Genomic DNA, 144,179 nt, shown 5'->3' with positions numbered 1-144,179 from the left:
GATAGCCAAATTATGGAAAGAGCCCAAATGTCCATCAACTGACGAATGGATAAAGAAGATGTGGTTTATATATACAACGGAATACTCTCTGGCAATGAGAAAGAATGAAATCCACGTTGCAGCAATGTGGAGGAACCGGAGGGTATTATGCTGAGTGAAATAAGTCAGGCAGAGAAGGACAGATACCATATGTTTTCACTCATATGTGGATCTTGAGAAACTTAACAGAAGACCATGGGGGAGAGGAAGGGGGGAAAAAGTTACAGAGAGAGAGGGAGGCAAACCATAAGAGACTCTTAAATACTGAGAATAGACTGGGGGTTGTTGGGGGGCGGGGGAAAGGGGAAAGTGGGCGATGGGCATTGAGGAGGGCATCTGTTGGGATGAGCACTGGGTGTTGTATGGAAACCAATTTGACAACCAATTATATTTAATATAAAAAAGTAAAAATAAATAAAGAATAAAAAATAAAATATAAGTTAAAAATTAAAAAAAAAGCGCTCTTCTTTAATTTCCCTAATCTCAGAAAGTACATTAGACATATGGGTGTTACAATTACAACCAATGTGATGGTTGGAAAGTTAATTATTCTGCCGGAGGTGGATAGATGCTGTAACGACACGAGCAAAATACAGGCAATTTAAAAATAAATAAATAAATAAATAAATAAATAAATAAATCAACAAACAAACACAATCTGGCTCATTTGAATATATGACAAGCCAAAAGCAAAACCAAACATTGAAAAAAGCCCAACTTTTCTGCACCTGAGCTGGAAGAAAGCCTTTCTAAATGTTTAGTTCTTTGCCTCTCTTGCCCCAGACATTTGCCTTCTCTCCCGCTTAGCCACCCTACAGCAAGCAGGTGCTCCGGTCCAAGCAAAGACAACTCCACACCGGACAAAACAGATTTCCTTAGAGGGATGGAAGGCCAAGGGCAACAGTAAACGGCCTACAATTTGTAAAAGAAACTTGAGAGCCTCACGACAAGATAGCGTCGTCCCTTTGGGTTGCACCCATCATCCTTTTACCGGGTACACGAAGGACTTCGACCCCATTTCCACAGGACCACAGTCTCCATGCATTTCCCTGTGGTTCCTGCCTACGTGACTTCACCTCTTAGAGTACGAAAGGAGGGCGGTGGTAAGGCAATGCGACGTGGCGATGAACCGATCTTAAAGGACATGTGTTGGTCTAATCACCTCGCTGTCCACAGCCTCGCAAAGGGATGCCGTCTCCTCCAGATCTAGAAACAAAAAGGCATCACTGAGTCCATTACCAACCCTGCAGTGAAGGCAGGCTAGTTTTCAAACTTCCGGTACCGTCCCGTGTTCAGCTTTTACGGCCATAGAATCAAGATTACTTAATGCCAGGAGACCTGAGCCATGATGATGTTCTCAAGCTTCATTCAGCTGGACATTGGGCGGCAATCTCAAGGGCTTCTCGTCCTAGAGGACACACTCCTTGAGTCTGATTCGACAGAGAAAACGTGGAGGCCATTCCGAGTCGAGCCATGTATTTAAACCTCTGCTGCTGCTTGTTTTCTGAGATGACCCACAGGAGTTCTGGGCGGACGTTTCTTGAGTCCTGCTCACGCAAGCGATCCGAGCCTTCTTTCCAGAACCAGGAGCCTTGATTGGAAATGTTTTTGGATTTCTGGGATGGCTAGTGGCAGGATTTCAGTGGGATATTCCCTACTTATCTGCTTCTCCAGTTTCTACTTAAGATCTAATCAAACTTCTCCTCTTCACCGGAGCTGACCTGGGTGACGTCCCTGCCAGCTCTCCCTTGAAACATGCCATCACTGCTAAGTGCCCATCCCTGCACTCCGTCTCTGTCCCCACGGTGTGCTCCCCATTGCACCTGTCTGTATGCACGTAGCGCACTGTTTCCTCCCATCACTCCGTCCTCGTGTGTATCATCCCTTTTTGGATCACCCCACCTTAGCGGTCCAAACCATGGCTCATCTGGTATCTATCTCAGCTTCCATAATGTCTATGCATCGTACGAGACACATGAATGTGTGTCAGATGAACACTTCCTTCCAGACACAGTAAAAATTTCTTCCTTAAAGAAAGTCGTGCTGGCTAAGGAGCTATGTTCTGGAGCCACCTAATTTAAGCACAGATCATGTTCCTATTTCGAGTGGCGGCCGGAACCCATTATTGTCAAACAGTCCGGGGAAAAGAATGTACATTGCTGATATCATTCCGCTCTTTATCTTAATATAGACTACATTTCTTTTTTTCCTCACCAAAACTGTCGTGCTTCCATAGCAGCCATAGGAAGAAATCAAATCGATTTCAGAAATAAAATGCTACCGCCCTTAGGAAAATACATATGTCACCGGACTTTGTTTAACGTAAAACGTGCAGGATCCTTTGGGCGGCGGGAGAGGCACAACGACACACACTGAGCATAGCACATTTGTCAAGATGTGTGTTTTGTGCAGACAGCGGTGTATAGATATGCAGGCTTGGTCTCTGCTCTCAGGCAGATCATTCTCGAAGGCCAAAAAAAAACCCCCAAGAAACAAAAGAACGATAAACAAAAGACCCAAGTAATGATTAATTAGCAGATAGCATTGTCTGTAGACAAGTAGACAAGTCGGAGAATGTTGGGAGAAGATGGACAAATCAGCGGTTAGTTACAGAATTTGGGGCAGCCTGGACGGCAGGTGGCGTTTGATCTGAACCTCGAAGACGAGGGGTGTCACAGGGGCCGAGTACTTGCACTCAACGCCAGAATACTCCAGTTCCTCCTTCACCGACGTCCGGGACCTCGACACACTCGTTGGCCGTCCCAAGGCGCGGCCTCCTCCGGTGGACAGAGTGGGGGCGGTAACGTAGAACCCGCAGGCCGCGGAACCATTTTTGTAATGTGGGCCGCCAGTGTTGTTAGGGATCGGGTACGTCCCTTCCAAAGGATATGTTCAAGAAGTAGAAATCGAGTAAGACGCTGTTCGGTGTCACGGTTCTCCTCAGGCGTTTTCTCACCTTTGTCACTAGCATTTCCTACCGGGGCCCCACGCGGCCACCCGGCGTCGTATAAGGTGGTAGTGTGCGTTTGTGGCCGACCCCGCGGGGGCACGGGTGCCCCGGCCCCAGGGAAGGCCAGCCAGGCTCGGGGCGGCCCATCGTGCGTGCCCAGGGCATCAGGATACCTTCCCCGCCCCTGCAAAGCGCAGGCCCACGAGAAGAGACTCCCTTTGAAGGTGCGTGACACCCCTTGGCTGGGCCGTGGGGGGTGCTGTCCGCCTCTGAGCGCTGGTGGGTGGAGCCGTCCAAGTGCCCCCGCCGCAGCTGCAGGCGTCTCCCTCGGGGCCCTGCCAAGGCTGCGTGGGTGGCACCGGGCCTGGAAATAGCTGGAATCCAACGGGCGTGTTTCTTCCGGCGGCTGCTCTGCTCCCCCGCCGGGTCTGGGAGTCCTGACGTCTGCTGCGTGGAGGCCAGCACATCCGAAAACCCTGTCTGGCCCGGGGAGAGCTGGCACCAGAGAGGAGCAGGCGGCGGGCAAGCTGAGGTGGCAGGTCACTGCCGTCTGAGCCCCCCTCCTACGCACAAAGTCCTGCGTGTCCAGAGAGCGGAGCCAGCACCCCAAAGTCAGGCAGCTGGTTGATGCGGTGGAGGTAGGATGCCGATTGCACGGTGCGCAGATCTTTCCAGATAAACGCCATTTGTATTACGCCCTGTCATCCGGCCGGTTTCCCCAGATGCTCACCTTCTCTTCCTGATCTGTGGCACCGGGCTTCGTGAAGGTCTCCTTTCCCTTCCACCCTTGTCTTTGACCACCGCCCGATGCCTCCAGAACAGTCGGCCATGAAAACAGCCCGGGTAATCCCACAGGGCAAAGCCCGGGCTGCCAGCACCTGCCTCCCTCGGTGCCGAAAGCCAGGCGAGAATTTCCTTCGAGATCTGCCCAGGGCAGACAAGCCCAAGAACATTTCTTTAGATACAATTCGCCCACCACCGCCACTTCCAAAAGCTTTTCTCAGACCCTCGGGTAGAAACACAACACACCTGTCACCTCCCCAGTGACCCGGGAAGTGACCCGGGATTCATAGACAAATTGGAGACATCTGCACCAAAAAACATCTGTTTCCAAAAAACAGACATCACCATTACATTCTCTCTTTTAGGAAAACCAACTTTTCCCTCTGTCTTAAAAATTTTTTTTCATGGTTATTTATTTTGAGAGAGAGAGAGAGAGAGAGAGAGATGAGCAGGGTAGGGGCAGAGAGAGGAAGAGAGAGAGAGAATCCCAAGCAGGCCCCACACTGTCAGCCTGGAGCCTGACACGGGGCTGGAACCCACAAACCTTGAGATCGTGACCTGAGCCAAAGTCAGACGCTTAACCGGCTGAGCCCCCCAGGTGCCCCCTTCCCTCTCTTTTTTAAAGCACTTGTGATTATGTTGATTTTTATCAATTCAGAGGGTTTCTGTCCTAGAAGGCTCCTCGGGTCCTCTCGTTGGGATTTCTTTCAACTTGTCTGTGAGGAAACTAGGCACCAAATTGTTGTGTTTTCTGAAGTTCTTGACGCTGGTTATCAGGCTCCGCCTTCAGATCAGAAATCCAGGCCTTTCTCCAAGCGTGTGCTTGGTGTGGGGTGGGGGGGATGTTCTTTGGAGAGAACGTGAGAGGAGTGGGCCCCTGTCAGGCTGCCTGTGAAGTCTGGGGCTGGGCTCACCTCCTGCTGACACACAAGAGTGACATGCGACTTCATTCTCTGCTGTCAGTAGTTGGGGGTCAGACCTGGTGTCACCATCTCTCAGCAACAGGGATGTTGACCCCGGAGGACCCACCGTTGCCCACCTCTGAGAGACGCGAGGCGGCCCTGCTCTTGGTGCACGCAGGCTTTGCTCTGGTAGACCAGTTGACCAGCGTGTGTAACAGCCTCTGGGACACTTCCTGAGACTCATTTGTCCCGAAAACCCTCCCTGCCCCGTGGGGATGTGTGGACGTGGGGAGGGGCCAGCCCCTCCGGGGGCCGGAGAGACCTCTCGTCCTCTCCCCTGCCCGGGCTGCGGGGAAGGACCCGGGAATAGGGACGTCCGCACGCACAGTGACAGCAGGGCAGCGGGGACACGTGGAGCCTGTCAGGCAACCTGAACTGCTCTCCACGGAGGCTTCTCGTCCCGCCCAAGGGGGAGAAGGTGACCGTGCCCAGTGATAAATACGTCCAGACACTCATTCCCGAGCCCTCCAGCCGGGTCACAGTCAGAGGCCTCTGTGCCCACGCCCGGGCACGCCCCGCGGCCCCCAAGGCCACGAGACTCTGTACAGCGACCCAAGAAGGGTGGGCCCGGGCGGCAGCTGCCACCGCGGGCCCTGCCGCTTCCTTCCAGGACGGGAGCAGCTGCGCTCTTGAACGGTGTCACCCCAGTCCTTCCGGGATCGCCCTGGAAGCTGCCTGCTGCAAGTGGAAAAGTATGTGGCCTTTAATTGCTCGCGATCCCTGGAAAATCCCCGGGCGTGGCCGCCTCTGGGATGTGCTGCCCTGGCCCGGGCTCGCGTTGGGAGGTCTCCTGGCTTTCAGAGAACGAGGGCAAGCTGAAAGGCGGGGGGAGGGGGGCTGCCGGAGACCAGAACCACTGGGCTCACCCTCCAGGCTCCCCTCCGCGGGTTGCTCTGTGTTTCCCCTCGGCTCACGACGGGGGCCACCTTCGCCACCACTGAAGGGAGAGTAGAGAACACGTCGCTGTGACTCCCTTTTAGCTCCGTTGCATTTTGGGCAGAGAGAGACCGGAGCCCAGGGCGGGCCGGTGGCGGTCCGGGTTGAGAAAAGGGAAGCGGGCAGCCTTGCCACTTGTCAAGGCAGCATAGGTCCTGTCTCCTCCTCCCTGAAGCCCGCCCCTCCTTACACACACGCGTCGCCTTTCGCTCCCGTGGGGAAAGTTGGGCAATCCATCGGCCGACCCATCCACCCACCCAGAGGCCTCAGTAATACAGCTGGCGGGGACCTTCAGGTTTTCCGTGGAGCTGTCACAGAGCACGGCGACACGGGCTTTGACATGCTGGGCCGTGAAAGCCTCTTTGCTCCTTGGACTCCCCTTGGGTTGATAAGCTCTCACTCTGGGGCTGTCTGCTCCTCTGGACTGAAGCCTCCTCCCATCTCTCAGAGAACTTCATGGCATCCCAGGGGGGCAGATGCGCCCTGGGGGAGGGCGGGGGGTCGGAGACACCCCACTCTGCCCAGCCCACAAGGTCAGGGGTGTTACCCACCACACTTGAGAGTTGCATCTTCTTAAATCTGCTCTAAAGTGAGCCCCGTGAGACCCCACCGACCGCAGTCCCCGCGCACCCCACACGGCCCCTTACGGCTGCCGGGGTCAGAGGCCCAGGACAGATCCCTTGCGGCCACACTATGCGCTGCTCTCTGGATCATCGGAGTAGGACCGTCCCGTGAAGGCCAACCAGCTGACCCACGTCCTACAGGCGAGGATTCTCTCACCCGCGACATCTCTGTGACGTGGGTCAGGGTTTCCTTTTCCGTCCTTCCCTGTTTTCCCCCCTCTGGTCTTGCATTTGCAAAATCTAATAAATGTAACTGCGCTGCTGTGGGTAGACCGCACTCGGCGGAGCCTGACGGGAGAGCGCGTTGAGCCTTACAAGCGGGACATCGTGGACCGTCTCACGCACACACGGTTCGTAACGAATTAAGGGCCATGACTGGGCAGCCGGAGAGCTTCTAGTTCCTGTTCAACCTTGTCCGCGTCAGGCACCGTTCAGGGGGACGGTCCACAAGGTCAGGACTCAAGGTCGGGGGGTCAGTCGGGGTTTCCAGAGGTGGCTTAGTGTAACTGGCCCCTGAGGCAGAGCCCGTCACGTTTCGTCCAGCCTCGCTCTGACCCTTTGCCTGAACCCTCCTCTTAGCCGGTCACACCTCCGCTTTCTTCTCTTTCTGTCTTAGAAAAAGAGCGTCATCCTTAGAAGTAGACACCCGGGTTCAAATCTCTCAGTCACTCCGTACGGATTTGTGGCCTTGGCAAATCAGAAACCTCGTTTGCTCTCTGGCTCCCAGACCTTGAAACGCAGCTGCTACCTGTCCGTGTGCCCGGACATCTTGCAAATCAAGCCCAACTTCCCACGCAGGCTGGTGCCCGTCACCACCACGTTTGGTGACCGATAGCCGCACGCCACCACCCGTTTCCTGCCCTGACTGCATTCCTTCCTCCGCCCCCAGGGGACTGTGCTAGAAAGCACCCGAGAATGGAAAATCGGGCTCTGCCACCTAATGACCCTCGTGATTCTGAACGAGCCGCCTAGTCTCCTCATGAGAAAAATCGATACACACACACTACGGGGATCACCGGGTCGTTCAGATGAAATGGGTAAAGGTGATCATGTGAGTAATGATAACAGGTCACGTTTTGCTTGTTTCCGTATTTTATTCATAGTCAGTGTTTGTGAGGGCCTATTGTACGTCAACTGCTTAACACATTTCGTCCTCGCAAATGTGTTTGCTGATTAACAATTGTCATCTCTTTCATTTACACGAGCAACTCGAGGCCCAGAGAAGCTAGGTAACTTGCCCAAGGTAACAGAGAGAACACCGCCAACCGTCCACAGTGCGAGTCTTTTAATCTCCACCCACCGGAGCCGCCTGCGGTGTTTCAGTGCTCCACCTGGGTCGGAATGCACAAAGCCACAGAATGTTCTAGATGGTGCCGTTGCCTTTCTGGCCAGAGGCCCCGCCTCTTGGCGTGCAGATTCCATTGTGCTCTTTGGTTTTCCAGTCTTCCGGGTGTCCATACAACCAGTGATACGTGATTTACGGGGCTAATTGTTTCCACGTCTGCTCCTTGAGATTCCTCAGGGTGGAGGATAGGATACGTGCCCTGCTAACTCTGCAACGCTGAACAGAGGGTGGTCAATGCCAGGAGAACGGGTGTGCCGGCCCAGGGAGGGGCCAGGCATTTCGGCCCCAAGGTGTGTCCTCCTTAGGCTCACGGTCCCCCGATGGCACCGCTTCCGCGAGGCCACGGTTGCTCTTGAATGGTGAGAGCAAGAATTCCCCGAGCTTGGAACGCTCTAGGACAGTCATTTCCAGAAACGAATCCAATGAATAAGAGTAGATTCGATTTTCTCTAAGAAGAATGAGTTAACGCAGTGGATTCTCTTATAGGCAAACTACTTTGGTCCGAGCAAAGCAGTGAGTTGCACGGTATATCCTTCTTTGGCGTGTACCCGCTTCACCGGCAGTCCTTATCATTTATCAGAGAGAAGCAGCACTCCATGCATAGAGCTAATGTACGAAACATTACTTACGAAGGTGCCCCTCTGGGTGACCTGAGGCCGCGTCCTCTCGGCACCTGCTACCACTGATGCTTGCTTTCTTCTGCCCTCAGACGCACCTGTTCCCAGCCCAGCCTCCCCGCCTTGCCGGGAATCTACTCTAGGTGGGTGCTTTCTAAAAAATGTTTCCTTCCCTGGGACTTAAATTCAGTCCTTCACTATTCACGTAGCGGGGATTCCCAGATTCTCTTCTCTCAGCTGGCTCTGGTCCATAAGCCACGTTCACGTACCTGTGTGTGCTTTATTTTGAGAGGCAGAGACAGAGACATGGGTGGGGGGAGGGAGACAGAGGGAGAGAGAGAATCCCAAGCGGGCTCTGTGCTGTCAGCGTGGAGCCTGATGCCAGGTTCCAACTCAGGAACCGTGAGATCATGACCTGAGCCAAAATCAGCAGTCGGACACTGAACCGACTGAGCCACCCAGGTGTCCCATTCATCCTAATATTTCAGAAAGTAGAATTCAACTTACACTCCGGGACATCTGAGATGAAATGAAATTGAGATATATGGAGCTATGATAATAGAACACTTTCCCATGAATTTGTTTTCTTGCCCATGAACATACTTTCTGAATGGCATTAAAATATTTTGAGTGGTTGCTATGGAATAAATTTTGTTCCCATCCAAATTCAGATATTGAAGTCCTAACCGCCAAGGTGACTGTATTTAGAGACCGAGCCTTTAAGAAGGCAAGCAAGGTTAAGGGAGGTCATAAGAGTTGGTCTCGATCCAACAGATGTGGTATTTTTAGAAGAAGAGGGAGAGACCCAGGGTTTCCACACACATTGGGAAGACCCCAGCCAGAAGGTCTCCGTCTGCAAGACAAGGAGAGAGGCCTCAGGAGAAACCAACTTGTACGACAGCTTGATCTTGGACTTTCAGCCCCCAGGAAAAGAAATTTCTGTTGTTTGGGGCACCTGTGTGGCTCAGCTGGTTAAGTGTCTGACTCTTGATTTCGGCTCAGGTCATGATCTCGCGGTTCACGGGATGGACTTCCGCATCAGACTCTGGGCCGACAGCGCGGAGCCTGCTTGGGATTCTCTCTCTCCCTCTCCCTCTGCCCCTGCCCTGCTCTCACAAGCGCGTGGCTCATGCTCGCTTTCTCTCTCAAAGTAAAAACATTAAAAAAAAGAAATTTTTTGTTGTTTAAGCCTCCCAGTCCTTTGGTACTTTGTTATACAGCTGCCGCTGACTAATATGACATAAAAGACAAGACCAGTGTTGTCATGGTAACATTTGGAGTAGTTTTGTGAATGAACGAAAGCTTAGCTGAAAGAACCATAATAGATAAATAACAGATTATTAGATCTAAGTTCATTTAATTCTAGACGTCTTCCAAAGGTGTATGTGTGTTCAGCATTAAAGTGTAGCAGCTACCCATAGGTGAAAAAATTCTCAGCAAAGAAGAAGAGAAGAAACCTTCATCCAATAGCTAATGTCACACTTTTTTTTAATGTTTATTTATTTTGAGAGACAGAGAAAGAGAGAGAGAGAGAGAAGTAGTTGGAGAAGGACAGAGAGAAAAGGAGACATGGAATCTGAAGCAGGCTCCGGGCTCTGAGCTGTCAGCCCAGAGCCTGATGTGGGGCCCGAACACAAGAACCTCGAGATCATGACCTGAGCCGAAGTCAGACACCAGCCGACTCAGCCACCCAGGCGCCCTAATGTCACAGTTAATGGCAAACTACTGACTGCAATCCTCTTGAGACTGAGCAAGGTTTGGGTGTTGGCTCTCCCCTCTTCTGTTCAACGTATCAAGCCTGTAAGATAATGGTATCCTATCTAAAACTCAAACGAATGGAAAATGAAACACAAAATACCATTTACTATAGCCTCAGTAATCCTTCGCAATCCATTTTATGAAAGATGTTGAGGATGTCAAAAATGATGACAAACATTATTGAGAGAAGACAGAAAAGTGTATGTGAAGAGACAGACCATGTTCATAAAATGAAATAGTAAACGCTGTCAAGATACCTGTCTTCTCCAAATTGGCCTATAGATTGAATATGATCCGAATAAAAATTCCTGAAGGCTTTTTTGAAGTGGTTGTTAGGCTATTTAAAAATTCATACATACATATACATATACACATATCCATACTATATATATATAGTATAGTGTGTGTGTGTGTGTGTGTGTGTGTGTGTGTGTGTGTGTAGTGTGTGTATGATATGGAAATGAAAACTATCTAAAATAGTTTGAAAAGTTGGAAGAGCTGGGAGACTTGCACCAACTGATCTAAAGACTTTCTAGGATCATGGACCTAAGTGGAGATAGTAAAACCCTAAAAAATTCTAGTAGAAAACAAAAATTCTGCAGTTTTGAGGTAGGCAGAGAATTCTTAAGCTAAAAAAAAGCAGATATCATTAAAATGTATACATTTTGGGGGGTTGACTTTGATAAGGTTTTTTATGGGTTTTGGACACTAACGCTTTATCAGATAGGTCATTTGTAAATAGTTTCTCCCATTCCATGGACTGCCTCTGAGTTTTGTTGATTGACTTCTTCTCTGTGCAGAAGCTTTTATCTTCATGAAATCCCAATAGTTCATTTTTGCTTTTGTTTCCCTTGCCTCTGACGATGTGTCCAGTAAGTAGTTGCTATGCCGAGGTAGATTGCTGCCTATGTGCTCATCTAGGACTTTGACGGTTACCTGCAACACCCCCCCCCCCAAAAAAACCCCAAATAATCCAGTTCAGAAATGGGCAGAAGGCATGAATAGACACTTTCCCAAAGAAGACATCCAGATGGCCAACCTACACATGAAAAGATGCTCAAGATCACGCATCATCAGAGAAATACAAATCAAATCAAAACCGCTATGAGATATCACCTCGTATCTGTCAGAATGGCTAAAATTAGCAACACAACAAACAGGTGTTGGCGGGGATGAGGAGAAAGGGAAACCCTCCTCGCCCTATTGGTGGGGATGCAAACTGGTGCAGCCACTCTGGAGGACAGTATGGAGGCGCCTCAAAAAGTTAAAAATGGAACTACTTGAAGATCCAGCAATTGTACTACTAAGTATTTACCCAAAGGATGCCAAATTACAGATTCAAAGGGACACATGCACCCTTGTGTTTATAGCAACATTATCAACAATAGTCAAACTATGCAGAGAGCCCAAATGTCCATCGACTGAGGAATGGATAAAAAAGAGGTGGTATATATATATATATATATATATATATATATATATGCACACACACAATGGGATATTACTCAGCCATCAAAAAGAATGAAATGTTGCCATTTGCGACAACTTGGATATAGCTAGAGTGTATTGTGCTAAGCAAAATAAGTCAATCAGAGAAAGACAAATACCATATGATCTCACTCATATGTGGGATTTAAGAAACAAAACACGTGAACCTATGGGAGGGGGGAAAGAGGGAGAGAGAGAGAGAGAGAGGGAGACAACCATTAGAAACTCTTAAAGATAGAGAACAAACTGAGGGGTTGATGGAAGGATGTGGGTGGGGGGTGGGCTAGATGGGTGATGGCCGTTAAAGAGGGCACTTGTGGTGAGCACTGGGTGTTGCGTGTACGTGAGGAATCCCCGAATTCTACTCCTGAAACCAATATTGCACTGTATGTTACCCAACTAGAATTTGAGTAAATATTTGAAAAAGAAAACCATAAACAAATAAAATAATGAATTAATTCAAAAAATTAAATAAAATGTGTACATTTATCTTCCTTAAAGTTAAAAACTTCTACTCTTTAAATGACATGGTTAGGAAAATGAAGAGACAAGCCATTGACTGGGAGAAAGCATTCTCAATCCATATAACTGGAAAGGAGTTTCTATCTAGATGACACAAAGCATTTGTACAACTCAGTATCAAGGGGAAAAAAGTTCAACGTACGTGAGCGTAAGACGTAAACAGACACCTCATGAAAGAAGATATGCCAATGTCCACAAGGCTATGAAAGACGGTTCCACGTCATTAGTTATAAGGGAAAGCGGGGAAGACCTGAGGGCAGCAGTTAAACACACTGCTTTGAATCGATCAAACGAAAACACACCCATACCAAGTGTTACCGGGCATCTACACCGGCACTCCCAAGAACAAACAAAAACCCTTGCTTGTTATTTTCATAATTCTATTATACGAGATGAAAATGATGTTTAGCCCATGATTTATTTTTGAACGCTTAATTCTCTAAAGTGATTGGAGTGAATCGGAGCCAAGTGCCTGTTATTCACCACATTGTGGGGTGCGGAACTTAGTGCTTGATGAGGCAGAACCATAGCCTCCAGAGGATTGCAGCCTGAGTGCCTACAAGGTATTCTTCCTCTGGACTTAGACACAGCTGCTTACGCTGTCCTTGTGCAAACAGGAAACCTTGCTGTGAATACTAACTAGTTTTGTTTTACTTTAAAAGCCTTTGCATACGACTCAAGGTATTGACTTCCCAGCATTAGGAAGGAGACTTTCTTAGTACACATTCTTATTAAGGCCGTTTAATACTAATGAACGTGAACTGCAGGGGTCATCGCTTATTTCCAGCTCTTGGTTCTTTTTTTAATTGAAAAGAAGCAAACTTTAACAACCATTTCTAAACTAACTTCTCCTTTTACGTACAAGACAATCTTTATTCAAAACTTAAAAAAAATCAGTGCAAAATATCTCTGTAATGAAGCACTTGGCTCTTAATTATTAAAAGTAAGAGTAGAGGTGCCTGGGTGGCTCAGTTGGTTGAGCGTCCGACTTCGGCTCAGGTCACGATCTCACAGTTCGTGGGTTCCGGCCCCACATCAGGCTCTGAGATGACAACTCAGAGACTGGAATCCACTTGCGATTATGTGTTTCCCCCTCTCTCTCTCTCTCTCTCTCTCTGCCCCTCCCCAGCTCATACTCTTTCTCTTTCTCTCTCTCTCAAAAACAAAGAAATACACTTAAGAAAGATTAAAAACAAAGTAAGGATAGATTTTATCCATAATATTTTGGGAGATTAAAAGCTAGATTTATCATCCTGTCTCTGATGGTACTCATAGAAGGATTGCAAAGAGTATAGCAAAACATATAAGAATGAAATATCATTATCTTGTGCCTTCCTCAAGAACTACTGGTGACAGTCCTGATAGAAATGTTTCTACTTTGTTTTTTTTTTTAATTTTTTTTTTAACATTTATTTATTTTTGAGACAGAGAGAGACAGAGCATGAATGGGGGAGGGGCAGAGAGAGAGGGAGACACAGAATCGGAAGCAGGCTCCGGGGTCTGAGCCATCAGCCCAGAGCCTGACGCGGGGCTCGAACTCACAGACCGTGAGATCGTGACCTGAGCCGAAGTCGGACGCTCAACTGACTGAGCCACCCAGGCGCCCCGAAATGTTTCTACTTTGAAACACAATTCCAAACAGTCCCAATTTCTGTTTCCATTCAGAACTAATTAGGACAATAGAGACAGTGCCTACACGTAGATTTTCAAGTTGACGGCCTCAGTTGTCGAGAATCACTGTATTTTTTGGTATTCTTCATCCTCAAAAGCCCAGCGCCCAGTTGCTCCAAGAGACCTTCCCAGCTTCTCCCGTTCCCTTTCAAGTACCAGGGGACAATGTTTTGGTATATTTGCTTAGCTTTAGGATATCTAGAATTGCCTTTCGCTGTCAGTTCTAATTTTAAAAAGTGTGTGTTAGGAATCCCGGAGCTAAGAGGATCCTCACCATGCGTTTATTCCCAACACGCAACCCACTGCCATTGTGTCTTTGCAACGTGACAACCCACTGATGATTCTCAGGGAGAGGGAACCCGCTGCTTCAAAAAGTCCTTGTTGGATCATCTAAGCTAACGAAATTCTTCCTTAACATGTGAAAGCATCGACACTGTGGATCACACAAATCGAAACTGTTAACACCTGTTGTCACAGTGTATTTTAGACTCTTCTGTGTTGACTCAACTTACTCGAACGGGTGTTTATTATGTATGTAACTCAACTAACTATGAGAATGACAATACATTTTCCTTATATTATTTGGAAGATAAATATAATAAGCAAGAGAGCAACCTCATGGGGCCACCGAGAACAAGCTTCCCATGTTTGTCATGCCTGCGTGTCTATGTCCTGAAGGCACCGCTCAGACCTGTCTTCCTTCTTCTCTCACAACCTCTACATTAACTGTCTCACGTCCTTCAGTGATAGCACCTAGAGCCTTGACATTAAGGAGTATGCTTACTTATGTTTGTGCCCCAGCAACTCGTACGGTGTTTGATGTGACTCTAGACGGGGACTCGGCTAAAATTAGCAGAACATGTAAAGGACTTGACCTTACGCTCCCCTCACCAAGATGGTTACTTTTCTCTGAAAACGCACAGGTTTGACTCTATCTTTCTTCAAGTGCAGCCCGAAGGTGGCTCCTGACCAACGTCTAGGGCAATATGCCTTTTTTCTTTTTTTGTAATGGAACCCAAGGTTGCTGCTTTTGTGTTTGGGCAGCCACAAGATACCATTGATTCCCATGGAGTCATTTGTTGATGAAATCTCACGTTCTTTACCTGGTTTTACTCTGTCGTTCTGTACAGGTCAGTGTTGATGTCACTAACTTAAGTCCATTATTTCTAGTTGATCATAATGTCAATCATACATGCTTCCTATGTGCTAGGAATAATCCCAAGACTTTTACTCTTTTTTTGCATTAACTCAATTAATTCTCACAGAAGCTCTGTGAGAATTACAGGAGTCTCAGTTGCTTAATTAATAAGTGGATTTCTCCTTGAAATTATAAGGAATATTCTAGAAGATCAGAAGGTACTGCCACAAAAATGAGAATTAAGAGAATCTAGGGGCACCTGGGGGGCTCAGTCAGTTAAGCGTCTGACTTCAGCTCAGATCATGATCTCACGGCTTGTGGGTTCGAGCCCCACGTTGGGGTCTGTGCTGATGGCTCAGAGCCTGGAGCCTGCTTCGGATGCCGTGTCTCCTTCTCTCTCTGCCACCCCCCTGCTCACATTCTGTCTGTCTGTCTGCCTCTCTCTCTCTCAAAAATAAATAATAAGCAAACAAAGAACTAAGAGATTCTTAAATTTCTAGAAAATGTACTTTAGCAATATGCAGAGCCCCTTGCCACCCAAAGTGGGGCTTCACACCAGCAGCCTTGCCCGGGAGCTCCACAGACACGCAAATTCTCAGGCGTTTCTCTTGATGTACCGAATCAGAATCTGAGATTCTGCACGATTCTCACTTCCTTCCTGGGCACACGCAGGCCTGAGAAGCGAGGGTCCATGGAAGGCGGTGCACAGGGCAGGAGGGCTGCTGAAGTCCTAGCTCCACGCACAGCAGCTGTTTGAACAAGTTACTTAACATTCCTCGCCACAAACGCTTCATTAAAACGTAAATAAACACATGCAGCAAATGCCGTCTACCTCAGAGTTGAGTTTAAAATAAACTAGATTATTTGCCTCCTCCACTCACGTTCTCTCTCTCTGTCCTTCAGAAATAAATAAACATTTAAAAAAATTTAAGGGGTGCCTGGGTGGCTCAGTCGGTTAAGCGTCCGACTTCAACTCAGGTCACGATCTTGCGGTCCGTGAGTTTGAGCCCCGCGTCGGGCTCTGGGCTGATGGCTCAGAGCCTGGAGCCTGCTTCCGATTCTGTGTCTCACTCTCTCTCTGACCCTCCCCTGTTCATGCTCTCTCTCTGTCTCAAAAATAAATAAACGTTAAAAAAAATTTTTTTAAATTAAAATAAAATAAATTAGATTAAATATATACACCAGATCAGCCCAGTACCCAGAACGTCACTGACATCTTTCACGTCTTTATTGAATGCAGACATGAGAGTTTCAAACAACGCTTTCTCTCCTCCGATTTAAAAAATCAATACACGTTCTTTGTGGAAAGTTGACAAAACGCATTTTTAATGCCCAGTTTTATTTCAGCGTAATGCTAGATAAAAGCTAACACGTCTACAGGTATTATGTCAATTTAAGCGGATGTTATGAAAAATACTTGCACTGCACTTTAGGAAATCAGGTCCTGTTTTTGTAAGAGAATCTCTGACAACAAGAACACAGGTGTCAAAAAATGTGTCTCGCCAAACAAAGTGAAACACCAAAACCAACCTTCGTAAGAGCTGAAGCTCAGGAGGAGGCCAGGCTTTTGAACTGGGCGGCCACGTCTGGGTCCAGAAGGCTCCACTGAATAGATGAATGATACCAGGCAAGACGTTCAGGTCACGGAAACCTCAGTTGCTTCTTTGGTACGTTTGTTGGTGTATTTCATGGAGGGAGAGATCTAACTCGGGGGCTGCCATAGCGTAGGCGCTTGATAAATGGTAGCCATCGTGATGATAGGGTTTCAAGAGGGTTCTTTCTCTGCGCCTTGGCGTAGAGACTCAATACAGGGTTTATCATCCATGTGGAACCCAAGTCGCGTCCAGACAAGGGATAGTGTGGCAGAGAGGGCTCCCTCCGACACAGTGTAAAGGCTAACACGTCCAAGAGGGTAGCTTACTTATCAAAGCAGCTGAAGCCGCAGCTAGCAGTGAGGACATCCGGTCGCCTGATCCTGTGCAGGGTGCTAATGCTTCAAGATGGTCAGCGAAGCAGCCAAAGACCACGGTGTGCAGAATGGACCTCCTGCCGCTCCAGTAGATTTTACCCAGAAGGATCGGTCGTGGCACACGTGTCCAATTTGCCTTTGAGTCTCTTTCTGTGTCCTCCAGTCTTTCAGAATCGGTGAAAGTGAGGCCATTGGAAGAATAATCGGTCCATCGTTAAAGGACAAAGTTACATAGTTTAGCTTACAGAATCTGTTTTGAAATCTGTTGTACATACTTCTAGGTGACAGGCCAGGTGAGGTCAACAAGCTCATTTTGGCACAGAGAGGGAGTCTGAACCGATTCCCAGGGAATCACTCCAAAGTAGCTACGTAAAACACCTCACTTCCGCTCCTGCCCGACCATGGCTGCAGAATGCAACCGGGGTGTGGCGGGGAAGGCGTGGGCTGTGGTCAGCAGAGACGATTCTGCTTAACACAGCAAGTTTCAGAACTCCCCTTCAGTGTCGAGTCTGCCCACCAAGTTACTGGGCTTGGGGCCGGCTCCGTGCACATTGGGATGAGTGTTCGTGAACTTTCTGTCTCCTGCCAACGTGAAAGGTCGTGGCATCCTCTAGGATGTTCCCCTTTTCTTATTTGAGGAACGTCTGCTTGTCGCACGGTTCTTGGACTTCTAATGGAAAATGCAAAACAAAGCAGCAGTGGGACAGAAAATATAAGGAGCCAAGGCAAGAATGTTTTCCTGCAAGTTTTGAAGAGAGATGCGTGGCAGTGAATCCCTCCCTAATTGTGCTTGCTCACAGGGAATATGTAGCCTCCAACCGTGCCACGTTTGAATTGACCAACATGGGTTTGACTTCACAGTTGGTGAAAAATTGTTGAAATGCTCTTTCATTGTTGGGTGATCTCACGGGAGGAAACACAAAGCTGTACAGGTCTGATCCCTGTACCAGGTAAATACCCAGGAGAGGACACGAGACAGACACAGGTGCACAGAGACAAAACCTAACAGGACTGGGGATGTCACAAGGCAGCATGTGACAGGGTTACGTGCAGGTCATGGAAGAGGCCGGCTTCCAAGTGAGGGAAACAAAGTGCTAGAGAGAGTGGGCATCTGCAGAGAGGAGGTGTTGAGAGTCCTTTTCTGAAAGGCGGAAGGATTCCAGATACGCAGAGAGTAGAGGGCAGGAGCTGAGACACAGCTGTAGAAGGGGCAAGGTTTTGTCCTAGAAATTTGGACTTTTTGTTCTGTGTTCCCTTTCTTTCCTTACTCTCTCTCTCTCTCTCCCAATATACATGTAAATGACCAAAAAAAATGTGTTACAACATGCTTAGCAGTTATTTACCAATGACTTTCCTTCTAATTTTGAGTTGGAAACCCTGTCCCCCCAACGGCTCAAGACCTTTTGTTTTGTTTTTGCGGCCAAAATAAATATTAGCTGACCTGAGGAGACATTTGAAAAATCTCTGGGCCATCTTAACTCTCCAAAATCAAATATTTACCGACCTGCAGTTATCAAAATAAAAGCTTCTGCTGGCCAGCGCAAGAAAGGTTGGCTGCAGAATGCTACAGTTGGACTGTTGACCTTACTAAAGAAATTGCTTGATTGCCAAACCATATTTTTTTGTTTGGAAAATTACTAAGATTGGCCATTTTTGCCCATGAGTAATAGTGTGGGATACCCCGAAAAAGGCGTGGAGGTAGAGAAGAGGAATGGTCGCTTTACGGACGATGCAGATTTCAAAATGGCTGTGAGGCTCATACGGAAAGTCAACTACTTATCCCTGAAATAAATGCTCACTAAAAGATGCACACTTCACACCATTATGCTTGCTGGCATGCCGGCCCGTCTGTGGTCCCAGACCTTTGTGTTTACAAAGAGATTTTGCTGTAGAAAGCAGCCTCAATCAAGTGGACTTCACTACTTTGGAATTTATGATTTTGCCTGTAGACATCGTGTGAAATTCTTCTTTGAAGATAAAAGAGAAAATGTAATTTCAGGGCAATTTTTTAAGCAATTGAGCAGGCCGAACTATTTTTAAGCACCGGGGGAGGCATTTACTTGCACGTGAATATTATATACGCTTTTCTGCAGAGCAGGGGTATAGTCTCACGGTTAACTATCTTCTGTAGCCAAATCGTATGAATTGGTGAGATTTGTAACTTCTCGGCCACCTGCCTGGGACATTGGGTAGTGTTTCTTCTTACCTATGTGTTAGCTGCAAGACACAGGTACCTCTGGGACACTGAAGCCTGGAAGTCTTAAGATTTGGGGGGCTGCTATAAAATTCAGACTTCTCCGGCATGTCATTGCATATCATATTAATATTATCATATCAACGTTGTGTTGATCATAGGCACATATTGCCCACTTGCTGAGTGTTGGCTGTGTTCTATACATAAAGGCAGGGTATCCGCTGCCTTAGAAGCTTAGTATAAATTATCCAGCACAATTGATAAAACAAACAAACAAAAACAGATGAGCGAAAGGGTGAAAAGAAAGCCAGTCCTCTGTGCATGGCGTTGGAAGTATATTAGTCCATGTGGAACATGGTATCTGAATTGAATAGGGCTACCATTACGGAAAGATCATAAGTTTTACAATGTACAATCTAGAGGGGACAGTCACTCTGTGTACAACCGCTGAAAAATGGACAAGCGTAAGTCTCCTTCCTAGAGATTTTGACAGGGCAGAGCTGGGGTGGGGTCTGACGGGAATTGGTGAGAAGCTTGGCAGGAGAGTCCGATGCTGTCGGCTGGAACACGGAGGCAACAGAAACTAGGACTTTGAGAATCTGCGTGCCAGTTTTGACTCTGCCATTTTCCAGACACGCGACTTTTGTGGCGCTCCTGGTGGTCTGTGAGATCTGCATGCCTACAACGTAACACGCTGTGGACAGCAATCGAGAGGAAGGAAGGAAGGCTGCAAAACGCTGTGATCCTTTGTAAGAATGCACGAGCTTGTTATTTTCAGAGATGAGTAGTTTGGGTGAATGAAGTCTTTCATGCGGATGTTTTATGGGCATTTTATCAAGCTGGTTTGCTCACAAATAACACCTCCCACAGCTCTGATCAGAGCTCCACCATAAACCAAGTATTCAGTTCATGGATGGACCGAGTAGTTCCTTCTGGCTTTTGACACAACAGGACAATCCAGGAAGTGGATGTGCTTGCGAATAGTATGGACAACTTGCACGGCCCCACCAATACAAGACCATGGAGGGTTTGAGTACCGAGGCGTCTGTTACCTCGATAAGGTAGATGTGCATTTTAAGAAGAGACATGGACGGTATAGGGGCACCTGGGTGGCTCAGTCGGTTGAGCGTCCGACTTCAGCTGAGGTCGTGATCTCGCGGTTTGTGAGTTCGAGCCCCGCGTCGGGCTCTATGCTGACAGCTCGGAGCCTGGAGCCTGTTTCCGATTCTGTGTCTCCCTCTCTCTCTGCCCCTCCTCTTTCTCTCTCTCTCTCAAAAATAAACATTAAAAAAATAAAAAAATTAAAAAAGGGACATGGAAGGGGTAAACATGGTCCACATTGACCTTCTATAGATGAAAACTGAATTTCCTGACATTAAGAAAATACACTGGATGGGACTAATGCAGATTAGATACTGCCAAGTAAACGATTAGGAACTTGAAGACATTGTGATGAAAGCTAACTGAAATGAAACACAGAGACAAAAGTGGCTGAGAAAAGCGATAGCCCTCAGGGAGTTTTGGAACAACATAAAACAAATGCAGGAGAAATGAAGAAAATCATAGTCGAATTGCTTAAAAAGAGTGATAAATAGAGAATGTTTAAAGTTTCCAGATTGCAAACAAAAATTATATAGACGAATAAAGATAAAGAAGGCAGCCATTCCTCGTCAAAACTAATGGAAAAGAAAAGACAGGGAAACAGCGTCTTTATTAAAGTACTGAAGGAAAAATATTGTCCACGTGGAATTCTAGAATTCTGTGCTCATACTTGATGTTAAGACTTTCTATACAGCTACAATCACAAAATATAAATTATAAGGATAGACATATAGAGCAATGGAAAAGAACCAAGAATCTAATAATAGATATGCTCATAAGATCAATTGATTTTTAAGATATATGCCCAAATAATTCAATGGGAAGGAATTTTTCTTTTCAATAAATGGCAGTGGGTCTATGGAATGTCCATATGCCAAACAATGAACTCAACTCTTACCCTGCACTATCCGTGAAACTGTAAGTCAAGGACTACATATAAAAGACAAGACCATAAAACTTCTAGAAGAAAAAAGGAAGATCTTTATGACCTTGGCTTAAGGAAATACTTCTTTCCTATTACTTGAAAAGAATGAACCATCAAAGGTGGTGATCAACTGTTATTCATCAGAATTGAAAACTGTTTTTCTGTTCAAAAGACTTACGGAAACACAAGGCCACACACTGAGAGTAAACATCCGTAAAACACACACTCAATAAAAAAACTTGGATCCAGATTGTATCTTACCATTCAGTAACATGAAAATAATTACATCAACAAAAGGCGGAAAATAGGTCCACAGCTCCTGCATCCAAGAAGATACGAAGATGGTAACAAGTAGGTTCATGAAGAACGCTCAGTCAATAGTCATTGGGGAAAAAAATAAAAAGGAGATCCCATGACCATGGCTAGAGCGATAAACTTGAAGAGACTGACCAAGCCAACAGCTGGCAAGACTGAAAGGCTCTGTGCTTGGGAATTCAGGGATACAGCTGTTTTGGGAATCAGCTTGGTAGGTTCTTGCAAAGTAAAAATATACGCACCATATGTGTTAGTGTCCTAGGCTGCCGTAACCAAGTCACCCCAACTGGGTGGCTGGAACAACAGACGTGTATTATTGTAGTGCAGTTCTGGAAGCTGAAAGTGTGAGCACAAAGGTGTTGGCTGTGACGGAGAATCTGTTGCAGCCGCTTTTCCCTGGACTCTGACGGTCCACCAGCCCTCCTTGGCACCCCTCGACTTGCAGGTGCACTGTCCCGATCTCTGCCTTTGCCTTCGCCTGGCGATCTCTCTGTGAGCATCTGTGTCCACCTTTCCCCTTCGGTTAAGGACCCAGTCCTGTCGCATCAGGGTCCGCTCTAATGACCTCGTCTTAACTTGATCATTTGCAAGAGCTCAATTTCCAAATAAGGTCGTACTCCCAGGTTGGGAGGTAGAACCTCAACATCTTTTGAGGGGGACACTATTCAACCCATACTATCAAAGGGTCTAGCGATCCCACACATCGGTGTCTTCCTCCGAGGGTTTTGTGACGGTTACATGAAATTTAAGTATCAATGTGCCTGTTGCTAATATACGTCTTACTGTATTGAATCCAGTCCTCCATTTCATACGTGCAGGTGGGGGAGAAGGGAAAATTGACTTATTCTGTCCTTCAACACACGCAGACGGCACAAAATGCATTAATCGCGTCGTGCAAAGTCCTGCTCTTGAGGACCTTACACGCTAGTGGAGGACGTACCAGGTGGCTCTCTGAACCTATAAGGCCGGGTCCTGCCTTATACAAGAAAAGGTGCAGAGAAAGTGTGTTTGTAACTTCAAGAGGGCTAGCGACTCTTTCCCTTTCGAGCGGGTCGGAGATAGCCTCACGGGGAAAGTGGCGGTGGACCCCACGGTCGGAGTTGTGGACAAGCAGATGGAAGAAAACATGGTCCAGGCAGAGGGGACCCTGAAGCAGGTGAAGGAGCTGGGCGTGTGGAGAGTACAAACAAGGAGCAGGAAGTCACGGACATGCGGGTGAAGCAGACCTCGGAGCAGAGGGTGGGGGTCCACCCCAGGAACCCAGGAGGCCGGCCCCTGAGACGGTCTGTGTTCTGGAGGCCACGGGGATGAAGGGACACAAAAATGACAGGATTGCTCCTTCTTCAGCAAGATGTGTCTGGCATTGGGTGCAGAGTGGTCAGAAAGGGAAGAGTCACGCGGGGACCACTCGGTGCGTGGACGGTGCGGGAGAGGTCCCGCTAAGGGGCTGTCTTTTGTCCCCGTGGGGAGGCTTCCTGTTCACATAACCGGCCCCGTGTGGATCAGGTAACTTTCTATGAATACCAGTCCAGCGGCGACATGACTAAGTGGTGGAAAAGGTGAGGATCTTTGGAGTAAGAGAGCAGGTACTCATGGGATACCGCGGTCTGTCCCTCCCTCTATGGGGGCGGGGGAAGCCCTCGACGACACAGTTCCACTGCAGTGATGCAAAACTCAGCTTTATTTTTGCCGAAGGAGCGGGATAATTTTCCTCGGAATCAGACCTCTGAATCATCGGCACTCGAGCTAATGCCAACAGTGCAGTGTCTAACAGGTGACCTTCATGCCATTATATTCTTCTAGCGGAGGACGCCCTGAGCATTCGGGGAAGCAGCGCAAGGGTGCAGATTTCCAACCGGCCCCACATGGCACGACTTTTCAAGGTCAATGGCCAGAGAAACGGTCCCCGTGAGAAGATAGGGGATGGCTGGACATCACAGTAAATGCATACGCTGGTTTTCCAGGGGGGGCAAAGGCGAGGTTGTCTGACCATCTTGAATGTCCTTGGAAAGGTGGGCCCCTGCAGCCTGTGTCCTTGGAACGCACTGGGGGTGTCATCGCCTACCTAGACGCTGGATCTGCCCCTCTCAGTAAGTGACCACTTCCGCCTCCCGGCTGCTTGAGCAGAGCTATGTCTCCGAGCACAAGCTCAATGATGACGACGGGAGACCCAACCGGGGGGGAGGGTTTCAGGTCTCCCCAGAGGGCTCGGAAATGGCGGCTGTGCTCAGCCAGACCCTGCACATATGTGACTCTGCAGGAAAGTGGGGGCTCCCTCCGGAAGGCGACTCCGATACCAATCTGTCACTGGTGCACAACAGAATGAGTTTAGGAACAATTGAGTTGAATGCACACATGTACCATCTCCATGAGCTCCCCAGAGGGCATTTTAAGCAGGAAGCAAGATGTTTATTACTATGTAAAGCTCTGAGCTTCCTGGGTAAGAAATCTGTTCCTGTATTTCTTTATTTATGCCTGTACTTCATATATATCCACAGAGGAGAGAAAAATATTTTAGGCAGGAGCATCCCTGAAGACAAGGCAGGCTTGCGTTTATAAGGGAAAATATCTGGAAGTCACTGGGCGATCTGAGGGCCAAAGGAGTCTGTGGCTCAGTGCGAAACGTGGCGAAAAGTCAAAACAGCAAAATAACTTTCCAAGATCCCACAGTGTTATTGGCTGGATGGAAGTGTGAGTCCTAATCTCTTGACACCCTGTTCCCACTCTCCAATCCCATGTAACAAACCGCCCCAAAATTCAGTGCCTTAACGAGCCAGCAACTGTTTCTCTTTTTCACTAATTAGTTTGGGCGGGTGTTTTTATGCAGGGTCAGAGCGTTGTACCCCTGGAATAGGGGAGGAGCAGGGATGCACTTGCCTCCAGGAGGGCTCCCTCTCGAGACAAGCAAGTGGGCCATAGCTGTTTCCGGGGGAGGCCAGGTGAGGCTGTATTCAGAAACCTCACGGGGGTCTCGCTCTGTCTCCCTTACAGCACGGGTCTACATTTTGTCTGGTTGTTGCTTATTTATTTTACTAGCCTTTATTTTTTAGAGAAATTTAAGGCTCACAGCAAAATTGAGGAACAGGTCTAGAGATTTCTCATATATTCCCCGCCCCCACGTACCCACAGCCTCTTCTATTATCAACATCGCCCACCGGAGCGACTGACCGATTTGTTGGAATTGATAAGCCTGCATTGACACATCATAATCACCCAAAGTCCATAATGTACCTCCCTGTCCACTCATGGTGTTGTACGTTCTATGGGTTTGGACAAATGTATAATGACAAGTGTCCACCATTATGGTGTCATACCGAGTAGTTCGACTGCCCTAAATCTCTCTGCGCTCTGTCTATTCACCCCTCCCTCTACCCTTGGGGACCACTGAGTGTCATAGACTGTCCTGTAGTTGAATCAGACACGATGTATCCTTTTCAGATTAGCTTCCTTCACTTGGGAACATGTATTTAAATTTCCTCCCCGTCTTCTCATGGCTTGGTAGTTCTTTGCTATTTAGTGCCAAACAATATTCCATTTGCCTGGATGGACCTGAGTGTGTTTACTCACTCACCTGCACTTTGGTTGCTTCCAAACCCAAGTTGTGTGTGTGTGTGTGTGTGTGTGTGTGTGTGTGTGTGTGTGCTGCGGCTATAGGCATCTGCATGCAGACTTTGTGTGGATACAAGTTTCCATTTCCTTTGGGTAAATACCAAGGAAGACAATGGCCGGAGGGCAATTGCAGGATCACGTGACGAGTTTTGTACGAAGCCACCAACCTTCTTCCGAAGTGGACGCAGCATTTTGCATTCCTACCAGCTGTGAATGAAGAGTGTCTGTTGTTTCGCATCCTTGCCAGCCTTTGGTGTTGTCAGCGTTCGAGATTTTGGCCATTCTGATAGGCGTGCAGTGGTGCCTCGATGTTTTAATTTGCATTTCCCTGATGACATATCACGTGGAGCATCTTTTCATCAGCTTATTTGCCTTCTGTGTGTCTTCTGTGGTGAGGTGTCCATTCGGGTCTTTGCCCCAGTTTCTAATTGGATTGTTTGCTTTCCAGTTGAGTGTTGAGAGAATTTTATAGTATATTTTAGAGAACAGTCCTTTATCAGATATGTCTTTAGCAAATATTTTCTCCCAGTCTGTGGCTTGTCTTCTAATTATGCTGATACTGTCTTTCACAGAAGAAGCTTTTAATTTCAATGCAGTCCAGTGTGTCGATGGTTTCCTTCATGGCTCATGCCTTGGTGTTGGATCTAAGAAGGCATCTCCATGCCCGAGGTGGTCTAGGCTTTCCGCTATGTTATCTTCTAAGAGTTTTACAGTTTTGTGTTTTACATTTGTGTCTGTGATCTATTTTCAGTTCATTTTTGTGAAGAGTGAGAGATCTGTGTCCAGATTCATTTTCCTGCATGGGGACCATTTGTTGAAAAGAATACCTTTGCTCCATTGTATTTCCTTTGCCCCTTTGTCAAAGATCAATTGTTTATATTTATATGTGCGTATCTCTGGGCTCTCTGTCCTGTTCCATTGATCTATCTCACCAATACCACACTGTCTTGATTACGGTAGCTTTGTAGTAAGTCTCGAGGTCAGGTAGTGTCAGCCTCCAACTTTGTTCCTCTTCGATGTTGTGTTGGGTGTTCTGGGTCATACCTTCCTCTACGTGTGAAAACACGTTTCCTCTGGAAGCTCACGGAATCTTTCCCATTCCCTTAGTGTACGGGTTTTAAAGCCTTTTTAGATCCTTGAGAGTGAACATTGCATAAGTCAGGGTTCTGTCTCAGTTGTGCTGTTGTTTTGACATAGAGCCCCTAACGAGCTCTGTTTTATAGTTGCTAATGTGCACCTATGATTGTACCATTGTTTATGTTGCCGTGATGGCTTTATTTACATGTTTGGGCCCATGGTATCGTAAGGCCTGCAATGTGATATTCTCGTGTCATCTCAGAGATGTAGAAATGTTGTTCTCATTAGGGTGGTTTCAGAAACAACCTCAGAATGTAAAACACTTTCAAGGAAAGCCTCTTCCTGATCAACTTTAACTAAGAACAACACATCTCTCTTCATGGCGATTTTTGAAACGTGATTCTCCGGGTTAAATGTCCTATCCATACATTATCTACTTTTAGGATAAACACAGCATTTAACTTTGATTAAATAGGGAGGAGATGTGAATTTAAATGAGTGGAACTCAATTATTGGACTGATTACACGAGAAATATATGTTGTCTATTTTAATCTGCTTAATTACTGAAACAAGCTTTTCTTTGAAAATCACTCCATTAGTCCAAAGAACAAAATCAATGCATATTCAATTAATATTAATTATACAACAAACGCAAAGTTGAGTCAGGTTTAGCACAGTCCAATACTGTGATTCTCTTATTGGTAAATTGAAAATGCATTTGCTGAAAGAGAGGAGGAAGGGTGTTTCTGACTTCGCTGAGCCTCAGCATGAATGTTCCACTGTAAATGTCAAACCAATCTCAGACCTGTAGGGATTTGTATGAGAGAATGCAAGGCTGGGGGGTGGGGGGCGGGCACACCATGCTTCAGTTTCCTCTGCTTCCAGTACAGACACTTGAAAAGACCTGTGTGGAACGAACTTGGAAGGTTTGGGGAAAGGAGATTCCTTGTGCAAAACAATGCTTTAGTGATTGTAGCGTAAACGGATCAGAAGATGGCAAAGGGACTTTCCTTAAGCTGCACACAAGTTTACAAATGAAGGAGCACAGCTGTGGTCAGAGGTGTCTGTGCTGCTGGGTCACAACTGTCTTGGGGGCCGCTGCCCAGGACGATTCGCTTTGTCCAGAAAGAAGGAAAACTGTGCACAGCTAATTCATACTGCAAGCAAAGTCCACCCGTCACTGAAGAATGGGGGGCGTGGGGGAGGGACTTCAAGAGCTATTCTTCCCAGGACTGGACCTCTCCTGGTCATGACTGGACTGAGCTATGTCTCTGCCCAGTACAGATTTGGTTTTGGAGGTACACCTTGTTTTAAATAACTCTTTATTTTACAAAGCTTTTTCTTTTCTTTTTTTTTTTAATTTGACTTTTATAACACTTCTACCAGGCATATAGATATATATGCATATATATAATATATGCATTCATTGTAGTAGGTAACTAACATATAATGCATTCATTACACTATTGTAGTATGCATTCGTTGTAGTATGTATAATATAATGCATTCATTGTAGTATGTAACTAACATATATCACATATATCAATTACATTACTTTGGTAAAATAAATGCATATATGTGCAAGTATTTTTCTCCATCTGTAAACTAGTTTTCAGACCCAGACAGGTGGAATACTCGTGTCAAGCAGCTTAAAATGACACAGCTGGAATTTGAGGCTGCAATTCTCATAGCCTACTTCTCTTTCTTCTGAGCCAGAACTCCCATTCAATAAACTGAGTTGTTTATTGACAGAAATAGAGGAAGATATAATGATCCCCAAATATACTTCAATGGTCATGCAAACTTTTCTGCCTATGCCGGTCAAGTTAACATCAAACTGACCACTGATCTGCTTCTCAACACGCCCTTAGTCTATGCCTAAATCACTAAGCATGAGACATAGATGTGTAATTAATTCACTCACTCATTTATTCACTGATTGGAGAGGTACTTATGGTTGCCCACTGTGCGCAAGTCTCTGGAGGCATGTGCTTCCTACCGTTACAGAGTCGAGAGGGAACTGGAGTGGCGTCCAAGAATTGAGCCAGTATAGGAAATGCTACAGGGATGGTCAGGGACCTATGGCATCCATAGAAGGGAAGGACCAGACCAGAAGAGCCAGACAAACCTTAGGTGGCATTTCTAACACTAGTTAGAAGTAAGAACTAGCAAGGCAAGGGGTGCCTGGGTGGCTCTGTTGGTTGAGCATCTGACTCTTGACTGTGGCTCAAGTCATGGTACCAGGGTGGGGGGATCAAACCCCATGTCAGGCTCCACGCTGAGGGTGAAGCCTGCTTAAGATTCACTTTCTCCCTCTCTCTCTCTGCCCTTCCCTCACTTGTACTCTCTCTCTTAAAAAATTAGCAAGGCAAAATTGAAGTCTGAAGGTTTGGGGAGGAAACAAAATAATGTTCTTGATGGAATCAATGGCAAATGCCAAGGACCGAGTGCCTTATCTAGTTCGATTTCTCTTTTTTTTCCTTAGTTCAGTTCTTTCAACAACCCCCTGAGTTTGCTTTACTATGCCAGAAATACACATGCTCCCCAGTATCCATCCTTGACCTGTATGGATGCCAGGGTTCAGGAAGGCAAAATAATATACTCCCTCCTGGAACATAGCAGAGTCAGACTTAACGTTTCTTTTCACAGTACTGCATTGTAATTAACCATGGTTTACATGAAAATTCCCAAAGCACAGTTTGCCTTTAAATAAGGAAAAGATAACAGCCGTTGCTGTGGCCAATTAGACTAGACCTTAAAATCATAGAACGAGTCAAGGTAATTTATTCAATGCGTCCTGACCCTAGAGATGGCTACGTAGCCATAACTTTTCAGTGGTTTATGTGTCATTAAGTCCGGAAGTGGAACAGAGTTTATGCGGGCAAGAGACAATCTCCCATCCCGGGTGCGGTAATTCTCAGCTTACACGAATTCCACCCGTTCCAATTCACTGTGTGCTCTTTCCTCGTGCTGAGTGGACAGAGAGGGTGACAGCGAGTACCCCGTGGCTTCTAGGTTGCTTCTGGAATTCTACCTGTGGACATAGAAACAGGCAAAAGGCTTCCTGCCTATTTCCTGCCTTCGTCCCCTCCTCTCGAACTGTCCCGGGCACGTATGTGCTGGAACACGTCCCCTCATATCCAAATCACCAAGCCGCGGGCACCTTTCCCTTAGGAGACAACACGTATTCTCCAAAAATCAGCCCCCAGAAATAAGCGATTACGATGGAGGGACAGTAATACAGTTGCTAATCGTGTTGTGTTGCATTTGGGTCCTGTTGGATGCCTCACCGCTCAGCCTTGTACCGAATGTTCACGGCTTCGGGGAAACCCCTGTCTTCACACAGTGGGGCGCGTCCCTCCTGGTGACCTGTCTGCCTGGCAAACCGCTCTACTCGCTTACCCTCATTTTCCGTCTTCATGCTTCTAGATCCAGCTCGCACATCGTTTGTGTTTTGCCGCCCAACATCTATTCGGACTCCTTCTAGTGAAACAGGAGTGGGGGTTTGGGCGGTAGGGGGCTGGGGTGTTTTTTCAAGGTTCCTAACCCACGCGGGCCGGATGCACTCGGCTTCACCTCCAGCCTCTGCGGCGGGTGAACGCCAACTGGCCTGCTCAGACAAATACAGTCCCCTGAACACGTTCCACAGTGTCTTCGGACTTGTGCTGGCTCTTTGTAAAACCGGCAGGTGTTATTATGCCTGCTGTACTTGAACTTGGAAGAAACACAACAGCGCTGGAGTTGATTCTACCTCGTGCCCCAGCACGTGAACTGAAAATGAAGCCAACCAACCCCCCCAACCCCCACCACCTGGGGAATGCACCCAAGAGAGAACTAGGGAGGTAGAGTCAGGTGAAATCAGCTGAGCCCCTGACCTCAACCTCAACCTCCCCCCTGACCGGGGATTGGCCTCTCTGTTTCATCCACATGCCCGTATTCTTTAAGCAAGTTTGGGGTGTTGGCTTTTGGCCATTTTCCACTGGGAGAACGTTCACTGATACGCTTTGCCCATCTTGCCAGGCAGAATAGATGGCTCCACCTTCTGCGTTCTCAGATCGCTCGGTTTCTACACATCCCTTAGCAAGTGGTTTGTAGTTCGTTATATGTGTCTGTCGGCCTCTGGAGGGCGCTAACCACGGCTAATTCCTCCGTACGTCTCGGCAGATGTAAGCACAGTGCCCGGCACACGGTAGGTGCTCAGTGAGGGTTTGTTCAATGAACTTACAAGTTTACTGCTCTTCTGCAAGCTTCCAGTTGCTTTCCCTCTCTGTGGGTACAGGCTCCGCCTCCCCCAGAATGAGAGCGCGGCAGTGCAAAGTTTTAATGATTAAAGTAATTAAAAGGCAATAGCGTTACATTATCGTGACAACCTCCTCAAAGGTGAACCAAGTTAAACACAGTTAACTAATTACCATTGGAGGGAAACCAAATGTAGGATAGGAGACTGTCCGTTGTTTGCAGAGAAATGTCACCATTGTTGTTCGAGCCTATTTTTCCAGGGTTGTATTATTTCAATCCTTCTACGGGCGCTGGAGACCTTTGAAAAAGAAGGTACGAGCGTTCTACTGATGAAAAGATAACCTTTAAGGGATTTTGGAAGAGAAGAAATATCCATCCCTGAGAGTGTCCTCCAAAGCCTTCTAAAAATTCTACCAGCTGAATTATGACGATATTTCCACTTCGGTTCAGAAAATCCACCCCGCCAGGATTGCAAAATACCAGCCAATTAGCCATCCAGACAGCACGAGTGCTTTCATTAGCCCTCAGATGTTTGCTACATCTCTCTCTCTTGTACGCACACTGAGTAAAAAGCTCTCTCATGGACCCCAAGTGAGCGCAATCGATAGACCAGTTCCATTGCATTTGTACCCTGGCTGCTTGGCAGATCCGTGCACAGTGACTTCACCGCCACTGCCCCGATATTGTTGTCTTCGTGCAATTTTCACGAGAATCCTTTCCCCTCCTTCAGTGGAAGGAGAGACCATATTAGACCTTTATCGATCATTTCTTGCCTGGGACAGAGCGCCAGGTAACTAAAGCCTACGCGTGCTGCTTCTGGCTTTCCATAAATTACTGGCACATCTGTCATTACTTGGCTTGAGCAGTGCTTTTTGCCATTAGGTAACAATGCTCTTGAATTTCGCCTTAAAAGTGCCATTCTGGGCACATGAACAGAACAGCATGGTAGAGGTTAGGACAACAGACCGCTTCTACGTCTGCGCTCACGGTTGTCTGTGACTTGTGAAAGAAATCACTTTTCTCCCCTTGATCTCACAGGCTCATGAAAGAGAAGCAATTGGTAAAGACAGTCTATAAGGGTCATTATGATGTTAATATTTTCAGATTCTATATTTCTTTGAGAGGGTAGCATGCTCCTTAATGTGCTTGAAACGTGGTCATCGCTTGAGAATGCTCTCAGAATTCCTTGTGTCTCTTTGGCAATACTCACTGTCTCTTCCTTCAAGTATCTCTGCTCAGTTGTTAACGGGGGAGCGCATGCTCCCGTAGAGGTCTCTTTCATGTTGTGGGAAGCAAGAAATGTAATCGTATGTAAGAACAAGAAATTAGAGCTCTAATTATCTTTACATCACAAAGAAGTGTGCAAGCATTAGAATGCACTCTTGGAATATTAACGAATCTGGAAAGTGTTGCCGTGTTTGGGGTTCTTCTCTCCATTGGCTGATGCTTTAACTCAAACTTTCTAATCCAGACAATTTCTGATGGCGTGTAAATCCCACTCAGGCCCTACCTGCCTGAAGAGGTATTCTCTGGTATCCGGGCCTTGCTTTGGCATACCTTCCCACGCTCCCCTAAGCACATATCAGTCATTCCACGCTGTCTTTACAATGCTTTGAGTCAGAGCAATGCTCTGCATTTTGAGTCCCTTGAAGGCAATGAGTATGTCACACCCCCCTTGTACGCCCAACACCCAGCCTATGGGCAGCCCATCATAGAAATCATAGTCAATGTATGGAAAGAAAGTTTAGATAAAATTTATTAACAAAAATCTTCAACAACAATGACAAACTTAAGTAACCACGTAGAAGAATGCTCAGAAATATGTATGGTAGATAGGAAATGGACTATTAGGAAAGGAATAGTATGAAAAAATATGAAAAGAAGGTAATGTACTTTTTGTGTTTCAGAAGTGTAATTAGACCAATATGGCTAAGGTACAGTTAGGTTGAGAGGAATTTGCAAAAAGCTTTGAAGGTCAGATTAAGACTTTATGAAAATATCCTGTGGACCAGGCTAAGGTTTTCATGAATTCGTTCTGTGGGCAATTTCACCATGCACACACATTATCAAGATGGAAAGTATCTCCCTGGGCTTCTGTTTCCTCATATGTCAGTTAAAGGGGTTAGGTTCCCACGTGATCTCCAGGGTCCGCCATGATCTGTAACCTATGCTGTAGAGCCTGGCTGGCTGGCCCACCACACATAGAAGGGGCTTTGGAAAGTGTTCTCCTCGTCTAGTCTGCCGCATCTGAGCCCAAGATGATAAATGACTGTAATGATCAGTAGGACCTACTCGCTTCAACTTCCTTCCCTAACCATCTTGAAGGCAGTTCTTTAGCTCAAGACTTTACAAACACACAAGATCATTAGTTGAGGAGAACCAAACAAGAGAGGCAGCCTATCACCCTGGAGAGTGCTTTTCTGCAGAGGGACAGATAGTGGTCAGAAACCACCTAGAACCAGAGCCGAATTGACTTCCTATTGAGAAAGGCTGTGTGTTCCAGAAAAAGAAGCAGAAGCAGAAGCCGGAACACTGAGGCCGGTCATTTAGGTATGGGTTGGCCAGAGCGGGAAAATCTGGAACGCTGAAATCAATGTGGCTGGACTGAGACGTCCAAAGTACCCCAAGAAGACCCAATGGAACCAGTGTGGCTACCTTGCTGTGGCCACATGGGCTTGTATGTCTATCAACTTTTCATGGAGGTTTCCACTTAGGTCTTCCAGCCCCAAAGACACTTTAAAAAAAGTTGCAAGCCATACAGTTTGGAGGCAAACCAACTGATGACAAGCTCAGATCGATTATAATGTCTTGTACAGCGACAGATTGTGACTAGACTTTGGTGATCATTTCATACTGCACATCAGTGTGGAATCACTATGTTGTGTACCTGAAACTAATACAATATTGTATGTTACCGACTCATGAAAGAAGCTCAGATTGGCCAATATGAAGGCTCTTTGACAAATGACTCAGGAAAGGCGCTGACTACCATGAATGGCAACCAAGTTACGTGGTTTTGTGGCAAAAGAAAAATGGATGTTATGGATGTTCGGTGTAAAAATACATGACCTGTGGGGCGCCTGGGTAGCTCAGTTGGTTAAGTGTCCGACTTCAGCTGAGATCATGTTCTCACCATTCGTGAGTTCGAGCCTCGCTTCAGGCTCTGAGCCTAGAGCCTGCTTCAGATTCTGTGTCTCCCTCTCTCTCCTCCCCTCCCCTGCTCACGCTGTGTCTCTCTCTCAAAATAAATAAACATTAAAAAATTTTTTTCAAAAATACATGACCTACGTAATTTGGACTAAAAAAAAAAAGACGTTCTATGTGATGAGTTCCCTTGACTGCTTGCTTCCTCTCTTCCTCTTTCGCAGTATGGCTGATATAGCCTTTTGTTCACACATGTGGGATAAAATGCTACCCAAACATATGAAGTTAAGGTTTTTGAGCTCATGCATGACATTTTACAGGAACACTGAGAATATTACTACAACTGCCACTAATAATAATATATACACACACAGAGTCACCTGTCTGAGCTTACAAGCTGTGAAGTCAGTCACACAGCCCATGATCTGCTGGCCCCACGTTGAAACTCTTAATACATTTTGTAAAAAGACCAAGACCAATATTTATATCTTGTACTGGGGACTACAAATTATGTAGTCAGTCTGTATGCATCTGTAGCTAAATGATTGATGGATAGATAGAGAGACAGATAGACAGAAACAGATGATGAGAGGAGAAGGAAATTAACCTTGGGCTGGGGAACACTCTCTACCATATGTTGAGTCACTGAACAGTGGTTTTTCTGCAAACTCACTCTCCTGCCTTATTCATATCCTAGCCAGAGAGGTTTCCGTGCGATTGTTAACAGAGAATTCAACTTCAAAAGCACCAACTGTTGTGAATTTCGCTGAGATTAGTTGCACGCTTCATTAAAAATGGAGTCCGCGTCATTTATACGGGTACCTTAAAAGAGGTTAGAAAGCCACCGTTTCCAGAAAAGGCAGCATATTTGTCAACAACTCCCTCTCTGCTTCTCTCTGTCATACCTTCCTGCCTCAGAACCGGCTGCCACCTCAAGCATCACTTAGCATCGAGTTGATTCAAAACATGTAGTCATTGGACTTTCGGGGCTGAATTACACGGTGACTGAGTTTCAGGCCGGTGTAATTGCTAACAGGCCTGGTCTGAAAGCCTCCCTTGGGGGACAGCTGGGTGTCATCCTAAAAATACCACAGATAAGTGGACTGACCCAGAGAATTCTAATGTTTTCTAATTCCACTCAAATGGAGACACATGCTCACAGGGACAAGACGAAGCCATTCTCAAACGTAAAATGTTAGAAACCCTCTGAAACTCAGCGTTAATCCCCATTGTACGATTATTTTGATTATTACATATTAGTGGTTTTCCGCCTTTCCATCATTCAGTTATTCTACATTTAGGCTTACTTTTTAAATCATACATTTTCTCTTTGGGTAGGGAAATAAGGAAAATCACTGATTTCTGAACTATGGGAGCTGGAGGAACTATTGGGATTATCTACCTCATTGTTTTATGATTTCCAAGTATTTGGGTTTTAGCTTCGCTTTTTTTTTTTTTTTGCCATGACTTAAATCCCCATATACAGTACTAGTCTAAATATCACTTAAAATCAAATCACTTTTTATGTTTAATAAAAAATAAACTAAAATGATAAAAATAAAAAAGTCTCACTTGAAGCAATAATATCCATTGAATTTCGTATTTATTAAACTCGTTTCATGCTTTTAAAACATACATACCCCCGTGTGTAACTACTTTTTCCTGAAGTTCGTCCACAACCACCTAAAATGGTTTATACATCTCTCATACACATACTACAATTAGAGGTGTGGACATAGGATCCAAACTTCGCTCAGTGAGTTTATTAACATAAAGAAAAGATTACCCCATGGCCCAGTGGAAAACTACAGGGTTAAAAAAATACATCTTAGAATCCTTACTTTGCATTTTCTTACTCTGCCTTTTTCAGGTAAGTTACTTACGAGCCCTGGCCCTCGGTTTTCTCATGCATAGAACTGGAGTTTATTCACCGACGTGCTCATCAGATGTTCCTGAGCCCTAAATGAGTCCAAAGAGCACGGTTCGGCGGCGGGGGTGGGGTGACTCATGGTGACAGGTGGTGTGTGACCTGGTCAGGACTGTAGGTATTATTCGGAATGACACAGGGAGCCACTGCCTCAGGCCACAGAGGTAGTTACTGATAGACCCTGAACAAAACCAAGCTTTTGTAACTCAGTGCAATGACCTTGGTGCAGAACGAAATAAGCTAATTAGATGCCGAATAAAGTTCACTAGGCTTCCGCTCTGTCTCCAAAGCATTAGGTTTTTCTAAGGCTCTATCTTGCCGATGATGTCCGTAGAGCACTGGTAACTTCTTCTGACGAAAATACACGAATACAGAATTGCATAATGACCGCTGTTCCCCTCATTTTTTTCTGACATGGTTGCTTTCTTGCAATTTCTCTCTTTAGCAAAAGGTGGAACGATTGGTTTGTTTCTGATTTTTCCTTTTCAATTGAACATATGGTTCTGTTTAAATGTGTCCATGTTTGCAACTTACAGTTGACGTTTTTGGCACTCAGAATAGTATCTTGCAATTATACTTCGTTTAGAAAGAAGGGTTTGCTTTAACAGCAGAATGCATGAAATAAAAAAGTTCAAGTCAAATTTATTGGCTGCTGAGAGCCTTCGAGAATGTAGACGTCTGGTCTGGGGGAACTCAATGGATTTCTGTTCTTGGTACATGCACCCACTTATGTGTTCATGTCCCGCCCCCATCCTCACGGCCATTACATGAAAGCATCTGAGTGTTGTACAAGGCTAAAGCTTTTTGTGTTAATCTATCCCATATGGAGTAGGTATTAAACAGACAGCGAATTCACTCAAGGCCTGGGGGCAAGCATGTATTTGCAACATGGGGACTCTGTCGAGGGACTCTAGCAAAGAATGGGGAAAAGAAAACAGAAAAGGGCACATGAAAAGTAGAAGAGTGCTTCCTGGCTAAGCTCAGCCTGAAAGTAATCGTTTGTGAAGCCTATAAACTTTCTTCTCCACAGTGGACACCTACCAACACTCCAAGAAGCTATCAGAGGGAGGGCTCTCCTCCTGCATCGCTGTGCCCACGGGACGCGGATTTACTCGATCTGTGGGTCTAATGGCAGAAATTAGACCCAGAAACAGCAATGATTCAGTGAAATTCAATAGCGTCCCAGCACCAGATCCCAGACACATGGAAATTAATGAATCGCAGGAGTTCAGCAAAAGTAATAGAAATATACACATAGCACCCCTTGAAATTTAAAAAAGACTTTTGTAGATGAGGTACCGAATTTTAAGCAAACGAGAGAGGTATTGAGATGCTCGGTGACTAGGATGTCTACGCGAAAAGCAAGAACCTGGGCCAGTTCACCATGTATCCACAGACCGTGGAAATCTGAGAGAGATCGAGGGCAACAGAAAATCTGAAGCCAGCCGGAGAAGACACATTCTTGCAGGGTACCCAGGTTAAAGAACAGACCGATTCCCCAGTGGGGAGGAATAGGAAGTGAATACTAAAACACCAATTAGACTGGTTTATTTCTATGATTTTGTATGTACATTTTTCCTTGCTTATTAGATTTAAAATAGCTTATTCTAAAATATGGCTATATTTCTTCTGGGTGAATTTTATTCGCTATTTGTCCCACACACTCTTTGGGGGGGTGATGTAAGCTTTATCATCCATTAATGTAGCTCTCTTGCACAGAATGAGCCCAAGCAAAGCCTGGAAAACCACTTATCAAGTGGAATGCATATGCCCTAGTAGGTTTGCAAAGAGAGGGAGTTTTCAGTTCAACGGTGTCTAAAATCTCTTTTAACTCTGAGACTGCTGTTCTACGAGAGGTCCCCGGCTTCCAAAAGCCTCACAAATGCTCCTAACTTAATTTTACTTCTATGCCAATATCCGGATAGGATCAGCCCTCTGAGTCATTCAGATCAATACTCTTCTGGTCAGCAAACTTCTGCTCAACAAATACCCAGTTCCTATTAGGAGCCCGGGCCCCCGTGATAAGCACTCAGGATACAAGAGCGAGAAAAACTAACAAAATCTTTGCTCCCAGGGAGTTTACAGTTTAGGCTACTTAAATATCCAGAGCAGAAATGGACGCGTAAGATGCTGGGATGAAAAGACAATGGTTCGGTGCACAGCACAGTGGAGGGCTGGACAGTCAGGGGAGGATTCCTGGGCATGAGATTTAAGCCCAAATCTAAAAAACAGGGGCGTTAACTAGAAAAGGGGTGGGGGTCAGGGTTTCTGAAACCCCCAGGTTTCAGGGGGTCAGAAAACAGTGGTCAGAGGAGAAAGAGGCAGGGCGCTGTGAGGGAAGTGTCCTCGTGCAGAGGCCCTTGGGGACTCTGAGGCCAGGTTGAGTTTCCAGATCATGGAATGCATGGAGGGTTTATCGGCTGAGGTTAACGTGACTAGATCTGAATTGGAAAGCTTCAATCTGGCATCTGCCTACCTAGAAACAACCAAACAAAGCCAGTTTTTGAATTCACACCGACTGCTACTCCCTTAGTAGACAATTCTCAAAAAAACCTTCTTCGTTGCTTGGTGTGTAGTCCACAGGTCAGTGACCAGGGTAATTCACACACTTAGACCCAGTTGCTTAGACCCAGTGCGTGTTGCCAACCAGGGTTTCCTGGCCATTTTGTAGAAACGAGCCTCTTTGATTTCCTTGCAAAGTTGAGGTCACGGAGGAAAAAAAGGAAAAAATCGGGGAGTGATGGCTGTTACGGTGTGGTCACAAAGATTCCCCTTGGAGAAGGTAAATTAACTAATGGGATAGGTTAACAGCAGATCTATGAGAACATGAGACCCGGGGGAGAACAACAGGCAAGGTTCTAGAAGCCCAGGTCTGACCCGGATGAGCACATAGCCACCTTGGGCTTCTGTTCACCTGCTTGTAAAGCAGGATTCGTTCCTTCACGCAAAGCTGAGGGTCTTTCTTGTTTTGCAAAGCTCAGCCATGCACCGGGTCTCGTGCGGAGCTCTGGGCGTGTGAAAGTCAAGTGTGGGGCCAGCATCCGAGTCACCAGCCTCCTCCCGGGGGAGGACAGAAGCCAGTGTTTGTGGGGTCCCCGAGTTCTAGTCCTTGGACCTCAGGCGTCTGATCTGCACTCCTTATCCCCGCCAGGCAGGCGAGGGGTGCAGCTGCCTAGCCCCACCTTTAGGAACCAGGGCATCGGGCCTGAGAGCCAGCACCCACCTACGTCAGGCTGTTGGTGAGGGCAGGGGCAGCGCCAGGGCCACTCGGGCCGGGACCGAGTGAAGCCCTTGCTCTCCCCCTGGGCAGGACCGTGGGCAATCACACCAGGAGGTCCACGGTCCCCTGGAGGCGCTCAGGAAGCAGGACCGGAGCAGGGCACGGGGACACGGGGCACAGCTCCCCCTGCTTGGGCGCAGTCCCCAAGATCTTGTCCACCGGGGGACTCACCGCACTCGGTAAACTGGAAAGTGCTCTGTAAACATAAGGGATCCGTGTGACCCACACAATCAGGTCAGCTGTGCCAGGATGCCAAGTGAACCTCAGGCTGAGGAGCACAGGCGGGGACCAGGGCCGTTTAATTCGTCTGGTTCCAGGGCATTCTTGGCACTGGCTAAGCCACAGGGTGGGTCCGCCAGCCTGCAGCACCCCCTTGCCCGCGGATGCCCAGACGGGGTGTCAGCTGTGTGGGGACCTGGCTGGGCGCTGCCCGAGGGGAGGGCACTCGGGTCCGTCTCCAGGCCCAAAGGAGAAGCCTGACTCAGCCGGTGGGGGGAGGGGGGGGGCGGGCGTGCTCCTCCCCGGGGCCCAGCCTGCGAGTTCGGGGAGGGTGGGCCCGACACAGGCTGGTTAGGGTTACAAGGGTTTCCTGGGCACCCAGGCAGGGCTGCTGGCCGACAAACAGCTGTGCTGGGCAGCTGGGGAGGGACAGGGGCGGGGGGGGGGGCTGTGACACCTGCTGGGAGTCCCCCCCGGGGGGAAGCCAGGCTGGCCCAGGGTGGAAATGCCCACACCGACCCCGGTGGGGATGGGGGGGGGTGCAGACCCGCCTGCTCAGCAATGCTATCAGAAGGCCTGCAGACCCACCACCCTCTCCGGACACTCTGCATTGCTTTGGAGCTTTCGTGGCAAGAAACAGAGAAATGAAGAGAAGCAAGTGATTGAAGAAAGGGAGGGTGAGGCCGGAGATGAAGATCTGCAGAGAGTGCTGGGGAGGAGGGGGAGGGGAGGAGGGGGAGGGAGGAAGAGGTGGAAGGGCAGGGGAGAAGGAGGGGGAGGGGAGGAGGGGAAGAGGGGGAGGGGAGGAGGAGGGAGGGGAGGAGGAAGAGAAGATGGGGAGGAGGGAGGGGAGGAGGGGTAAGAGGGGGAGGGGGAGGGGAAGACAGGGAGGGGTGCCAGGGGAGGAAGGGGAGGAGGAGGGAGGGGAGGAGAAGATGGGAGGGGAGGAGGGGAGGAGGAGGAGAGGAAGATGAGAGGGGAGGAGGGGAGGAGGGGGAGGAGGGGGGAGGGGAGGAGGAAGGGGAGGAGGAGGGAGGGGAGAAGGAGGGAAGGGAGGAGGAGGGAGGGGAGGAGGAGAAGGGGAGGAAGAGGGAGGGGAGGAGGAAGAGAAGATGTGGAGGAGGGAGGGGAGGAGGGGAGGGGAAGACAGGGAGGGGTGCCAGGTGAGGAAGGGGAGGAAGAGGGAGGGGAGGAGGGGAAGATGGGAGGGGAGGGAGGGGAGGAGGAGGAGGGGAGGAGGGGAGGGGAGGAGGAGGGGAGGAACGGAGGGGAGGAGGGTAAGGAGGAGGGAGGGGAGGAGGAAGAGAAGATGGGGAGGAGGGAGGGGAGAAGGGGGAGGAGGAGGGGAAGTCAGGGAGCAGCGACGGGAAGAAGGAGAGGAGGAGGGGAGGAGGGGAAGAGGGGGAGGGGAGGAGGAGGGAGGGGAGGAGGAAGAGAAGATGGGGAGGAGGGTGGGGAGGAGGGATAAGGGGGGAGGGGGAGGGGAAGACAGGGAGGGGTGCCAGGGGAGGAAAGGGAGGAGGAGGGAGGGGAGGAGGAAGAGAAGATGGGGAGGAGGGAGGGGAGGAGGGGAGGAGGGGAGGAGGGGGAGGGGAGGAGGAGGGAGGGGAGGAGAAAGAGAAGATGGGGAGGAGGGAGGGGAGGAGGGGTAAGAGGGGAGGGGGAAGGGAAGACAGGGAGGGGTGCCAGGGGAGGAAGGGGAGGAGGAGGGAGGGGAGGAGGGGAAGATGGGAGGGGAGGAGGAGGAGGAGGGGAAGATGAGAGGGGAGGAGGGGAGGAGGGGGGGGAGGAGGGAGGGGAGGAGGAGGGAGGGGAGGAGGAGGGAGGGGAGGAGGAGGGAGGGGAGGAGAAGGAGGGGAGGAGGGGGAGGGGAGGAAGAGGGAGGGGAGGAGGAAGAGAAGATGTGGAGGAGGGAGGGGGAGGCGGGGAGGGGAAGACAGGGAGGGGTGCCAGGTGAGGAAGGGGAGGAGGAGGGAGGGGAGGAAGGAAGATGGGAGGGGAGGGAGGGCAGGAGGGGAGGGGAGGGGAGGGGGAGAAGGGAGGGGAGGAGGGGAAGGAGGAGGGAGGGGAGGAGGAAGAGAAGATGGGGAGGAGGGAGGGGAGAAGGGGTAGGAGGAGGAGGGGAAGACAGGGAGCGGCGATGGGAGGAAGGAGAGGAGGAGGGAGGGGAGGAGGGGAAGATGGGAGGGGAGGGAGAGGAGGAGGGGAGGAGGGGAGAACGGGAGGGGAGGAGGGAGGAGGGGGAGGAGGAAGACAGTGGGTCTGTCTGGGACAGAGGGCAGCTCCCTGAGGAGCAGGGCCTGTGTCGCATACTGTCCAAGAGGCTCAGAGCGGCTCTGGGTCTAAAGAAACACAAAGGGAGGGAAGGAAAGGAAGGTTAAGGACTCTCCCTGGTGACCACCCGTTTGCTGTCTGAGGGGCTCGGGGACCACAGGGCGGCTGGCCTTCCGTCTGCCGTCACAGCCGCGGTTGCTCCGCAGTCACCGGGAACGGGGCACAGCGTGCAGGCGAACCCCGCACGGCTGCAGGTTCAAGACGGGCCCAGGCCTGGCGTTCCCTGCGTGCGCACACAGTCGCCGTGAGGAAGTCTGGGGGTCGGGAGTAAATGCTGCCGTACAGGTGAATAAAAACTATGAAGAACATCCCATGTCGAGCGAGGGCAATTCAGCAAAACTGCAAGGAGAGGGGTCCGACTTTTCAGAGGACTCCTCTGTAGGGGGGCGGGTACCTGCCAGCACCAGACTTTGCCTTTCGTGCCATCGAGTCCCCGGAGGGAAGTTATCTGCACAGGGCACGCCAGGCTTCCCTAAGAGGAAGCCGCGAGAGCGTCACCTCCAAAGGGACGGCAGTGGCCACCGACGCTGAGTTTAGGAGTGCGTTATCATAGCTCACCTCTGCAAAAGCTGCGGCCTTGGGCTAATTTAAGAAAGTCCCCAGAGATCTTTCCTTTGTACATTTGCAAGGACCGTGGGGTCGCAGACAAAGGGTTATTTTCATGTCTGTCTTCAGCATTATTATTATAAGAAATTAATATCATCCACCTTATCTAGGAATGTTTCAGGGTCGCGACCTGACCTGAACCGTGAACCCAAAACTGAACTGAACCACGTTAATTTGCAAAACCGTCCCCTGAAACTGAAACCCCGTGGTGATTTCAGCTGAAATGTACATTGAAACAATGTCTCCTGAAAACTCGGCTTGATGTATTTTGAAAGCAAATTAAGGTATGTAAAAATGTCTCTGACCCGCCGGTCATCGGGGCTGGATTTGTAATAGGAGTCCAAACACATGCAGTGTGACCAAAATAATTAATGAAGAGAAAAACCCTGCCAGACCTGAGCGTGAATGGGCTATCACCTTTCTGGACTGTTCCTGGCGGGGAGGCGGGAGGGGAGCGGGGCTGGTGAGGATACAGAGGGTGCGTGAGTCAGGCTTGGGGGAGCAGCCGAGGCACGGGGAGGGAGCAGAGCTGGGCCTGGGGCAGCCTGGGGTCAGGCTCTGCAGGAAGGGAGGGAAAAGTGGAGTCCTGGGGTGTTCAGCAAACAGATGTAAACAGTGTCTAAAACTGATGGAAAGAAATATACCAGATCCTCAGTGACCCCTTGCACCTACCACATAATGGAAAATGAACAAGAAACCTCCTTGGGGGGCGCCTGAGTGTCTCAGTCGGTTAAGCGCCTGACTTGGGCTCAGATCACGATCTCACGGTGTGTGGGTTCGAGCCCCGCGGGCTCTGGGCTGACAGCTCGGAGTGTGAAGCCTGCTTCGGATTCTGGGTCTCCCTCTCTCTCTCTCTGCCCCTTCCCCGCCGTGCTTTGTCTCTCTCTCAAAAATAAAGAAACATTAAAAAAAAAATTAAAAAAAGACAGCTCCTTTGGTTCAGTCCCCTTTGGTATACTGCTTTGAGCGTAGCATAGACGTGTGTGAGCCTTCTAGATTGTGGGTGGTGTGTAGGGAAAAGAAAGTAAAAAGCCTGCCTTTTGTGGGCACAGACCTCTCTGAGGACGCCCGGCTGGGGAAGGAACTCTCGGCCTGGGCATTTACTATCATTTTTGTCCGGCATCAGCTTCTCCTGCCTGCGTAGACAGGTGACGGTATGACGATGTGACTGAAACAAGCCCAGAGGCCACCCCTCACCCCTCCCTCCTCGCCCTTGGCCCATGCCCTGCGTCTCCACCTGAAGGTAACCTCTGACTCAGAACACCCCTCTTGTTCAAGATCTCAGTTGAGTTTTCCTTTCATTTCAGCAGTTGTATCCGTTTCCGAGGGCTGCCATAACCAATGGTGACCCCCGAGTGGCCTACAACGACAGAACTTTATTTTCTCACCGTTTGGGGAGCAGGAGGTCCCGTGTGGCCCCGCCCCCGAAACCTGCAGGGAAACGGTGTGTGCTTCATGGCGTCCCCCAAAGTCCATGTGTTCAAGTCCTGGCTCTCAGTTCCTCAGAGTACGACTTCATTTGGAAGCAAGGCCACCACAGACGCAGTTGAGTTGCGATGAGGGTCATGCTGGGGTAGGGGGGGCCGACTGCCGTGTGACCGGTGTCCTGAGGAAAGGGGACCTCGGGGCGCACACACACATGTGGAGAGCACGATGCAACGGTAGAGGCCGAGACTGGATTGATGCTTCTGCAGGTCAGGGACCACCGTGACCAGAGCTGGGAGAGAGGTGTGGACCAGACCCTCCCCTAGGGTCACACCTTCACCTCACGCTTCCAGCCCGCAAGACTGGGAGGCCATAATTTCCGCTGTGGAAGCCACCCAGGCTGGGGCGTTTCATCACGGCTGTGCCAGCAGACAGACGGGTCCCACGAGAATCTTCCTTGCGTCTGTGTCCTTGGTTCTGTGGCTGCTGGCGGTCCTTGGCATCCGGGGGTCTGCAGCTGCCCCCTCCAGCCCCTCCCCCCGTGCCGACATGCCTTGTCCCCGTGCGTCTGGGTCCACGCGTCATCTGGACGACGTCCCCATCCCGACGGCTCTGCGTCTTAACGTCATCATGTCTGCAAAGACCCCATTTCCAAATGAGATCACATTCCCAAGTCCCTGGGGGTTGGGACTTCCCTATCTTTCTTGGGACACGATTCAGTCCAGACTCCTTGGAGAGGTGAAGCACGCTCAACGCTCCTTCCTCAGATCCCGGCCACTGTCCCTCTACTCGGTACCGGTTGTCTCCTGCCTCAGACGCCCCAGGGAACCACTTTTCTCCTTGCCACCTGGATACCCTGGATTCTCTTCTCTGCACCACAAGGCTAAGGTTGCCCGTGGCCTCCCAACTGCCTGCACTAATGGCCTGTGCTGTCCATCTTCCTGGGCCATGACACCATGGGCTCTCTGACATGCTCTCTTCTCTCGCTTTCCAGATGCTTCTAGAGTTGCCAGCTTTTTCCCAGAATCCCCTGCTCCTTAGATGCTGGGTTGGCAGGCCTTCCAGGCAGGTGAGCTGCGAGGCTGCTCCCCGTCCCTTGTCCCTGGGCACCGGCGCCCCCTTTTCTGTGCACCTGTGAGTGCTGTGACCCCGTAAGGTGCAGGCTCCCGGAGGCCCCTGAACAGCTAAATGGATGAGGGCACGAATGGGGCCTTGTGACTTTTCAGAAGTGGAGAACAAAGTAGGGGTGGTGAATCGCTGTCCCTTCTTAACAGCTGGGCCCAGAGGGACACCCATCATGCCCTGCTTCATGCTCTGAGGTGAAAAAAAGAGAATTATGGAGGCCGGAACTGGTGGCCATGGGCACAGCCTGATCCCTGGCTTCCTTAGAAGATCCAGGATTGGGAGTCTGTGGCCCAGAGGCCAGGACATCCTCCCCTTGCTCTCACTGAGCCCGTCTGCTTGTGAAATGAAAATGTCGCCCAGGATGACTGTGCTCCTTCACAGGGACCTCGTGGGAATCAATAGAATATCTTTGTGTGTTTAGAAGAGATTTTCAAATCCTAGGACAGAAGGGGAAAGATAAAAACAAAGCCTCACACTACAGGCAAAACCCACATCTCCAACGCGGCCTGGAGCAGCCCCCGTTGGCGGGTGTGGGGGGATCCTTCAGCAAGGACCGCTGCACACAGCAGGCGCCAAATGTGTGCACTTTCTGCAGAGGCGGGACCCCACATCCTGACTTCACCAGAAGAAACTTGCAGCCTGAGAGGACTCAAAAATCATGTCTTTCAAGTTATAAGGAAGCAATATGATTCTGAGACCTATTCTTTAAAACGGCAAACATGCAATAATTTTACTAGAGTGAAGTATGCAACGCAAGTATACCCATAACCTAGGTCACTTTGACCATGGCTTGTGCGGTTCAAAAAAGGAAATAATGTGGGTAGTGGAAACTCTGAACGGACATGACAGATGAGTGACAATGAGTAACCCAGGGTTCTGTCCATGTCTTCTCACCTTTTTTTTTAATGTTCATTTATTTTTGAATGAGAGAGAGAGAGAGAGAGACAGAGTGTGAGCAGGGGAGGGGCAGAGAGAGAGAGGGAGACACAGAATCCGAAGCAGGCTCCAGGCCCTGAGCTGTCAGCACAGAGCCCGACGCGGGGCTCGAACCCATGAACTGTGAGATCATGACCTGAGCTAAAGTCGGACGCTTTAACCGACTGAGCCACCCAGAAGGCTCTCTTCTTACTTCTAATTCAGAGCAGGAAAGGGCACATTCGGTTGATGGCTGTGACCTAATTAAGAGGCAAACTGAAAGCAATTCCATTTGAAAATATACACAGAACGTGCACCGCCCAGGGTGTCTATAAATGTCCAGGTTTCCAGCTCTGGGACTAGGGCAGCTAACCCTGGCTGGAATCCTACCTCTTGCGCTTATTAGCTGTGTGACATTGGGCAACTTACTTGAGCTCTCTGAACCTGGGTTTCCTCCCCTGTAACACGCATGTTGTAACAAACACCTCATGGGTTCTTGCTCTCATGTTTCCGAGCAAGCTGTGTCATCGTACTCGGTGCGGTGCCGTCCGGGTGATGCGTGTTTAGTACTTTTTATCCACCTAGGACTTCAGATTGGGGCCAGCCAGAAACACAACCATCTCACCGAAAATTAAAATCAGCTGGTTTGGTTGGAGACCACCCCCCGCCCCCCACCCCCACCAAATGCTACAATTTTTTTTTGCTTTGCCACATTAACTTCATTAAATATTCATGGGCATTGTCGTCTCTTGGGGATCTGCCTGGGAACCCTGGGAGGAAAAGGCCCGTCCTGTGTCCTTTGAAAGGTTCCCCTGCGCTGGTGGACATGCTTGGATGCTGGAGGTGGGCAATGGGAGGGCGGGCGATGACTGAATGAAGAATGAGGAAGGCTGGAGGCAGAAGAAGGTCCCCTCAAGGGCAGAGCGCGGCTCCTGAACGAGGCGGCAAGAAGCCCTGTCCGGGGCTGTGCAGCCACACGGTCTGCCTGGTTTGTTCCCACGTGAAGCGGAAGGTGCATCTGCCCAGGGAGGCTCTGTCTCTACGGTCAAGGGCAGGAGGGACCAGGAGGGACGCAGGGCTTGTCCTGCAGCCCACTCCCAGGTCCGTGGTTTCAGGAGAGAGGGCCGGCACTTGGAATGTCCACAGTTTCTGGAAAATACTCGATCAATGTATCCTGTCTTCCCAAAGGCCATCTCCTCAATGCAGAGACCATTTGTATCTACAGAGCGCGAGGTACCAGAGTGAAATCGCCTTGCGGCCTTTTTGAGGTTTCTTTGTGCTTCGTGCTGGCGGGGCCACGTGGAGCTGGGAGCCCACGCGGACAGGCTTGGGTGGCCCCCCTCCACGGACGGTCCTCCCTGACTCCGCTCACACAGGTTTCCACTTTGCACACCTCACTTAAGCACGGCTACCTCAGTTCATTCGGATTAGAGGAGCGTTTGCCTTCTTGACAGAAGTGGCGAAACAGGAGTGGAAATAATATTGGTAAGATTATTATCGATATTATTACCAATAATATTGATTTCCCATTTTCTCGGGGACGAAACTGACTCAGAGGAGGCAAAATGTGGGGCAGAGCTCTGTGCTCTGCACGTGATTTCTCCAGGAATACGTGGGGGGGGGGGGGCGGGGGGCGGGGTTACTATTTTCATTCCATAGATGAGGAAACTGAGATTTACATGGTTTAAGGGATTCGCCAAAGGCCGTCCAATTAGTTCACGGTGGAGCTGGGATTTAAACTCGAATTTTCTAGCTACCTTTGTGATTTCATTTAAATTATACTGAGTTACCCACATCAATGTAGTTTACTTAAAGGGGAGCCTGGGTGGCTCAGTCGGTTGAGCGTCTGACTTCGGCTCAGGTCGGGATCTCACGGTTTGTGAGTTCAAGCCCCGCGTGGGGCTCTGTGCTGACAGCTCGGATTCTGTGTCTCCCTCTCCTTCTGCCCCTCCCCCGGTCACGCACAGGCACGTGCACACACACACATACTCTCTCTCTCTCTCTCTCTCAAAAATAAATATACATTAAAAGATAAAAAGAAATAGGGCCCCAAGCTGGATAAGCATAAATGGTGCCCGATTTTGCACAATATTTCCTACGTGCGTCTCGGGCCACAAATCGGGATGTAGATAAAATGCTAATTTCTTGGCGGCCCGTTACATGACTTGTTATCTGAGTGACAGTCACGTCCCCAGGGTCACAGAGCAGAGCCTCCGGCCTTGCCGAGGTTTCAGATGGGAACTGCAGAGCCGAGGATGGGGTCACTGACCCACAAAGCTGTGGCTGACACGTGAACCCCCAACACCCAGGACTTCCACACCAAGGGGCCCTCTGCTGCTCGGGGTCATGTGCAGGAGCCCAGATCCGGGGTGCACGGGTTGGACACATCACCGGGTCACCTGTCCCCGAGAAGCGGGGCTGTACTCTGGTCGTTACGTTAAGGATCAAGGCACACAACCCACAGACCTCTCCCGTCTTTCTTTCTTTCTTTCTTTCGTTCTTTCTTTCTTTCTTTCTTTCTTTCTTTCTTTTCTTTCTTTCTTTCTTTCTTTCTCATTGTTTGGGGGAAATCTTTCTTCCTCCATGCTCCTGGCCAAGACACTTGCTATGAACACTGTATATCCCCCCCTTTCCAAGGTGACTTGGGCATTTAGAAAGAGAATCCAAGAAGGAAGTATATGGTGGCAACTCAGAGCCCTCTGGGGCCGTGATCACACAAGCAAACTCCCTAATGAATAAGGAAAATAGAAAAAGGAAAATAAAGAAGGAGACACAGAAATCATAATAGGTTAATAGCTATGTCTGCGTGTTTACAAGATCTGTAGATCTATATTTCCATGCAGTTCTGGCTTGCTCTCTGTATTTACCTTCAAGAAAATATGCCAAAATGCTATCAGTGGTTACGGTAGGTAGTGGCTGGTAGGATTTTCAATGGTTTTAATGTGTAAAAATTCCTTGGTAAACGTGTTTTATTAATAATTAGAGTAAACAATACTATTTCGTAAAACGATGCACATAGATATGTTTTAGTATAGGCGACTGAAAACTTTTAAGACGTTCGAGAGAGTAATATATAGAAAACAAGCTATCATTTGTGATTTTCAGCACAGGGCAAGGACAAAATTCTGTTTCCCCTGAAGGATGGCAAATTAATATCCCCCAGCCTATTTATACAGTCAGTAACGAGTAACATGAGCGTATAATGTGAAGTCTCAGCTCCTTCATTGTTTCACACAATTTGTGCAGAGGATGGGGTTCTCCAAGTAGACCACGTGACACGTAAGTTTCATTGTGACGTTTGTATCAACCCTTAGCTGTGTAACTTCATGTACTATCTGACAAGAGAAGTGGAAAATGAGGCTCAGCTCTGGCTGTTTTGGGGACCCCTGGCAGGGAGGAGGCTAGAAGGTGAACATCCCTCTTCTTGAAGCTTCCAGAATTCCTCCTGATGATCTGCCCCAAAACTACCACCTGGGACAGGTCACCATCATAGTTATAGAGACACATGAATCAGTAAGACACTGTAACACACAACGGAACTGTGAACAGTCTAAGGACCCAGTTCTTCACTCCTCCTTGAAGCCTGGTTTCGATGACGGCTCAGGTCTTCTGACGGGCTCCCTTCCTTTTCAGCTTCATCTCCATACGAGCCGTCCCCCAGCTTGGAGCCATGTTGAGTTCTCTGAACTGTAAATCTGACCATGAGGCTCCCATGGGGAATGGCTCTCCATTGCTCCCAGGGCGAAGTGCCAACCACAAGGCACCATGCAAAAGGTTTTCCCAGTAGAAGCTTCTCCAAAGAAGATATACATGTGGTTGATCTAAATGGGTAACAAGGCCATCCAAAGATGGCCAACGTCATTAGTCACCAGGGAGGTGCAAATCAAAGCCACTGTGCAATGCCCCTTCTCATTACATTTCCTCATTACGTTACACACAGAATATCACATGTCCAGCAATTCCGCTCTTAGGTATATACTCAAAAGAATCGAAGACAGGTGTTCCAACAACAGCTTGCATAGGATTGCTCATGGCGGCAGTCCTCACCATGGCCAGAGGGAGGGAACAGTGCAAATGACTCTCGACGACGAGGTCAGCTGTTCACTTACAGTGGAATATCATTCAGCTGTAAAAACAAACACAGTGTGGGGCGCCTGGGTGGCTCAGTCGGTTAAACATCCAACTTCGGCTCAAGTCACGATCTCGCAGTCAGTGAGTTTGAGCCCCGTGTCGGGCTCTGTGCGGACAGCTCGGAGCCTGGAGCCTGCTTCGGATTCTGTGTCTCCCTCTCTCTCTGCCCCTCCCCTGTTTGCACTCTGTCTCTCTGTCTCTCTCTCAAAAACAAATAAACATTAAAAAATAAAACAAACAAACAAACACAGTGCTTTGTATGCTTCAGTGTGGACAAGGCTTGAACATTTTTAAAAATATTTATTTATTTTGTGTGAGAGAGAGAGAGTCAATGACAGAGATTTAGAGTGTGAGTGGGGAGAGGGACAGAGAGAGAGAGAGAGAGAGAGAAAATCCCAAGCAGGCTCCGTACTGTCAGTGCAGAGCCCAATGTGGGGCTCAATCCCATGAACTGTGAGATCGTGACCTGAGCCGAGATCAAGAGTCAGACACTTAACTGAATGAGCCACCCAGGAGCCCCCAGGCTTAGAAAATGTTATTCCAGGGGAAAGAAGCCAGGCGTAAAAGGCCACCTGTTGGATGATTCCACTGAAATGGAATATCCAGAAAAGGCAAATCATAGAAACAGAAAAGAAATGAGTGGTTGCCAGAGGCAGGGGTGGGGAAAGGAGGGGATGTAAGGAGTGATTGCTTAATACAGGCCAGGAATGTGGGGGTGAAGACTGCTTTGGAAATAGATAATGGGGGCGCCTGGGTGGCTCAGTCGGTTGAGCGTCCGACTTCGGCTCAGGTCACGATCTCGCGGTCCGTGAGTTTGAGCCCCGCATCGGGCTCTGGGCTGATGGCTCGGAGCCTGGAGCCTGCTTCCGATTCTGTGTCTCCCTCTCTCTCTGCCCCTCCCCCGTTCATGCTCTGTCTCTCTCTGTCTCAAAAATAAAATAAAAATAAACGTAAAAAAAAATAAAAAATAAAGGAAATAGATAATGGCGATGGTTGTACAACTGAATTGGAGACTATTGAATTATTAAAATGGTAATTTTTATGCCAGAGGCTCATTTACGTAATAACAAGCAAATGTTCTAGAGGGTTTCTGTATCTGAGTGTAGCTTTACTTCTGATTCTTCTGCCCCAGGCCTGTCCCCCGTGAGCGGGCCAGGCCTCTCGCTCACACTTCACAGACTAGACACGCCGGCCTCGTATCGTCATTTCCGTGTTGGCATGACTCCCCGTGCTTCAAAGCGTGAGCCCTGCCGCTTTCCTCTCTGCCTAATTCTTGCTGGAGAACGCACTCGTGTTTCAGGGCAGAACTCCTATCGCCACCTCACGAAACCTTGCCCCAAACACTCAAAGTAGATTTGTGCACCCACTTACCCCTGTGGACATTTCTAGCAAATCTCTGTGATAGTGTCGCGGTTACTATGGCTGCGTAACAAACGGCCCCACGGCTTAGCGGCTGAAAAGAGTGGCAGCACTGGGGAGCCTGGGTGGCTCAGTTGGTTAAGCGTCTGAACTTCTGGTTTTGGCTGAGGTCATGATCCCACAGTTTGTAAGATCGAGCCCCACATTGGTCCCTGAGCTGACAGCGCAGAGCCTGCTTGGGGTTCTTTCTCTTTCTGCCCCTTCCCTGTGTGCTCCCTATCTCTTTCTCAAAATAAATAAAAATAAACTTTTGAAAAAAAAAAAAAAACAATGACAGCATTCACTTTATTTGCACATCTGCAATTTGGGCAGGACTTGTTAGGAACAAATCCTCTCTGTTCCATGAAGCCCCAGACAGGGCAACTTGGAGGCTGGGCCCATTGAAACGCTCACCACTCACAAGTCTGGTGACTAATGTGACCCCTGGCCACAATCTCAGCTGGGTGTCAGCATGGGTCAAGCTGTATCTCCTGAACGTTCACATAACATGGCCGGTGGGTTTCCAGGGCAGGGCCTTGAGCTAGAGAGAAGTAGGCAAAGGGTTTTATTGTCCTTATGCCCTTGTGTCATGAGTCACACGGTGTCACTTCTGTCACATTCTCTTAGAAGCGTGTCACTAACACCAACTTAATGGGAGGTGAATTAGACTCCACGTTTTTTGAACAGAGTGTCCAAGCACTTGGGAGCATATGCTACAGTCATCGTGAATATTCCTCTAGTCGGAGGGTACCCACCCCAGACCCCCTTGGCCTTCCTTAGTTCCCCTATAATATTCTTTCTTAGGTCTCATTTTGTGTCTTCTCTTTGCTAGCTTGTTAGCTGCACGGGACGGTATCAGTTTTGCTCAGTGTCATGTTATCAGTACACAGCACTCTGCCTAAATATTTATTGCAAGAATAAATAATATTTTATTGCCCTCATTAGTTTGCTAGATTCTTCTCAAACTACTACTGCCTAAAGGCAGCAATTGTGTCTTATACGGCTTCATCATCCCTGCACTAGGTCCCGTGGTGTCTGACCCAGAGCAGAAACCATGATTATTTGTGAAAGGAATCAATCAACACATCGACTGATTGATGAAGGCATTTGTTTGCTGGGGATGTGTGTGTATTTGCACATGTAGGGGTTTTCAAGAGACTTTTTCATGTGTCTGCTCACCTCAGTGAAAATAGACAATTATTTTTCTTACAAGTTTACATTCAGGGCTAGGAAGCTAGGAAAGAACTCAAAACAAAGAAACAAACAAACAAAAACACCAACCAGTAAGCATTCAGCATATTCATTACATTTACTAATAAATTAATGAATGACTTTGTAGTTTGTTCTTCTTTTAAAAATGTTTATTTTGAGAAAGAGAGACAGCATGAGCAGGGGAGGGGCAGAGGGAGATGGAAAGAGAGAATCCCAAGCAGGCTTCATGCTCAGTGTGGAGCCTGACCCGGGGCTCGATCCCACGAACCGTGAGATGTGACCTGAACCGAAATCAGGTCAGATGCTTAACCAACTGAATCACCCAGGGGCCCCTAGAGTTTGCTCTTTTTATAGAGAAACAAGTTGAGGGATATCAATCTTCAATGGCTACGTGTTGTTACATTGAATGCATTCTACCATAATCTGCTATTTCTTTAACACTTTTTTTTTTTTTTTTTTTAATATTAGCTCTGACCCAGCCTAGAGCAGTGGTTTCCAAACGGGGTTGATTTTGCCGGGCCAGGAGGCATTTGGCAACGTCTGGAGACTTTTCTGGTTGTCTTAAGTGGGAGGCATCTAGTGGGTGGGAGCCAGGGTGCTGCTGAACCCCTAGAGGGCACAGGACCGTCGCCCACGAAGGAGAGGCACCCAGCCACACTTCTCACTATTGCAGAGGTCAGGAAACGGGACACAGAGATGGCTAAGATGCACCCTTTGTCCCCCCCGGGACCCACGACAAAAGGAGGCGTGGCAATGAAGAGTTCCATCAGGGTGACGTGGATGTAAGGAGCCCACACTTCCGCCCTGCTTTGTGCACCTGCACACGTGTCTCCTCTGCTGGCTGCTGGGGCGTGAAGCATCATCCACAGGGGTCCGTGTGGGGACCCCCCAAAGTGCCTTCTACGTTCAGTCCTCATCGGTTGTTGTTGTTGTTGTCATTTATATCATTACCCAGTGTAAGATATCTCCACATATTGAATGTCACAATACATATTCTGAGGTCCGTACTTGAAAAACCTTTGTTAAAGTCCGTGCACCAATGGAATGTTGGAGATCACAGTTACACATGGAAACAGAAAGACCGGAGAGAGAAAGGCGACCCCTCTCTCCCTCCTACGCGACGCTTCATCTCAGTTTCTACATTCTGTTGGAAATCCTACTTTTCCTCCAAGGTTTCTGTGATGCCTGACGTCACCCTGCAGATGGGCTTTGCCCCAGCCTCCCTCCCGGGGCTCCCGTCCTGGACTCACCACCGACCGCATCTATTGCTTTGGGCAAATTGTCTCCGCTTGCTACACGAGTATGAACCTGTTCTACGATCGGGGCTATTTTAAAAGGCTGTTGCAAGGAAAGCACTTTACGTAGTGCCCTGAAAGGCAACGGTTAACGGAGGAAAAGCACTTTACAGAACGCCCCAGTGTACGGTCAATTCTCAGTAAATGGTTTTGTTTTTGCCTTGTTAAGGCGAGATCCTGCCTCCCACACGCAGAGACGTGGCCTCATCTTTGCCAGCGTCAGTGGAACCCTCGGTCAGTAAGGCTCTGACTCTGGACTCTGTGCCCGAGACCGCACCTCCAGTACTAGCAAGAAGGTACAACAGCGGCCGAACGACATTCACCGAGCAGGGACCGAGCGCCGCCCTGGGTGGTTTTGCAAGTAACAGCTCACTCACTTCCCACAGCAGCGGCGCCAGCCCAGGAGGAGGTACTGTTCTCCCATCTTGTGGATGAGGACACTGAGGCAACCTCTTCCTGGACATTTGTCCAACTTACGGAGCTGCAAGGCGCGGGCCGTGCGTCCAAGCCCGTGAGTCTTCCGCGATTCTAACCGCAACCCCCTCTGACGGTTACCCTGCCTCCAAACGTACAAGTAGATGACCTTTCTTTCCTCGGCTCAAAGAAAGAACAACTCTCCAGGGCTGGCACCAGAAGGGACGCAGGCGATCAGCGAGCAGGACGGCTCGCGAGCCTGGGAGGGGAGTGAAGCCCGGGAACCAGCCACTTGCACACGTCCCTACGGCTAAGTGAGTATTAGCTTCGCAGCTGCAACCTGGGTCTGCCTAGTGTCAATCCTGCACCCTCTGCCTCCGTCTCTCGCACCCCACAACGACACGACCCATCGTCTCCCGTGCATTATGAATTTCCTATGTGGTTACGTTGTTTCTTAATACCCATGTCTCCCCAGTCAACCGTAGCCTTTCCATATGGAGTTTCAGATCCTATAAATTAAATGAGAACAGCATGTTACACAGGAATGAAGGAATGGTTGTTGGATTTTTTTTTTTTTTTTGAGATTACAGTGACTTCGACCCGTAGGTATTTATGGAAAAACACTAGGATATTTACAAATGTGTTAACGCTGGAACTGTATTTTAATTGGTTTCATGAAAGAAAAGGACTTGGAAGCCCTGGGATTAATATAATTACTTTGCTAGAAACGATGAATTCTTGGCTGGCGTCTTCTGCAGGGGACCGGGTCTGTGAGCCCCTGCGAGGCTGGAGCCCTGGCGGAGAGAAGCCCGGGGCGGCAGAACCCTGGTGTGGCAGGGGGAGCATCTGAGAGAGACGCCAGGGCTCTGCGCTTGGGGACGAGACAGTTAAAGCCTCCCCGTGCGAGCCAGTTCTATCACACGGCGCTGGCGACAGGTCAACAGTCTGGCTGGAGCGCGGACGGGGCTGATGATGCCAGGCGGTGCCAGGGACCCCGGGGAGCCCTAAAGAGGCTCCCCACACCGGCTTTCCTTCTGCAGCCCGGGGGATGTTCCGGCAACGGCCTCATGCAAGGAAACTGGGGCTGTGTCGCTGCTTTCCGGGCGAGCCACGCTGGAGCACTGACGTCCCCGGGCCGAGAGCCCACTGTGGCTGTGACAAAGGGACCCCGGCTGAGAGCCTGCGCAGGTGAGATGAGCCGGGCAGCTGCTGGCGGGGCTCCTGTCTCGGCCGTGGGCTTGGGGGAAGCGGGTGTGCGGGGCGAGATGACGCTCTCAGACAGCCGGATCTCTGCATGCCTTTGCCATTACCCTCATTGCTTTGTAAGAAGCACGAGCGGGCTGATCCCACACTTCGTTCGTTCGGAAAGCCACCTAGAAATTCAGGGAGACACTGTCCCAGAGCGCCTAGCCGCCGGGGAATTCTAGCTGGGGCGCTCCTGTGACAGCCACGGAGCAGTCTCACTGGCAAGCCCCCGGAGACTTCTCGAAGCCCCTCAGATCCACACTGGGCTCGCTGGTGAGCAGGGAGTGTGCTGGGGCGCCCAGGGAGCGGGGTTCTAATCCACATCCCGTCCTGTAGGGAGCAGGGGGCGGCGTGGCACGGGGGGAGAGCACCACGCAACCTCTCGGGGTCGCCGCTCTCCGAAAAAGACGGTTAAATATCTGCCGCCACAGGTTTGGGCTCCTTGTGCCCCATTTGCCTCTGTTTGCTGAGTCCTCGGCGCCGGGACTGGTGCTCGGCACGCCTGCAAACCGTCCATGGACCGGCCGGGCTTTAGGACGGAAACAATGACAGCAAAAGATGGGTCCAAACTTGGAAAAGCCGCAAAGTCTCCCTGATAACCTCAGGGGAGCTCTTAGCCTCTCAGAGCGTTTTTAAAAGAGCAGAGCAGAATTTTGTGTGCCGCTGAGTACATTGGTTAAGGTCTGAACCGCTGTGAGGTTAATGCGGGCGCTGTTGTAGGCGCCGTGGCCCCCGTGGGCCTGATGAGTGTCGGGTTAAGTGCGTCCCGGATGATAGGTCTGAGGCACAGACAGTAGACAGGAGTGCGCTCCGGGCTTTGGGATGAAGGCATTCTGGAAACAGCCTGGCCCAGTGGCTCACGGTGGCTGGATGGGTGTGAGACCGGGATCCATACCCAGCTGGGGGTCAACCTCCAAGATGCCCGATCCATTGGGTAGGACGTGCTCACGATGAAGGAAATATCCTGATGCCAATAGCCAGAAGGCGACTGTTAGTTTTCTGATAAAGTCCCTCCGCTCTGTGTTCACAGATAGGTTCAGGATTCTTTCAGTGACCCTCTAGGCTGATTCAGCCTCCTGGGCTCTGTTCTGCTGCACTCGTGTGCCCTCCGGGCCTCGTGTTCACAGACTCGCCAGCTTCACGCTTCCCACAGCACAGGCTCCTTGCTTCTGTTTTCCTCCCGGTTCCCTGATGTTATCTGTACTCTGTGTGGGCTCTGTGTGGGTCCAGCTCTGTGTGGGCTGGACCCGCAGCCTGTAACACCCCCTCCAGCAAAATGTGTGACTTCTATTCATTGTTAAGACTCACCGTGGTTTCTTCCAAAAGGCATCCTTTTAGGTTCTTTTAGGGGTATCTCTTCTTACCCTGAAAGCTGCCTGTATTATTTCTATTACAGAACCTTGTATTATAATTACCTGCACCCCCGCTAATCTGATACTGGACGGCAGGAGCTATGGCTTTGGCACCTGCTATACTCAGAATCCGGGACACTGTAGGGACAGTCTTGTCCAACTGCAGGCAGAAAGGGAGTGTCTATCTTCTGGAGAAGGCTCCAGAAGCTTCCAAGAGGTTTGTGGTCCTCCACGGCACTGGGAACCTGCAGAGAACCATAGTAAAACCTGGGGACCAAGGCAGGAAACCAGGGCTCGGATACCAGGAGTCAGGGGGCTCAGCTCCAAAGGCCGAGTGCAACAGGTGTAATGGCCCGGTGTGGGCAGAGAGGTTCAGCCAGGTTGACGACACCGAGAGCCTCCTTCCAGGCCTCACGACTGCCAGCTTGGTCTGTCCCCAACTGCGGAGGGTGGAGGCCAAAGAAATGAGCTAAAGATCGAAGCTGAGACTGAGCCGTATGGTGGCCAGTGGCAGTCATGCGCTCCATGGAAATAAATCACATTTTTTCAAGTAGTCATTACAACCTTGCTTTGCTCTCACATGACAGTGCCTTGTAACCAGCCTATATGGCTCTCACTTTGCCCCCGTCCCTCACATGGACAGCGAAGAGACTGTCCCTGAGGGACCGGGGTACGCACACAGCTCTGCTCGTGAGCAAAGGCACCCGAGGGGACACAGCTGTCCCACGGCTTCGTCTGGATGCACTTTACTTCCCTCTCTCTGTGCAGAGCCCGCAGGAAAGACAAAGTTAGAACGCGGGATCACAAGCTGTGCCTGAGTCAGAACCTCGGCCCTGTGACACACACATCTCAGACTGGTTTAGACAAGACCGGACATTTGTCGGGTCGGGAGACCAAAAGGATCCAAGTGTGGATTTGCTTCTGTGCCAGCTGGATACGGGGGTTCAATGACGTCAACAGAAATTGGTGGGTGTTTACGTTTTGTTTTAATTATTCTCTGTTTCTCAAGTCTGCTTTATTCTGGGTTGATTTCATTCACAAAGAAACATTCCCCCGGCGGGGCCCGGATGATACCTCCAACAGTTCCAGTGCAGAAGTAAAAGACCTCCTTCCCCAGAGACCAAGCAGAAGCCCAGTGGCCTGTTTTTGGCCCCGTTGGCTCTCCAGGCCATTCCTAAGTGCGGCTAGGGTGCAGGGAATGCGGGCTTTGAGGCCCCCCCACCCCTGCCAGGCTGAGAATCACTCCCAGACCGTCCACCACTGACTGCAAGCTCACTGTCGAGCTGTGGGGCAAGAAGGGAGCTTAGCAATTACCTGGTTAGCTTCTCCCAACTCTGTCTCAGTGGGGAAGGGGCTGTGAAAACACCCTACACTTAACGATGGCAACTTTGAGAACGAAGAAAAAGATGAACATAAAAACCATGTGTGGTCCCCCACCAGTGTAGACATAAGACCTCTCATCATTCACTCTTTCCCCATTTACAACGTTTTCTACGTAATTTGGGGGCGCTGGTGCGGCTCAGTCAGTAAGTGTCCAACTCTCGACTTCAGCTTCCATTGTGACCTCACAGTCATGGGATTGGGATCGAGACCCTTGTCAGGCTCTGCACTGACCTCTGGGAGCCCGCTTGGGATTCTCTCTCTCTCCCTCTCTCTCTCTCTCTGCCCCTCCTGCATGCTCTCTCTCGCTCTCAAAGTAAATAAACAAACTTTAAAAAATAATGAAAAATACGTTTTTTACATAATTTGACACCAATTTATAAAGTCTTGACTTTTCCCGTAATCATTTTCTTTTGTCACTCAAAAATGTTTAAAAATATACTTTAGCGATAACATGACCTTCCCAGACATGAACATTCACCTTCATCTAAACTTCTTTTTTGGCCTGGAATCAATCCCTTCCTTTTATGGGTGAGGAAATTGAAATTGGGAGAAGGAAGCAATTTTCCTAGATTTGTAGCCACTGGGTCCTTTGATCCGGGTTCTTAGTGTATCATGTGCCTCCCGTCTTTTGCCCACATATCTGCAAGGATGATAAAGGGTTTATTTATTTACTTATTTTTTTTTTTTATTTCTGGGGGGACTTCAAGAACCGAAGGACAAAGAGACACATCTTAGCAGAGTAAGGTTCTCCTTCTATCTGTGGAGACTGCCTGAGCCGTAAGAGGGCCCGTCAGGGGCCTGACCGGGATGACAGGTAGAAGGTCATATCTAATGGGGACAGCGAAGCTACAGTCTCCTAACCTGTGTAAAGCTGGAGGCTATTTTGCAAACACACGTTCTTTCTAGGGCGGTGCGTGGTCAGGGAAAGTTCTAGATCTTGCTCCTGCCTCCATATTTTCATTCACTGAACAAATGTTTATTGTGCACCTGCTCCGTGTCAGGCACTGTTCCGAGTGTTGAGAAGAAGCCTGAAAAAATACGGGCTGTGCTCTCGGGGAGCTCACATGCTATGCAGGGGAGGTGGGACAGAATGTTAGACAAAGAAACAAAGGAAAATAAAAAGGATCAGATGGTGATGAATAGTAAGCAGGGAATTAAAACGGAGAGCTCTGATAGAGACTGGGGAGTTGATTTTGGACTAAGCTGTCAGGAGAGGCCACTTAGGATGTGAGCATCGGCTGGGGAGGGGGGAGAGTCAGTGCCAATGTCCCGGGACGGCCCACGCGGGGCCTGATTGAGGGGCAGAAGGAAGGCCAGCCAGCGTGACCGAAGCGGGGGGCGGGGGGGCCTCGGTGGATCGGCCGGTGCTCAGAGACAGGCAAGGCCAAGTGAGAGTGTGGTTTTGATTACAGTAAGGGGCTGCTGGGGAGGTTGGTGGCTGGACAGCACCGTGACGATCTGGTCCATGTTTGCAAGACCACACTGGCTTCTGCTGGAGAAAGGATGTGGGGGGTCGGGGATGGAAGCAGGGATACCGGTGGGGAAGCTGTCGTGGCGGGGCAGGTGGGAAGAGGTCGCACCCTGAATGGCGGGGACACGTGGCTGGGACGGACGTGTTTCGCAGCCCACGGGAGCAGACCCCGGATGCGGAGCGGTGGGGTGTTTAGGGAAAGAGGACGGTCAAAGACCCTCCCTGGTCTCGCTCACAACAACCCGACACCTATGGGTTGCCCACCGCTTTTCTGCTTAATTGGCAAGAGGTGGACGGGTGGCGGATGACGTTCAGATTCAGACAAGCCCGCGGCTCGGATGGGGCAGGGCCCAGGCGCTGAGGGGCGGAGCCCGGCACCACTCCATCCCTGGTGCCCAGAGCCACCACCATCCTGCGGCATTTGCGTGCGACCGACAGGGAATCTGCTGCCGGAACAATCCGAGAGCCGTCGCCCTCGAGGGCTGAGCGGACACCGTCCTGTCCGGGCGAGCCTCCTGCTCTGCGTGTCCCCGGTGCCAGCCCTCAGTGACGCCCCTGCCCTTGCAGCCCACATCCCCCGCCCCCCTCCTGTTGGCCACAAGATGAGCTGGAAAGGAGCAGTTAGATGCACGGGGGGCCCTCCGGAGAGGAAGGGTCAGGGGGCAACTTGTCACCAAAGCTCCCACATGGCTTGAGTCGTCCTAAGTCACGGTCAGCAAACCTCCTCCCGTGTGGTTCCCAGCAGGGAGCCGGGGACGGGGCCGGCCCGTGAGACGGTCCCACGGGGACCAGATTACATGTGCAAAGGCCGCGCAGTCCGGGGGGAGCCTCACATCACAGCCCTGTGGTGAGCGGCGTTTGGCCTGAGCGAATGCCCCCCTCCGGCCCTCTGCTCAGCCTCGGCCTCCCGCCCGGACGCCCAGTTTCCGGCCTCCACCTGGAGGCCCTCCCTCCTCCCTGGGCTCTGGGTCTGTGCCGAGGGCCCTGGGGAGCTGACGTCTTCATGCCCCCTGCTGGCGGGGATTCCGGATTCGACAGCATCGCTTATTTATTCTCTGTATGGTGTGCAATCCTGTCATCTACAGTTGGCGGGACACTTTCTGGTGTACAAAACAAACATGGGCACGCACCGCAAAGAGAAAGCACAGCGTGTTGTTTTTCCAGCCAGGGGCGGGTGGCAGGCGCTGAGCCACACTGGGGACTTTGGAGATGAGCCCAGGGGTCTCCGCGGCTCATGGCGTGCCGTGCGTGGGCACCTGTGTACTCGTTCTAGTTCTTTCTTTCTTTTTAATTTTTTTTAACGTTTATTTATTTTTGAGACAGAGAGAGACAGAGCATGAACAGGGGAGGGGCAGAGAGAGAGGGAGACACAGAATCGGAAGCAGGCTCCAGGCTCTGAGCCATCAGCCCAGAGCCCGACGCGGGGCTCGAACTCATGGACCGTGAGATCGTGACCTGAGCCGAAGTCGGACGCTCAACCGACTGAGCCACCCAAGCGCCCCTCTAGTGCTTTATTTTAAAGCAAGAAAGTCAGAGAGGCGATCTGAACGTTTTTGGTGGAATATTCCACCATAGAAGCAGAAGCTCATTAAAATTAGAATATGCAAAAGGCAATGTTGATTTCAACAACCAGAAACCAAATCCGGGGCAAGCGGACACGGTATTTTCAGGATTAAAACTGGACGCGAGCTGAGACAGTGAGATGCTGTGGTCACGTCTAAGAGCATGACGCTTTGGGGTAAACCCACAGCAATTTAAACAACATCAGCACAGAGTGAAAAATTTTGCTGCATCTGGAATATTTGTCATGTAACTAAGGTCAAGATTATAGGTCAAATGATACTTTGCATGTTTTAAAATTTTACTCCAAGAATAATAATATCAAATATTAAATATTCATGGTGGCATCTTTCATTTTTAAAGTGATTTTTATTTGGCACTTATTTTGGGTTCGTGCATCTTTGTTTTAGCGGTTTTTTTTTAATTATCAAATATTTGTATTAGGTAGAGATCATTTTTCACGTTACTGAAATGTACAATCTTTCTCATCATACGGATTCCTAATAACAAATCATGTATTTATTATAATATATGTTTAACAGAAAGTCCCTCTTAATATAACCCAATCACAGAAAAATGACTCACTGTTTATTATTTTGGACACTCACTGAAAACCACACGAATACAGTGTTGTAAAAAAAAAAAGTACAGAATAACTTACGGTTTCAGGAATACGTTAGAATTTCTGGAAATTTCAGGATCTGTTTCCTGAGCCTGGGAGATTTACGTCCCATGGGAATTTGGAAGCACTAAAATGAACTCCTAAGGCAGAGTGAGGGATCTGTTACAAATCTAAGGCTTGACAGCTGCAGGAGCAAGGTGGGGGAAAGCCAGTAATGTGGCCCGAGGTCTGTGGTTGGAGACAATGTGTCATTTCAGATGGGTCTGGAAGGATGGGTAGTTGCTCATTAGGCAGAAAAGAAGAGAAGTATGTTCCATCCTGTACAACAAGCAAAAGCCTGAACAAACGAGTAAATAGTATGTCCAAAACAGCAGGAATCAGGAGTAAAAACAGGAACGGCTGCCCAGTGTTACGAAACTTACGACCCTAGAGGAACCCAGGCACTGATGCGTGCAGGGGGGGCGGGGGAACTAGGCCAAGCCATGGGAGTCGGATTTGAGCCCGAGTGTGTGCCCTTCTCTGCTCTCCTCCGCTGTGTCCCTCGCAGCTTCTCCTCCTCTTCCCAGGAGCCCCCACCTGCCTCACACCTCCTCCAGGAAGCCTCCCCTGCCTCTCCAGCCCCCGTGGGCCCACTCTTCTCCAACTTCTTCCCATGTCCTCCTCCTCCTCTGAATGCTGTCCCGACTCCCGCAGCCAGAACTTGCTCCTTGAGGTGTGGGAGCACCTAGGGGCTCGTGGGAATGCAGATTCTCGGGCCCCGGAGTTACCAAATCAGAATCCGGCCTCTGGTGAGATTCTGGAGCGACGTGAATGCACGCTGCAGTTAAGGAACCTCTGGTCTCGCCCCACCACACCCCTTCCCTGGGTAAAACAGATCGGGCGTCAGCAGGGCGGGGACCTGCCAGTGAGGCCGGGACACGGCTGGGCTGCTCTCCCGGCCTGGAGGGTGGCGAGTGGACAGTGAGTGCCCCCAAACCAGCGTGCACACGGGACTTGCACTTGGGATACTGATGCTGGACCTCTTTCTCAAAAAATCTGATTCAACTGGGCTGCACACATAGGTGCTTTTAGTTTCCAGATGATTCTAACGTGCAGCCAGAGTGGACCCACTTGTGGCCATCGCGTGGAAAGTTCTGGTCCCCAAGTGGATACAAGGATGAGAAGCCCATGCCTGACTGGCAAGGGGTATCAGGGCACCAGAGCATGTGGGTCTCTGGGCTCTCTCTGGGGAACCTGGGCCCAGTGAGTAGCTCCTGGGAAGAGCCAACATGGTGACCCTATCTGTGGAGTGGATCTCTCCAGAAACCTCCCTCGGGTGTGCGAGGAATGATTCTTTTTGCTCTGCACTAGACAGCACGAGCCCTGACAGGTGTGGGAAGCCCACCCAAGGGCTGGGGCAGCTGGCCTTGGAGCTGGGGCGGGGTGGGGGGTAGAGGGTTGCACAGGAGGCACAGAGGGGAATCCCAGCTGCTTTCCTTGGGAAATAAAATCCCCGTGGCCGGGCCCTGCCTTCACGCCTCATTTTTGCCGTTCTGTGTCTCAGAATTCACAGTCTAACCAGAGGGAGTTTCGCGTGGCCCTGGGCACGCATGCACAGACCCACACACACGTGCACGTGCAGGGCACTTTTCTTCCGGGCCTGTCTTCATACACCTCTGTCTGCTTCGTCCGACCTTTGTCCGCCTCCTCCATTCATAGCCCAGACATAAAATATCCCAGCTCTCTGCCAGGGTTTCTCTGCTCTACCCAGTGGGCTCAACGTTCCTCCTCTGTGCCACCGAGATCATGACCTGAGAAGTCGGATGCTTAACTGATTCAGCCACCCAGGTGCCCCATCCTTATTTTGTACCTTATTCTTTCATATTTTCTTACCTCCTCGCCGTTGTCCATGTTACTAACAGGTGACTCTGGGAAAAGGCTCAGCTACAACGTGAATGTTTCAGTCTATAAACCGGCGTGGGACATTCAGATTCAATTAAATTGTTCCAATACTTGCTTAATTAGCCAATGTGCATTAAGCCCCTTGATATCAAGACGTGGTCTAGGCCATTAAAAGACACCCAGGAAAGGTGGGGGGTCACAGTCCCCATCCCAGAAAAGGGCCTCATTCCACCGACAGAGAGGCCATCCAGGCTTTTCCAGTGATCCTTTACTGGATAGCCAGACGAGTTTTTTTCTCTTTTTGTTTTCATTTACGTATAAGGCAGGGGTGCCCGGGTGGCTCAGTCGGTTAAGCATCTGACTCTTGGTTTTGGCTCAGGTCATGATCTCATGGTTTGTGAGTTCAAGCCCTGCATCGGGGTCCGTGCTAACAGCACACAGCCTGCCTGGGATGCTCTCTCTCCCTCTCCCTCTCTGCCCCTCCTCTGCTCTCTCTGTCTCTCAAAATAAATTTTGAAGAATTTTAATTAATTCAAGGCAAAAGATACTGTCTACATAGGCCCATTAGTTACATGTTCGTGTGATGTTTTAGGTATAAAATGTTCATGCTCGTCTGTGCAAGCTGGTGGCTTTTTTGTTTTTGTTTTTGTTTTTTTTTCTTTGCACTAAATTTGTACAACGGACGCTTGAATGTCCCTGCGCACAGCGCCTTGCTTACTGAATCGAAGCCTGTCACCTTCAGTTTGTGAATTAGGTGTGCGTATTATTTCTGGGCCAAGAGCCTAAGGCAAGGGCTCCTGTAACCCCAGACCTGAGCAAAAGAAAAGTGGTCCCTGAGAAACGTGGCCGCTTCGGCACAGAGGGTCCCAGACTCAAGTAGCCGCGCAGGCAAAGGCAGGTGGCACAAGGTGGGGAAGCAGGCCAGGTGCAGAGCCACGGGGAACCGCTGAGAACCCATGTTCTAGGACTCCACGGAAAGCCAGAGTTCTGGAACGGAACATGGAGCCTCCTGGCTTTGGCAGCCCTCGGGCACACCGCGTAAGACCCTACCTCTGCGGGCTGGAGGCGGCTCGAGGGCCCCGACGTTGTCACATCTGCTTGGTACTGTCAGCGGGGAGCAGATGTCTCTTGCTGGGAACCCCTGCCCCAAATCCAAACTCAGAACCGTGTGGTGCGGTTGGCTGAGTGGTTTGAAAGTCAATAAACGTCACCCATTTGAACGGAGCATCTCTGAGAGGTGTCAGCCCGGTTTTCCGCAGACCTCACCCCTCCCTGTCGTCTGGCACGCCCCGTCCCCCACCGCTCCCTGCACCCACGGATGTTACCTGCCTGTCGCTTGTAGGCATGCACATCTTTAACTGTGCTTACAAACAGACACACATGCTAACCTCTCGTCTTTCGTGGGTTTACGATCTCGTTGGAGACCTGCGACGGAAGATCGGGTAACGAGGCGGAAGGAACCAAAGAAGTGTCATCAATGACATCGCGGGCCCGGCGGCCTGGCCTGTTGGTCCGCCACGGGTTCCCTGCCCTGGAACTTCTGACTTCTGGTCTGTAACCCGTCGGGAGTTGTGACATTAGAACCAAAATACGCCAGACACTGACTCTAGTGCCTGACGTGTAATCGGAACTAATTCTTGGGGTATTATTTTATGAGGATTATTTTTACTAGACTAGCCTGCGTCAGTAGAAACCAATACAGAGGGAAACAGCCTTGGGCTCACTCAGTGCAGAAAGGCTTAGATGCATAAACCCACATGGCCCCTTAGCAGTGTTTCTTATATACAAACAGAATGGAGGTGGAATTCTAAAGCCCCAATTAAGTGGAAAAGGTCGCTTTCCTTGGTAACAATAGGCCAGGGCGAAGCAACAACAAAAAAAAAGCTACTTAGTTTGGCAACCTTTGTTCGGAAGAATCCTCTGCAAAAGCCCCCCTCGGAACCTTCTGAATGGGGACCGAACCAACCTTCTTAATCCTCTGCCTGTCTCACATAGGGTTAATTCAATGCTTGGGAGGAGGTGGGTCCCCCTTTTGTGGCAAGAGCTGGTCACAAAACAAAAACCAATTGCCAGGCTCCAGAGGGGTTTCTGGCTCGCACTCTGGGCTGAAACAAACATTGCCGTTCACCTCCCTTCTCCGGCCCGGAGGGGGCGGAGGGCATGCTAACCCTTCGGAAGGCACAGAATGTGCTGGAAAAGGTGAAAGTTCCATTGCCCATTGCAAGTTCCAGCTGGAGTGCAGACCCCAGGCTCTGCCCGCCTCCTCGGCGTCCCTTGTGGGGGGTGTGCATGCGTGGGGGGAGGGCCCTTCAGGCGCCCCACCCCCACCCCAGAAACAGCAGGCGATCAAACCTCGGGGGCCTGGGGACTTTGGACCCTGGTTTGCAGCAATACTACACTGAAGGCTGCCCCGACCCCAGCCTTGCCGTGGAATTTTCTGTAGTTACGCGTGGCTTCCCAGGTAAACACACCCGATAAGAAGTCGTAGGCGGGAATTGAATCAGACCCTCAGCGTTGTTGGTGATGAACCAGTTTGCTTGATTAGACGATCACAATCACGTCACCGAAAAGCCTAGCCTTGTGGCCCGGAATTGAGGGTTCACCTCGCTTTCACGGGTCCTTGGCGAAAGCTCCTCATGAACTATGACGTTTTCTTAGGTGTTGCACGTGACTTTAGACCAGTTGGCATCACGAGAGATAGGGGCTCTTAGCACCATGCCACGTGTCCTGGGGCAGACTGTCGGGCTCCTCTGGGCCTCTGCTTCCTTTCGGTAAAATTCGTACGGTTTTGTCCATCTGGGAGTTTAGCCTGAGACTCGAATGGGATCGTCGTGGCCACATCCCGAACACGCCGGTGTTCGAAGCCTCGTGCTCACGCACCTGCCCGCGTGATCTTCTCCCCTACGTGGGCCTGGGAGCGGAAGATGCCAGAACTTTTTCTAGTTGGGTGTAAAGGGAAGGAGGTCCTCGAAAGCCTTCGGTCACAGTGAGCACGTCTCCGCCAGCCTGACCACGGGCTCCCCAGGGCTGCTGCCTCACCTGCAGTCAGTCCTCTCTCCCGGCATCGGTGACTCTAGGTCCCCGTGCTGCTGTGCTGGCCTTCTTCCCAGGGAACAGTGAGACCCTCCTGGGGCGGGGGGGGCGCCGCCTGGTGCATCGCAGTGCTCAATCTGAGATCACCCTAGGGAAGCAAGGATGCTTGCCTTCAAAAAACACTCTTTTCAGGGGCACTGGGGTGGCCTTGTCAGTTCAGCGCCCGACTCCCGATTTCGGCTCAGGTCATGATCTCACCGTCCGTGAGTTCGAGCCCCACGTCGGGCTCTGCGCTGACAGTGAGAAGCCTGCTTGGGGTTCTCTCTCCCTCTCTCTCTGCCCCTCCCCTGGTCATGTGCTCTCTCTCTCTCTCTCAAAGTAAATAAACTTAAAAAAAACCACAGTGATATCAACAATTAAAAAAAAGCTGATCTTGGATATTTATTCCTTAGTACAAGTTAGGTTAAGATGTCTGTTCTTTCTGAAATAATCGGCAATTTCTAGTTGTTCATATGTACCAAGCGCTCTCCTGCCCCCGGGCCTTTGCACTTGCCACTTCTTCCTTGGGAGATGCAGTTCCCCTGGGCGTCTGCTTTGTGGTCTCCCTCCTCCCGTCACTGTGGACCAGGTCTCCTGGCCACCGTGTTTATCATAGTATTTGCTGCTTCCCTCCACACACAGCCCATCCCACCTCCCTCTTAATTTTTACCCAAAGCCCTTACCACGATCTGACTCCCCATATGCTCTGCTCTTTATTTGTTGGTGATGCCCTTTTCGACTGTATGCTCAGGAGGACGCGCATGCTTGTCTCTTAGGCACTGCCGACAGCGTGTGGCATCTAATAAGCAGAGAGTAAATACCTGTTGAATGAATCAGTGGAGTCCTCTGTGGATCAAAAGCTCGGAGTTTTTCCTGTTGGTCACACACAGTGCTCTTTGCAGGGGGACATCGGCTGCCCCACTCGGGTCCGCCCCAGAGACCAGGGTGGACTGGTTCCTTGGGGGCCTCTTCCCAGCAGACGGAGTGGGTGGTGAGGTGGCCCCAAGGCCTTGGTGGAGGTCACCCCGTGCCAGGAGGGCGGAGGGGGTCTGCAGGTCTGAGGGCTGCTCCTCTGCCCTCTCCCACACCTGGTGGGATTCTGCCCTGCAATCTCTTGACTTTGGGAAGTTTTGATTTCCCCATCTGAAAAGTTAAAACAAGGAAGCCTACCTTGCTGGGTTTCTATAAATGGTTATGGACTGTCTTCTAAGAACTTAGAAACTCTTTTTTTGGAGAAACAGAGGGAGGGAGAGAGCGGAGAGGGGCAGAGAGAACGGGGGACAGAGGGTCCAAAGCAGGCTCTGCACTGTCAGCAGAGACCCCCATGCGGGGCTCGAACTCACAAACTGCGAGATCACGACCTGAGCTGAAGTCAGATGCTGAGCTGACTGAGCCCCCCGGGAGCCCCATTTTTTTGAGAGACAGAGGTGGGGGAGCGGCAGCAGGGGGAAGACTCAGCACGGAGCCTGACTTGGGGTTCGATCTCACAGCTGCGTGGCTCGATCCCACCACCTTGCGATCATGACCTGAGCCAAAATGGAGAGTCAGAGGTGCAACCGACTGAGCCGCCCAGACGCCCCAGAAATTGGACACGCTTCCATTTCTCCCGGCACATAGTAGGCCTTTCAGATCGGCAGGCACCGTGGGTGTGAATGTCTCCACAACGAGCGTGAAAGTGGCCGGGAGTGATGGCCCCGGGGGCCTCCTGCACCTGCTGTCTCCTGGCAACTCTGGAGGAAGGCGCAGTGTCCTGGGCAAAGCCCAACCCTCGGGCCAGCACAGAGCACTGGCAGGCTGTGTGCCTCCCCCCTTGGGCTCACCTCTGCACCTCCGCTTGTCCTCTGGGAAAATGGACACATGAATCAGGACTTCAGTGAGGAAGCTTCCTGAGGCCAGCTCAGCAGCCCCCACGCGGCGACCTGGGCACAGCTCGGCTCCTTTCTGTGGGTTTTGCAGCAAACACGCTGTTAGTCCCCATCCCCCTCTCGTCTCCACACCTCCAGCCTTCCTGCGGGTCTTATCTTATCTTATCTTATCTTATCTTATCTATTTTTTATTTAGCTATGAAAAAACTATCTGTGAAACGTCTCCTCTTGCAGGGTATTTTCTCAGGCTTCCTGATGAGGGCACAAAGCTCTGGAGTTCAATATTTCCAGGCTGAAAGGTGAGACATTTATACAGATGGTGACCAGCTTGGGCATCTCTGTTTGGCGTCAGAAAGTGCTGCAAATATTCGGGGCGCCTGGGTGGCGCAGTCGGTTAAGCGTCCGACTTCAGCCAGGTCACGATCTCGCGGTCCATGAGTTCGAGCCCCGCGTCAGGCTCTGGGCTGATGGCTCGGAGCCTGGAGCCTGTTTCCGATTCTGTGTCTGCCTCTCTCTCTGCCCCTCCCCCGTTCATGCTCTGTCTCTCTCTGTCCCAAAAATAAATAAAAAACGTTGAAAAAAAATTTAAAAAAAAAATAAAAAAAAAAAAAAAGAAAGTGCTGCAAATATCCGAGGTCGGAGGGAGGAAGGAGAGCCATTTCCTCCCACGGGAAAAAGAGAAAGCTTGAAATTCACTGAGCTTTTTTTTTTCTAACCTTTTGTTTTTAACTTTTTAAAATTTTTAAATTTTGAGATAGAGAGTGTGAGCAGGGGAGAGGCAGAGGGAGAGAGAGAGAGAGAGGGAGAATCCCAAGCGGGCTCTGGGGTCGGCATGGAGCCTGATGCAGGGCTCGTCCTGGGATCATGACCTAAGGCAAAACAAGAGTCAGCTGCTCAAACCACTGAGCCACCCAGGTGCCCCCAAAATACCACTTAGCTTTTCACAAAAAGGCACGGAAGAACTTTAATTTTTTTAATGCTTTTATTTATTTTTGAAGGAGAGAGAGACAGAGCATGAGCAGGGGAGGAGCAGAGACAGAGGAGACACAGAATTGGAATCAGGCTCCAGGCTCTGAGCTGTCAGCACAGAGCCTGATGCGGGGCTCGAACTCACGAACCGTGAGATGGTGACCTGAGCCGAAGTCGGATGCCTAACCGACTGAGCCACCCAGGCGCCCCAGCATGGAGGAACTTTAAATGCATTGTACCAAGTGAAAAGAGTCAGTTGGAAAGGCTACATACTGTAGGATTCCAAATATAGGGCATTCTAGAAAATACAGAACTATGGAGACAGGAAAGAGATCAGGGGTCGCCGTGGGCCCAAGGGGAGCACAGCAGATTTTGAGTGCAGTGGAGCTAATCTGTAGTATACTGTAATGGTGGTTACACCTCATACATTTGTGCAAGCCCACAGAATGAACACCACCAAGAGTAACACTAACGTCAACTGTGTACTTTAGTTAGTACCAAGGGGCCAGTAGTGGTTCATCAGTTGTAACAAAGGGAGCACAGTAACGCAAGATGTTGATGTTAGTAATAGAGAAAACTGTTGGGGGATAGGAAGCGATAGAGGGGAAGGCTCTGTGGTATCCCCTCGATGTTTCTGTTAGCCTAAAGTCTATTGATTCACGTACAGTCACATGCGCGCACACACACACGCACACACACACACACACACACACACACACCAGTTCAAGAAAGCAGGTTCACTAGACTGGATAAGATTTAAGCAGGTGGAGTTCAGAGGTGAACCCCCGACACCCCAACGCTTCTGGGCCACGCCGGGATGGCATCTGTAAGGGGCAGAGCTTTGACCCACTTCCCTCTTGGATAATGAACCAGCCATAGGTTTGGAACATTCTAGTGTCAAACAAGAATAAATGAGAAGCTCGAGCACCGGTGCACTGCCATGGGGGAGGGAGAAAAAGGTTTTCGACCAAACTCGTTTAAGTCTTGGGTCTGCTGTCTATTAGCTGTTTGTCCTCGAACAACTCACACCGTGTCTCTGGGCCTCTGTCACCATTTACAGTTGACCAAACAGAGTTCATTGGTCAAGTGCGATGATATCTATCTATCAGAGGGTGCTGTGAAGACTAATGAGGAAATCTGTGTCCGTACCCAGAACGGCGCTCGGTACAAGCGGTCGGCTGCTATTTCTTTTTTCTTTTTTCTTCCTTCCTTCCCTTTTAGTGGCAGGAGGAAAAGTGAATGGGAGGAAGCGGTGCCTCTCTCGTGCGCGAGGCTGGAGGGAGGGACTTGACAATGGGTCCCTGTACCTGAAATTTGCAGGCATCCCACCTGGTGGCCGCCATGCCGGATTTCCCGTGTCCCATTTCCGTCTCTGTATTCGGTGGTGTTGGTTTTTAATGACTCTATCCTACTGACCCGTATGCTGATGTCATAGTTTCAACCAGCATGGACTTTGCTCCCAGATCTCTGCTTCCCCTTGGCCCCTTAACCGTATCATTCCTTGCGGTGACTGCTCTATTGTGAGGCTGGGGAGGCGTTCACCAGCGTCCCTGAAAGGATACCCAGGAAACAGCCCCGCGCTGAGATTTCCACTTGGCACCCCAGCAGGTGGCCTTTGGGGTCAGGGTCCCGCACCCTGTTCTCGAGGACCAGAGGGCACCGGCTTTTAGAGGCGCCAGACCCCAAGCTTGTGCTTAGGGGCGCAACCCTGTATCTGGCCGGTGGTCACAGAGCTCATGCAGCCTCGCCACCCTGCTCTCCTCCCATCTTGGACTCTCCCCCCACCTTGTATAACCCCCTCCCCGTGACTGCGGACCGCGGAGCAGGGGTCCACGGCCCAGCGCCTGAGGAAGTCATTGCAAGTGGGGAGTAGCCGTTCAGTTACTTAACGGCCCGCACAGTCCCTGAGCTGCTGGGGATCGAAGACGAAAAAGAATCTCAAATTGAGCAAGGGTTCCTCGAATGAGCCCACCCTGGAGGTGACCGGTGGTGACTCTGCCGTGGCTCCAGTTGTGGGGGCAGCTCCTGCCAGGGCCATTTCCCTTGGCGGCCACGGGGCGGAGAAGGGGTGGTGTGAGTGAGCGGCGGGGCAGGGGTGGGGGGCACAGAGGCAGGGGCCGGTGGCTTTCTCCCAGTACGTTCGCAGGCGGCCTCCCGGGGAGGGGCTTTCGTTTCGGCAGAGTCTGCACCCCTCCCCCCGATCCGAGAGGTCTGGCAGATGTGTTCAGTTAGAGAAACACGATCGAGCGGGAACCCTTTCCCTGTAAATCCCACCCAGATGCTCCTGGGCCGACTGCGGTGGCCGCACAGGGTCCTTCTCGAATGTCCAAATCCCTGTGCTGGCTTCTCTACAACAGATGTTCCCTTGACTCCTGTGACATTAATTTACAAACTTCACATACGCTGAGCTGCGGGCCCCACCCTGCTGCATATGCTTTGCACGTTGGTACCCAAAAGCACAGTTTTATGGGTCTGTAGAAACTCTGTGCTGTTCTGCTCTTGCTTTCCACGTGATTCTGCTGTCTTTTTCCCAGCAGCGTTTTAGGCTTGTCCTCGAACATCACAGATGGAAGCAGCCATTCCAGAGCCGCCCCACCCTTCCTCCCAACACCTGCCAGGGGAGGCGATGAGAGGCATAGAGAGGCCGTGTGTCCCCGAGATTGCCAGATTCGGTGACCAGCTCACGCCCAGGGCCCGATCCTACCTTCCCATCAATGTAGGACCCTTTCTGTCTCAAACCCTGATTCCCGAGAAGATCGCCGTTTTACAGACAACACATTTTATAAACAAACGGTTCAGCGATGTTTAATATTTTTGTCTCTTTTAAAGGATTATATTCGAGCTGGTGTAGATTCACAGAGAACTGAGGGAAAGGTACAGAGAGTTCCCACACATTGCCCTGCCCGCCCCCCAGCCTCCCGCATTGTCACCACCCCCACCGGAGCGGGACATTCCTTACAAACCACAGTTATACCCATGACACATCAGTATCACCCAAAGTCTAGGTTTACCTTAGGGTTCCCTGTTGGCGTTCATTCTGTGGGTTTGGGCAGATGTATAATGACAAGTGCCACCACTATGTTGTCATCCAGAGTAGTTTCCCTGTCCTAAGTCATCCTCTGTGCTTTGTGTGTTTGTCTCTCCTCTCCCCAGACCCCGGCAACCACTGATCTCTTTACTGTCCCTCGTTTAATATTTCTGAGGCTAAACTGTTACCCCCGGAGGTCATAGGAGTAAAGAGCTAACCATCAAAGCTGAGGAGGTTGGGTCTGGCTGGGTGTCCACTTTCGGAACAGAAGCATTTCAGAAAAGCCTTGGCCACACCTTTCCTACGAGTAACCAGGTGATGTTTGTCTCCGTGGATGTGGCTCAGTCACGGCTTCTGAGGACAGCGGCCCTTGTGGGCACCGTCCAGAGTGTTCTCCTCTGCCATCCACTCCATTCCCACTTCAGCACATACCCCCAGCTCGGGGGCCTGGTGCTCTCCTAACTTACGTCTGGCTTCCCGGGGCTCCCTCACTGGATCCGCCCCCTCGGAGCAGGACCCGGCTGTCTTGTCGCCCAGGGTTCCCAGCACGGAGGACAGGGTCTGGTTTACAGTAGGTGCTCACCAGATAATTCGTCGAGACAAAAACAGGTGTCCTACCCAAACCAGTCTTTCTCACGCGTAACGCTTTCTAACCCAGAGCTCCGAAGTATTATCTTGGTGTTTCTCAATCTTTGGGGGACACAGAGGGCACCTGAGAAGCCAGGTTCGCCAGCCTCGCCCACAGGGGCTCTGAGCGTGGTTTCAACCCAGGCCGAGGTCGCTCCGGGATGCCTCAGAGAAGGACCTAGCAAGGCTGAGTGCTTCAGGGGAGGGGCACTGTCCATGCTTGTCTGTGCTCAGTGACCGTGGGGTGCGTCTGGGCCACACGGGGATGTGTTGATTATCTCATGGGTGATGAGCCACAGAAGTCTTGCCCTCAGATGTGAAGGCTGGTCCAGCGCGGCCCTTCCCCGGCTGATGGAACTTGAGCAGATGGCCTCCCTGCCCTGAGCCTGCTTCCGCATCGCGGGATGGGGACACCGGCCTACACGAAGGTCTTTTTCAGTCGTCACTAGGCTGTGAGACGAAGCGTCTAGGGACCGTGTGCGGGCAGCTGCAGGTATGTGCCTGTAAACGGCAGGAAGGGGAGGAGGAGACCACAGGGGACCCGCTGCCCCGCGAGCCGCTCTCTGGAGGAACCCTGTTCCGGCCACCAGCCGCCCCTCGCTCAACCACGTGTAGGGTTCCCCCCACACAAGGGGAAGCGGAGCCCAGCAGGCCTTCCTTTCCCTATTCTCCTCACTCCCGGCACGTTAGCCTTTGTGGGTCTACACCCTCGCTGGACTCAGCCTGCGCTCTTGGGGTGTTTCAAGCCAGATGGGTTGTGGACACTGCGTGAGACCGGGAGTCGAAATGCTCAGATTCTAGTCTGGCTCCGCCGCTGACGAGCTTGGGGCAGGTGACGTCACCTGTCTGACTACTGTGTCCCAGGTACACGGGTGGGGGGCGTGCATATTCGTGGGCCCAAATCAGGATCTTTTGGGCCAAATGCACAGAATGCGGTTCTAACCTCAGGGCTGCTGAGACAGGGGGTCTGGAGCCAGGTACAGACACAAGAAATCGGGGGCAGAGAGCACTCTGTAGGGGAGTCTGAGGTCCTCAAGGGCTTTCCTGGCGCTCGGCTACAATGTGTCCCTCATTAATCCACACAAGCGCAGCTCACCTCTTAACCTGCCCCCGGCACCGAATAGGCAGCCCGCTTCGCGTGGGTGCAAACACTCCCTCCTGTTGGTGTTTGCTTGTGAAATTGAGCTTTTGCCATCAGAGGTCTTTTCCTGCTGTTTGGGCATCAAAGCACGTGAACCACCATTAACAAGAGGGACCGAGTCTATCAGGAAAGTCGTGGGGGCTCAGCATAGATGCAGCCCATTTGGGGCAAACTTGTGCAACGCCATGGCCAGATATTCGACGCCTGCCACATCGCTTGAGCTGAGGGTGCCCGACCTAAGTCCAGCCCATGAGTTACGTGTGCATGGAAGCCGTGTTCCCTGAGTCCCAGGAGGATGCCAGGAGCTGTGTCGTGTTCTACGCTCTCTGGTCTCATCATGGCGCATGGGCGACCATCGTATACTGTTACGTCCCCTTTGCTACACGTTATTGTGACTTTCTCACAATATTATTCTTGTTTTCACAGACGTCATTTTATAGCAATAGTGATACAAACAGATAGACGTTTTTGAGCATTTCTGTGTGCCGAGTATTAAAAGAAACGCTTTTCATGCATTGCCTTATAGCCACACTTTGAAATAATGCTTATCACCCTCACTTACATAGAAGAGAAATAAAGACCAAAGTATGTGAGTGCCTTTGGGGGAAGATATTATTTTGGCCAATGGAGAGGCTGATACATTAGCTCGTTTTGCTTCAAGAAGAAGGAAAAATAAAAAAGTTAGGGGAATCACAGGTACCTGAATCACCCAACCTCTAACATTGGCTTGGAAGGAACCACTGCTTTCCTTAACACAGTTCTGGAAGAGGGGCTTACGCTCATGCCATTTTGTGCTGTGAGCTCTGCCGGGGCATCAACCCTCCCAGACTCCTCTGAGGCCAGCCTCCCTCCCCGCTGCCGCAGATGGGGGCACGGGATGCTGGAAGGCCAGGGCTTTTGCCATTTCTGAGACCCAGGGGAGGACACTTCCTAAGGCACATGAGCTCTTGGCTCCCGTGGAAACTCTCCGCCGTGAACATCAGCAGACTGCTTGTGAGGAGAGATCATGTCCAAGGAGCCGCAGATAATGGACAAATCCAAATGTGCTTCCGATCACTCAAAACCCAGTCTAAAGGGAAAAAGGAAGGAACCCAGCTAAAATTCTGGCAAGAGGACTTTTCAAAAGAGAATCACAAAATTACAAACCGACTCACTGAGCTAAAGCGAGTGGGTTGGCCTAGAATGTCTCCTGGTCTCTGTTAGTCTTGTCCCCGCTGGAACGTCCTGGGACTGGGGATGGGCCTCAGGGGACCTGGAATCTCCGTGGCCTCACATGCTCAGTATACACACAGCTGCTAAAACATCAGGGCCGTCGATGTGAGCGTCCGCCCTGAGCTGCTGCCTCCCGTGCTCAGAAGTGGGGTGCGGCCACCCCCAGATGCCCTCCAGCTCAGCCAGGCATCGTGGGCCCCCAGGTCAGGGTGAGGGGAGCACATGCCTTGCATGGCGGGGGGGGACACCATGGCCGGTTTCTCTGGCCGCAGGCTCAGGGACCTCGTGTGCATCCCTGGGGTCCATCACGGTGCCGGTGGGGACACAGAAGTTCTTTCCATGAGACACCCTGAAGCTTCCCGCTCTACCTTCTCCTGTCACACCATTTATTGTGTTCCCTCGTCCTGTGCTAACGAGGATCCTTGAAAAATGACCGGCATGGTAATGATCTACGGAACTTACTGTAGGTAGCAATTAAGTCTGGCTAAGGGCCAGCCTACGCTGACACATTAAAAGGTCTCCAGGCCGCGATTTATGAACACAACTCTGCCGCCTCATTTGTAGCTGAGGCCTTTCTCTGGTTCCCGCTGAAGAGGTCTGGCCTCGGAGGGAGTGATCTCCAGGCCTCCCCCAGCGTCAGCCTGCTCACCAGGCTGCCCAGACCACCTTAGCCAGGCCTTCCCGGCCTTGCTGCGTCCTCACGGCCCCTGCTGGCCTCTGTCCGTGTGACGTGCGGGTCAAGGTTTCCGTGTGGAAAAGGCACAAGCCACTGAGGAGACGTTCCATACGTAACGCCTGGGATGGTTCTCAGATGTGGTGAAAATGCTCTGGGGACAAGACCTGAGACTAAGTGCTGGCATCTCACTGTCCCAAACTTCGTTGGCCGCTGGGGGTGGTGGACATTCGGCTCTGCTGGGGCACGAGGACCAAGCTATCTGGGGGGCAGCACCCTCCACTTAATCACGTCTCATCCAGCCTCTGTAGCTGCTGCGACACTTCTGAGGAAGGGAAAGGACTGAGGAGCCCAGACGTGGCCTAAGACCATGCGACCCGCTCGCAAGTTCACAAGCAGATGAGAGATGCCCAGGTTGTCCCCGGGGCCCGCGTGCCCTGCTGGCCGGTTCCACTCGCTGACATCGCATTGGTCAACACTCAGCCCCAGACTGTGCGTTCTCTTCCCTCTGAGATGGCTAATGGTTTTGCGTCCCAAGACCAAAAGCAGAAGCGTCCAGGCCGCCTGAAGATGATTCACACTCATCTTCTTGGAGGCCTGGGTTTACTGGGCGCAATCTTGCTGGAGCGGTCGGTGGAAGAAACTGCAGAGACGGGGCCTGGCAGGCCAGGCGGGTGCAGAGGACATCTGGGGACAAGGAGTGGGATGGCTTCTTGTCGATGTCATTGTGACTGCCGTCCAGTGAGTCCCTGAGACCCCCCCTCACACCAGAGATGTTGGCAAGCGTGAGGCCACTGAACACAGAGTGATGACTTTGGGGAAAATAACTAAGTATCTCTGTGACCCAACTCAGCTCCAGCACAGCCTTCCTCAAAAGGACCAGGTGGGGCAGGGTTTATCTGTGGGACGTTTGGTGCCGAAGAACAAACAATGCGTCTGTGAGTGTGTGTACTATATAGAACCTTCTGGGATTATGTTCGAGTCCAGGAAGAATGGCTCAAAACGTGACTGAGATTGATTTGCACCAGCAGGCTGAAGAGATAACCGGATCAGATTTTCGTTAATTTGGAGAAGGAACAACATGTATTAGTTTTTCTGCTACGGTCTAAAGTTCTTTAGAGTTTGCCCCTGAGATGAGTTTCCAGAAAGAGGGAAGGATGTGGAAGGTGACAAGACGGCTCCCATCTCCCTGTGTGACTTTCTGGGAAAACCGAAGCCGCTGACTGGAGAGGGAATGGGGTGTCCTGGGGCCAGCGTAAGGACCCCTGTCCTGGGGCACAGGTGCCTGGGTGCATCCAGTATGGAAGCCATCAGTCCATTGAAACCCAAAGATTGCTTTTGTTTCGTTTTGTTTACAGCTTTATGAAGGTATGCTTTACAAAGAAGTAATTGTACATATTTAAGTCAAGCAACTTGAGGTTTTCATGTACATATGCACTGTGAACTAATTCTCGAAAGCCAGCTCATTAACATATCCATCGTGGAAATAGTTACCTTCTTTTTATGCATGGGGGTGAGAACACTTAATCATCTACCCTGTTAGCAAATGCCAAGAACGCAATACCATATCATTAACTCTAGTCACCCGTCTGTACATCCGATCCCCGGAACTTAGTCATCTCATAACTGAAAGTTTGTGCCCTCTGGCCAGTATCACTCTATATCCTTTTTCCTCCAGCTATTGGGAACCAACACTCTACTCTCAGCTGCTATGAGTTTGCAGGATTTCAGATCCCGTGCGTCAGTGAGATCGCGTGGTATTTATCTTCCTGAATCTGGTTTATTTCTCTTAGCGTAACGTCCTCCAGGTTCATCCATGTTGTCCCAAATAACAGATTTTCCTTCTCTGTAAATGTTTGATGCTGTTTCATTGCAGATGCATTTATTTACTGATGGATGCTTAGGCTGTTTCCACATCTTGACTGTTGCGAATGTGCTGCAGCGAACATAGGAGCTCAGGTACCTCTTGGAGATCGGGTATAGTTTGGTTTGGGTAAATACCTGGAAGAGAACTTGCTGGATGATAAAGTAGTCCCATCTTTCGTTTTTTAAGGAGCTTCCATACTGTTGTCCATAATGGCTGCTCCCAACTTACCAACACTCTACCAGGACTCCTTTTTCTGCGCTTCCTCGCCGATATCGATCCTTCGCCTTTAGGGACTCACCACCCTAAGGGGTGTGAGGTTACCTTGTGGTGGTTTTGCAGTGCATTTCCTGATGGTTAGTGATGGTGAACACCTTGTCATGTATCTGTTGGCCATTTTTACATCGTCGAGAGATGTTTAGTCATGTCCTTCGCTCATTAAAAAAAAAATTGTTTTCCTATCGATATGTGGTAGTTTCTTACATATTTTGGATATTGACCCCTTATCAAATATATGATTTCTCCCATTGCACAGATTGCCTTTTCACACCGTGGTTGTTCCCTTTGTTGTGCAGAAGCTCGAAGGTGTTTTCTAAGGCTGAGACTCCTGAGCTAAGAATAGAGCTATTTGAGCTTTAAGTGGCATCCTACTGAGAAGTTGAATCAATGGTCAGTGTCTGAGGCCACGAAAAGTGTCAGCTAATGGAGTGTCATAGGGGCTCTGCCTTTAGGGTGTCTGTGTACTAAGAGAGACTTCATCTTCAATGACCGTGATGCAAAGAATGTCTGAATAATTTAAAACGGGCCTTGGGCATGCTGGCAATCAGAAAACAGGCCTGTCGCCTGCCTATATACTTATGGGGCGGGGCTCTGTGTTGCTCGGAGAGCAGAGACAGGACATCGGGGCTCTGAGCAGGGGGACACGAAAGCAGGAGGTGTGGTTTAGGCCTCAGTAGAATAGGCGTGGTCCAAACAGAGCTGGGGAGGTCCTCAACCCTAAGCTTAGCCCAACCGTATTTAAACTCTGTAAATATCTCCAACCAGTGGAGATGCTAACGGGATGGGAAGAGGGGAAAATGAAGCAAGGAGGTTTTGACTCCGTTTCACCAGCTGTGGCAGGCAGGGACCAATCGTGGGAGCGAAAAGCCTTCAGAGAAACAAGCTTGGCCAATCCTCAGCTGGTAGCTGAGAGTCAGGTACAACAGACAGACCACCAGTTACTGAAAGGTGATCGGTGCACCTGTTCTCTGCATTCATTGTGTTGGTCAGGGCACACCCAAGAGCTTATCTTGGGAGAGGAGGCTTGAAGTTAAGGCAGATGCAGAAATAAACACACTAGCCTAGATAGCGAGTGAAGGAAGTAATTCAGAGACAAGATCTAAGACCTTTAGGAAGGATACCGTTGACCCCACACAGTTTACGGGGACTGGTAGCAGGTGATTTCTAGTAATGGCACCGGGGAAGCAGAGATGAGTATTTTATGGCAGGCCCAACAAAGAAGATGCGTAACTCGTGATCTGAATAGTAAAGAACGCTTGGACAATTTCAAGGAACGGTACACATAATCCAGAGTGGAACACCGAGAGACACCTAAGAGATTAAGTATGCCCATTTGGCCCTGAGGCCCAGGAAGTGATTGACAGGAGGTTCAAATGTCTCTGTATGCCAGACCTAGGGAGGGTCTGGCTCTGAGTCAGGGCTGGTACGGGCAGTCCACCGTGCCAAGGACCTACAGTGTTTTCGCGGTAGATGAGTTTTGAGTGGCATAGCCCAAGCTTGAATTTCAGAGAAAAAGGAAAGGTCTCATTTGGACAGGCTTCTCCTGACACTATGTGTGCAAAAGTCACACACTCCACTCCTGCTCACATCCTGTTGCCCTGGATATAGTCACAAGGTCACTCCGACCGCAAGGGAAACTGGGAAATGTAGTCTTATTTGGACTGGCCACATGGCCACCTGATTATTGGGGGTTCTACTATTGTGAGAAAACAGGGGTGCAAATATCATCGGGAACCAACTAGCAGTCTATACCACAGGTACCCTTACGGTCCAGAGGGATCAAGATAAAACCTAGAACATATAGAATGAGAAGACAGAAAACCCACTGAGAACGATGTTACTTGAGTGGAACTTTGAGTGGCGTTTTGGTAATTTTTACGATGGCCGGCAACCAGCAGTTAAACTGTAGTGTTCAGATTGCTTCCTTGAAGTTAATACTTTTCTGATTGTAGAAACAATATTTCCTTGAACTTCATTTAGGAAATAAAAATGGAAAGTGTAGAACATCAAGTAGAATTAATAATTATCACACCATCGAAAGGTAACTACCTCTGGGGGTGCCTGGGTGGCTCAGTCGGTTGGGCGTCCGACTTCGGCTCAGGTCATGATCTCACAGTCTGTGGGTTCCGCGGGAGGCAGGTGCCGAGAGCGTCACCCAGGGAGGGGAGCCGGCCGCAGCCCTGCCCCCCTTTCTGCCAAGGTGGTGGCCGGTGAGGACAGGGGCGGCTGCGGCCCAGACAGGACGGCGGGGCGGGGACAGGCGTTTGCGAGCCCACCTCCTGTCGGCCCGTGGCCCACGGTCAGCACACCGCTCCAGGGGTGGGGGCCGACTGCCAGGGCTCTTTAGTCAAGTCTGTGCACAGCCTCACCCCTGCATGTCTCAGGCAGAACCCTGGCTGGCCGCTTCTCTAACGGGATCGCGTTGCCCTGGCCTCCCGGACTGCGTTCAATGTGAAAAGGGTGGTGCGCCTCTCTCTGCTTCAGAAACATACAGAAACATGTGGAAACATCGCATTTTTCAGATCCAAAGCCATGTGCGCTGAATTTTCCCAGACCTGATCTTAATGTAGATAAAAGTGAGAAGCCCTGAGGGGGCGCAGGCTATAGAAACCCTGCATTGTCTGCTATAATTTAATCATCGTGGGCTGCAGAATTTCTTTGCATAAATTACAACCACAATGATAGCATCACTTTCACAAAAGGTGGCCTCCAGTCGATTCAACCCTCCGAGAGATGGCCGGGTTTTCGCCGCAGGGAAAGGATTCACGGCCGTCTACAGGGCTGGAGATCATCGCTGGGGCTCTGGTGGTAGTCGGGGCGCACCTGGGGCAGATTGCTGATTCAGCTGACGTGCCTTTTCTTCTCGGCCTGCGCTAAGCACTTGGTTTTTATTTTTCTAGGAATGAGGGGGGATTGGGAATGGGCCCCGCCCCCATGTCTGGAGGAGGCATGTGTCTCGGGTGAACCCCCGAAGGACAACAAGGTAGAGGAAATGTTTTCCTGACGATGCCTTCACTGGCCTATTTTTCCGCTTCCTCTCCTTTCCCCCACCCCTCGGGCAAAGGTGATTTTTATATTTCCTACGTTTTTAATGCTCTCGGGTCTTCTCGTACCTGGAAAAGCACAGAATCTATGCTGCTCCTGGCTGCCTTTCCCCAGCCCGAGCCCCCGAGAAGACAGGACCCCGGGAGCACGTTTTGTAAGCCTCTCTATTGAAGCGAGGCCTTTAGGCAGCCGTGCGTGGCTGCATTGTGGTAGTCCCCAAGTGCTCGGGACAATCCCTTTCAAAGAATAGGGTCGAGAAGATTCTCAGGACAGAGGCAGCTAATTTCCATCCTTGAGGCTTTATCTCACAAAGGAAACTCGATGTAAAGAGAAGAAATTAAGTCTGTGGAAAATTTGCTCCCCTTTCCAATGGCCTCAGGATGAAATGGAATCTTCTCCCATGTCCTCGAGAGAGGGATGCTTTTCCTGCAAAAATCTTCAAACCAACGTGACCAGCACACGTCACACCTATGTGTGCGGCGGGAGGAGTGCAGAGGGAAAAACTCCACGGCTGCCAGCATCCAGTTGGCGTTTAATAAAGGTTAAGGGAACAAGTGAAAACTACTCACCATTGTCATTGCTGCTCCGAAAAGTAGTGATGATTAATTGAGGCAAATTTACAATCCCTTTCATAATCGCAGCAGTATGAAAGCCTTATCTTCTCTTGCATCACCATGGGAACCTTTGATGTTTATTCCTGGGGGCACAACCGGCCCTCCTGTGTGTATGTGCACATGTGAAATGCAGCCCAGGGTCTAAAAGGGCTCTAATTGCATTGTGTGTATTCAGGGGTGGTCATGAGTCAAGGCACTTCCTGGGAATGATAGAGGAAATCTCAGATAATGCAGCCTTGCGTAATAAAAGTTTTCCTCTGGCTCTGTTTATATGTGTAAATGGGAGGGGCTGAGTGGAAGAGAAGAGTGACAATAAAGACAGTTAAGAAAGACAAGAAGTATGTACATAGCAGATGATTCCCCCCCCCCAACCCCCCTTCAAATCGGATTATCCGGTTGCCTGCCCTCTAACTGGGCTGCGACGTCAGATCCTGGAAGGCCGCACCGAGAGCGGGATAAAGTCCCTGGTGCAAGGGTGTGTGTGCGAGTGTGTGTGAGTGTGTGTGTGTCTGTGCCCAGTTAACTCCGGGAGCCCTGCCCCGCGGCTGTGAACAATTACCCAGGAAGTAGCCCCTCTGACCATTTGAATAGAAAACCTTCCCGAGGAGAACCCAGCCTCAGGGCCCCTGTGGGGGCAGAAGGAAAGGCTTGACCACTCTCAGAAGGTGGCTTGGCTTAATGACCTCCGCCGGGTCTGTCAGTACATTTCCACGTTTTACACCCTCCCCGCCTTCATTCCTTAGCTTAAGAGAGGAAAACCTATTGAAATGATTCGGTGGGGTTTCTCCTTTGTTGAAAATAAATCTCATCACTCCCTGAGGTCTGGGACGTCAGGGAAGTGATTAGGGTGGGCTTTGGAGCCAGGTAGGCCTGGGTGCTCATCCCGATTCCCCTGACTGCTGGCGCTTGGTCTTTTGTCCCTCTCTGTTACGTCAGCCTTTCCGGGGAGCATTTCTTTATCTGCAGAACAGGGGCGATGACGCCCAGTGATGCCCGCCTTGCTGGGTCGTACTGTTTATGTAGGAAAAACAGGTGGCACACAATAGAAGCTTAATAAAGGAACAGCAATTATTACTGACCTTGTGTGTGTATACCAATGTATGTAAGGTCCTTCATCTTGACTGAAAGCAAGTACGTTCTTCTGGATTAAAGAGGAAAAAGGTCATAAAATGCCAGAGACCTACTTCCTTGGAACATCTGCAAAGCTTGAAATAAGGAGATAAGATAGCAGGGTCGAAGCTCTGCCACTAATTAGGTACGGAAGCTTAACGAGCTCTATCACCGCCCTGGCTTTCCGTTGTAAACAGAGCTGTGTTCTAGATCATGCTAAACAGCCAGAGCAAGTGGAAGCAACGTGTGACAGAAGCCTCTGGGTTGGCTGTGCGCCCACCTCTCTGCCCACGGGTTCCTGCAGACCTGCCCCTCACTCCTCTCTGGAGGCAATGGCCCTTCTTTTCAACTTTCCCTTGTCTCCAGGCCATTGAAGGCAGGGCTCGTCCAGGTCCTCGGTCCTCGGTCCTCGGGAGTAGACAGCCAAGCCTTGGGGCGGTGGCCAGCCTGGCTCCAGCATGCCTCTCCCTGCACTCGGCATGCCCCGTCCCTTGACCTGGAGCCCCGGGTCTCTACCTTCCAGGTCAGGAGTCCACACCTCCCAGAAATGGCCGCACTCTCCCCCGGTTGAGCCCCTGGGAATCAGCATTCCTCTGCTGACACTGTGGTTTGGCCCCCGACTCACTCCCCTCCCGGATCCTCGAGTCCTACACCCTTAACAGGAGACAGCAGACCCCAGGTTCCTTCCAAAACATTTCGAATCAGAGCCAGTAAGGACGCCCAGCCTGGCAGCCGAGAGGCGGGAAGCTGGTCACTCGGGGTAGCATGCCTTGGTGGCAGAGGAACCGTCTCCTCCATCCGTAGGGACCCAGAAGTCGGATCCCACAAGGAACAAAAGGGAGCCCGGGCAGCGTGAGCCAGGGAGGAAAAGCAGTCAGTGTAGATGGCAGGACTGAAGGTGACCGGCAGGCTGGGTCCCAGTGATAATTAGAGGCGGCCCAGCGGGCTGCAGCTCAGGCCCCGTCCCCGGGAGCCATTTCAATTGCAGAGTCGGTGGCGAAGGGCCTATTGGCCTGACTGTCGTCTCTGCCCGGCCATTTGATCACAGGGAAATAATAGCCCCGGCCTCACTGTGTTGGGCTGCCGTGAGGACAATGACCCGCCGTGAAAGGAGTTAAAAAGATTCTGGGGAAGGGAAAGGCTGGCCCACACGGTGGCAATTCAAGATCTTTTGGACGCTGTTAGCTCGTCCTTTAATTAAGCCCCTCGTCTCCGGCTCATCCTGTAGAAGCACACCTGCCTCCTCCCATCTGCCACCCAAAACGGGGAGCGGGCGAGTAGCTTCACGCCGTTACTTTCAGAGTTTTGCCGCGGCCCACAGTGACGTTTCGAGGGAGCGAGGCGCCCGCAGACTGGCCTGCTCCTTGTCTTTCTTCCTTGCTCGGAATGATTCTATGGAAACCACATTAGAAAGTGTGGGGGCCAAGCAACTCCGTGCAGCAAAGGAAGAAGGCCGGGAACAGTATTCATTCTGGGAACATCAGGCACGCTACCAGCTTTCCGTGCGAGGCATGAACCCCAGGGTCCCCGCGATTTGCTTAGTCTCTGTGTCATCCCCCCAAACTACATCTGTGTCTGAAAGCTGGAACACAGCAGAGTTTCCTCTACCAGACGATTTTTGTTTTCGGGGTCTACCAGACGATTTTTGTTTTCGACGGGTGATACACGCTCAGGGCCCGTGACTTAGGGTCGTGTCACCTTCCGAACAGGCCGGTTGTGTTGGCCGTGGCCGTGGCGGTTGCTATTTTAGGCTGTTTGGTGCTTATTCCGCTCTGCAAATGGTTCCCATTCACCAGGCCTGCTATGGGCATAAGGCCCTGTCCTGCCGGGAGGCGGCAGGATGCACCTGTCTGCGCTCCTGGAAAACTTGTCCTTGCCAGAACTGTGTTAGCTCGGTTCCAGTGCCCGCCCCCGCCCTACAGATGTTGGTGCATTTGCAGGGAGGGACCCTGAATGTGCTGGCTCCCTCTCACGCACAGGCCTGCTGTCTCCAGATCTAAGGGAGGCAGCTGCAAACCCAGCCCAGCCCGACTTGCTTCCCCGCCGCCAGCTGCACCCTAGAAAGGCCAAGCTGCTGTGGCGGCTGGCTCCTGAGGACCAGCCCTTCCCTACTGCGGTGCCCCGTGGAGAAGCGCTTCCCCTTGTGAGCAACTGGAAGCTGAGGTCCTTCTTGATGAGCGCAGGATACAAAGAAAGTGCAAGTCAGAGATCCCTGTCTGGAAAAATGACTGTGCCCTGAGATGCTATAAAGGGAACAGCAGGACGTGGTTCTCCTCCCTACCTGGGAAACTGCCCCCCCCCCCCCCCCCCGCGATGGGTTCACCCATTAGACACCTGCTCCTTCAAGGCTGGCCCTCTGTCTGTACGCACTTCTCCAGGCTGCCGGCCCCGCCCCCGCTGTCTGCCCCGCCCCCTCACGCGTGCCCTGGACACACCCCTCCGCCTGTGTCCTTACGTCATCCCTGATGTCACCTTTCATTCAGCACCGCTCTGCTGGCTCAGGACCTCCACGGGGACCCCTGTTCTCTGATCGTTTGATTATTCCATTATCGGCCCAAAGCTCACTGGGTCTATGAAGCTGAGAGAGCGTTTTTATTATATGGTTTTAATTATTTAGAGAAAAGATGCCTAGGCTCAGATCTCCGCTGTCGAAAGAAAAAGGGAGAGTTAAATGCAATTCCAATTTGAAATTGAATTTCAAGTTTGCAGTGCGACCTTGAAAACAAAACTATGATTCGATTGAAGGTATTCAGGAAAATCTGCAAATTGGATAAGCTTCGTGATTTTTAGCATTTAAAATAGACTGTAAGCCCTTGTTGCCACGAATAACTGTTTTGGAGACTGTGGGCTGATGGTTGTTATCTCTCCTCTCAGACAGGCACAGGTACCTGCCATCTCCCAGAGGGGGTCTAATTTGGTGGCTGGGGGGAGAAAGGAAGAGAGAGAGAGAGAAAGAGAGAGAGAGAGAGAGATCCACCAAGAAAGGTCTGGCTTCTCAAATGGCACATAATGTGCCTGTGAAATAGAGGAAGAGAACAGAGACAAGGAATTTTCTCACATTCAGGTGGGACCTCTTTATGTCCTGTGAGATGTCTGCACCTTTCCACAATGAAACAGAGGGCTCCGTTTCACAAATCACACATACACACACTCACACACACACACACACACACACACACACACACACCCAGGTTAGGAGGGTACAAACAGAGGGTTCCCGGAGGAAAGGGACCACATCTGGCCAAGCTGGGGTTCCCCAGGGTCCTGCGGGTGGATGGGGTCTCGCACTGGGCTGGCCTCACGGCTGTGTGGGGGTGTGACCGTGCCAGACCCTGACCCAGCCCTTCCCTCTCCCATGTCCAGCAGGACTGCTGTGCCCGCGACACATCCAGAGACCATGGTGCGAGATCCCCGGACTTCCCTCCTTCCTCCTCCACTCACTTCCCAGTCCTGCTCACTGTTGGCCTGCTTGTTAAGACTTGCTGTTTTCCACGATTCCTTCTATCCCTCCCTTCACCTCATGCTCTATCGCTTTTCTCAACATTCGTTTTGGCAGCTCAGGCTTTTATTCCCAGTTTTACGATCGTGATTCTGAAACCTTTGTATCTCGCTTATATCTCCCTGTGGAGTCCTGAACACTCAGCTTCAAAGCCCACTGGCCAGCTCTGCCTGTGGGCCCCCAGGCCCCTCAGCCTCCAGCATCCAAACGGATGGAGCTCCTGTGTTCTCTGCTCCTGACCTTGTCCTCCACACCTGCTGCTTCCCCGTATCGCCCCACCTTTAGTCAACGGCATCCCCGTGATTAGCCAAACTGGAAACCTAGTCCCTTCCTACACGCACCCCTTCAATGTATTGAGGTGGTCTCTCTTCTGACCACTCACTGCTCAAGTTCAGGTCTGCATCAGTCCTGCCATTGTGGCTGCAAAGGCGCCTTCTGGGCTCTGGGTCGCCCCTACCTCCGGGTCGCCCCTCACCCTGCAGTCTGTCTTCCCCCTGCCTTCAAACTGATGTTTCGTAATTGAAGCTTGAGTTTTCCAGCACATATGGAATAAGTTCCTCAGCCTGTCACTCGAGGCTCTGCGTGCGGGCTTTTACACCAGTCGTGTACCTGGGTAGGCTCCCACTTACCCAGGCCCTCTTTAAGACCTGCACCCCATGCCCACGACGCTGTGCTCAGGCTTGGCAATTTGGAGTGGCTTTCCTGTCTGCTTGGTAGAATACATTTTCAAGCCTTCTTTAAATGTTATCTGTGCTACCGCTGTTTAATGCATGCCATATGGTATATTCTATGTAGTATATGCTATGTGGTCTGTGTTATGTGGTATATGCCATATACTATGCTCTATGGAATATGCAGTCGGAGTTTGTGAATCGAAGTAAAAGGCTCCCCGCGAGCCTTCACTTCCGTCTCCAGCGCTGGATGCCCTGCCCTTTCTCCTGTGCAGCTTAGCGTGGCTCAAGGTAAATGGGCTGGGTGCCGCACATTGGGATGGTTCCAGAAGCCTCTGTGTGACTGTTGTCTCAGGGCCCGGAATCAAGCCCCAGTCCAGATTCTTCCTCTTGCCAGGGGGATGGTGTGCGCACGGCCACCATTGTTCCACAGTAGGCTACGTGCTTATTAGCTGTAACGACACAATTAGTATTGTTACTTTGTTCCTTTCAAAGCACTTCTCCTTCACTTTCTTATTCAGGACCGTGGGTTTTATGCTCATTACACAAGTGACGGGAGAGAGCTTCAGAGAGGAGGGCTTTTTCAAGGCAGCAGTTAAACCCCACGTTCCCCAGACCCCATCTATCTTGTTGGAGAACTGCCTCCTTTCTTCCTGCCTCTCCCCTCCCCTTGGCCCTCTTCCCCCTGGTTCTCCCTACTCCTGCCCCGTCTCCAGCTGCTCTGAGACCTTTCCCTTTCCCTCACCCCACACCATGCCTTCCTCCGACCGGCGCCAGGTGCCAGGTGACATAAAATGCAGAAATATGAGGACACGGCAGGTAGACAGAGGCCAGTGGGCCACCAGAAGGGACCTCCTCTCCAAAGTCCCCCTGGGAGTTATCAGCTTGCACACCTACACGTAGGACCAGCTTCACTCTGACTCACCATGCCTTTTATGTAATATTAAAATATTTTTAACGTTTTCATTTATATTTGAGAGACAGAGGGAGACAGAGCACGAGCGGGGCATGGGCAGAGAGAGAGGTAGACAGAGAATCTGAAGCAGGATGCAGTCTGTGAGCTGTCAGCACAGAGCCTGAAGCGCGGCTCGAATTCGCAAACTGCGAGATCATGACCCGAGCCGAAGTCAGACGCTCAACCGACTGAGCCACCCAGGCACCCCTTTTATATGATATTGACTTCACATTTGTTTTTGGCGTCTTGACCGAAATAATGTGTAATAGTCATAGTTGATGCTTCAGAGAGGTTTTGACGACACTCATTTAAAATCACTAATTGAGGGGCGTCTGCTTGGCTCAGTCGGTTAAGCGTCTGACTTCGGCTCAGGTCATGATCTCGTGGTCTGTGAGTTCGAGCCCCGCGTCGGGCTCTGTGCTGACAGCTCGGAGCCTGGAGCCCGCTTCAGATTCTGTGTCTCCCTCTCTCTCTCTGCACCTCCCCCGTTCATGCTCTGTCTCTGTCTCAAAAATAAATAAACGTTAAAAAAATTAAAAAAAAAATAAAATCACTAATTGAGAGGGTTGATGTAAGGCGTAGATACAAATGCAGCGTGATACTGTGCAACGTTGGTCCGACTTCAGTGGGAAAGAACCACCTGGGAGACTTTTTGAAAAATGCGATTGGCCTCATCTCCAGCGGTTGTGATGGAGTGAGTCACAGGGGTGTCAAGACAACGCTTCCCTTTATCCAGCTTTCTGGCCGGGTAATTGACAATAAAAGTTGTATACATTTAAGGGGTACAGCTTGGTGGTTTGATGTACGCATTGTTGACGGGGCTCTCACTCTGAAAGTCCTTTTTGGGAGTAGCATTGACTTTACGCTCAGACGGACCCGAGTTCAGATCTGACCTTGGCCGCATACCACCTCTCTAACTTTGGAAGAATCATTTGAAATTTTTGACCTCGGGGCGCCTGGGTGGCTCAGTCGGTTAGGTGGCCGACTTCGGCTCAGGTCATGATCTCGTGGTCCGTGAGTTCGAGCCCCATGTCAGGCTCTGTGCTGACAGCTCAGAGCCTGGAGCCTGTTTCAGATTCTGTGTCTCCCTCTCTCTGACCCTCCCCCGTTCATGCTCTGTCTCTCCCTGTCTCAAAAATAAACGTTAAAAAAAAAACTTTAAAAAATAAAAAAAAAATTAAAAAAAAGAAATTTTTGACCTCGAGTTTTGGTTTCCTTTGTTTTATTTTCCTCTTAGAAAATACGGAAGAATACTTGCCTCAGGGGCTGTTGTCCAGATTCAATTAAATCAATTAACGCAATTGGTTAAATCATTAAGCGGAAGGTATCCGTCGTGCCCTGGTGTTCGTATAATTTAATTTAATTTAATTTGCTTTTTTCAAACGATAGAGTGAATGTCTTAGGAAAGCATAACGATCCATACAGGAGGATATTGTAATCCATTGAGAAATAGGCAAGTTTTTCTCTTCCGTTTGAGAAACACGTGCTCCTAACGTATCTCTATCACAGGCAATTTTGCAGAGATCGCTCTAGGCCGTGACCATCATCCATATCACCCATTTTTTTTTTTAATTTCAACTTTCACAATGTGGTAGACGTGGTGCCTGAAAACTCCAGAACCTCCTGGCCATTCTGGATACACGACTACAGCCACATCCACGTGCACGGCTGAGGTCCCAAGAAAGGACGCAGCCGCCACAACCAGAGTGAAGAACAAAGTGTCAGTGCGCTCGGAGTTTACCCGGCCGTGCAGGTGACAGGGACGGTCTTGCAATTTACACATCAAGGGGCCTGAGTGTAATGACCGAAGGAGACGGAAGTTGAAAGCTGGAGTCTGAACTCACTCTCCCCTCCCGGCCCACCTACCCAGTAAAGCTGGGTACTGGACGGGATACACCTTAGTGAAAAGTTCGGCGGGAAAACCCTGCCCGCCCTGCTCAGGGGTCTGACAAGGATGCCAGTCTGTCTCTACCTGAGACGAGGGTTCAGTGAAAGGAGCGGAGGGTGCAGAGTCCCCTGGACAGCCCTCCCTGGGAGCCCACCTTATGGGGGGCTGGGGCCCAAACAGGGATTCAGAGTGCAGCACCCAGAACGCTTGGAAAAAGCAAATGCAAGGCCACTCTAGAAACACCAGGGCAACCACAGGAAGCCCACCAGCCCCAAATCCAAAGTTCATAAAAAAAGAAAGAAGAAAGAAAGAAAGAAAGAAAGAAAGAAAGAAAGAAAGAAAGGCATTAGAAAAGACAACAAGTGCTTAAAACCAAAAACAGAACAGATTTTGGAGAAAAAAAATGAAACTGCTAAAAAAGAAAAACCATCATCACTGGAATTAAGAAAATTAGAACGAGTTGGAGGCGCCCGGGTGGCTCCGTCGTTAAGCGTCCGACTTCGGCTCAGATCATGATCTCACGGTTCATGAGTTCAAGCTCCACGTCGGGCTCTGTGCTGGCAGCTCAGAGCCTGGATCTGGTTTTGGTCTCTGTGTCTCCCTTTCTCTCTTCCTCTCCCCTGCTTATGTGCTCACTTTCTCTCTCTCTCCCAAAAATAAACAAACTTAAAAAAAAAAAGGAAAATTATAATGAGTTGAATAGCATATCTGACACACGGAAAGAGAATCTGTGTCCGGGAAGATAGATTGGAATCATTCATCGCATATGCGTGGAGCAAAGAGCTAGGAGCTGTTACTCCGAGGTTATACCTGCCACCTGTTAGAGATAACCTGCCTCGTAGCGAGAGGACCCAGGGAAGAGAACGACAACAACAACGACAACGACAACGACAAATGGAGAGACGATATGGGTAGAAATAACGAATGCGTATTTTCCACAACTCTCGAAAGCCTTGTGTCTGAGAATCAGGAGTGTCAGTGAGTCCTAGGAGGATACATTCAAACAAACCCACACCACAGTGACATCGCATGGGACCAAGGACAAAGACATGATCTTCAAAGACACCGGAGAGAAAAAGCAGACCGTGTGCAAAGGAAGATGGTGGTATTTGCAGGAACAATGGGTGTGACAGTCGACTTCTGGGCGGTGCTCATGGAGGTGGAGGTCAGACAGGCGGCCCCTGATTACCTGTGCGCAAGTTGTTGTCGAGGACGCCCCAAAGGGCCGGGTAAGCAGTCCCTGCTCTTTTGCAGAGTCCAAAGGTTAGTGACATCTGTGCTCATTCCTCAGGAGGAGGAGCCCAGTGCTCGCTCTGCCCCTTGACGGCCGTGTCTTCCCTGTGTTCCCCGTGGGGGATGCTGATGGCTGAGGGTCACTCCGGGAGCCCACATGATCAAAGAGAACATCAAACCTGACTCCCTCCAATGAAAAACACCTTTTAGGGACAAAGATGAGGGCAGTGTGCCTGGTAATATATGGATCTCTGCGTAGAAGTGTGTAGAATCGTAAGAAAATTGTATGACGATATTAAATTGATGGGCTTTTAGTCCTCAATGAAATTATGTTCCTTTCCGGCAGTTACTTGTAAGGTGAGGCCGTGAGGCTTGTGGTGCCAGAGAAGGAAAGAGCAGACAGCCGGGTGAGGACCAAGAGAGCTTATACACTCCAAATGGAAATGTTGGTTTTCTTGATCTCCTTCCCCAGACTTAGTTTTGGAAGTCAGGCTTTGTAGAGAGAAGAGGTTATCAAATTTTCAGTCCCCCTTTCTGCATATCAAGGCTTAGATCTGACCACAGCATTTTCTACAGGTTGGTCCATGGGGGTTGGTGAGAGAAAGAAGAAAATGTGGAGAGAGACACAGAGAGAGAGAGACAGAGAGAGAGAAAGGGAGGGAGAAATAGGGGACAAGGGGGAGATACAGAGGGGGAAAGAGAAAGAGAGACAAAGGGTAAGAGAGAGGAAGAAGGAAAGATAGATGGAGAGGAAGATGGAGGGAGAGAGAAAGAGAGGGAGAGGGAGAGAAAAGGAGAGGGAGAGAGAGAGCAGGAGGGGAAAGAAAGAGAGAGGGAGAGAGAAGAGATTGGGAGTAAGGCCTGTCAGGCTGCCCAGGGGCCCTGGAAGAAGAGAAGGGAAGCGGGCGGGCGTCCTGAGCCGGATGGATGAGGGGGAAGGTACAAGAGCTTTAGTAGACTAACGTCACAACTCCTTGCTCAGGTGTTTGTGCGACTTGTTTTATTGTGCCTTGTCTTTAATATCACTCCTCAAAGAAACCTTCCCCGATCTTCTCACGTGATACAGCGCCCCCCTTCCTCCCCATTTCTTATGTTATTAAACTTTCTTCGTCTTTAGGCACCATCTGTCTTCTGTTGTCTGTCTTCTTGTCTATGCGGTCTGCCCTGGTTCTCCCAGTAGACGGCAGCATTCATTACGCCTCCCCAGAGCCTGGGCATGGCACACCACCATGTTTGTCTGGTCAGGAACCAGGGAGAGCTCAAATCCCACGGCGCTTTCCTCTACGGGGTCTCCAGGACCATGGCGGAAGACTACCTTACAGGGTGTTTCACGAACCAGGAGAGGGGAGCCGTGTCGCGACCAGGCCAGCATGTTGACGGTTGACCAGAACAGCTGCCCACGTGGATGACCCTGAAGGGAGGCGGTGATGCAAAGGTTATAAAGTATAAGCAACACAGAGCATGCCCGGTGTAGACCAGGTCGAATGAGGATTAGCTGTGCACTCTCAAGGCCGTGGGAACCCGATCCAGAATCCACAGGGCCTCCATTTTTCTGCTACATCACAAGTACTATCATAATTAGAGATATAATTATCCCCTGGGGTCTCTGAACATCTTACTTCTCCCTCACCAAATAAAGACATATGCGTGTCGCATTAATATTAAGGAATAAACACTAAATTATAAACGGAGCAGAAATGATAACACGGTGGTGCGACGTCTGCAGATTTTTACGGTCCCTGAGGTACGCCCCTCTAGCAAGAACACAATCGTCTGGCTGTTTAAAAATATTCACAATTCTCTGTTAATCCGGTTCACCATGCCCATATAGGAGGAACACTGGAACAGAGAGTGTATTCAGAATTCTATGCGCCCCTTCTTCCATTGCATTTCCATTAGAGACACCATTTGTCTTGTGTGTTTTATCTCCTGGAACATTCTCGCGTGTGCTGTTGCAAGATAACACCGTTTCCGCGTCTCTCGAGTTGCTGGGTTTTGCTCTGCGTCTGCTAACACCCGTAGGTGTATGTAATCTCACCGTAGCAGGATCTTGTCACGTCTTGTTGACTAATTAGCCCCTCACTCCAAATCTCAGCAGCTGTGAGTTCAAGTGTTAAATGGTGGGGCAGTGGATCCAAAAGGGAGGGAACAAGGACAGTGTTCGGGAACTGGCTGGGAACTCCGCGGCTGGATTTTCCCCCACGCGTGCCAGGTGCGCATCCTGGTTATAGACCCTAGTGGGCTCAGCCCTGAGCCGCAGCTATTGTCCAAACGTAAGGTTAGGAACCAGAGCATACGTGGTGAAGGAGAGCAAATTCTTCTAGCTTGGTATTCAAGGAGGGGAGTGCAAAATGCGGTAATACAATATATAATATAATATAATATAATATAATATAATATAATATAGATGTATTTGTTTATTCGTCTACCATGTGCCAGACACTGGGAAAAATATTGGGGCCATAATGAATCATAAGACATGTTTCTTGCTCTGAAAGTACGCAATCTGGAGGGAAAGAGAGACAAAGTAGCCTGTTAGAGGATGATATGGTGGGGGCTGGGAGAGAGACCTTCTCAGGAGCCCTGAGGACTCTGAGGAGGGGTGGAATCGGCAAAGGTGACCTTTGAGCTGTGTGACGATCAGCTAGAAGAATGAAGAGAATTGAGGCAGGACTGGAAGCACAGCCTAGGCGATCATAGAGGGCCACCCACTCCACGGTGCAAGCGTGGGCTTCCACCGAAGGACTTGAGGAACTATTGAAAAGATTCCAGATGGAACGTCCAAGGGGAACCTTGAGGATGACTTCGTGCCCTGATGGCTGTGTTCAAGGACGGACTCAATGGGGGAGAAAAGTGAGATTCGACAAGTCGAGGGAACTCTTTCAAAGGAAAAGAGACACTGAAGGTCTGTGCTAACATAGGGATGGTTGAGTCTAGGGTAATTTAAGGGTAACATTAGTGGGATCAGGTGGAGTGAAGGGGGCTTGGAGTCTAGTTGGGATACCTTGTGCTGATGCTGCCATTGAATCATAGAATGTAGAGAAAAGACAGCCTTTAAAGACAACATCGTGATTTCCGTGTGGGTCAACTTTAGTTGAGGTGTCCCCGAGACATTCAGCTGGCCACAAGGTCCTAGAGCCCCAGACCTGGGCTGAAATGTAGGCACATAAACCAGAAACTTTCCAGAGCAATCATAAACCAGGGGTATAAACCATGAGAATAAAAGGAGTGCAAAGATAATGGCAAAATCCTAGGAATAATAAAATTTAAAGAAAAGAGGAAGAAAGAGACCAGGGAGGCAGATTGGAAGCAAGTGGTTAGAAAGGCAGTAGGAGATCCAGAAGAGAGAAAGGTCACAACAGTGAAGAGCAGAGATTGCCTTGGAGAGATGTCCTGGAAAGCAGCCATTAGAATAGGAGGACCCCATCCCTGGACTTGCAACTCAGAGGCCTCAGGGGAACTGTGCATGACGAGCGTCAGTGGATTCAAGGGTAGGCTGAAAACTAGACAAGCTAGACAAACTAGACCAAGAGGGTGAAATGGAGGCAGAGGGGAGCCTAAAGCTAATTAATCTGGTTCATTTGTAGATGGAGAGACGGTGTCCGATGACTTTTTTAGCCAACGACGCACGTATTCCAGAAACCCAGGTTTCTATGCAGGACTATAGAAAACATGCTTAGAGGGAAAGAGACAGGGTCTTCTGGAAGGTCTTGAACTCCAGGCCAGGAATCCAGACTTGGGTTCATTGCTACCCTCGCTGGCAACATAGAGCCACTGAAGGTCCTTGGGCTGAGTGTTGACGTGCTCACAAGAACATTTTGAGAAGATCAGTCTCACATAAATGAGCGTGCCTTGGAAGGGACACGAAGGTTGGGAAGGCTGGACTTGGAGGTCGGGGCTGTCCCACAGTCCGGCGATAAGGGTAAGTAAAAGAGTTAGGATGCGGAGGACTGGATGAGAATCGTGAGGATAGTGTCCATGAATGGGGAGAACCGAAGTAGAGAAGAAGCCTAAGTTTTCTGCCTTCTTGTCTTGGAGGAAGAGAGATTCATTAGCAGAAGTGGGTAAATCCAGAAGTATTGCTTCTTGGCATATCAAATGCCTTTATTTATTTAAAAAAAAATTCTGATGTTTATTTTTGACAGAGAGAGAGAGAGAGACAGAACATGTGTGGGGGAGGGGAAGAGAGAGAGGGAGACACAGAATTCAAAGCAGCTCCAGGCTCTGAGCTGTCAGCACAGAGCCCAACGCGGGGCTCGAACCCATGAACCATGAGATCATGACCCGAGCAGAAGTCATGATGGTGAGATCATGACTGAGCCACCCAGGCGTCCCTAAAATGCCTTTAAAATGATTCTGATTTCACAGAGAGGAGTCAGTTTTATCTACTTTAAAAAATGTTTATTTATTTATTTTGACAGAGAGAGAGAGAGAGAGAGAGAGAGAGAGACAGAACATGTGTGGGGGAGGGGAAGAGAGAGAGGGAGACACAGAATTCAAAGCAGCTCCAGACTCTGAGCTGTCAGCACAGAGCCCAACGCGGGGCTCGAACCCATGAACCATGAGATCATGACCCGAGCAGAAGTCATGATGGTGAGATCATGACTGAGCCACCCAGGCGTCCCTAAAGAGTCAGTTTTATCTACTTTAAAAAATGTTTATTTATTTATTTTGACAGAGAGAGAGAGAGAGAGAGAGAGAGAGAGAGAATCCCAAGCAGGCTCCATTTTCAGTGTAGAGCCTGACACAGGGCTCGATCTCATGACCCTGGGATCATGACCTGAGCCGAAGTCAACAGTCTGACGCTCCAATGACTGAACCACCCAGACGCCCCCAGAACCAGTTTTAGGTAGTTCCAGAAGGAGGCTACCATTCACACGTCACTTAATGCATCTCTAAGTTTGTGTGCACTCACGTGTCAGTGAACACGGCTCAGCCTTCATTGTAGTCCCTCCATGAATGCTCGATCCCTTTCCCGCGGCTGCTCCCGCACCCCAGCCACCGAGCTCAGCCTCCTGTGGTCTCACCTCCTGTCAGGAGCAGTTGAGTAACGGAGAGCAGCGGTGAGGTTTCATATCACTGATATTCCATTACTTTTGCAAAAGGGACAAGAGACTCATTAGCACACTATGAAATATTACCCTAAGTAAGAAAAATTAAATTCTACTTGTCAAAATAGATGAACGCTGCTCATGCCAAGATCCGATGTCCCTAATTCTTTTAATTATGTTTTTTTTTCCTTATTTGCTAATTTGTGAAATTCGCTAATTCACAGTGGGCTTCCCCGTCATTAGGCAGAATGGCCCGCTTCTGCCGTGACACAAAGGGTTTGCACGCAATGCTTCCCGTGGCTTCTGGCATGCTCTACTTGGGGCACCACGTGGACTAATTGATCGGTTCTTTCCCTCTTCAAGCTTGTTGCAAGCTACATATTAATTTTCTCCTTTTGCAACCGGTGATTAGGAGATGAGTATTCTCTGGACAGACAGAAAAACACCATTTTGCTCTGAAATTGGAAATTCCAGCCCAGTCGGGAAGGATGGTACCACCGCCTTATCTTTGGTGTCGTGTGTGTGTGCGTGTGTGTGTGTGCTCACATGCGTGTTCTCCCCAATGCAAAGAGCAAGCATTGTGCTAGCTTCAAGCTGCTGCCCACGGAGCCCTCTTTCTCGCGCACTCCCCTGGAGGGACACAGCGGCCATCTGGGCCTCAGCGTGCTCTGTGACACTTTCAAGTCCAGCCTGGGTCGCTGAGTCCCTTCCAGGGTACGCGGCCTTCTGCAAGAGTTCTGGAAGTATTGTCTGACTCATCCTCACCGTACCCCCTTGACTGAGGCATTTTGAGTTCCCTTGAATGAGTCTGAAGCTCAGAGCAGTTGGACAGACTTCCCAAGTTCATGCACCTGGTGAATGGCAGGATGTGAGTCTATGTCGTCCCCCCTGCATGTTTTTGCCTCCTCCTGGGTCGTTACCAGCTCTCATCAAATTCCGCATGGATCGTATATTATTTCTAAGAGATGGTGTGTGGGCCCCTGGGTGGGGGTGCTCAGTAGGTTCAACCACCGACTCTTGATTTCGGCTCCGGTCATGATCTCACCATTCATGGGTTCGAGCCCCATGTAGAGCTCGGTGCTGACAGTGTGGAGCCTGCTTGACATTCTCTCTCTCTCTCTCTCTCTCTCTTTTCTCTGTCTGCCCCTCCCCCATATCTCCATCTGAAAATAGACAAACATTAAAGAGAGACAGAGAGAGAGAGAGAGAAGTGCACTTAGGAAATCCCGAAGCAGGATATGAGAAGAGAAAAGTCAGGGAGAATGTGGAGGAGAGGCGTGAGGGGCAGGCTTTGAAGAAAGGCTTCCCTAAGTTATCGCCACCCTCATTTTAACTAGTTTTTGAAAAAAAAAAGCAGGAGTTTCCTGAAGGGTGTTGAGAAAACACAATGAGCGAAGAAATGTCTATTGATGTCGCATTTGTGTATTTTCTCTGTCAACATTTTCTTCCAGGCACCGGCGGCTTTGACGCCCGTGTGCAGCCTCCGGTGTGACAGTCATCACGGTGGCCTCCCCGTGACCCCGTGCCGGCCTTGGGGGGCTCCCTTCTGAGGAGGAGCGTGCGGGACTCGCACACCATGCCGCCCGACCTCCCCCTGGGCTGGGCTCCCCCCACCGACCTTGGGACGTGCGTCCAGGGTGACGTCTGTCCCGATGCTCCCCGGCCAGAGACACAGCAGCAGGTGCAGAAGCCTGAGGAGCCCAATGTGGGCCCGGCGGCCCCGGGGTACACGTTGCTCCCCACCTCCCGGGCGAAGCTGTCCCCACAGAGGCCCACCCAGGGGCCAGCCGGTGAGGGAGAAAACGAGCGTGGGTCTGGCCTTAATGCCACTAAGTCTGGGTGGATGGGGGCATTCACAGTCACTGGACCGAGACGCGGCTGGAGATCACGTCCTATCGGAGCCCCTCGTTCGGTGTCTATATCGTCCAGAAGAAAGACCCTTCCGGATGAGCTTCTTTGCTTTCATTCCCAGAACGTTCGTATAATAAGGGGGAACAATGTGTGCGGAAACTTCTCTTAAACGGCTGATGCAGTCGTGAACCCAAGCTGACTGATGGAGGCGTTGCTGTGCCCGACTCACCAGGCTAAGCTTCGCAGGGATGATTTTTCACGCTCCCGAGGAACAGTGTGGGGTCCCGAGACTGTGGTTAACCCTCTGTTTGTATTTATTTATTTATTTATTCATTCATTTATTTATTCATTTATTTCAATTTTTAAATATCTATTCGCGTTTGAGAGAGCACAAGGAGCGGAGGGGCAGACAGAGGGGGACAGAGGATCCGAAGCGGGCTTCCGATGCGGGGCTTGAACTCACGAGCCCAGAGATCGTGACCTGAGCCGAAGTCCGATGCCCAACAGACTGAGCCACCCAGGTGCCCCACCAATTGTCTTTTCAAAATAATACCTCACATTCCCTTGAGATCCAGGAACTGATTTTTGATTTTTTCCCCCCCAACTCACCCTCATCCTCCCACGGCACTGTGTTATCTTCCAGAAAGATACAAGGTGGATATGGGTTCAAAGTGCTTATAAATCTGATGACAGAATAAGGCAGTTTGGCTGAGCGCAGTTCTCACATCTGCAGCTGTTTGCACCGAAACCCCAGGGCTGTGCCCCTAAGTGTTCCGCACCTGTTACCGAGGTGGGGTCTCAGGTCAGTGGGGGCCCTTTGCTCTGTAGGGGTGCCCTGCACGCCACCCCACGCTGAATGGGAGAATGGGCACTCAGGACATTTTGCGTCACTCTTTCTTCTCATAAAAAGACCAGCAGAATCGGTCTCGATGTGGATCTGAGAAGCATTTCAAAGGCTCCTCTTTGTATACTCGGGCCTTTGGAAAACCCCTGATGGCAGTTCTCACTGCTCGTTGCGTTCCTGGCCCAAGACCTCTGGACGCATTTTGCCCTTTCTGGGAACAGTCCTGCCTCAATTTCTCTCCTTCTGGACTTTCAGGCCTCTGCCCTTCGGCAGACATGCTGCTCCGGCCAGGTGATCTAGAGGCTTTCCCTAGTGTCTTTCCCGCTTCATCTGCCCTGTTTCATTTTTCCTAGAGCACCGATCATGATCTGAAAAGATCCTGCTTCCCTACTGGCTTGCTTGTTCCTGGCCCTTCTTCCACTTGTGCTGGAACGAAAACGCCATGAGAACAGGATGCTTTAGCCTTATTCACTGAGTGATTCCCCACAGCCTGAAACCTGCCTGGAAAATAGCAATTGCCCCGTAAATCCTTATGAAATGAATGAATGAATGAAGAAATGAGTGGATGAATAATTGAGATCCTTCATAGAAGCTGCTTGACGGTTTTTGTTTTTTTAATTTTTTTAAATGTGTATTTATTTTTGACAGAGAGAGAGAGCATGGGCAGGGGAGGGGCAGAGAGAGAGGGAGACACAGAATCCGAAGCGGGCTCCAGGCTCCGAGCCATCAGCACAGAGCCCGACGCGGGGCTCAAACTCACGGACCACGAGATCATGACCCGAGCTGAAGTCAAGACGCTCAACCGACTGAGCCACCCAGGCGCCCCTTGTTTTTGGTTTTTAATTCCTGCTGACCACATCTGTCCTCTTTTCTTGGGTTGGGCTCAGAGCGTCTTCCTCCCTGTTCCAGATCCCGCACATACCCCTTCCCTTTGCCAGAAACATGGCACATTTGGCCTTCCACGCGCCTGTGAATCTCCCGCTTCGTTGTGAAAACCTTCCACCCTTCTCTTTATTTACCCTGGTGTAGCATAAAGTCTCCAAAGCACGCCCCCACACACCACCGGGGGGTGCAGTGTTTAATCGGGGATACGAAGAAAAGTATTTGGTGGCAGGGGGGCACGTCCCACGACAGGCTCAGGAAGAGGACCCAGGAAGTCAGGAGACAGCTGCCCCTGGTCGGGAATTTCTGCCCAGGGGAGCAAACTGGGGTCAGAGACGATGGTCCTTGTCATCTATTTGCAGACAGGCATCACACAAGTGCATGAAAATAGTACCCATCCGGCTCCACTGTAGTTGTTGGAAACGTACCTTCAGTTCCTAAATGTGGCGTAAGCTGCATTATCTTCTCTGAGGTGCAGCCAGAGCGCTGATTTCTGAAGCTACTATCCAGACACGTGGCTTCCACAGAAGTCCACGTCCGGGGCGTCTGGGGAGCTCAGTCGGTTAAGCGTCCGACTTCAGCTCAGGTCACGATCTCGCGGTCCGTGGGTTCGAGCCCCGCGTCGGGCTCTGTGCTGACGGCTCGGAGCCTGGAGCTTCCTTTGGATTCTGTGCCTCCCGCTCTCTCTGTTTCACCGCTGCCCACGCTCTGTCTCTGTCTCTCTCAAAAATAAGGAAACATTAAAAAAAATTTTAAACATAAGTCCATGTTCGTTTATCTTTAGTAAAACAGTACTGTACAAGTTTATCTGTACAATATACTGTTGGGAAAGGATTTAAAGAGATTTTTTTCTTGTTCTGTCTTCAAATAGGTAATCGCTTTCAAAATTGAGGTGTAACTTACAGAGGGTATCAGGCCGTGCTTTGAAAGCTCAGAGATTTGACTCTGAGATCCAGAGGGGAGCTTAGCAGACACAATTTCAAGGCCGTCAAACCTGTATCCAGTGGTGGGATAACAGGTTTTAGTCATATTGTATTTGAATCAGAACTTCTTTCTTTGAATACAGAAAAACCGAAGGCTACTCTCTGCTTTTTTATTGTCTCCCAGGAAACCAGGCCTGCTGCCTTGACAGAGTGTAGGCACCTGCCCTTGGCCTTGGCATCAATGCCCTCCCTCCAGCAGGCCGAAAACCTTTAGCCATTCTCCAGAGAAGCCAGCTCCTGCTTTGTGTGGGGGAGAGCGCAGGGAGGGGGCAGGGAACAGCGGATACTTTGCTGCAAAGAGCAAAAGAACCCCCCCCACCCCAGTTTCAATACGTGCGAGGCATTCCTGGACCCTGCGGGTGTGGGACCTCCTTTTATTCGTTTGAGCAATCGGCACACAGAAATTCAGCATATACCTGTCTTTTTGGACGGAATTTCACTTGCATTTGTAACACTTTGAAAATTACTTAATCTCTCATTAAATCGCTGGAGTGTGCCTTTTTACATGATATTTGCATGGGCCATTAATCAGAGTGAATACAAGAGAAGCCCTATGATCTAGGACATTGCTTTGAGAATTCATGCCTATCCTGTGCCTCGTCCTGAATTTACTTAGAATACAGAAAGGAGTTAAATACGCGTGAACCCTTGAGGATTGTTTATGCTGGGTTACAGTTTAAAGAACTACATAACCACAATGGGTAAAAAAAAAAAAAAAGGCCCAAACTCGATGCCCCCCTCTACCTTTGCCCTCAGATTTAGTCTAGAGGCTAGCTCACATACGCATCCGTTTACTTATATTATTTGTATATATTTGTATATACGGCTCCTAATGTCAGGCTCCCATCTGTCACGGTATTGGAGATTGTCCAGGGACAGCGATCATCACCGTAAATACCGTTTATAAATAGTTATCATTATGATCGATGCCGCCAGCCAGAAGTATCTGCGAACGTGGACCGCGGCAGAAAGGCACATCCCAGTCTGTGTGATGCAACTTTCTGTGTCAGGTACCAGAACTGGGCTTGGTCCCTAAGCCATCCTCTATCCGTTTGGTGCCCTTGTGAAGGGCAATGAAATTTAGCTGATGTCGGCTTTTTCTCCCCCGTTTTCCTTACCAAGGTGGCCCTTTTTATGAAATGCCTTCTTTGGCCAACTGGTAATTGCCACCATCTAGCTTCTGTTTGGGGCCTTTGAGAAAACATATGCATGTGTCTCAGAATATGACCACAGAACTGCAAAACTCAACATTGGTCCCAAGGAGGCTCTGCCATGGTCCTCTGGCCCGACTTTGCCGACTGGAGGGTTGTCTCTTTCTCCACCTGTGTTAGTGTGCTCAGGGGCCTCCAACGAACTACCACGGGCTGGGTGGCTTGGACAACAGAAACGGATGATCTCATAGCCTGGAAGCTGGAAATCTGAGATCTAGGGTAGGGTTCCGTGAAGGACCGTCCCTCCCAGGCTTTCTCCCTGGCTTCCGGTGCTTTGCTCCAATCTCTTCCATTCCTTGGTGTTTAGCTGCATCATCTCGATCTCTGCCTTATCTTCGTGTAGTGTTCTCCTGGTGTGCACGTCTATGTCCCTATTTCCCCTTTTTATAAGACTTAGACTGGGGCCACCTCCTCTATGACTTCATCTGCCACAGCCCTATCTTCAAAGAAGCTCCCACACTCAGATATGGGGCGTTAGGAATTCAACATATGAATTTTTAGGGGATGCAACTTAAACCATAACACCAGCTACTGCCCAAAGAAGCACATATATAAACAATGGTGGGGAAGGTACTACCAATAGCCCACTTGGAGAGCATCACCATCACTGTGGGTGACGTCCACCAATGCCTGTGCCAACACGGCATTGGACATTTCTTCCAAGGGTGGCGTTACCCACGCATCAAACCGTTGGCACGATGCGGCCAGATCTCAGGTGTCCAGCCATCCCAGGAGACCATACAGCATCTTCCACTCGTGCTTTGACTTTAAAGCATCCATCTGGCCGAGGAGCCAAGCATGACCCACAGGCCTGGAGAAGGAACTAGTGAGGAAGAGATCCTTGCTTGGCCCCAATGTCCCCCATGCCTGCTTTCTGCGAAGGGTAGACAGGGGAGGAAAAGACACACAAGGTTTTGGGCCATCAGAGTTCCTCGGGAGTTTGGTTCAATGTCCTCTCCTTCTTGTCCAAAGTCGGCTGTGCTCTGGGACAGTAGCACAGGATGGCAGTGGCATAAGGAAAAATGTGGGTGTTTGAGCCCTCACAGCTTTCATCGAGGACTACTGTGTTCCTTGCCATCATCCCCTTGATCCGTCATAGCCCGTTATCCAAATGATTTAGATCTATGGGTTCACCCTTTTCTTCCTGTAGGAGAGTTCACTTCCAGTAACTTCCTGCAAAGATTTATACCATATTGCAGGTATAGACAGATATGCCTGTGTTGTATCATAAGGTTACTTCCGCGCCCGATGTTTACTTTTCATTCCATAGATATTTTCTGCATATGATGCTGGACAACCAAATGACTTCATCGGTGCTCAGTAGCAATATTTATTATTCGCCTATTATAACGTGAACTCATTCCGTTCCATAATTACTAGACTGTGCCCTTGCACACAGTGGTTGCAAAATACGTTTGCCACTAAAGGAGTAGATGTATACGATGGGAGGTATATTACAGCCTTATCTGCCTTCTGCAGCTGGGGACATGGAATCTCAGAGTGCTCGTGTAGCTGTCCCAAGATCACCCGGCCAAGAAACGCCAGCGCTGAGATGTAAGCCGTAACCGACCCTGAAACCGTGGTTTCCAACATCACTGTGCTACGTAAGGTCATACCGGGGACAATTTTTAAAACCGTAATTTTTTTGCTGTCTCTCCTGGAACAAAGCCTGTTGTGTTTTGTAAAAACGGAATGAAGTTAGGAGGTGATCGCGTTGAATCGTAAGCCGTACTCATATTTGAAGAAAAACTACCCCAAATTGTTACAATCCTACTTAAAGCTACTCTATTGTTTTCCATCTTAGAAACGATTGCCTATATCGCAGTGAATTTGGCTCTGGATGTTGTATTTTTTTTTTTTCACGTTTAATTAGTTTTGAGAGAGAGAGAGAGAGAGAGAGAGAGACAGAGTACTAGCAGGGGAGGGGCAGAGAGAGAGGGAGACACAGAATCCAAAGCAGGCTCCTGGCTCTCAGCTGTCAGCACAGAGCCCGACGTGGGGTTCCAACCCACAAACTGTGAGATCACGACCCGAGCTGAAGTCGGGCGCTTAACCGACTGAGCCATCCGGGCACCCCTGGATGTTGTATCTTAAGAGAGTGCGGTCAAATTTAAAGTTATTCTGTGGAGGGTGATAGGGATATTGTAACAGTAGTGAATGTGGTCAGAGCCTGGCTGGGTGATGATAGAGCCTCACTCATCATGGATGTCCAACATCTACGGCATGGATGGATGAATGGATGGAGCATCCAATGGGTCACCAAAATTCGTGGCCTTCACAGTGGCTCTGAACTCACGGAACCTATCGGTCGATGATTCTCCAGTTCGGTATCTGGCCCTACAGAAAAACAGCACTATTCCTTCTACACCTTGTATACCATACGAGATACCTGAGCCCTCGCTCTGCCGTGGACCCACATCCTGACATTTCGAGAGCGGAAATTCTCCCTGAATGCTCGATGCTGATAAGTGCGCTGGCTGTCTGGCATGCCATCATTCACTCCGTCTGCTCGGGTGGCATCCTGCCTAATTGCAAGCTGGCCTGACAGTTTTCAGGGGCTCTGCATGCCAATCACATTTGCGCTCAGCTCGCTGCCCTGCAGAACCCGGAACATAACAAGCTGGAAAAAGTTACCCTGCTGGCCGTTCGCGACTTCAAATGAAACGATCGTGCTTCGTTAAAAATTGCCCTATTTTCTGACTGTGGTAGGCATCCCTCAGATACCCTCTACTGACTCCACTCTCCCCTCCGTGACTACTTCTGTGGGGCTTTGGGGCCGTGGAGAGATCATTGACAGGGACCACATCTTGTCCACCCGAGCCTCTGAAGCCTTACGGATGTTCAGAGTGTCTTAAACTCTCAGGCTTGGAAACAAATGCGCCAGGCTGCCAGAATTTCACGGCATTGTCTTCCTATAATAAGCAAACATCTGTTACCCTAAAATTCAGTGTATCTTTTGGAAAAGATGCACTAGGAGGCTGGATACGAGTGAATTTGCTTACCTCCTGGAATTGTCATGGAAAAGACCCAACATAAGCATTCAAATATGTAGATTGCAAAACAGGAAATTAAAACTGCTTTCTCGACGTTGGAAATCTGGGAATGCGTGTTGAGATTTAGATCTGCTGCTTATAGAGAGAGTAGGCTTGGAGATGTTAAAAGACTTCCTCAAGATCAAATAGGTAGTTAATGCAGAGCTGGGATCATAATACTCGACATACTCTCCTTTCTCCCCAAACACAGCTGGAAAAATAGGTAAATCGCTATTCTAGTGAAATGGCAATCAGGCTTTCAAAGAAGTCTGGATTGACCGACGCATATTTTTCCCGTTATTTTGCTGTCCCTTTAATGACCTTTCCCCACCCCCCAGCCCCCGTCCTTTTTTTTTTTTTTTTGCATAATCTTCCCAACTCGTCATGCGCTTAAACACGTTCCCTCAGTATGATGACTGTATAGAAATTTTGAAGATCTGAAGTTTCTTATCTTTGAGACATTGAGTATGGTCAGCCCATCTCTTATTTCTATGAAGTGACGTCTAATTTTGAGCCGTGCTCTCGCTGCCTCTGCAGCCGACAGAATTCTCCTACATCTGGAAGTTCCGTAACCTATTTCTGAATACGCAGCAGATAGGAGGGGAAGGCAAAAAGGCGGAGTAGGGACAGTGGGTGTAGACACGGATGGTGTTGGCTCCTAGGGTTCCAAGTGTTGGCAGCAGTATTCCTCCCATGCCGTTTGTACTTCCGCGGCCTCTGCTCGAATGCGTTTGTACGCGCGTGTGGCAGGCTGCACCGGCTGAGCTGGACAGACACAAGTTAGGACCCTGTGTCCTGTGGTCTTCAAACCCACTTGATTGGTCTTCTTCCCCCCATCCCCGAATGGGCAGCAATCGCAGCCTTCCGGATCAGGCTCAGGCATTACAGCAAAGTCATTTTCAGTTATGAAAGCCCCGGGCTGGTCTAGATCAGCACTCCTACCCCACACCCCAGTCCGGGGTGTCGGTCTGACTCGGGCTCTCCTGCCCGCAAAGGGAAAGCAAGGTGTCAACCACTCTTATTTTCTCCCCGCGCCTTGTGCCACCTACACCCTCACCGCCTCTGCTTTCTGTAACGGGAGACGCAAGGGCAAGGTCCCGTGTGATTAGGGACCTCTGCACGCATTCTTAAATGTTGGCTTGGTCACCCTGGGCCACATGCTGTGGGTTTCCTGGAGGTATAGTTGACTGTCTGCTCTCCTCGCCTCCTGGCCCCGCGTAGCTGAGAGTACATCAGTTCCTCGTATAGACGATCAACCCCCTTTGGCCCAGCTGTTACTGGGAGTCTTCTCTTGTTCATAGGAAGTGCCAGGCATCCTTGCTCTTGAGAATCTGGATATGCCCATGCCTCCCAATGGGAAAGACAGAGAGCTCCCAAGGGAAATAGTGCAGGTATCTTCCCACAGAAAGTACGCCTCCTGGGACTGAAACCATAGACCCCTTCCCAATGTTAACGTGTTCACCTCCGGTGGAAACGCAGACACGTCCGTATAGGAGCGCAGACCCTGCCAAAGGAAGTTCAGACAGGAACCACGTCTTCTCCAAAGGTGATGCAGCCCCCTCCCCACCTCGCCCCCGGGTGAAACCTAAGTACCTCCCGAGAGCTCTCCCTGCTCCACTTTGGGAGAAGACAGGTGTCCCCATGAGCTTGTTCCCCACTGCGTGGGCAGCTCGGTTATTTCCAAACGGGGTTGAGGAACAGGTTAGCTTTCAGGCTTTTCTCTTGCCAGACATCCCCCACTCCCTATCTGCAGTTCTGAGAAGGCTCCCCTCCGACACGCTGCTAACATGGCGGGCGATTCTCGGGCCCTGCACACCCGGATTTCTCTTCTCGCTCCAGCTCTGATCTGTTTCCCTTGTCCTCTTGTTTGAAGTCCAAAGAAGAGCAATCGAGGGAGTGTCTGAGAACAAGGTTGACCACTTCTTAGCAATTCCTGCAGTGACTGAGTCTGGCTGCCATTTTTAGAAAATGAGGGACTGTTACCTTTCTTCATAGTTCAATGGCCTTAACAAGGTTCTAAAAATGGAAAAATAGGGAACAGCCAGTTACATTTATTTATATCAAACCTTGACCTGAAAAGATTCTGAGGTGGTTCTTTGCAAAAAGAAAAATGTACAACTTCTGCTAATTTTGTTAAAAATACACAATTCGTGGGGCACCTGGCTGGCCCAGTTGGTTGAGCACAGGACTCTTGGTCTCAGGGTCGTCAGTTCAAGTCCCATGTTGGGCATGGACCCTACCTAAAATTAAAAAAAAAAAAAAAAAAAAAAGAAGAAAATAGAAGACAGAAAGACTCAATTCACATGTTTAGGACTCTCCATGACAAAATGGTCCAAGGTGTCTTTAGTTATACATGACTTCTCCAGACAAAAGATGTGCAATGATAAAAAAATTTTTTTAAGGTTTCTCTGGGGAACAAAAATGCAGCATTATCTTCTTGAAGTGTGTAGGAAAGCAGTGAGTCATGTTCTCAAGGGGCAACAGAGACCTATGGTGCTCCAGGAGGAAAAATACAGTCGATGCATCAGGCCACCTTGTGGGTCCCTCACATTTCAGCCTCCATCGGTAGCAATGCCATTTTCCGATCCGTAAAGAATGAGAATTAAATCTATCTCCAGAAGTTATTTTAGGGCTTGCACATGTATCATAGATAAAACCCCCTGACTGGTGCACAGGAAAATTTTTTTCTTTTTTAAATCTGGAAAAAGTTATTTATTGAAATCAGATTCTTATCTCAGTGAGCACACATTTTAAATAATACACATCTCTTCACATGTAACTCCTAAAAACCCGGGTCAATATTAGCCCCCCGTATTAGGTGGACGGGAGAGCTGAACTCAAGGACGTTTTTGCTAGATAAATAAGAGCCTTTCTTCAAAGACAGATCATCGCGTCATAGTGTTCCTCTTGCATCACAAGCGGTGAATAAAATCACTTTGCAAAACTCAAATGCTCTGCGATTGCTGTCTGCATCAATTACCGTCATCTGGCCGGCCCTCTATGGCTTGCAGGGAGGCCTTGTCAATAAGCCAGTCCCTCCAAGGCTTCATGTGGCTGCAATTAAGGTTCACCCCTCCCCTCGGGTTTTCAGAATCTGGGCATATTGTGGATAAATCCACAGCATCTGAAAAGGTGGGGAGAAGAGAGAGAGAGAGAGAGAGAGAGAGAGGGAAACCCAAAAAACAAAAAACAAAACAAAACAAAAAATGGCCAGCATTCCATGAAAGCTGCTTGTCTTTCTGCAGCCTTCTTCACCTTTGGTGATGACTTTTATTATATCCTATTGATTTTCATGTTATTTCCTATTTTTGAGCAGGATGGCTGGAGGCAATCGCGGCAATAGAGCAACGGTTCCGTCAGCCGTCTCCGTCGCTCTCACCCCCACACGTGTTCTCTCTATCACATACGCACAAACACGCATAATTCTTGGGAGTGTTGAGTTTCCAAATATAGGAAATAAGATCGCAATTTCTAGAGCAATCGTAGGACCATCCCTAGAAGCTTTAGAATTTAGCACCGTTCGCAGAGTGCTTATGGAAGGGACGCCGGGCCCACCGACCTCCACGTGGTCCAGAGCCCCCTGACCCTGAGGACACGCACACCCATCGCCCATAGCGTTCAGCCAGAAAGTACTTTTTATAAGTTCCTGCTCCGTGCTGGGCCACGTGATGGTACTCCAGAGAATCCACAGAATAATTCCTGTAAGAGGAAGTGTAAGAGGACAGCAGGGGAGGTCAGCATGAGGCCGGGGACATTTAAAGCCAGGGGTCATGGGAAGCAGAATTCTAGGTTGCCCACCTAGATTCTAATCCGCTGGTGCACACACACCGGGAACTATCCCTGGGACAGCGAATGTGGCGAGGTTATGTTACACAGTAGAGTTGGCTCTAGGAAGGGAAGGTTGCCCTGAGCAGCACCGATCTGATTCAGATGAGCGCTTAACAGAGACAAGCCCCGTCCTGAACAAAGAGGTTTGAAGCAGGAGCTGGGGTTTCACCCCACAGGAAGCTTCTCCATCGCTGGTTTGAGGCGGAGGGGGCCAAGTGGCGAGGAATGTGGGAGACGGCCACGGACAGCAAGCAAGGACACAGGACCCAAAGCTCTATTCCACTACAGGGCACTGAATTCTGCCAAGGACGAGAGTGAGCTGGGAAGGGGGGCCCGAGATCCAGAAGAAAGCCCAGCCACCATCGCCTTGGTTTTGCCTTGTTTGTGAGTCGCTAGCATAGAAATCAGTCGTGCCACGTTTGGACTCATAGAGTGGCCAGGTAATAAATGAGTGGGATTTTTCTATGCCAACTTTACTGAGATCTAAATTACACACCATAAAATCCATTCTTTGAAGTTTACAATATAGTAGTTTTCATTCTGTGCACGGAGCTGTGCACTAATTTCAGAACATTCTTATCGCCCCCCCCAAAAGAAAGGTCATCCGATTAGCTATCAACCTCCATTCCCCCTTCCTGACCTCCTGGCAACCACTCATCTACCTTCTGTCTTGATTCGGATTCGGCCATTCTTGACATTTCATGCAAATGACGTCATACAACAGGTGCCCGTCTGGGTCTGATTCCTTTCACCGAGCATGTTTTCGAGGCTCATTCATTCGTGTCATAGCGTATGGCTGCATAAATGTCTACTGTATGGATAGACCACATTTTATTTATCCATTCGTCAGCCGAAGAACATTTGGGTTGTTTCTCCTTTTTATCTATTAGGAATAATATTGCTGGAATATTTGCATCCAAGTTTTTGTGTGGACATATGTTTTCAAACCCCTTGAGTGTGCACCTTGGGGGGTAGAATACTGATAAGGTAAATCTGTCCTTCACATTTTGAGAACCTGACACCGAGTCTCCGAAGTCACTGTGCCATTTTGCTTCTCACTAGCAACGTACAAGTGTTCCAATTTTTCCAAGTCCTCACCAACATTTGTTATTGTTTATTATCATCGTGGGAATTTTGGCCATTGGTATGTCTTCTTTGAAAACAAGTCTATTCAAATTCTTTTCCCATTAAAAGCATTGGATCATCTTTCTATTGTTGGGTTGTAAGAATTCTTTATATAGTCTGGATATGAGTCTCATATCCCATAAATCATTTACAAGGACTTTCTCCCAAGTCACAGACTTGTCTTTTCACCTTTCGGTGTTGTTTTTTGGCGCATGGAGGGTTTACGTTTTGATAAGGTCAAATTTATTTATATTTTCTTTTGTCACATGCACTTTCGGTGTCCTATTTAGGAGACCACCGCCTAAACCAAAGTCTTACTCCTGTTTCCTTCTAAGACTTTTAGTTTTAGCTGTTAGGGTTCAATGTATAATTGATTTTGAGTTAATTTTTGTATATGATATGAAATAGGGGTCCAACTTCATCTTTCATGTGTGGGTATTTAGTTCTCCAGCATCATTTGTATAAAAGATTATTCTTTCCCCCACTGAGTTTGCCTGACACCTTGTCAAAAATTCATTGATGGTAAATAAGGGTTCACTGTTAGGCTGAACTATTCATTGATTGTAAAAAAGAGCTCACTGCGTTCTCATTTTATTCTGCTGATCTCTGTGTATCCCTGTGCCAGGACCACATTGCCTTAAGCTTTGGGGAAGTGTGAGCCCTTCAAACTTGTTCTTTTTCAAAGTTGTCTGGCAGTTCTGGGTCCCCTGCGCCTCCCTCGTAATCTTAAGACTAGTTTTGGGTTAGTTGTTTACCTACGGAAAGTCTTCCTCAAGATGGGCAGGACGTGAGCGTCTATACTCCCACCCCACCCCCAAGAAGTCAAGCAGGTGTTGTTAGCACCCGAATACTCAGTCTTGTATCTTAGGGTCAATCACTTTAGTTATATTATCTCATTACTTCTTTAGGAAGACAGTAGATTGGTTGAAAATATTTGATGTCATGTAAGCACTGAGAAAGGAAACAAAAACTGAGGGCCAGAGGTGTGGAACAAGACAGAACTGTAAGCCCGCGAAGCCACAGCCAGAAAATAGGTCAGGCGGTCAACGTTGCCTCATGCACTTTACGTGCTTCATGAACATCTACCAAATTAATTCATGAATAAAGGTCAAGAAGCTGAGTGATGCTGTGTGATTTGCATGGAGGCCCTGAACGATGTGCGGGGTCAGAAGCCCATTTTTGTGTGGGCCTGTCCATAGGCACTAAATACAACTACGTGAGAACATTCTGTGGGATTTCGGGAAATGCGACCTACGAGAAAAATGCCTATTTCTAGTATTAGCATACGAGCTCAGATTAGCTAAGTGCATTTTCTTGCTAAAAGGAAGACCCAAGGCATGATTTAATTAGTCAATCTCTTGCAAATGGATGCTTTAGAAGAGAATGGCTGTAGTAAGATATCCTTGTCGCCTTTTTATCCCTCATCGATTCTGCTCTGGTAAGCACGTGCAATTCAACATCAAGAAAAAAAAAAAGAATATGCTGAAGACGCATCATTTTATAATGCTGGAAAGCAGATTTACAACGATTCTTGCAGACTTTGAACGCTAGCCGATTTTGAAAAGTGCCAGCGTTCTCCCAGGTTATTCATTATTTGGGGAGGGGACCTGATCCGTACAACAGCGAGCAATTCACTCTGTACGTTGATACGGTGTCAGAAAAATGAGACATATTGATTATTGTCTGATCAAATGCTGCATATTGTAGAACCCTTTGTTCAGACGTTCCAGCTTGAATGGATGGGTTATTAGCCAAGGAATAAACCGGCTGATCCCATGAAAGCATTTATAGGGAGGGCGGTGCAGTTGTAAAATAAAGGGCGCCATAAATTTGGTGCCCGGTAGCTCTTCAAGCAGGCACCCGTGTTCTGTGTGGATGGCCGTGCCTTTCCGTTGCATCAGCAACCTGTTATCACCATCCCTCTTTGCGTGCATTACCGGGGCGAGCACAGCCCAGGGCTCTTGGCAGAGCTGATCATTTTTTCTCAACATGATTACCACCGCTTCTGGATTAGGTAAGCCGCGAGGAACCAGAAGCAGGGCTTTCCAGCTCGAGAGCTTGTGTATTTGCCAAATGAGTGGTTTTGAAAATTGGCCTCCCTTTGCTGAAACACGTTTCTCGACACTCTGAGAAACCTCCCGCAGAAAAGAAAAATGTGGCCTCGGGACCCGGGAGGCCAACGGAACACCGTGCATCCTATTTTTTCTTTATTTTTTCTTTTCTCGGGCGGCGTGAAGACTGAGCAGCTACGCACGGCATGCATCTCCCACCACACTCTGCACGGGCTCCGCCTGCGGGTCCTGGGAGACCCGGGATATCGAACCAGAGGGCGGTGGACCCTACGTGCAATAACACCGCTCAGCCTCAGAGGCCTCTGGGAGTAACAGGTGGAGCAGAAGCGGAATGAGCAGGAAAGTCTCTTGGAGGCGTTGGAGGCCGGGGTGGAGGGTCATAGGTGCCTCCCGGAGGTGTGCAGTGGGCTCGAGGCAGGAGCACGTCCTACAGCATGGACGTATTTCTGTTTCTTGGCAGAAGGGATTGCAAACGAAGATTCAGGTTCATATATGGGAGCCAAATGTCATAGATTAAATAATAATAATAATAATGCAACCCTGGAGGTTCCAGTGGGGGGGAGTCTCCCCATCTTGCTGACGGAGGCAGAACCCCCGAACTGCAACCCAGGGAGACGCCCGTAAGCTAGGAGTGGCCAAGACATCGGCAATCACCAGTCAGAGCCCGTGACCGACCCGCAGCCCAGGACGGAGCACGCTCATTTCAGGATCCGAGGGATCTACCCCTCTAGATCTGGCAGTGAGGTGGCTGCAAAGCCCATGGACCCGGGCTTGGATTAAGGTCTAAGGCTTCCTCCTCGGCATCGTCTCGGCTTTTCTGTCTCCCGACCACTGGAAACGGAACTAGTGGTGTCAGATGTTTCGGCGACAAATGCTCTGCAATAGTTATTGGCTTTTTTTTTTCCTGGCCTCACAGGGAGGGGCCACAATAAGATCATGTTGTCTCGGCATGGCATCTGAATCAGAGAAGTTTATATATATATATTTTTTATTTAAAAAACTTTCTTTTAATCTGTATTTATTATATACATACATATAGAAAGAGAGAGAGAGACAGAGCATGAGGAGGGGAGGGGCAGAGAGAGAGGGAGACACAGAATCCGAAGCAGGCTCCAGGCTCCGAGCCGTCGGCACAGAGCCCGATGCGGGGCTCGAACCCACGAGCTGTGAGATCATGACCTGAGCCGAAGCCGGATGCACAACCGACTGAGCCACCCGGGTGCCCCTGAGTCACAGAAGTTTAAATGAGCTGTGGGATTCTTCTGGGAACCAGGAGATTACATGCGGTTATTTACTAGTCATCCTACCGTGTACTTTGTGCGTCCATTACGGTTTCTGGCACGGAGGAGCAGGATCGCCACACTGCTGCAGATGTAGACGGGCAGCCCTGGGAAGGGGTGAGTACGGAGGAGGAGGAGGGCCTGCCCCGGGGGATGAGTGCGGCCCACCCTCCAGAACGTCTGTGAGTGCAAAACCCACTTTGGTGCCTCATCTGTGTTGACATCTCCCAATGTAACGTCTTGAGACAGGGGGCACCTGGGTGGCTCAGTGGGTTAAGCATCCCAAGGTCATGATCTCATGGTTCATGGGTTCGAACCCTGCGTCGGGCTCTGTGTTGACAGTTTGGAGCCTGCTTGGGATTCTCTCTCTCCCTCTCTCTCTGTACCCCTATCCCCCCGCCCCCCGCCCACTAAATAAATAAACTTAAAAAAAAAAAAGTCTTGAGAGAGGAGCACCTTCAGGAGCACCCACACCATTTCCTTACTCTCTGATGATGGAGTTTGGTTCCGGAACAATTCGGAGGAGAGGAGATGAACACTCAGGCGCCTGAGATAATGCCTAATCTCAAAGGCCAGTGAGCACATGGCCATTGGCTCCTAGTTTTATTTTATTTTATTTTATTTTATTTTATTTTATTTTATTTTATTTTATTAAGTTTATTTATTTATTTTGAGACGTATGAGCAAGGCAGGGGCTGAGAGACAGAGAGAGAGAGAATCCCAGGCAGGTTCCCAGGCTGTCAGCACAGAGCCTGACGTGGGGCTCGATCTCACGAACCATGAGATCAGGACCTGAGCTGAGATCAAGAGTCAGAGGCTTAACTCACTGGCCACCCAGGCGCCCTGCAGTAGTTTTCAAAATATATCCACAAATTCTTTGATAGTCTTTCCTTGAAAAGGTGGAGAAATTTCCTTCCCCCTGAGCGTGAGCTGGGCATTCGTCGAACACATAGAATAAGGGGGACATGATGGAGTCTGACACTGACACCAGGTCACAAAGCTACAACAGCTTCTTTCTCGTTCTCTCTCTCTCTCTCTTCCTCTCTTCCTCTCTCTAGTTTTCTTTTTCTGTTCTCTCTTCTCTCTGTCCCCGTTCCTGTCTCTCCCCCTCTGTCTTTCTTTGCCTGTCTCCCATCACTTGCTTTGGGGGAAGCCAGCTGCCCGAGGAGGGGCTCCCATGCCTGGGACCTATGTCTCCAGCCTCCAGCCATGTGAGTTGGCTCCTTGGAAGCTGACACTCGATCCCCCCGAAGACGGCAGCCCCAGCCGACGGCCTGACCACAACTTTGCGGGATTCCCTGAGCCAGAACATCCTGCTGAGTTGTTCCCGGAGTCCTGACCTCAGACACTGTGTGTGGTGCTAAGCTGCGAAGTTTGGGGGGCATTTTGTTACAAGACCGTGGACAACTACTCCACCCTGGTCTCATCCTTTGACATCGCTTCACTGGTCCGTCCGTTGGCACGACCGCTCATTGTGGATCGTTAATGGGTCCCACTTGGCCCCCAAATCTTTAAACCGGTGCACGACCACCTGGACCCAGAGCCTGGGGTTCTCGTGGGCATCTGAGGGATTCGCTCAAACAACCTTCTTCCTACATTTTCTCTTCATCCTGGAAACAGGTTCCCTAGCGCATAATTTTGTTCCTGCGAGGAGTCTGGGGAGAGGAGGAGCGGGCACGGGGTGCCCAGACCTGAGCTGCCATGCCATCTGGTCATCTAACAACCCTCCCTCCCTCCGGTCCCGCGGTCACCCCAAGGCCGAATCTTGTCACTTCTGCCTCCACCGTCCTCGTCCTGTCCGTTCGGACACCTCTCCGTCTTTAGGATCGCCTTCGTGGCTCTCGGGCGAACTTCTCGACACCCTTCAGGTTTCCATACCCGCAGCTGACTCACGTCACCTGGAAATAACACCACGAAACACGCCATTTGCATACACAAACACCTGACACGTCTTCCAGCGTCACGCAGGTAAGGACTGGCTGTTTGTCTGAAGCTGGGGACTTGTTCTCACGCAAACACCACGAGCCCCTGAACTTCGCCATATCTCCGCCTGGCCCCTGCCCAGCGAAATTCCTACTTTCTCCATCTCTCCGTGCCCCACCCCCGCCTCAGGCCAAATGTGTGTGGTCTTAAGCTGCTAAATTTTGTGGGGACTCGTTCCACGGGCGTAGATTAATCACGCATGTGCAGACTCGTGACACAGCTTCCCGGTCCCTCTGGTAATATTTCAAGTTCACACTAACACAATTTCCACAAACAATTATAAATCACACCCTGTTGTTCCTCACAAGCAATGGGCTCCATGATTCTCTGGTACCATACATCAGGTGTGTGACCACGCAGAATTCACAAAAATGCCTCAGGTTTGCCATCTGCAAAGTCCCCGTGATCACCGAGATCCATCATCTTTTCTAACTCACGGATTCCAAACCTACGTGCTTCTCGCAGCGTCCGGTGGAAAGGAAACTAGTAAAAAGAAGCCGAAAAATTCTTTACACATCTTAGTCAGCCAATGAGTATTTACTGAGTGACTACTATGTGTTCAGAATTTTGCTGGGAGAGATGAATCCCGGAATTCCCTATGTGTCATAAATCATTTTGCTGAAACTATTTTTTTAATGTCCCCATATGTCTTCCTTTTCTACAGCTGTTTTTGATTGCTTACTTATTTATTTTGTGTGTGTGAGAGAGAGAGAGAATCCCCAGAAGGCACTGGGCTGTCGGCAGAGCCTGACTTGGGGCTTGATCCCAGAAACCGTGAGAGCAAGACCCGAACCGAAATCAAAAGTGTGGCTCTTAACTCACTGAGTCACCCAGGCACCCCCACAGCTAATTTTGCACTGATAATACTTTAAATAAAAGCTGGCTAGAGAACATGAAAGCATTCATCCAAGCTCTGCACATCTGTGTTAACTAGTTAGTTAGCAGTTGAAGGCTGGCCAGACATGGAACATTTGAATAAGATCCTCTGGGGCCCCTGGGGGGGGCGGGGGGCTCAGTCAGTTAAGCGTCCGACTTCAGCTCAGGTCATGATCTCACGGTTTGTGAGTTTGAGCCCCGCGTCGGGCTCTGTGCCGACAGCTGGGAGCCTGGAGCCTGTTTCGGATTCTGTGTCTCCCTCTCTCTCTGCCCCTCCCCTGCTTGCACTCTGTCTCTCTGTCTCTCTCAAAAATAAATAACCATTAAAAAATTTTTGAATAAGTTCATCTGGCCAAGCAGACATCAAGGCCTGTAACTCGTGAGTCTCAGTTGAATGGTCTGTATTTGCCGATCTTGAAACTCTTAATACCTTTGAAGAAAACCCATACCGTCATTTTGCGGTGGGCCCCACAAGCTAGGTAGGCAGGCTCACCCTCTTTCCCTTCCCTGTGGGCAAGCAATTAGTAGGGAGGAAGAGATTGTTCTAGATTGGCTCCCCAGGGCCTGTCCAGAGGCAGGCCCCAGGACAAGAGTTTGTGTAAAAGGGATTTATAAAGGAAGTGTTCCAAGGGGAAGCAGTTGTGGGATTGGGGGAACCAGGACAGGAAAATGGAAGGAGCAAAGCAAGAATGTGACTTCAGGGGGCACCTGGGTGGCTCAGTTGCTTAAGTGTCAAACTCTTGATTTTGGCTCATGATCTCAGAGTTTTTGGGATCGAAACCCTAGGCTCTGTGCTATTGGCATGGAACCTGCTTGGGATTCTCTTTCTCCCTCTCCCTCTGCCTCTTCCCCACTTGCACACACACACACACACACACACTCTCTCTCTCTCTCTCTCTCTCTCAAAATAAATAAATAAACTTCAAAAAACCAGAATGTGACTTCAAGAAAGCCCCCAGAGGGTTGCTCCAGGCTGAGAGGCTGTGGGGGGGTAAGTCGTGCTCACACTTGTCTGGACCCTACTGAGTAGCTGAGATTCCAAGTCCCCACTCTCTGAGGCAGGAGTAGCGAGTGTGGACGATGGCCCAAGAATGTCCAGCCGTTTGCGCACAGTCACGGGGTCTCCGCTTGCCGAGCGCCATCCTCAGGAAACGGTCACAGGGCAGACCTTTGGAGACAGAAGCGCCTGGAAGCTGGGCATGGGAAACGCTGAACATCCAGAGAACTCGAGCAGGTGTGGTCGGAGCACCGACGGCCTTCAGGATAGAGGCCAATCCCTCCGACACCAGGCAGCGATCTTTTCTACGCCTGAGAACATTTCACTAAGACTTCAAGTGTCACGTTCTCCCAAAGCTTCAAATAATGATAAAGAAGCCACCGATCCAGTATGTTTGCTAACAGTATACTCTTTGCCAGGTGTCCTGCTATATGTATTTTCTGTGGAAGGTACACAGGAGAATGAGACATGGTTTATGTTGCGCTCAAAAAAGAAAAGTTAAAAAGGAGATGACGGAGTCGTCCTTTAAAAAAATAAACAAATACAGCATTGTCTGGGAACCAAACACTAGCACTAAACACGGGGGTTCCCGGGGCTGTGCCACTTGGTCGTCGCTCTCAGGAATGGACGGTGTGGAGGGAGGACATCTGGTTGACACGAGAATGAGTCAGCACGTGAAGACCCTTGGGAGGCACACAGGGGACCTGTTCAAATCAAAGAGGAGGCTTTAAGTCTCTGGACGCTTCTCGGTGGGGTTGGACTGAAGTTCCACGAATGAACAAATAGATGAGGGGGCGGAGGAGAAGGAAATTGGAGACTGGCCAAGCCCTTCGCAGGAATAGAACGACTTTCGGCCATTTTCCCACCATCCTTATTGAGTAAGGTGCTGGGGACAAAATGGTGAGTTAAGGCGTTTTGTCCTCCAACTGTTTTCCCTCCTGGAGTTTACACTCTAGCGGTGGGGAGTAGGCACTCATACAAGGAGACTTCAAAATACGGCAGTTAGAGAAAGAAATGTTTTCCAAGAAGGTGGGCACGAAGGGACACAGTGCACTCAGGTGTGTGTGAGGAGCTTGGGAAGGCAACGGAGCTGGACGACAGGACGCTGAGAGAGCACGTCGTGAGCCCTGACCCGATGCTCTGCCGCGTTCTCTCTCGAGTGACAGCTACTGGGGGGCGGGGTTATTTTTATTTTTTAAGTTTATTTACTTATTGGGAGAGAGAAAGAGACAGCTCAAGTTGGGAGGGGCAGAGGGAGGGAGACAGAGCATCCCAAGCAGGCTCCATGCTGTCGGCACGGAGCCCGACGCAGGGCTCGAAGGCACAAAACCACAAGGTCATGATCTGAGGGGAAACCAAGAGTCGGGCGCTTAACCAACTGAGCCGCCCAGGTGCCCCAGCTAGTGGAGGGTTTTAAACACAAGAGTGACATGCTCACGCTTATATTCTAGAACTTTACTCTTGTACCCAATCATTTGGGGCTTCTCTCAATATGCGATTGGACCCCTAGATTTGGGGCTCCTCTCAGCTCTGCTAGTTGTACAGTCTCGATCATCTTTTTCAAGGGAGCTTCATCAGAGGAGTCTCTGTGTCACTGGCAACCTAGGAGACCGCTTCTCTCCGAGTGGTGGATTTGGCAATGTCCGGAGACTTTTTTTTTTTTTTTTTGAAATTGTTTTTATGTTTATTCACTTTTGAAAGACAGAGAGAGAGAGAGCACAAGCAGGGGTGGGGCAGAGAGAGAGGGGGGCACAGAATCCGAAGCAGGCTTCAAGCTCTGAGCTGTCAGCACAGAGCCCCACACGGGGCTCGAACTCACAAACCGTGAGATCATGACCTGAGCCGAAGTCGGATGCTCAACTGACTGAGCCACCCGGGCACCCCTGGAGACATTTTTGATTGTCACGACTTGGGGATGTCTACTGGCATCTAGCGGATAGAGGCCAGGGATGCTGTTAAACATCGTACAACAAATATGCAGGACAGCCCAGACAACCAAGAATTATCTGATCCAAACGTCAACAGAGCCAATGTCGACAAACCCTGTTCTAGATGGATAAAAGAGGAAGTAAAGTAATTTTCTGAAACCTGGAGGGGGTCGGGTGACTGGAAGGCAGTGAGTGAGGGATGAGACAGTGACTGTGGGAAATTCAGTGAGCACTGCCCCGTGGCAATAGTTCTCAAGCATAGAAATGCCGAACCAAGCGTGCCCAAAGCTGAGGTGTGTTTCAAGTATTCAATTACTAAAACAAAATACTAAGTTGGCAGATTTCGTGATTTCTCTTTTCATAACATCATTCTCACTTATTTGGATTCAGCTGTGCTTTTTATTTAATGGGAGTGAAAAGGCAGAGTTGGCCTTAAGAGGCCAGTCGTTGGGCACAGAGCGTGAAGCAACCGTGTGGTGTCTTCCATTGTTTTCTGTCTTATGGCATTAAATTACATCCTCTTCCCGATCCCCATTATATCAGTGGTTTTTTCCCTATAACGCAAAGTCAAATTGAAGCAACACATATTGAGGAATTGTATGCATAAGCTCTGGGATTATAAATATGAATGAAATGCAGACATTCACATCTATGAAGGAGACAGACATCTCTACATCCCTGAGTTCCTGGAATAAGTGTTATTGCGAACACTTCCAGAATGTGTTAAGTGGGAGGCTTTCTAAGAGAGAGACACATGGAGATAAACATTTTACGGAAGGAGGGAAGCAAAGTCGAAATGTGGATCGTGTTTAGGATCCCAGCAGGGGAGAGGCAGGGAGGACGATAGGCCAGGTGAAGGAAACGCGCGACTCAGATGCTTGCGGACGCGGAATCTAACCTCAATGCAGTCTGGGCACAAACCTGACTCACCCCCAGGGCGAATGTTGGGCTACGCACAGTGGCCTTGCTCTTTCCGAAGTTTTAAAAATCATTCCTGTCAAATATCATGACGTTGTTAACGCCTTCAATTATCGTATTCTACAGTGTTCCATGCTCTTTGTAACTCCCCAAACGTGTGAGTTTCATTAGCTTCTTGAGCTTTACCCCAAATGAATCAGGTTTAGAGAATGTTTACCGTCTCTTCCAGCGGCAGCAGGAACGGAGTCACAAAATCAGAAACCCAGGAGGGACTCACAAGGCATTAATCATAGTATTTCTTGGCATCGGTGTCTGTCATATCAAGAGGTATTGGCCAAAGCCCAGGAGACCATGAATATGCAACATTTAACTTTTTTCTCCAAATGACATGCACTCCCGTACGTGTGTCATTCGACCCTGAGTGTAACAGAGATCCCACAAACCTTCTACCTTCCCCCCTTCCCTCTCTCTTTCTCCCCAGTCCCAAAATTTGAAGTCAAATGAATATGTTGAGGATGCCATAAAAGTGTTCATATATGATATCCTGGATGTACTTTAAAAATTCTCCCAAATAGTTCATTAGCTAAGTAATCCAGTTCCTTCCCTGATCTGGATATTTTTCTTGGTGTGTGTGTGTGTGTGTGTGAGAGAGAGAGAGAGAGAGAGAGGGAGACTTTGGCTTTCTTATTTGTGTTTTCTCGATTTGGTTGGATTCGATGTTAAGCTTTTAAGTGAATAATCTTAATAGGATATTGACTTTTTCTTGAGTAATTACTAAACTATAAATTTTGGATTTAGATAATTACTAAAAACAAAGAGAATTAAAAAAAAAACTTTCAGAGGTCCACACCTAAGCCAAGTAACACAAATTCAAGGGATCTCTATGCTTATATTTTGAAATAAACACAAAATGTATCGCTTTCTGGTCATGACATTCCATAAACAGCCAATGAGGGCATGACCAGGGGGAGGAAAAAAGATCAAAAAACATTTAGCACAAAAATAGACCAGGAGAGCAACAGAAGCTTCGTATCTCAAAGCTCAGTTTTTCACTAAAAGACATCTTTGTCTACAAATAATATTCGCAGTATTTTCGAGTTTGAAAAGGACATTCATACTCTTGTTTCATGTGATTCTTGCAGTACCCTCTTAGTGATCATCACTTTCATTATTCTAATGGAAAAACTGAGAATCGCAGAAGTTCCATAAAATATATCCTTGAGTCAGGATTCGTCTTGCAGTTAATGCATTAGCAATCACGACCTAGTGCGATGGCAGCGTTTTCTTTCATTTCAGTGGTACATATACATTTTATAACTAATGGCACCTTTGAGCCAATGAAAGATTAGAAATCCCTCAAGTTCACGTAGCCGCCAAGTTGCGTTTACGTTCAACTCTGACTCCAAATAGTTTACTCTTTCCTTGAAGCCACCTCCTCTCTCAAGATCATCTGCAAGAAATAAGCCAACCAACAAAAAAAGGTTCGAACGCGGTGGATTTTGAGCTAAAATTACCATGCCTACATTCAAAATACACGAAATTATGTGCTTTGCTTGTTCTTTTTATAACAAAGAATATCGTTGCATTTCTACCACGTTCGCACGATCTCTGTATTTTTAATTCAGTTTAATTCTGTAAACATTAAGCAAGAGCATATTTTGTGTAGGACACATTGCTCATCGTTATGGGGTCTATACAGCTATGTAAAATTCCAATTATGCTCCTGTGGGGAAAGACGACGGGAGATAGGAATTTATAAACCTTCTCCTACCTATCTATGAGATATCACGTTAAGAACTTTTATACATTTTGCCTCATCTGATCCCCTTTGTGTAGATGATTAGACTGAGGCTCATTCAACGACAATGACAGTCCCATGATATCAGGAATAAAAATCGTTGGGCTGAAATTATGGCTTTCAGCTCCCAAACCTATTTCACTTCCGTGGGTCTATGTGTATGGGTGGCTCTTACATAAGGTGTGAAAAGAGACACACAAGTACATGGGTAGTTTGGAAGAAAGAGCGAGAATTCGGCTCCTACCAGGAAACTACTCCAAATCCTCTCTCCTCTCATCAAATAGGCAGCTCTTATTTTGTAAGAATGCAAACATTCTGCTGGGGATGTTTCTCCTGGAAACTTCCCGTCTTGCAAATGGAGTCTGACATCAAGAAAATGATCAAAGTGTTGACAAGGGGAAGAGAGAAGGAACAGCGGTTTTATTTGTTAACAGCAACACCAGGTAACTACATGCTTTCAATTTTCCCATGAGTTCCCTCCGCTTCATAAAAATAGTTCTGTCCAGAGGAAGAAGAAAGATATTTCTTCAGGTCTAACCCTGAGCTAAGTGCTATATATTCAGCATCACCTTTTATTCCCACAGCAGCCCTGAGAATTATTATAACCCCCATTTGGTGAGTATAAATATCCACGGATATATTGAAACGCCAAGTAAGTTGCCCAAGATCACAGCGTGGTGTTTAATTCTAGAATATGTGACCTTTCTTCTACATCACACTGCTGGGAAGGATTATTTCTGGGAGGAGCCGGTGGGGAGTCCAGCATTCTTCCATCTGAGTTCCAATAATGCAGAGCTAATGAATATGTATAAATAATAAGCAGTCCGTTAAGCGTCCGACCTCAGCTCAGGTCATGATCTCACTGTTCGTAAGTTCGGGCCCCGCGTCGGGCTCTGTGCTGACAGCTGGGAGCCTGGGGCCCGCTTCGGATTCTGGGTCTCCCTCTCTCTCTCTGCCCCTCTCCCGCTCACGGTCTGTCTCTCTCTCTCTCAAAAATAAATAAACATTAAAAAAATAATAATAATCTTACATCTAACTGGTCATTATTATTTCTAAAACCTGTTCACCGGGCTCTCGTTTATCTTCATATTAATCCATGGACGGGCATTACTGTTGTTGTAACTGTTCCTGTCATTATTATTTTTCAGATGAAGGAACGTAAATGTGTAGAAGACGTGACCTACTCAAGGTCACACAGACACGAAGTGTTGGTAGCATTTAGATTTCAAATTGTGAATTCTTTTCCAACATTCTCCTGACTTTCAAAATTTGAAAAAGTATTTTTTTCTTGAGTCCAGGCCTGGACAGAGGGTGGGCTTACTTCCTTGGCATATTAAAAAAGGTTGAGGATCAAAGAACGCAATCAGAGATGCTGGCATTGTGAAAGCCGAAGAGAGACAGATAGATCTAAGTGTTCTACGCGCAGGGCAAGCTGGGCGGGCGATCTAGAAAGGCAGACCCGTATGAGTGGGGTGGGTGTTAGTACAACTTCTCAAAGATGGAGAAGCCGAGGTTTGAGAGGTGGAGACCTTCTCATAAAGCCAGTCGTTAACCAGAGCGAGGTGCATTGTGGCCGGCCATCTCTGCTCCCTTGGCCTGTCGTTAGAGAAGGGGGTGGAGTGGGGCCCCCGGGTGGCTCAGTCAGTTGGGCGTCCGACTTCGCCTCAGGTCATGATCTCGCAGTTGGTGGGTTCGAGCCCCGCATCGGGCTCTGTGCTAACAGCTCAGAGCCTGGAGCCTGCTTCAAATTCTGTGTCTCCTCCTCTCTCTGCCCCTCCCCTGCTCATGCTCTGTCTCGCTCTGTCTCTCAATAATAAATAAACATTAAAAAAAATTTTTTTTTAAATATGGAGATCACATTTGGACTGTCTCTTAGATTTGTCGTGAGAATTAAGTGGGGCAGGACCTACAAACTCCCTGACATAGTTGGGTGGAGAAGTGTTCACTATTATTGTCCAGGGTTCCACGGCCCTCGTTTCCTTATCTGTAAGGTGGCAATTGATGCAGTATTCTGACCGCGTCTTAATAAGAATTACCTGGGAAACAGTGTGAACGGACATCGGTAAAAGGCAGTCGCTACAGGTTTATAAAGGCTGTAAAAAGGGGCGGGGTCAGCGCAAGTGCTCTCTGGAGCAGCAGTAGGCAGACGGCGTTCACACGACAGGCACCGCCTTGTACAGGCAACGCCAAGACCAACAAGATGCCGATTCTGGTCCCCGGTGGCTCCCGAGAGAGTAAGCAACACAGACACGGAGAGAGACACTTCTCAGACGTCGAGTTCACTTTCACGGAGGTTGTAAGAGAAGAGAAGACAGTGTACCCGGAAGCCTTGCAGCGTCGGTGTCCAATACGAGCTTATTTTGACTTAACACAAGGGAAGATCCGCGTCATGCCATCTGGCTTCCTCTTGGCCAGTCGTAGCCCCGCGTGGGATGGTGAAGACAGAGTGCCGCACTGGACACCGCGTGACCTGGCCTTGTGGCGTCACCCGGGGACGTGGCTTCGCTCACTTACGTTTCAGACCCCTCCCAGGCAGCCGAAACTGTCTTTGACTGAGCTCGCCCCGGCCAGAACCGGCCCCGGCACTACAATCGCTCGGGAGAGCGAGGGAAGTGTCATGAGAGGGCTGGCCATGCGAAAACCCACTGGGGGACAGGGTCAGGCGGTGTGCCCGCTGGTGCTGGACAGCGTGGGCCAGAGTGTCCCTTTCCGAAGGAGTTCATGGTCAAGAACCCACGTCGGGGACGGAATCATCCCGAGTTTCTCGGCAATCGTCCACTGGGGATGAACTTGAACCTTGAGCCTATGATTCACAGACAGAAACAATCTCCCCTTCTCTCGACAATTAATAGATTTCATCGGCCGTGGGTTTTGCCACTTTCCAAAGTGAATTGCAGTCATCTCTGGGGATTTCCTTACTCTCTTAGTGGCCTGAAAATTCTTAAAAGGCGCACCACCTGGCAATTACCTTTGCTGCTCCTGTACGGAGTGAGTTACTGCGAGTGGGGCTGGTGTAGTTTTCACTGCGCATTCAGTGTTTGCCAACGAATGAATGGGCGAGTGGGTGAGAGAACACGCACGTGGGTAATTCACGAGTGTGGCACGACCTCCTGCATGCGCACGGCAAGAGTTCTGTTTAACGGTGCTAACCCCTGATGGCTGCAGCCTGAATGAACGGCCCAGGAAGTCGTCCCAGTGCCGGTACCCAAACCAGGCGGGACAGGATCACCTCCAGGGCCTGCGGCTCTGAGGGCAAGAAGTTCCCCACCCGGCCCAGCCTTCCTGGGCCTCCCTGTGCCGTTCTGAGCTTCCTCCGGACTCCGCTCCACTGGGTCCGCCCCTGAAAACAAAGGTGCCTTCTCTGTCATCATCGTGGGTCACCCGAATCCCTCTCTACGTGAGTCCAGGAGAGTGAAGGGGACACGAGGCGGGAGGCAGGCAGGCAGCGTGGCTGAACCGTATGGGGAGAAGGGGGGTTGTGGGTGGAAAGTGAGAACAGACCCTGAGACCCAGCTGCCAGAGGAGGCGGGGGTTGGTCTGGGGTCCATCAGCCGTGCTCTGCACCTTCTGGGCTGCAGGGAGGGCTGGGGTGGTGGGTGTCCCCAGTGGGGGAGGCGGGTGGGGTGGTGGGTGTCCCCAGTGGGGGAGGCAGACAAGGGTGTGTTGGCTCCCCTCCTTCGAGGTCGCCTGGGGCTGCTGTTCCCAGGCGTGGAGGTTGGAGACCCTCCCACAGCACCGTGTTCTGTATACCTGTGTCTGCTCGCAGGTTCTGGCAGCCGCTCTGTCCCCTCCTCCCCCTGCTTCGTGTCGGGGAGGTAACAGCTGGGCTGAAGGCGGCCTCCAGGCCCCGACACCTCGCCCACACCTTTGTGATTAGCCCCTTTGTGGATATAACTTTCTGAGTTCTCCTGTTTGAAGCATGTCTCCCATCGGAACTCTAACCGATGCAGACAGATGGTTAGACTTAATGGCCCCTATTCGTGGTAAGTCCAGAGGCGTTTTCTCTCCTGTGTGGCCCTGGATATGATATTGAGTCTGCTTAAAGCCCTGATTTCCTCATCTCCAGAGTGGAATTAATAGCCTGGGTTGTCACAGGCATCGAACGAGCTAACGCCTGTAGGACACTTGGCCTAACAGGGCCTGGAAGATGGGACACAGTGGATACATTTCAACTGTTAAAAGGTAACATCTCGGGCTCCTGGGTGGCTCAGTCGGTTGAGCATCCGACTTCGGCTCAGGTCATGATCTCACGGTTTGTGAGTTCGAGCCCCGCGTGGGGCTCTGTGCTGACAGCTCGGAGCCTGGAGCCTGCTTCGGAGTCTGTGTCTCCCCCTCTCTCTGCCCCTCCCCTGCTCATGCTTTGTCTTGCTCTGTCTTAAAAATAAATACAAACATTAAAAAAAATTTTAAAAAAGGTACTATCTTCAAGTGCCTCTTTTCACTCTGGAAATAAATGAAAATAGGCATCGTTTTATGCCCTGAGTGAGGTTTTATAGTGAAACGGTCACAGTCAAAGATGAGGATTTTTTTTTTTAATTTTGTGTTTTCTTAAAGAATTTAAGAATCGCTCCGTGTGAATAATATGAGCCCCTCAAACTTTGCACCCCAACACCTCCACCCTCATGTATTCTGGAAGCAACACAATAGCTCTGTTCAAAGGTTTCTCTGAACTGTACCATTCGGGCAGGTTTTAGGAGAGGTTATATAGCTCGGTAAAGAACTTGATGAAACATGACAACAGGCCTGCACATAACATCGTTATCACTTTACTCAACCGAGTGTTCTGAAAGAATATGGGATTCCAGAACAACGGGGCTGCTCTCTCCTTACCATCCCGCGGAAGCCGAGTGGTCCCAAGTTGGTAGGACGGGAATGTCTGACACAAACAAGAAAAAGGCAGAACGATCTCAAAAATGTGAACTATCTACTTGCCCAAAAGGAGCACGGCCGGGCATTGGGCACATGTGTCTCTGAAAAGCAAGCCTGCATTGCAAGGTTTCCCCAAAATTATTCTGAAACTAAAGAGAATAGTGGTTTTGAAAACATGAGTCCTGGGAGGTGTCTGTGGGAGCAATAAAGTAGGAAGCGTGTTCTTCTGAAAGGAAGCTATTTATAGAAAAGAGAATTTTGACCTCCACATCTCTTTCTTTGGCCTGAGTCTGGGTGATTGAGTGTAGAGACTGGATTTGGTGACACAGGTCCCCACTCCTTGGCGTATAGCCAATATTGCTGTGGGGCCCCAGTCAGTTTCAATGAAAAATGAATGAAAACTCTGGTTTTAAAAGCGCGTTCTGACTAACAGTCAGCATGGTAAATTTTTGCATTCTAAAATTGCTCCTTGGGAAGCTTACCGCCAGCATGGGTCCTTGGGGTAGGATATTTTGACGTCATGCTGAAAATTCAGCTCTCTGATGAGATACCTTCTTCGAACCTTTCATCAATAATCATTCCAGTTTTTTTCTGACTGATTTCAAATCCTTGTTCTTGCGGTGGGTGATAGGAGGGAGTTGGGGGGATTAAAAACGGTGGCTTCTTTTGCATAAGCTTCACTACTGTTTAAAGAAGCCGTCGGCACCTTTTCCTGTGCCCTGTCCCTCTTCTCTTCACCTGGTCTCATGCTCCATCCATGAAATCGCATACATCACGGAGATTCGCCAGGCAGGCAGGGGTGTTCTATGCGAGCATCTGATCTGCCTTCTGATGGCATACCCTGGCATCGGTCCAGAAAAAAAAAGAGCATTCTGTGCATCAGGAGAAGGACAGGAATTACGTTTTAATTATAAGTTTGATTTGCGCAGTATTCCTCATGACTTCGTAGGCATTTGATCTCTCCCTTTATTGAAGCTAAAGCTTTATGCCCCTCATGTGGATGCAGCTGATCATCAGACCCTTGTTCTGAACATAGACAAGCCCTTCTTCCCGAGATGGCTGTCTTTGAAAGCCATACCCTAGCGCTCCCGGAGCAGGCTGGCCAGCTGTGACGTCCCACCTGCGGGTGCAGGGAGCCCCTGTTTGTGCCAAAGGGTCACGCTTTTTCAAGCACACCATCCTGTTTTTCTGAGTGGTTTGGCTTCCGCCTCACAGGTCCTTCCCAGACACTGATGGGGAAAACGTCATCCTCGAAAGGAGGTGAAGGGACACAAGGCACCTGGTGATCACGTAGTTGGCACATGAAGTGGTGTCAGTAGCTTGGTGTCCAGGAGGCGATGTAACCAGGCAACAGTGGGCATCATTCCAGAGCCATCTATAAACAGTAGCTCTCTCTTGACATGAAGAAATCCCAGGAACAGATTCCATTTCTTAAAGCATTGTTTAGACTTTCTTGAGCATACGAGGGGGTGGTGGTGGAAAAGGCTGACCTTCATGTCCCGGGCTCTGTGTGCTGCACCCTGGATTATGTATTCATCCATTCGCATGACTACAGCCACAGGTTGCGTGAGATTTGAACCAGCGTGAGGCCAATTCTTAGGATTCTTAGAAACCCAGAAGCCCTGTTACGGACTGAAATGTGTCCCCTGGAAGTCACAGACTGAAGCCCTCACCCCCAAAGTGACTATATTTGGAGACAGGACCTTTAAGGGGTAACTGAGTTGCGGTGGCATCACAGGGGCGAGGCCTGATCTTACAGGGATGATGTCCTTATTCGAAGAGGAAGAGACTCCGGAACTTTCTCTGTCTCTGCACACGCACGCAGAGGAGGCCATGTGAGGACACGGCGAGAAGGCAGATATCCGCAAGCAAGAGAGCACTCTCCCCAGAAACAAACCCTACTGGCACCTTGACCTTGGACTTCCAGTCTTCAGAACTGGGAGAAAACACGCTTCTGTTTTTTAAGCTGTCCCGTCTCGGCTGTCTCATTCCAGTAGCCCAAGCTGCCCCCAGAGAAGAGATGGGCGGTAGCTTTGCACCGAGGCTCTCTCACATTAGAAAGTGTTAGAAAAATTGGTGAGAGGAACCTCAGCCCGAGGGTTGTTGGTGATACAGTCAGTGCAGTGTCTGAAAACAGAAATATGCAGAGAAGCGTAAAGCAGCTTTCTCAATGGTGACTGATGAGAAAGAAGGATGAAGTTCCATAGATGCTACCTCCCGACCCAGCCCTGGTCAGCATAGAGAGGAAGAATGCCGGGTCAGGGTCACGGTGACCCGGTTCTGAGAGCCATGGTCCATGAACGTCTCACAGCACGGTGAGGAGGGGCGTCTGTCACCCCAATATACGCAAGAGGTTGAAAGGTTCGTAAGGTGACTTTGTCTAGAACACCGTGTTGGCACATCAGGAGCCAAATGCTCCGTGGGGGCACCCGCTTCAATGACTTGAGGAAACTGGACTGGACAGTATTGCTCTGACCCTACCTGCCCACCGCAGGCTTCTGGAAGCCTAGGAGAATCGAGCTACTTTTGCTGCTTTTCCTGTGATTCTCAGATCCTACCTGTTTTATAGATTGGTAAGAAGATGGTCAAAGAGATAAATGAGGTTTACTGTCTCAAGATCATGCCAGCCAGTGAGGCTTGCATTGGGGATGCACCTGTCATTTTGACTTCCTTCAAAAGCCTTTCCCTTTCTCCCGCATCTCTTAGTCAAATGCTTTATGAGAATTCTCCAAAATGCTGGAAAAACGTGCTACAAAAGTGAGACATTAAAAAAAGGGCTTATTTCTGAGGGGAAAACCAGGATCAATTTGTTCATGAACTTTGATACCTGAGATAAGAAACGAAGAAAAGAAACCAACCAAATGCATGAGGACCAGTGAATATTCAGCAACGCGTTACTCCATGTTTCGAGAGGGTGATATATAAATTCACTTCCTCAGAGCCTTACAAACCCACAGGCCATTCCCTTTGGTTACTGACTAAATCTCAGAACAAATGAGTGGAATGCTTGAGTGGCTCAGTTGTTTAAGCGTCCGACTCTTGGTTTCTGCTTAGGTCCTGATCTCACGGGTTCATTAAGATTGCGGTGACAGCCCGGAGCCTGCTTGGGATTCTCTCTCTCCCTTTCTCTGCCCCTCTCCCACTTGTGCTGTCTCTCTCTCTCTCTCTCTCTCTCTCTCTCACAAAACAAATAAAAAAAAATAGAACATATCGGCATCATGCAAACTCTTCTTGAGATGCCACAAGATACAAATAACCCATATCTCAACCAAGCTCTGCTCTTGCCCAGAATTATGATTCCCGCCAACCGCAGTGGAAGATCCTGATCTCACGGGAAAGGAGAAGCTCTCTCCATGTTCAAATGGAAAATAAGTCCCTTTGGCTTGTGCTAAGAACACACAACAGTATACAGTCTAATTGGAACACAGCACGTCTTCTCGATTAAGGAAATCCGTATCGAAAGCTTGGCTTTTGGCCACTCAGCGGATGAGCACGCTTCTTATTTAAATATTCAGACCCAGTGCTCTGTATAACCTATTCCATATTACTTGGGCTCTGGAGGTGCGCCCCCAATTTTGTAAATTGCAATAGTATTTGAAACCCAGGAAGTGACCCAGAAACGCTCCCTGGCTCACTTCTTTTGGGTAAAGATGTAAAAGGTGTCTGTTTAAACAACAAAGCCTTGGCAGTTTGGAGAATTGTGCTGCTTGCCACCGTGTCCCAGGAATCAACTGTTCCCCAACCACGCAGTGATCTACACACGTTAGTTGGCTCTAGCTCGGTGCACAACTCTTTAGAGAATCAAGAGTGAGAAATAATGAAAGAAAATCGATTGCAATGATCAAGAAATAACTTAACTCAATTACTACCTAGCATGCTGGTTCGATACATTGTTGCTCGTGCAATTTTTCTAAAATCAGCGAGAGACCCCAAATTTATGGAACGGGAAGAATTTAAAATGACCTTGAACGCCTACTCCTTGCATTTCTAGCCTCTTTTGTTAATCCTATGTCATTATGGAGAGACACATTTTAGCAGTTGTCCCTTGCTTACAAGTAGGGGCCGGCAGACCTTTTCTATAAAGAGCCAGGTAGTAAATAACATCGATTTTGCAAGTCACGTCGTTACAGCTCCTCGGCTCTGTTGTTGTTACTTGAACTTGAAAAGAGCCATACGCAATACGCACACCAGTGGGCACGGCTGTGTTCCTGTAAGGCTTCATCCATATCGGGGGCTGGGATGCCTTTGGCCTCCGGTGTGCAGAGTGTTCAGCTCTGGCCTCGAAGACAAACCCTGTCCTCTGCTTCACTTCCCAGAGCGCCTAAGCCACCTTCCCCCAGAGCACGCACGGTCCTGGCTTCCTTTGCCTACTTTATTCTACCCGACGTGCCCCAAGGGAAGCAGCAACCGCACTCAGAAATGGTGCCACTGTGAAGTTACTGTCTCCATCCATTTTGCACAAGTGGCCTTCAAAGCGAAAGTCTGGGGGGGTTAGCCTCAAACTGCTAAGCCCAGGCCTTGTTTCCATAGGCTGCCCTTCAAACTGCCTTTGTTTTGGGCACCCGGGTGGCTCAGTCACTTAAGCGTCCGACTTCGGCTCAGGTCACGATGTCGCAGTTTGTGAGTTCGAGCCCCGCGTCGGGCTCTGGGCTGATGGCTCAGAGCCTGGAGCCTGTTTCAGATTCTGTGTCTCCCTCTCTCTCTGCCTCTCCCCTGCTCATGCTCTCTCTCTCTCTCTCTCTTTCTCTCAAAACTAAATAAACATTAAAAAAGTTAAACTGCCTTTGTTTGGCTCTGGAGAAAGCATTAAAAAAAAAAGTGGTAAGTGATGGCCTGTGGCACCGAGTGGACAGCCATGACAATTCCCTGACACCAAAAATGTTATTTTGCGGAAACGAAGATAGCCTGTTTGTCTCAAGCCAGTAAATATCATCCCCTCCAGCATGAATCTACTGCTTTCCTTTTGAATGTCCCGCGACTTGCCTCCCTCATGTAATGCTCTCGCCCAAAATGTACCCAGTAGGCATCTTCCTTGGGGGTCGCACTCTTGCTTCGTGTGCCCGTATAGGAAACGGCAAGCCTTCGGTGGGAGAAAACCCCAGCTCATTCTCACCTGAGCATCACCTTGAACCTCTCCTTGTGGCTCATTTCCACAAATTGAAACCCACTGGCTCCTTCACAGAAAGCCGACGCGGAGCCCTGTGCTAGATCACCTGGCCAACTGAAGAACAATGATGTCTATTTTTGTAAGGTCGCTGATCGAGTTTTCCAACTCTTGTCAGAAGGCTCTGAACACTTTATCTCTGCCAGTCAAGATCAAGTCTAGCGGTGGGGGTGGGGACAGGCACTGTCCAGAAGCCAGGACCTTACTCGACACCAGAGTGTGTCTGGACAACCACGAGTGGCCTCATTCGTGTCTGATGTTGGTACCTGTGTTTACCGGGTTCCTGTGTAATTCGAAGGCATCTGGAAGACCACCAGAGCTTAGATGCCTTGTCTCACTGGTTACAAAGCCTGGGTTTTTTTTTTTGTTTTTGGGTTTTTTTGTTTGTTTTTTCATTTTCAGAGGCTTCTGTCTTGGTAAAACCCACATATATCCTATACAGATGAAATGAGAAAGGAAAAGGAAGTGCTGCGTGAGGTAGGGTTAGAGCCCCACTCCCAGTTTTCCTAGGGGAGTAAGGACGGTGGGTGACGGACAAGTGACTCTCGGTTAAATGTTGGATTTGACCGTTCCTCCAAGGTGCCCAGAGATGGTTCCGGCACACTCCAGTCCCTGAAGTGCATTAAACTTCCTCAGCACAAAGTACTGTACCCGCTTCGTAATGATTTCAACCCATGCTCTACACATGTTATGGATATGGTGTAGCCACACGCGTGTTACCTTCTAAAGAGACGGTTCTTTTCCAAACCGCGTACAGACCAAAGTTGTCAGAAACAAATGACGGTTCCTAGGAAAGTGGGTGTTTTTGTCAGAGCTGAACTTTACTTTTAAATCTGAAATACCTGCTTCTTTCCTTTGACAGAGCTCTGCACGCTCGGGGCGCCTGGTGGGGGAGGGCGCCATGGGTGAAGCGTCCAACTCTTGACTTCGGCTCGGGTCATGATCTCCCAGTTCATGGACTCGAGCCCCAAATCGGGCTCTGCACTGGTCCGCTTGGGACCCTGTCTCCTTTCTCTCTGCCCCTCCCCCACTCATGCTCGCTCTCCCTCTCTTAAAAAGAAAACAGAAACCAAAAAACAAAAAAAAGGTAAGTTTCCACCCCCTCACCTGTATCCCTGCCTGATTGTTCAAGTCACAGGATTCTCTCCTATTTGCCAGTAAAAATCTAATAATGCCTGTCTTCCTGTCCCCGCCGCGGCCCCGAACGAGATTCTAGATGTAAAGCCTTATGGGCAGAATTTGGCTTTATACCACATAAAGCGAGCACATCTTTAATGAACTGTGACCCTGACTTACCGTTGGTTTTAACCCCGCAAAGGCAACAGTGCCGTGTAGAGGCTCTCCTCAAAGTCTCAGTGTTTTGTCCGGGTGCTTTTTATTTCTTAATTTTTGCTGAAGCGTGAGCTGACACACGTTGTTACCTCAGTTTGGCCCTGGGTGTTTTTAAGGGACTCGTGTGACGATGCACCAGTTACCAGAGAGCCTCAGCCTACGGCTGAAAATGCCCCTGGCCTGGTGGGTTTAAACCCAGCCTTTTTATCAGGCGAGATCCCAATGGATTCCACAAGCACACTCAGCCCGGTTTCGTCTCTCCGCTCTCACGGAGATGATCCCAGAACAAAACACTCATCCGCTCAGTAGGTTTCTTTCTTGGCTGCTCCCTGTTTCACGAATATTCCATCTCGAAGACCAGACCTCCAGAAGCCAGGGGCAAACAACGGCGGGATCTTGATAAAAAGGATCCTCTGTGGTTGATTCACTGCGAAGGCCAGGCTTGTGGAAAGCTGGGAGAAGGTGCCGGAAGCTCCAACCTGACACTCAGACTCACTCCCAGCAAGGGACGCCTCCCGCTGAGAGATTTTTTTTTTTTTGGCAAATCCAGTTTGTGAGTTTTTGTTCTCTTCCATTTTTTTTTTTTTTTAACAACCTTTTTTGAAAACGCATGTATGGAGGGTTGGGGAGGACTCCTAGGTAAATGGGAAAGAAGTCCTTAATTCTCATCCTGACCTCTTCCCCGGCCCCCTTGTCTTTCCAATCGGGCTGTTCGGATGCGAGGTGCTGCACGATGATTCCGCCTTCCTACACAAAAAGCCGCGTTTTACGCCCAGGCCACTGCCTGGCAGGTGGCAATTAGGTCATGTTTGAAGAGCGGGCGAGGTGAGCACCCCGCAAATAATGTGAGAGAAGGCGTTGTTGTCGCTGGGCTGGAAAGAGATGTAGTTTGAGACGCGCCACGGAGGCCGGGGAGACATTTGAACGCGATGAAGGCCCATGTTCCGCGATGCCACCGGGAGCACCGCCTTCTGATTCGTGCCTCGTATTCTAGGAGCAGTTCTTTTCATGGCTTTTGTACAACTCTGCATGTGGTGGCATCGGGCTGTATAAATTATGCATGTATGACTTCACGCTCGTGGGCTAGTCTGGAGGCTCCCAGATCCTAGCTGGATCTGCGTGCTTTTGTGGGGCTGCGCAGGGGCAGGGGGAGGGGGGTCTCTAGGTTTCCGTGAACAGTAATGGGTGTCATGGGAATAAATATGGGGGTGGGGGCTCTGGGGGAGAAGTAGGAATCTTAGAAGGGCTAGAAGGCTGATCTGAGCTCAGACAGGGGTATTTTCGCCTTCCCTCTCTCTCCTGGGTCCTCCCCCCTGCCCAGCCGTCTTGCCTGCCCCTGCCCTCCCCTGCAGCCACGCCCTCACTGCTGCGGGCACCCACCTGGGGACAGGGACGCTGGCAGACATTGACCTCCCTTCACAGAGCATGCATTTGACACGGCGCTTGGCAGTTTTGTTAAGGAAGCTTTAAATTTAAGTTTCTGTGGGCTATAGGAGAAAAAGTGTAAGAGTATAACAGATGTCGCGGTGGCCGATGATGAATCCCCAGCGCACATTAATTCCCCGCTGACATTCTGTCCAGGGACAGAATAGGGACTGAAAATCCAATGTGGGAAGGAGGCATTAACAAATGTGTATCATGATAGGAGTCTAGGGACACCTGGGTGCCTGAGTTGGTTGAGTCCAACTCTGGATTTTGGCTCAGGTCATGATTTCATGGTTGGTGAGATCGGCTTTCTCATTGGGCTCCTTGCTGACAGTGCGGAGCTCGCTTTCAATTCTCTCTCTCTCTCTCTCTCTCTCTTTCTCTCAAGATAAATAAACTTAAAAAAAAAACTTAAATAATATGAAGATGTTGGCCTACCACAACTTTGACACCTCGGACATCTATTAAAAATCCCAAAATGTGGGGGCTCCTGGCTGACTCCATCAGTTGGGCGTCTGACTTTGGCTCAGGTCATGATGTACGGTTCATGAGTTCAAGCCCTGCGTTGGGCTCTGGGCTGAAAGCTCAGAGCCTGGAGCATGCTTCGGATTCTGTGTCTCCTGCTCACGCTCTGTCTCTTTCTGTATCTCAAGAATAAATAAATGTTAAAAAAATTTTTTTAAGCCCCAAAGGTGTGTAATACATAAATGTTAGCTAACTGTGGCGACTCCCTAGGCCTGATGGGGTGGCCCTCCTGATTGGAATACCACAATGGGAGGCCACAAATTATTCAGGATGAATGATTCTTCTAGCAAATGAGGGTCTGCGGTATGTGCTAGAGTGTTTTCACTAGGCAACATTAGCGTGTTGTGCACAAAGAAAATGGGCAAGCAGGAGGAATCGCTGCCCACCACGGTCACCTGGGTATTCCAACTTACAGGACGCAGAGGGTTCGCGTCCTGGAGGTCAAGGCCACTCTTGTTTACCTCCAAACGGTTACGGTGAATAACCTGTAATACGCAAGAGTTACTACGATGCTAGCTATGCTGTCCTGTGGCAAAGAGAAAGGTAGACTGTGGATTCATACCTTTCACATTAATCCATGACCAAAAAACAAATTAGTATTGACAATTAAGTAAATGACAGATATGGATTGGAGAAAAGACAGGATTACTTTACCAGTAGAAAACAGCGTTTTAAAGAACCCATACTAGAGATGCCTAGTGGTGCCCCTTGGTCACGAGGGTGGCTCAGTCAGTTAAGTGTCTCATTTTTTATTTCAGCCCAGGTCATGCTCTAACAGTTCATGAGTTTGAGCCCCACACCAGGCTCTGCACTGACAATGCAGAGCCTGTTTAGGATTCTCTCCATCTCTCTCTGGCTCTCCCCCATGCATGCTCTCTCTCTCTCCCCCTCTCTCTAAAAATAAATAAATAAACTTAAAGAAAGGAAGGAAGGTAGGATGGAAGGAAGGATGGAAGGAAGGAAGGAAGGAAGGAAGGAAGGAAGGAAGGAAGGAGGAAGGAGGGAATGAATGAAAGAAGGAAGGGAGGAAGGAAGGGAGGAGGGAAAGAAGAAAGGGGGGAGGGAGGGAGGAAGAAAGGGAGGGGGGAAGGAAGAAAGGGAGGAGGGAGGGAGGAAGGAAGGGAGGGAGGGAGGAGGGATGGAGGGAAGGAGGAAGGAAGGAAGGAAGGAAGGGAGGAAGGAAGGAAGGGAGGGGGGAAGGAAGGAAGGAAGAAGAAGGAAGGAAGGAAAGAATAAGGAAGGAAGGAAGGAAAGAAGAAGGGAGTGGGGGAGGGAGGAAGGAAAGGAGGGAGGGAGGAAGGAAGGAAAGAAAGAAGATGGAAGGAAGGGAGGGGGGAAGGAAGGAAGGAAGGAAGGAAAGAAGAAGGAAGGAAGGAAGGAAAGAAGAAGGAAGGAAGGAAGGAAAGAAGGAAGGAAGAAGGAAGGAAGGAAGGAAGGGAGATATACCATGCTGCCACCACTGGGTCTGCATCAGGAGTTACACTAGCAAATGAAGGAAAGGTGGGGTTATGCTCATGTACGGATCACCATGATTCAGGGACATGTTAGAACACCCTTTCTTTCATGCTGTGTATAAGCTGGGAAAACACAAGCTGAAGGAAGATTTATTTGGGTTTGCACCCGATCGTGAGACCAGTCTCTCAATATGTTGGCGACTGGATCAGTGGCCACACTCTGACCAGGCTACTTGAGTAGCTACTCGTCTATCATTGGCTTTGTTGTGTTCAAGATATTTACCAGTAAAATTGACCATGCCATGTTGTAGGTTTATTTCTGGGGCTGGGCGGGGGGCAGGGGTAACCCCTTAAGGGTCCTGGTGCCTTTACAGCTTATCATTGTCACATGAGAAAACTCATACCCAGCCCCCCACCAAAATGTTTGTATTTATTTGTTTTCCCAACTGCCAGGAGTTTGGTGTCAGTTCTGAGGCTGAACTGTGGTGATTGCTCACCTCACTGGGAGCCTCCACTCCCTCTCCTCCTCTTGTGTGAACCCTGTTCTGTTGACTCCTCACAAAGCATCTAACTGGCACTCCTGAATTCTTTGACACAATGGTACATCAACCATTAGCACCTTTCAGCTTGTAGTATAGCATGGTTCCACCTCCACGGAGAAGGAGACCCTTGCAGGAAACCATTCTGCCCATTAAAGAGCCACAGGTCCTCGTGAGACCCTCAGGACAGCCCAGGATGAGCCCACATGGGTGGAGCCAACCCTGGCTCACCAACGGCAGCCCCTGTGCTGGGCACAGCATCCTGTATGTTGACGTCACCCCTCCCTGTTGGTGTCTCATTTCCTGCGAATCACCTGCACAAGCCCCTCCTCTTTTACCATGCCATGTGCTTTGGGCTGGCGTCCACACTTCGCTCTGTCTCTGCTCTGTCTTTCATTTCCTGGCCACTTCTCTTGATGATTCTTCAAATCGTTTTCTGAGTCATCAGCGAGAGCTCCTCCTTCTAGAACCAACTTGTAGCCAGTGGGCTCCAGTTTCTTATGTGGGGAGTAAACAGGATTTTCCTCTCCTCTTCCCAGAGCAGAGACGATGTGGTTCTGCTCTCATTTGGAAAGCAGGCATTCGTCATCCAGGACAGGTTTTTTGTTGTTATTGTTTTACGTATTGATTTTTAAGAGACAGAGCCATCACGTCCAAGTTTATGTACACACAGACACATTTTTTACAGACCCACCCATCTGTTCAGGTTGAAAGACGTAATATAGGACGACAGTTAAGGACACACCTTTTAGAGCCAGAATTCTAGTGTTGGAATCCTCCTTCTCATCCCCTTGATGGTTTTACGTTCTTAAGCTAGTTAGTTAACATTTCTCCACCTCAGTTTTATCATCTGTAAAATGGGGATAATGATGATATCGACTCATGCTCTTGCGGAATTCAAATCGATTTAGTTCGCGTGAAGCAGTTAGTAACTGGAATACGATGAGTGCTTAATATTTATCCCTAAGTATTACAACGCCATCCTCAATGTGGCCGTTTAAGAGAATAAACTTAGAATTTAATGGGGATATGAGTGCTTTGGCTAATCTTAACTGAGTACTCACTGTATCACTCACTGAGGGAGTATTCACTCTACCAAGCACTTTACATGGATTAGATTACCCCAGTTTAAATTATATTTCCAATGACTTATTACCTGTGCAACATTAGCTGAAGTAGACAGTTTCTCTACACAAGTTTCTCATCTACAGAATGGGCACAAAATATCTTCTTTGAATTGCTCTGACAACTTACGCGAGGTGGCGGACAGCACTGGGGGAAAGAATTTACTATATGGGGATTGCAGAGATTGTCGTTTTTGGTATTACTACCACCGTCATTATTACTAATAAGCAATGTTTTGTTTTGAGCGTGACAGGGGGCGCTAATCCAGACAAACATAACCCCTCTGGAATGATGATACATATGTGATTATTCTTTTCATGGCCCACAGGGCTGGGAGAGCGTTTGCTCTCGACCATGGCAAGCAGTGAGCTGCCCGTGGATAAAACGATAGCGAAAATGAGAGAACTTAGCCTTTCTTTTAAAACAACAGCCCTATTGCAAAAGGTAAATTGGTCTCAATTTTTCCACACGTTAAATAGCCTCCAATTTTATGATTAGATAGCTGAAGAAATTAAGTTTAAGTACAGTCAGTTGGCAGTAGTGATAAGGGGAGTGCGAGCGAAAAATAATGCCCCGCCGACCTTGCTGCTCCCGAGGGTTTAAGGTCGCTTTGCCACCGGGGCAGCTGTAGCGTGGTCCAGTCGCCCCGCAGCTCCACTCTCCTTCCAGCTCCGTGGACCGTGGACTGTGCAAGAAGACATTTCAAGAGTAGTCCTGGTTCTTTTGTTGTTGGTGTTGTTCTTTCTTTCCTTCTTTCTTCCAGGAACAATATAAGGGCCTCCAATTAGTTGCAGGTGCAAATATTATGCATGCAATTAATTGTCTTCAAATGGTTAATTATGGGCAGAATTGGCTAATTCGGGGTGCAATTAACTACTTGCCACTTATTCTGAGGATGCCCGTAGACAATTGTGTCTGCAATTAATTTACAAGAGCCATTACAGTGAAAACCTTGTACTATAAATCCAAGAATAGAGTGGGAGAATTTTTTCGAAGCAGGACTTCACTCTGGGTTAATTGCATTGACTCTTTCCTTTGGCTTTTCTATGCAGGTTGACTGTCAATGGGGTTTCTACGAGTCGCTTACACGGTGTGAGCAGAGCCGCTAGCAACGAGAAGGCACAGAGGAGCCAGCACGCGCTCAGGAAAGCAGCCGGGCCCTTGAGCGGCCAGGCCTCGGATGTCATTCAGGGAGCAACGTTCTACGTGCTCTGTGCTTCTTTGTTGGTCCATTTGTTTGTTTTTTCCTGGTACCTTCTGTGGCGGAGTAATGCAGGGGCATTTGCAGAAACGGAAACCCTCACATCTTTCCCGACGAGTTCATGGTCTTTACCGAACAATCAACTTTAAAGCCATCTGATTTGTAGATTCATCAACAGTGATCCACAGTTACACAGATCCTCTAAGCAATCATGAATAGGGTTTTTAAGTTAAGTTCCTTCTATAGGACAACCACTGAGCTAAATACTTTGACTTACTTACCGTATTAAAACCCTCAAAATAACTCTACGTATTAGGCACGCTTATGATCCCCGTGTTTGTTAACAAACTCAAAGAAAGGTCTGGTGACTCGCGGGTCAGTCATGGAGCTGACTGTAAACCATGCCTGCACGTCTCCAGCCCTGGACCTTTGGCTGCTGCACGATGTTGGGGATTTCAGGCCTGGCAGGGCCCTCGGACGCCAACCTCTCTGGCTTCTTCCTTGGATGGATGGGGGCAGCCTGGCGCACGTGGCTCGCTGAAGACAAACTAGAAGCCAGATTGCCTGTGGCTCAGTCCAGTGCCGTCCTAACCACAACGTGTCGCCGAAGGGAAACGACGCAGAGTACGTTCCGCCTGTTCTCTGTCCGTTCTTACTACGGGATGGTTTCCCGGCGCAGTCTGCCGTGTTGGCGTGTCGGCGTGTAGGCCATTGATTGGAAATGACATTCCATTGAAAACGCCTCTGAGGACCATACATGGATCTCCAGCAGGGAAGGGTTAAAGTGGCAGGGATTTTGCAGGCTGGATCAAATGTTCTTGAGAGGCCATTCTTCACATCTTGTTTCTTTAGCACCGGGAGAAGGCGAGTAATCAAAGGTGACAAGCTTTCTCTGCTCGTCGGGTCCCATTCCCGGCGCAGGGCAGCCCACAGGCACATTGATCCACAGCGGCAGCTGCTACTGGCCTCCGATGCAGAGATTCCGGGCCACACGGGGCCTCGTCGTGTCATTGGGAGGAAGGGAGGAAGGAGTGAAGGCACCACTATCAGCGAATTGAGACAGAACCTATCGTCTGCAACCATGGGATTCGGTCACCTTGAGTACATGTGCAGTGTGATTTAGTTGCTATCTCTGCTCAGGGCTCGGAGGTGGAAACCAAGCGCACTGGACGGTTGCTGGCCTACTTGGATGTATTGGTCTGCAGTCTGAAGGGGCTAGGAGGGGCCGGAGGCACTCCTCTTGGAACAGACACCGAGAGCAGTATGAGAGCTGCGTTACAAAGGTCTCTGTCTGGAAGCGGAGGAAGACACCACAGCATAACGAATGCCCTTCTCTGCCATTTTCTCATGGATTCTTTTTTTTTTTTTAAATATAATTTATTGTCAAGTTAGCTAACTGACAGTGTATACAGTGTGCTCTGGGTTTGGGGGGGTAGATTCCGTGATTCATCGCTTACATACAACACCCGGGGCTCAGCCCAACGAAGCTACCTTCTGGAATAGAAGGGGACGGTGGGAAAGGGGGAGAAAAAGAATCCATCGACACGTATGCATCTGCTGTCTGCGAGGCCCTTCACGATAACGATAACCTTATTATCGTTAACTACTTTCTAACCGCCTTGCATGAGAGAAGATGTTTATCGCCATTTAAATAAGGAAGAAATGAATTTGGGAGAGGCAAACCAACTTGCCCAAATCCTACGCCGCACCTGCAGAAAGAACTGGAAGGAAGGTGTGATGAGGTTGAGGATAAGGACAGTCAAGGCGGTTCGTTTCCTTATGGGATATGTCATATTCCTTGAGACATCCTGCAGAGTGGCTTTGAGTAAGGCTGGGTTCTCATATTTTGAGTATGATTTGTAAATCTAAGCCTTTTGTTCCCCATCAACGCGATTTTCTTTTCCTACCAACTAGGCATGGCACGGGGAGACATCTTGCATTTGTGTCAGGTATTGTGTTATCGTGTGATGGACCTTTAGGGAGTATGATGCCATGTGGATAGAATCGTTCTGTTCTGGCTAGCCCAGTGAAGCCTGACCTGCTCGGTGAGCCTTGGGTGGTAAAACATCAGGGGCCCCTTGTGGCTGATCTCCTCCTTTTCTCCATTTTGATTTCTGGTTTCTTCTTTATATCTTAGGTCTTGGCCAACACTCTTGAATTTCTGAGTTCTGACTCACACTTTCAATAGCAATTAGGGTGTTCAGAACTGTGTTTGTCAGTGTCTTCAAAATCTCAGTTCTGATGGAAGAGCTCACAACAGCCTCTTGTTTTGAACCAGACTCTCTACCCCCATGAACTTCTCTGCAGAGTCTTGCCACCCACCTCTTGGTGTGACAATTACCATGTCTGTCCTGACCAAAGTGTGAATTCCATAGTATGCATCCACGGTATAATTAACATTGGCCATTCCTTATAGAAGCTATAAAAGGTATCAGAAGGATTGGTTTTAAAGAGAAACAAGAGAAAAAAAAATTGATTCCTAGAAGAAAAGACTTGTCAAGGCAATTTCTTGCAAGAGCAAACCCTTCATTAGAAATCAAGTTAGATCTAATTTTGAAGGAGTGGATAGATGTCTCCTGGTATTTCCTATTGTCATATCATATATGACACGTATAGACGAGAGTGATTGTTTTCAATCCCACCTATATTAAAAGAGAGCTCACCAAATGGGTAAAATCGAATGTAATTAGTTTTACCTAAATTGTAGGTTTTCAGAGCAATTAATGAAACTGAAAGTTGAAAGCTGCTTGTTAAGCAAATCAAAGATCAAGGAATGTATTTCTTTTATTGAATGTCACTCCTATGTAAACCAACCCACACAAGTCATGTTCATGTTTGAAATACAACAAGTATGTCACGGGAAGCCTCGGCAGAAGCGGCAACAGAGGCAGTTCACACGTTGCCCGCTTTCCCGCCGACAACGGCAGCCGCGTGCTAGGATTTGGAACCGAGATAGACCTGGTTTTGAGGCAGAACTCAGCTCTTCACTGGCCTAGGAGCATGAATGCTTTCTTCACCGCTGCAGCCTCACATTCTCTGGTCTATTCCTGCCTTTAGAAAGGCAAACCCTTTAGAGTTCCAGGATGATTTTCCAGGGAGGCTTCTTCATAGAACCCCCAGCCCAGGGGTTGGTAGGAACCCCGAGGTGGCATCCACCGCGCCATTCACACGCGCATCGTGCCGTCAGCCACTGAGAGCATTTGGTGTTTGTGTCACCCGTGTTGATTTCCTAACACCTCTTTGCAAGGAAAATAAGGTACCTGAGATATTGTGATTCACAATAAGAATATATGTTTGCTCTTGTTCTGGCACAGAGCTCCTAAAACCTTTGGAATTTTCTAAGTGATGAGAGTGATAAGGACTTTTGTTCTGTTCTCGAGGTGGCTTTTGGAGCCCTGGTTGCAGGAGAACCAACCTTGCGAGTAGAAGGTTGAGACTTTCAGTCCCACTCCTCCCCACGCCAGCCCTCGCTTTTGGACAGACTTACGTGGGGGAGAATGAATATCCACGGTCAACGCTCAAAGGTTGAATCAATCGTGTCTATGTAATGAGGCCTCCGTAGAGGGACCCAAAAGGGTGGGGTTCAAAGAACTCTTGCTTTGGGCAACACGTGGAGGTTTGAGACAGCAGTGCACCTGGACAGGACGTGTGATCTCCTTGCTCTTTCCCCTTCCTCTGTCCCCAAGCATCTCTTCAATCTGATCGTTCCTCAGTACTATCCTTTTATCGTGCACTAGTTGATCTAGTAAGTCAAGTGTTTCTCTGAATTCTGTAAGCTCCTGCAGCAAATGAATCAAACCAAAGCTGGGGGTTGTTGGAACCTCCCATCTGTAGCTGGTAGGTCACAAACACAGGTGCCAACCTGGACCGGCAGCCAGCATCTAGGAAGGTCGGGGTGGGGGTGGCTGGGGGGGGGGGGGTGCTGTGTCATAGGACTGAGGCCGAACTTGAGGGATTTCGGGCTGTCTCTAGGTGCACAGCGTCAGAATTGGGTGGAATTACAGGACACCTGGTGTCCAGCTCATGTCCAAGAATTGATTGGTAGTAGGGATACCCTTCCCACACATGCGCATTGGAATTGGCGACCAGAACCACTAACACCTATCATTAGGCCAGTGCAGCAGGTAAGGACAGTGAGGCGTGAAGACACAGAGCCTGCTGTGTCCTGAGCATGGGATAAACTCGCCCTCGCACTATTGCAATTGCTGTAGTGACCGCTTAGTGTTTTTTTAATTCATAGCAAAAATCACAACAAAGAGAAGGATCTAATTTGTATGTCCAGCTTCCTACAGTTCCGTAGGGTCTCCAGGACTCCAGCGATCCGTTGATCCAGGAATCAAATGATGGGTGGTTGAGAAAAGAACGGACATATTGGAGCTGACTTTCCAACAAGGGTATCAAAATAGAGAACTCTCCAGAGAGGAGCAAAGATCTTCCGTGGAATCCTCCCAAAGGGAGAATGTGGCGCATTTTATTTGCACCATGAATAAACATACATTCATATAATGCTTGCCTTGTACCCAAATTAGATATGGTACCAGGCAGTGGAGTATAATGGAGACGAGTGTGGGCTTTGCAAAGCACTGTGCTATAAATCGTGAGACTTTACGTGAAGTATCTTACCCCTCAGGATGCTCTCTTTTCTGTGGGTCCACTTGCAAAATGGGGGCGGTAACTTCTTTACAGTGTCCGTGGGAAGACGGAATGAGATACAGAACATCAAGCAGCCAGCTTCTGGCTTAGCATCATAAAGCCACCATGAACGCTGTCCCTACTTAAGGTGCGGAAAAAGAGATGTTCAGAACCGTTAATACATAACTATTTTCTGTAACGCCTAAGGAAGCCTTTTTTCTGAAGGAAAGAAACAAACAAACAAAAAAATAAGCATACAAACCTTAAGAGAAACCTAAAGAAAAAGATCTCGAATAACAAACAGGACA

The 144,179-nt window shown here is 49.4% G+C and overlaps 1 long non-coding RNA gene across 1 annotated transcript; it reads left to right on the top strand.

Annotated features, from left to right (window-relative positions):
• The first annotated feature begins 53,106 nt into the window (after positions 1–53,106).
• LOC128773694 (uncharacterized) lies at positions 53,107–141,123 on the top strand. The gene is made up of 2 exons (XR_008418132.1): positions 53,107–54,875; positions 139,091–141,123. It is a non-coding gene; the product is annotated as an uncharacterized LOC128773694 (long non-coding RNA).
• The last annotated feature ends 3,056 nt before the right edge of the window (positions 141,124–144,179 follow it).

This window comes from Panthera pardus, unplaced genomic scaffold, assembly GCF_024362965.1.
Source record: "Panthera pardus isolate Hobbes unplaced genomic scaffold, ASM2436296v1 HiC_scaffold_26, whole genome shotgun sequence".
Lineage (NCBI taxonomy): Eukaryota > Metazoa > Chordata > Mammalia > Carnivora > Felidae > Panthera > Panthera pardus.
Note: the sequence above shows the minus strand (reverse complement) of the source record. Positions and strands in the feature narration are given on the sequence as shown.